Genomic DNA, 144,179 nt, shown 5'->3' with positions numbered 1-144,179 from the left:
AAACTTAATAAAATAAGATTTTCATAATTTTTTAAGCATTTTCGAAACATACGACATACCCGCAATTCAAAATTAAGGGACCGAGGAGCACTTAAACCAATTTCAGAAAATTACGAGAATAGTCTTAAAAAATTTTGAAATTTTAAAATAATTTCTGAAACGCAATCTATACTCGCTTTTATCGATTAAACGAATCAACGCGCGGGTGAATCTAATCCCGAAAAGTCCCAAATTAATTTTAAAATTCTCAGAATATTCCAAACTTAAATAAATATGAGCTCGGTAATTTTTGAAGAATTCTGAAATTTAATATTAAATTTACATTTTAATACAATCAGAAAATCATTCAGGGCTAAATAATTAATGAAATATTGATTTCTAAATTTTATAAAATCCCAAAAATAATTATTGTAATTATAAAACTATACCAAAAATTTATGGAAAATAAAAATGAAATAAAATCACTTTTAAATGCGAAACAAAATTATACAACCCAATAATTAACCACGCAATTCAATCTCATACACTAGTCATCACATATGCATAATAACAAAGAAATAACCCGCTGACAGAACCCATATACATATTTTATTTATTTAATTATTCAATAATTACACATTTAAATATTACTAAAAAAATACGAGTCGTTACATCCTTCCCCCCTTAAAAAGATTATGTACTCAAAATCTGATCTAACTAAACAAGTGAGGATATTTGTCAAGCATATATGACTCTAACTTCCAGGTAGACTCTTCGACTCGGGGATTTATTCAAAGCATACTCATTATGGATATAAACTCATTCCTAAGAACTCGCTCTTAACGATCTAGGATTTGGATCGATCATTCCATGCTGAATAAATTTGGATAAGAGTCTATTGGCTCCTAATCAACGACTTGGTTCAAATCAGATACATATCACCTTAACATTGACACATGGAACACATTATATATATATGTTGCAACTGCGGCGGCAACATCAACTCATGGGCAACTTTCCCTATATTTATCAATACCTCGAACGGTTCACTATATTTAGGACTCAACTTGTCCCCTTTATTCAAACCTAGCCAATCTTTTTCAAGGTGAAATTTTTGTCAACACCAATGATCCCATTTCTATATCCACACTCTTTTGATGCAAATCCGCCTTTTTTCTTTGTCTATCTCGGGCTGCTTCAACTCTTTTCCAAATCAACATTACCACGTCCTTGGTGTGCTGAATTATTTTTGGGCCTAACAACATCTCTACTTCCATTTCTCGCAATAGAGGGGAACTCACACTTATATCCACACAGGGCTTCACAAGGTAGCATTTCCCTACTAGCATGATAACTATTGACATAGAAAAACTCAATCAATGGTAGGTGATTACCTCAGTTTCTTTTTAGATCCAAAATATATGTTTTCAACATATCTTATATTATCTGAATCGTCTTCTCTCTTTGGCCCTTCGCCTACGGATAATAGATGGTACTCACTTTAGGTATCTTATACTGTCGAACACTTCTTACTCATTTCCATCAATTAAGGCAGGAAAGTAATCTCATATCTTATCGTCTTCTCACCTTCAAGTGCTTAAACTTTGCATTCCACTCTTTCAAATTCTTGTATTAACTCCTCAGCGATCTTAATCACATTCAATCCTTCCCTTCTGCCCAGGGCATCTGTTACTACACCGGATTTGCTTAAATGGTCGTTAATAGGATAAGCGAAATCATTTGTTAATCTTAGCCAAAATCCATACTTAAAAACTTAACATAGAGTTGTTTTCCTTCTAATCTTTGTAGGGAAATCCTTGGGCGTTCTACACAAACTTTCTTAATATTTGAATAGCTGAGGATGTTATCCATAAATACAATTTGCTTATCCAAGTACTCTTTATACACTATGTTTTTTAAATCTTTAGAGATGACTCATACACTTGTTACTCCACATGATATTACCAAACTTGCAACGCTCATAACTCGTTCTAATTGCAATCTTTGATATGTCCTCAGGCTGGATCTTAAGTAAATCCCCGAGAAATTATACATTCCTTGAATTAGGTCACGTAAGTAATCAATTCTTAATAAAAGTTATTTATTCCTATTCGTCGTTTTGTTAAATTCTAGATAATCAGTGCACAATCTCATAATTCCATCCCTTTCCTCCAACAACATCATTGGTGCACCTCAAGGGACTATATCTGGTATGCTCGTTTCCCTTTCCAATAAGTTTCATAATTATCAAACTACTTACTTCATTCTACTGGCCTCTAGAGACTCCAGGGCATTTATTTATTACTCAAACTTCCTCCAGATTAAGTATTTTCTCCTTCGTATCTTTACACATGATGGATCTACCTTATATCCTTAGTTTATTACTCCTTTTCTCGCATGATTGGAAAAATTTCTTGTATTGCTTCTGCATCCAAAAACTTACCTTACTATTGGCTTCTATACACTTTACACTTTGCTTCTTCTAAAACCACTCCTTGCCATACTACAGGACAACCAACCAGATCCTAAAATCACATCGAACTCTTCTCGCTCGAAGGGTGTCAGATCAGCTGCAACTACGTCCAAATTCTAAACGCTCAATCTCTTGGTCCTTTTGAAAGTTCTGCCTCTAGCTGTGCTGGATGTTGGCCCTTGGCATGAAGTTTCTTGAATAACCGTTCTACAACTGCTTGCAATATGCCCAACCTTTCTACAATTGTGACACGTAACTCCTGGATTTTCTGGATTACATTCCGATGCATAATGACCCTTATGTCCATACTTGAAACATTGCACATTCTTTTTGCATGAACCACTGTGTCTCCTGTCACAGGACTTGCAATCCACTGCTGACTTGACTGACAGGGTTGGAGTGGAAGTAATTGAAGTAGCACTAGACCTAACCTGAGAGAAACTCTGTCTCCGGAATCTCTTACTCCTGCTTCGGCCAAACTGATTCTGCAATTTTTGACTAGATTCTTCTTGATCCGCCTTGTCCATAGCACCACCAGGCTTCCTTTTCTTATCATTCTCTTCCTTAACAGCCAACTTATGGTCACCTTCTATTACCAGGGCGCTCTATGAATTTCAGGCTTCAACCCTTGTTAGAACCTCCTTAGTTTCTGAATCTCCATACTTACATACTTAGGAACTAATCGGGCCAATTCTGTAAACTTGGCCTCATACTCCAACACACTTCTTTCACCTTGTTTCAGTTCTAGAAACTCGACTTCCAACTGATTATGTAGACCATCGGGAAAATACTTCTCCAAGAATAATTCTGTAAAACTCGTCCAAGAAACAGGGCCTTCTCCTTCCAACACACGAGTGGATTCCCACCAATAATTTGCTTCATTCTTAAGAAAGTAGCTCGCATAATCGGTCTTAAGATCATCACTTACTTGCGTGAGGGTAAATGCCTTTTCCATTTCCTTAATCCAATTTCTGGCAACAACAGGATCCACTTTGCCCTTGAACTCTAGAGGCTTAACAGACTGAAAGGATTTAAAACTAGTAGTTTGGTTTAGCTCTGCTTGTTGATGTTGTTGTTGCTGAATCTGTTGGATTAACTGCAATTGTTGTTGCTGCTGCTAGCGCAACAAGTCTACAATTTCATTTATAATTGGACCCTCCGCCAAACTACTACTATTTTCTTTAGACTGGTTAGCTTTCTTGGGTAGCATTTTCCTGAAATATAACAGAGAATTTATTCAAGAACATAACGAGAATGTATAAAAAAAATATCACCGTTCAAACGGTGCACCTGTGTCAGGAAAATTCTGACCAATCAAAGCACCCATGTCCTTATTCTTAGGATCCATTTATAAAAAATATCTAGATTAGCAACACTAGCAACAATAACAACGGTAACAGTAGAAGAATCAACAACAGCGCATAAAACTGGAATATAAAGGTACTAAACATTATAGCATGCCCTCTCAATATAACAACAACTGAGCAACCTTCCAGCACCATTGAAAATACAACATTAACAAATTCCATATACCGCAAAGCTAGGCGGGCTATACTAGGCACTACCCAAAAAGGGTAAATTGGTAAGTCAAGTTAAACTTAAGAATCACAAACTTGGCTAACGCACTAGTCTGAGTTTCAATCAACCATTCATGCCAAGGCGACTTCTTATCTCTTACAATTGATCCATCTTTCATGGAGTTACCTTTTCTAAAGCTGCAACCCGGCGTAAAACTTCTATTCCTCCAGATAGTCAACTCTTGCTTACTTTCAATAACCAGGACTATCTAATTACAAAAGCTATTGACAACTCATTGCCTCGGGACTTCAAATAAAATTTCAAATTTAAGGAATCAATAATACAGGGAGGACAAGAGAAGAAGACATAGGTATGACTGAGAGCAACCATACAAGTACATAAGATGGCCAGTCTTAGTACCACATAGCTCACAACACATACTTCGGTGGCGTCCCACCAGACCCTTTTGTCACACAGACAAATGGTCGACTCATATGCATTGTGTGCCCCAATCAACCGATAGAATCTCCGAGAAAAGAAACAATATTTAAATATAGATTTACCAATAAGGAGAGAGAAAAACTAATTTATAATTGAACCAACAGAACCCTAAGTGGCTTACTCAGAGTTCTCAACTTTCTCATAGGAAAAGTAAGCAACTTATAAGATAAGAAACAATGACTCTGGAAACAAAATACATTTCAAGAAAGAAATAGAAGGGTTCAAAGATACTACCTCCCGTTCTGAGCAACATTCACTATAAACTTGGCCGTCATAGCATCCACTGACTATTATCATACTGTCTGAACTCACCAAGGTCACACAATCGGTCCAATAACATTCCTCGACATAGAAAATGTAATATTTAGAAATAACGTTGGTGTCTCTTCAGCTGACACATCAAAGGTCGCTCAAAAGCTGAATTCTCTCAATTAGAATCGAATTCTCAAGAGGAAACTAGAAATCTCTATCGGACATTACTAACAATACATATACGAAGGAAACATATTCTAGGTTAGGGCAGTTCCAACCAATCCTCAATAGACGTCAGGGTTTCGTCTCCGAAACCCTTGACCAAACTCATAGACTCGCTCATCTGATTGAGTTGCTGACTCACATCTTCACATAACCCTTCTTGCACTCTTTTAACTCTACTCTCAACCTAAATCAGGAACTCAAACCTGTAGCTCTGATACCAATTTTGACGGCCTCAACTCCGGGGTCAAGAGTTGACGTCATCAATAATAATAATAACAACATAACATAATCCAACTCAACATTATTATATAAACACAACCCCTTTTCCAAGATCTTTTCCATGTTTAAGTGTGACTTAGTTTACAATCAACACAAAACCAACTTACTAAAGACAATCCTGACAATACTATTTTAATACAGCAACTCAATAGACCCACTTTGGTCTAACACAACTACCTCAGAGGAGCCCGATGAGGAAGAAACTGGAACTCTGCCCTGACTATCATAGAAGAATCCTCTAGACATCTGCAATACATATATGAAACATTCTGCAAGGGTGAGCAATCAATTGCTCAATAGTATAACTAGATGAATAATAAGTAAAAATGATTTAAAGTAAAGCAGTTATAGGAACAGAATTCATAACTCGTTAGAAAATAAGTAAAATATATGTAAACTGGATATCAAAACTAGCATGCTCTGTAAAACAAATCAATAGTCGTGATATGTGCATAAATACAAGAGTTCAATTTTAGCATGCTATTTTCATTTCCAAATCATCTGTTTAGTACAGGAACCATAAACCATTCATCCTGTTACGGGGACCCAAAACCATTTGTTCCGTTATTGGAACTACAAAATCACAATCAGATATGTATTGGATGTTATCTAGGGACGGCTGATCAGGCCTCCACACAAACTATCTAGGATAGTTGGCCATGCTATCACACAAAATATCTAGGAAAGCTGATCGGACTTTCACATAAAATAATCGGATCCATAGGTCTCTGATTAACTATGCTGGACTAATCGGTTATGTAATGCGCGCAACCGAATTAGCCACTTACGTAACGTTATCCAATATCTGATTCATTTTATCCAGTTTCAAAATCACTTTTACCTATCTCTTGTTATCCAATATCTGTCACAGCACACTATTCAAAACTTCTTTTCCATTTTTAATCACATTTTAGAGATAGGTACTTTCAGAAGGTACTTTCCCCAAACATATATTTAACAACATTTTCAAACATAGGGGATACGTAACTTAAAATGTTTCTGCACCTGTTCGAAAATAAAACAACATTTCATTCATATATACTGAACCATAAAAGAATGGTCAGGGGTACTTACCTTGCAGAGCTTTACAACTAATACTGATTGACCTTGGACTGACTTGGATGCTCGGCTTTATCGCCTTACTATAAGACTATCTTGGATTCGACTACAACATTCAGGTCCTTCGCTTCGAACCTCGCTACGCTTGTCGACTGATCACTAGGTTATCTTTAGTTCGATATCACTTCTGGAGTCCTTCAACTAGAACCTACAGAGTCGAAATACCCTACGTTAGTTGTCTAGGTATGCTTGACATATCCTCGCTAGGACTTGCATCCAAACCATAACAATTCCCGACTCGTAAATATACACATTACCGTAGTACACATAACGGATAAGGTTCATGTAATCAAAACTCAGTTCAACATTCTTTTCCAGTAATTACGTATACTGGTCACTTCCTAAAACACAGCTGTCACTATTTATAAAATACTTTATCACCATACGTAAGTACATTTCGCAAAGTATTTAAAATTACATAGGTACATACGTTCGGTTAGTAGTCCCAATAATCAAAAGGTACGTTCCCGTATTTCCGAATTAAATTTTCCGGAAAATTTGGGCAGCGTTTCTTTTGTTTATCGACCTACCCGTCGAACAATTCGACGTCAAATCCACAACAAACAATTTAACAATTAATTCCATCATATCACCACCGAAATCCATTTCGCCAATCCCAACCACCGATTCAAACTAAATTATTATTATTCGCGTTTTTATATTTATTTATTTTAAAATATTAGGACTCAGATAACGATCATCATTGCGGTAAAATCCGGAGGTACCCGAGGTTGGATTCCAATCACAGATTTCACTGATAAATTACGAATAATTACAATTTAATAATTCAAATAATCATCACAATATTCATTCAAATTTCCCAAAATAATTTGAATAAATAATATAATAATTATCGAATTAATTCATAAAAAAGAATCAGTTCAAAGAAACCTGAAATTCGCAAATTACATAACAGCAACACAACGGGGAAACACGCACGTGCATCACACGTACGCCGGCCACCTTGCCAGAGATAAAAACGGCGGCGGCCAGAAAAGTAACAAAACTGGCAACACAACAAGGCAACACAGCAAGGCAACACAGCATATCACATAAGCTTATATATATATTCTCATGTATACACACATAAACAACAGGGCAGAACTGAGACAGGCACCGGACAACATGCCAGAAAAGGGCAAGCGGCGAGGGAAACTTACCACGAAACAGAGACGGGGGTGGGGGAAAAGAGAAATGGAAGGAACATGGAGCATGAGAGAGAGAGAGTGATGGGAGAGAGTGGAGAGACAGAGATTGAGAAAGAAGAGATCAGAGAAATTGGGGGAGGAGGAGATGAACTTGGCGGTGTTTATCTTTTCTTCCTTTTTTTTATTAACGATTCCAAAGCCAACACGTGGCACTATAAAAGCTAAAAATTTCACACGTGTCCTGAATTCCCAATTGCAGGCTTAATTTGATCCGAAATTTGCATTTAACGATATAACTCTGCGAATAAATATTAATCAAAATAATCCTAAAATAACTTTAAAATTCTTAAAATATTTAAAACTTAATAAAATAAGATTTTCATAATTTTTTATGCATTTTCGAAGCACACAACATACCCGCAATTCAAAATTAAGGGACCGAGGTGAACATAAAACAATTTCAGAAAATTATGAGAATAGTCTTAAAATGCTAAAAATATCCCGAATTTAATAAAAATGTAAATTTCAAAATTTTAAAACAATTTCTGAAACGCAATCTATACCCGCTTTTATCGATTAAACGAATCAACGCGCGAGTGAAACTAATCTCAAAAATTCCCAAAATAATTTTAAAATTCTCAGAATATTCCAACTTAAATAAATATGAGTTCCGTAATTTTTTGAAGAATTCTGAAATTTAATATTGAATTTACATGTTAATACGATCAGAAAATCATTCACTGATAAATAATTAATGAAATATTGATTTTTAAATTTTATAAAATCCCAAAAATAATTATTGTAATTATAAAACCATAAAAATAATTTTAGAGACAATTCAAAAATTTATGGAAAATAAAACTGCAATAAAATCACTTTTAAATGTGAAACAAAATCATACAACCCAATAATTAACCACGCAATTCAATCCCATACACTAGTAATCACATATGCATAATAACAAAGCAATAACCCGCTGACAAAACCCATATACATATTTTATTTATTTAATTATTCAATAATTACATATTTAAATATTACTAAAAATATAAGAGTCATTACAGGTGGACAATGCCAAGGTGGGGGTCATTGAAAACCTTCCTCCACCAATTTCTGTTAAGGGAATCTGTAGTTTTCTTGGTCACAGGATTTCTCTAAAATCTCTAAATTATTGTGCAATCTATTTGAGAAAGATGTCCCTTTCAAGTTTGATGATGAGTGTCTAGCTGCTTTTGAGAGCTTAAAGAAGAGCTTGATCACGGTACCTGTCATAACTGCACCTGATTGGAATGAGCCTTTTGAAATAATGTGTGATGCGAGTGACTATGCAGTTGGAGCGGTTCTTGGAAAAAGGAAGAACAATATATTTCATTTCGTCTATTATGCTAGTAAGACCCTCAATGGTGCTCAACTGAACTACACTACTACTAAGAAAGAGCTATTGGCCATTATCTACGGTTTTGAGAAGTTTCGATCTTATTTGCTTGGGATGAAGTTGACAGTCTTCACTGATCACGCTGGTATTCGCTATCTCGTCTCGAAGAAGGACTCGAAGCCTAGATTGATTAGACGGGTTCTTTTACTACAAGAGTTTGAATTATAGATCAAGGATAGGAAATGTAATGAGAATCAAGTTGCTGATCATCTATCTCATTTAGAAGACCCAGGTACAATTTCACATGACAAGACATTGATAAATAAGTCTTTTCCCGATGAGCAGTTGTTTGGGGTGCTAGAAGAAGAACCGTGGTTCGCAGACATTGTGAACTATCTTGTGAGCAACATTATGCCCCCCGGACTTGACTTATGCTCAAAGGAAAAAGTTTCTTCATGAAGTGAAGTGGTACATGTGGGACGAGCCGTTATTATTTCGGCAAGGAGCCATTATTACCTATGGCACGGCAGAACCAACATGAGCTAGAAGAAAACACTAGTAGTCATCAGTTTGAACTTTAAAAAGAAGTGCCCTGTCATATAACAGCCATTAGTTTTGTAAGGCGTTATACATGTATAGAAGAATATCATGTAATAAAATGTTGTGAATAATGTATTATGTTGTAACTGTGTCCATTCACTTTCATGTTAATTTTTTATTCTCTCTGCAAGAAGCACCTAGCTTATTTAAAATACTATTATATAGAACTTATGGACTCCTCTCTTTCCATCTATAACCTATGTATTTCTCCAAGTATTGATAAACAAATGTATACCAAATTTTCTTATGCTCTAATCTCCGAAATCGAAGGTCAACTGACTGAAGAGTTGGTACTTATCAAATATAACACACACAAACACACACACACATTTAAGGTACAGATAAATAAGAACAACATAGAAAAATATTTTGTGGCTTTACGGTGAATATTAATGCACAGACCATAGAGTATGGTATATTAACTATTTACACAACCTACAAACAACAAGTAAATTATATTTAGCAGTCAAAATTTACGTAATTCACGTTCCAGCCAGTTGCTAATCAACAGTGAATTTGCTACCAGACTGTACAGACCAACCCCATCCAAATAGTCCTCTAATCTGGCATTATGAGACTCATTTACCACTAACTTACTTCCCGGTCTTATTTTTTGAGAACTTCACATGCACATACCACAATCGATATATTACAATAAAAAGTGATTGTCTAGTCTGGCAGTTTGGTTGGTTATCTTATATCTTTTATTGTTATGGCAGACACAATACTTAATCAGTAATTGGAATTGTGTGTACTCTATAGTAACATGACATCTCTTTGTACTAAGAAAAAAATAATAAAAATTTAAATCTCAGAACTAGTTACTTGGATCACTTTGACATGTACTAAGATATTTTTATGTTGGTAAAAATAGGAAAAAGTATTACAATATATACAAGAGTGTTTAAAAAGGAACTGTTACAATAAATTATAAAGATGTTATCAAAAGAATTGAACTATTTTATCATTTTGTGTTATAATAGCTTAAATCATTACACCATAAAATGCCTACTGTAACACCAAAAAAACGTTGCATTAGGGGGTAAATATATTGCTCTTGCCCCACTTTTAAGCTAAGGTAACATTTTCTTAAAGATAGGTTTTTCCATGTTGCCTTAGGGGTCTAAGGTAACATCTTTGGTGCCTAAGGCAACATCGTATTTTAACTTGTTTATATGTTGCCTTAGCTTGCTAATGCAACATAATGAGATATCAGTTGTAACTTGTTTTTTATGTTACCTTAGAGTACTAAAATGTTTTTAAAAAAGTGGTCCGCCTGTGGGCCCCAATGTGGGTCCCACATCCGGCCCATTGTGGCCCACTGCAGTTGGTAACATTTTAAACAACAACAACATTTAAAGTATCTAGTGCAACATTTCAGAGTAGCTAGTGCAACGTTTACAGTAGTTAAGGCAACATTTTTGTGGTAAAAACTGGAAAAAAAGGTACACAGAAATTACGAATTGCCAAAATAACCATCATCCAACAGCAAAGCAATTCACCAGGTCATTATACAGTCATCAACAATACTGGACCAAACAATCTTTGGACTTAAATAAAGTTCCGAATAAATAGACTTAAACCAACTTCTTACCCCCAGTACTTAGATTAGTCTATATCATACTTAAAAGTAGTAGCAAAAGACCTTTAAGTCAAGACACATACATAGACATCGTAGTGTCATACTAGAAGCTACTGCCGCCAGTCATAGGCGTACCATTGTTATCGCTTGAAAAAGGTGAACACAGATCCTCAATGTCGACAATGATATTTGGGTTTGCTTCTGTAAGTTTTTTAAGGACCAATGCCATGTTCTGTTGCACTTTCTTGTTAACCTGGTCATCCACTTCGGCTTGTACTTGCCTCACCTTCTCTTGAACTTCATCAGCAAGGCTTTGCCTTATCTTGGTTGTCAGCTCTTGCACATAGGTGTCTGTGGGAGCAGTTGAGCTGGTAATTTGTGAAGGCTTTGCACATCTCCCTAAAAGCCAAGTAGGGTCGTGTGATTTTCCATCTGTAAGCAGTTCACTTACATTATCTCCAGTGCTAAGCTTTTTGCTAATTTTTCCTAAAAATAAAGCCACGTGAACAAATGAGATTAAATATGAAATACAAAAAGGCATCTTTTCGTCAATTACAGATAACTGATTATTAAATAAAATACTTACAAGTTTGGATTTCATAATTGCAGGATCGATCTTGTACTCACGGTTGTCACTTCGCTCCCGGGTTTCAAAATAAACCTCAGCATCATAAGGTGCAGAGCTATCTGGTGCCTTTTTTCTAGCAAAAATAAGGTACATGTCATATTACAAAGACAATATTTATCGAAATAGAGATGCACATTATAAGTGTAATTATTCATGTAAAAAAGTGAGTACTATCTACAAAATCAGATAAATAAATCAAACATGATTTATTTTTTTGTAAGAAAATAAACAGTGAGTACTTCGAAGGATAATTATTCCTGATAAATATTTTATGCACTACAAAATCAGATAAATCATTATAAGGATAATTATTCATGCAAAAAAAGTGAGTACTATCTGAATAAAGAATGAACATAGTGCGGTCAGTTCATAAATAATTATAAATAAATCACATACCATCCTGTTTCGAACTTGTGCAAAGCTTTTCGGACCAGCAGTGTGAGTGTCGAGATATGATTTACGACTCACCGCATTTTTCTTAGCTCTCGCCTACAAAAGACATGAAAATAAATATACAGAGATGATTATCAATGCTCAAAATTATAAGTTGTATACCTGAACAGAATCATCATTCCAGTACTCTAAGAGCATTTTGAACCTCTCCAACGGAATATCATCTGGCCTATTATGTAGTCTATCTTCATCATTTGTGTAGGCTGTATAATGTGCCGCCTTGATTCGACACTTATACCCCTTCCAAGCAGCATGGATAGAATCCTCCACCCACTTTTCATATTCATCAGGAATAATATACCGAGCCTTATAAATTAACGAGTTCAATATTAATACAGAATTCAGTTTAAGTCTAGTTAGTCACCATAAATTGTTTTAGAATATATCCAAGTAGATTATTGGTCATAAAGGGCGTAAAATACCTTTACATAATTCAATAAAGTTTTTTTCAAGTTTTCGGGAACATGACGCCAAGTAACATACGTAAGAGACACACAAAGCTTTGCAAGTGTTCCTAAAAAGTTACTTAGTTCTGATTATTCACCATCACTATCTGCAATAGGCTAGAAAAACTCATTCACTTGAATGACAATTCTCTTGTCATAACTTCTCGTATGAACTTTATCCATTCTTGTTTTTCCTCTGAGCCTTTTAGGAGCTACAACTGATTAAGAAGTACATAAAATGTCATAAGAAAAAGCTCTTTGAATTTCATACTCTGTTAGAGGTGGTGAAGGAGGTAGGATGGTAGACTGCATGATGAATATACATGGCATAATTTAAAATTATCTACAATACAAAATTTAAAATTCAACCAATAACAACTTACAGTGGAATGTGCCTGAGCTGGTGGAGGGGGTGGAGGGGGTGGAGGGGGTAGGACAGTACCCTGTATGACAGGACATCTAACCTCTAGGTCATTTTCTCCCACGTTTTCATCTTGATGTGGTTGACTCTGTAAATTCAATTTCCTCTTAGCAGTTCCAGACTTGTTTCTCACAGTTGCATCATTATCTTGTTTCAGATTGGTCAATCGCGGAGACTTGCGAGTAACTACCTGAGCCATATCCACTATTTTTTTGTTCTTTTGCTTTTGTTGTAGTTGATGAGTCGTAACAAATGTGCGCTTGACTTGTTTTTTTCCTAAAAAAATATAATGGCAGTTACTAAGAAGTGATACATAAAAATATAAGTCTAATTTACAAAAAAATTCGAAGGAGTACCTTTGAGTATATTATGCTTTGGCCTCATGATAACATGGGGCTGCATTTGCTTAACTGGCTCAATCTTGTTATCAACAATGTTGTCCATGTAAAAGTGAATATGGTCACCACTGCTAACTTCTCCAATTAGTGTAAACATGTCAGAATCATTTGTTACCAATTTCAAGTCTCCCAACTTATCTTGGATATAAATTCCTCCAATTTCTGAGTAATGAAGATCGTCTTTGACATGCTCCAATAGGACAGTATAAGAAAACTTATCAGGATCGACACCCCTTACAAGAAACTCTTTCCCACCAATATATCTTGTTCTTTGAAATTCTCCCTGGTGGTGGATTGTGATATGAAATCCTCCCATCCTATACAAAAAAATAAGTTGAGTTTCTGGCAATTCTTGCAAGTAATGAACAATAAAATAAGAAGCAAAAATATAATTAAATACATTACATTAAAATGTAATTAAATGAACAATAAAATAAGAAGCAAAAATGTAATAAGATATATGAACATAATGACATATAATATACGGCAGCAGGCACGGTAAAATACAATACAAACACAATGACAGATAATATGCGGCAACAATCACAGTAAAATTACAATACGAACACAATTACTAGAAGAAACAAGTTGAGTTTATATAAATTAAAGAGCAGCATAAAAAGATGAATGTAGTCAGTTCACTCTGTGAAAATTTAGGGTATTACAATAAGAGTACAATGCTAAGTTCACTGAATGACTAATTAGGAAGGTTCATTCACTTCATCTGGCTGGATGGGGACTTGTCTTTTTGGGACATCATCCCTGCACCAACTAGCTTCATCAATCTGACTTTCAAGGTGTATATCATGTAAAACAGTATCATCTTGGCCTTCATTTGCATTATCATTTTCAACATCACACCAGTCCCGTGGTAGGCGCTTGATAACATTATACAACATCTTATCAACCGGGTCTTCTATGTAGAAAATCTGTTGTACTTGTGAAGCCAATACGTAAGGATCTGACTGTTGGCATAATTTATTAAAATTAACCCTAGTCAGCCCATACACATCCTTTTCTTCTTGATACTAACAACACTTAAATACGACAACTGAAAATTCACCCCAGTATTCGACTTCTACTATCTCTTCAATTGCCCCATAGTAATTGACATCGCCAACTGTTGGGTTCTCATCTTTTGAACTAGCAAAACTTGTAGTCAAAGCCGTCAAAAAAACACCACTGTTCTGTGTTTTATAATTGGCATCTATGTTCTTTGAATGGAATCTATATCCATTGATTACATATCCACTGTACTCCTTAGATGCTCTATTAGGCCCCTTCGCAAGCACTTCTAGTTCTCTCGAAATGTTCATTTTATTTATAACCTGTTCCTTCATCCACTTCCAGAAATCGTCATTATGTTCTCTCTCCCTTTTATACATTTTCAATTTTGCTTGACCAGCAACTAAAGCACGATGCTCCCTACATTAATTATTTAGTTTAAAAAACTTGGAACAGAACGCTAGTTCTACAATAAGTAAAATAAAGAATAAGTAAATACTTACTCAATTAAAGGCTCTATCTCTTTATTTCCGTTGTTAAATAGAATGTAGCGATGAATTGCCATCCATTGAGATTCTTTCAAATGAATTGATTTTCCATCTTTATTTCTTCTCGTACCAATATGGTACTCTAATTTTTCTGGAGAACTTCCAAATTTAGCAGGCTTCATAATTTTTTATCCCGAATCGCCACCCAAGGATCTTAAGCAAAATGTCAAGCCTTCTTCTTCCAGGTAACCCTCAGCGATAGATCCCTCTGGTTTGCTTCTGTTTCGCACATAAGACTTTAATTTGCACAAATAGCACTCAATAGGAAACATGGAGCGAACGTGTGCCGGTCCACCATATTGCACTTCACTGCATAAGTGAACCAGCAAATGTACCATTATGTCGAAGAAGGCATTCACAAATATATTCTCAAATTGACAAAGGATTTCCACAATTTCTTGTTGCAGCCTTCGAAGTTCATTCAAGTCGATAACTTTGCTCCAAATACCTCTCAAAAATGCCCCTAGTCTGATAAAAACTGTCGCAACTTCAGGTTTTAGTGATTTTTTCACCGCAAACTGTAGAAAATAATGCATGAGAAAGTGAGCATCGTGGCTCTTATAGCCAGAGATTTTCCTCTCTTTCGTGTGCACATATCGACTGATATTTGATGCACTACTATATGACAATTTCACATTTTTCAGTTCTGCGCAAAATAAATCTTTTTCTTTATTTGTCATATCAAATACGGCAGCCCTAATTTCAAGGTGTTTCCCATCAAGTGATCGAACAGGATGGAGGGCCTTCCTAATGCCAAGTTCTTATAAATCTAAACGTGTATTCACATGGTCCTTTGTCTTGCCAGCCATATTTAGCAGAGTGCCAAGAATGTTGTCACAAACATTCTTCTCAATATGCATTACGTCGAGGTTGTGTCGATGCAAATTATGACTCCAATATGGTAAATTGAAAAAAACTGACTTTTTCTTAAAGGGGGAATCAACCTTCTTCACCTTTTTTCATCCTGGTTCCTTCTTCTTTTTTCCAAACTGATTTTGGAAATTAGACAACAAATCTTCTATGTCTATTTCTGACAGAATTGCAGGGGCTTGTCCCATTTCTATTTGTCCGTTGAATCTTCTTTTGTCAAACCTCCACTTATGATAGGGATCGAGAAACTTCCTATGATTCATATAGCACATCTTTTTACTATATTTTAGGTACATGGAAGATGTCTCATAATTACAAACGGGACACCCTAAGTAACCCTTCGTGCTCCATCCCGATAACATCGCATATCCCGGGAAATCGCTAATTGTCCAGAGAATACTTGCACGTAAGATAAAGGTCTGATCAGTAAAGGCTTCATAGGTTTGTATGCATTCATTCTATAATTCTGTCAACTCAGCCACTAGAGGTTGCATATAGACATCGATGTTATTTTTAGGAGAATCTGGACCAGAAATAAGAGTTGACAGAATGAGGTTTTCTGGCTTCATACACAACCAGGGTGGAAGGTTGTAATTGACCAAAATAATTGGCCAAGTACTGTGATTTGTATTTATGGTATGAAAAGGGTTAAAACCATCAGCTGCTAAACCTAGCCTAATGTTTCTATTTTCTGACGAGAACTGGGGATATCTCGCATCCATTGTTTTCCAAGCTTCGGCATCAGCGGGATCTCTAAGTTTCCCATCCCTTTGACGTCCAACTGCATGCCATACCATAAGTTCTGAAAAATCTTTACACATAAAGAGTCGTTGCAGCCTTGGCTTTAGTGGAAAATACCGCATCACATTCACCGGGACTTTGTGAATCACCTTCTCCGGATTACTGTCTGAAGTGCCTTTCTTCTCGCGTACAATCCATCTTGAAAGGCCGCAAGTTTTGTAAGAGTCCTCTTTTTCATCTTCACCCCAATACAACATACAATGGTTAGGGCATGCATATATTTTTTTATAATTGAGCCCTAACTCTTTAATCACGTTCTTTGCAGCATAGGAAGACAATGGTATATTTGCCTCTGGAAACGCATCTTGGATCAGCTCTAGTATATCCCTGAATCCTGACTCCGTAATTCCGTGAACACATTTTAAGGAATAAAGTCGGACAATAAAACTTAATCGTGAGAATTTTTTATAGCCTGTATATAAAGGTTGTTTTCCCTCCTCATAAAATCTTTTAGAATCAACAGTTGGTCCATTTGTACGGTCCAGCGTCTCATCTAAATTATCTCCAAAATGTAGATTATTCTCCTAGTCCATATCTTCATCGTTACTACCGTTATTTGGACTTAAAATCTGTGAAACTTCTACAATCCAGTTCACATATAATGGGTAAGGACCACTACATATGAGATGATCGTAGATAAATTCTCGACGCTACCACTTACTATTTTTACAATTCCGGCAAGGGCTTGTCATTTCATCACCTACTGCCAATTCGGGGAAGACATTATCAAAAAATGCATTAATCCCTTTCCTATATCCTTGACTATGCTTTGGAAGGTATATCCAAATATTTTCATCCTCGTCCATTACTATAATTAAGAAGCATGATAATGTTATACTAAAAGGGTAAGAAAGGCACCAAAGTAGCCTAGTTCATGTACAAAGACTAGTAAGCTAAAAGAACTACATTTAATATGTATTCCTTAATATCTAACTTAACTAGATTACTAATAACATTGATACAAGACTAAAAAAGCAGGCCTGTATCACAGCACATATCGATACTTATCAATTAATAGGCATTGTATAGTATGAAGATATGGTGTTCATACTTCATACACAACAACATAAACAATATATGTACTTATGGTCACGCCCCCGAGTCTAACCCCCTCTCTTCTCTCATGTTCAACAACAATAAATAATAATGTTCAATAATTATTGCATGCAATTCGTGAATGCTCCCACCATACTTTTTTCAATTTCTGCCTAATCCTTCATTTACTTGTAACTTGTAAACTTTAGTAGTACACTAGTAATACTTAGGAGCCTGAGCGCTAATAGAAGGAATTACAAGAGCCAATAAAAGTGCAAAAACATTATTCAAAAATAGATAAATGCAACTATATATATAGAACAAACAGATGTTGCCTCCACTTATTTAAAACAGATAAATGCAACAATTCTGATTTTAAAACTGATATGCCTATTATAGAGAGTAACAGCCTTTCATGGTTGACAAAAAAACACATAACATATAACAAAAAACACCCAATAGTAAATACTTCATAACATTCATGTATAACAAAATGACTGAACAAAAAATGCAGAACATTCATAACATTATGCAAATACGCATATAACCCAATACCCCCGTATCGATAACATATAACAAAAAAACCCAATAGTAAACACCCAATAGTAACATATAACAAATATGCATAACATATAACATATAACATGCAAATACGCATAACATTCAATAGCCCCAAATCGATATCCCTAACATTCGTGTATAACAAATATGCATAACCCGAAGTAACAAAATTTTAATACCTGTAAATCGAAGCTCGACCCGACTGAACAAGCACCAACCCGACTAAATAAGCTCCAACCCGACTGAACAAGCTCCAAACCCTAATTTAAATCAAAACGAGAGACCAATTAATTAAAATATAAAAAGAGTAAATTAAACAAAAAGCCCTAATTTCAAAAACCCCTGATTTTAAAAAGCCCTAATTTGAAGAACCCAAACCCTCAATCGTTAATTTGTCTCCATCACATATTTAAAAAACCCTAATTTGAAGAACCCAAAGCCTCAATCGTTAATCGTTAAATCGTTGATTTGCAAGAATAAGAGAGAGTTGATAGCTTTACGAGAGAGTTAGAGTGAGAGCGAGAGCGAGAGAGAGAGAGAGAGGGGGGGTTAGAGTGAGAGAGAGTGAGTTAGAGTGAGAGAGAGTGAGTTAGATTGAGAGAGGGAGATGGTTAATAATTGAGAGAAGCAGGTAGTTTTGCCGCCCAGCTTTTTCACGGGGTTCCGTGTAAATTTTATTAATTTTTGTTAAATAAAAGATTATATTTATGTTTATGTGATTTAAATATATATTATTTTCATAATAAAATATTAAATTTAAATTTTATAAGGATATATTTTAGCATATTAAAATGAATGAGGCATTTATAAATTAAACTTTTATATTTTATAAAAAAAATCAGTTCATTTGAAAATAAATATAACTTAAATAATTATTTTAAATTTTTTATTGAAATTAGTAATAAATTTTTTTATAAATGACCTAAGGCAACATATTCTTGCATGTTGCTATATGAAACATATGTTTTTCAAATGTAACACCACTTTGTACCTAAGGTAACATCAAAAATGAAGTGTTTTAGTAGATCAAAACTAGCATACCTAATGTAATATTATTTAGCAACACCCATCTACGAGATGTTCCCGTAGGTCATTTATGGTGTAGTGAATTATGTTGTAAAAGAGTTTATTGTAACATTTTTTCGGTGTTACTATACCTTCAAGTGTGTTGCAATAGAACTATTGTTACACCTGCATGATGTTACCATAGATACTGAAGGTGTAACCATAGAGGGTCTATGGTTATATTTTTAGCTATGTTACAAAAGGTTGAAAAAGTGTTACCATAGACACCTATTGTAGCACGAGCAAATCCAACTCTACCAAATTTCAAAAAGTGTAACCATAGCCCAATTTTTAGCTTTAGGTAACACTTTTTGGCCATTTTTACACTTTTTTTTTGGTGTTGCTAGAGGCCATATATGGTGTGGATCCACACACAATTTCACAAAAGCTTATTTTGATATATAAAATCAATTTGCTAGCAACATGTCTCTGGAAGTAAGAAGTTGACATGTATTTTTAACACTTAAAGAAAATGACAGGTACAATGTTGCAAACTGGAAAAAGAGGAGAGGCTTGTATACCTGCGCCACTTTCTGCAAACAGTTCCATCAAGACCCTCCCCAACACCACAAATAATATGTCAACACTGAAGCCAATTACGAATGGAGCATATTTTAGGTTTCTTCGAACCTCAATCATAAAACATCTAAAAGAGTTTTATTTGTATACTTACTCTTTAAAATAAAAATAGTAAACAAAGTTATTATAAAAAAATTGCTTACTTGAAAGCTATAAGAAAGACTTGCTATAACAAATATTTTTATATTAATGTAATATTAAAATACATCTAAATTTTACTTCGACTAGTTCTTTTAATTAATCTTTGAGATTAATCATAAATCGGCAATTCAGCCGATTAGTTCCGATTCTTGATTTATACAAGATTGTTTATAAGTCAAAAAAGTTATAACATACAACTAAACATTGGAAGGATCGTATATGTGTGCAACCGTTTCCGATTCTCGATTTATACAAGGTTGTTTATAAGTCAAAAATGTTATAACGTACATCTAAATATTGCAAGGATCGTGTATGTGTGCAATCGTTTCATGTATTTTCGTGTTTTCGTGTCAAAATCTTAAAACTGAATTCGACTCAAATATGTGAGATTAATTTTTAAAACTCGATTTTTATATTAAAAATACATTTAATTTGTTTAATTTAGCATATTTGTCATTATTTAATATAGTGTTTTCTTAGTCCCTTAACAATATAACAAGAATTACAGAAGGGGGGTTGAATGGAATTCTTGAACCTTTTTCTCGAAATAAAAATGTTCAACTCGATTATAGATATATTTGTTTTGATTAGCACAATACAGAATGTAAACTTAATTGAATCAAAACATAAGTAATTAAAAATAAGAGTCTTTAAAACTTTCTGGTGGATTTGAACAATTCCACCAGAGATATATATAATATATCGAGAGGACTCTATGTGCAGAAATGCTCACAGCTGCTTACAAATGGAACTACTGAGAATACAGGAAATGCTAAAGATTCTGCTTACAAAGATTTCTCTGTTTTTGTGTTTCTCAGCTATCTCAGTTTTTTTATTTGCTACTCTCTTGGTTTATATAATACCAAGATTACAAAGTCAAAAAGACTGAACAAATATAAAATCTAACAGTCTTAAGCTTTGCTGCTTTTCGTCCTCTATTACCCAGTTAATGGGCTTCCACAGTGTGTTTGTATACATCTCGACGGCTGTGTGTCAGCTTTCACTGTTCAACTGCTGTTTGAATTCTTCATATGATTATCCGTCGACTTTCATAACATCCGTTGATGGTTTAATTGATCATCCGTCGACTGCTATATTAAACATCCGTTGATAGTCATTTGATCATCTGTCGATGGCTTTGTTAAGCATCCGTTGGTAGCTATTTTGGCACTTGACTTTATTTCACTTATCCAGAATTACAAGACACTGCATATGTACAGTTAATCAACCTATTCTGCATATCTAGTTAAAGTCAACATGACTTATATGCTACTTCAGATTCTATACAAAGGTGCATACAACACTGTGCTACAAACTTATTATTACATAAGCTACTCACTCGATGGATAATAAGTTAATCATCCGTCGGGACTATAATGAGTTATCCGTCGGGACCATAATTCTTATCCGTCGAGTGCTACATAATTTCACTAAGTAAAATCTACTTAGATGTTTTATTTATGAGATCATCAAGTACACAACATATGCATAACAATCTCCCCCAATTTATGTCTATTGGAATTGTAGCCATAAATTAAGAGATACTTGATGATAACAAAACATACTGAACATATATCTTTAAAGATAAGTAGATAAACTGAAAGTGCTTCAATTAATTAAAATGTGCAAGGTTTGGCTCACAGTCAATTCAAGATGCTCCTCTAGCCTGAGCAGATTTTTCTAGTTCCTTAAAGGTCTGGATCTTCTTCCAAGCTTTCTGTTATTTTCTTCAATTTGATTCTGGAGTTGCCTGTGGAATTCTAGTTCATCAAATTCTGAGAGATCTAGCTTTTCTTGCATTTCCAAGAGAGTCTCATTGCTAGAGATACTCAATTGGTCTTCTAATCTGAAGAATCTTCTTACACCCTTGTCATCCATGAATTCCATCAATCAGTAGGGCCTTAGATGCACTCTTCTCCCTGTGTATGGGATGATTAGAGTCTTTGGGAGTGCATCTTTAGCTCTAACACTCCTCAGCTCTTCAATCTTCTTCAATACTAGTCTTCTTGCAGTTATATTGAACCCAAAGTTTTTCTTCAAGGATGAATAGACTTTAATCAGCACAGCTTGGCTTTCTTGAAGAATCCTGTGAAGTGGCCACTGAATCTCCCTTCCTCCTTTGTACTTTAACACGAACCTTTCATGTAGGTTTCTGTATGCATCAATTGCCCTTACTTCATCCTGTTCATCCAGATAAAGATTTAGATCTGAAAATTCTTTGATGTCACACAAGTACAAGCAGTCTCCCCTGTTGACCTTGGGTTGAGCTTTAACTACTGACTTAGATTTGAGAGGTGACAACTTCACTTTCTTGACTGCCCTTGACTTTGTCCTTTTTGGCTTGCTAAGGATTGGTAAGTTGAAGGCATGAATTGGTATTTTATCCCACTCTATTGGCTCATCCTTTGGCACAATAGGTTCACCATGTATGTTCCTGTAGGGATCCACCACCCTTATGTCTTCAAATACCATAGAGGGCTTTGATGCTTGAGTTGTAGCTTGAGTGGATTCCTTAGGAAATTGATCTTCCAATTCCTTGTCAACAACATTCAGTTTCCTTTTTGTTCTTCTAGCCAGTTCTTTCTTTCTTGGGGATTTCTTTTGTTCTTCAATCTTCTTCTTTGATTCAGCAGCTTCAGATGGTTGAGAGGGAATTTGTTGAGAAGAATTCACAGCATGTAGCTTGGCCAAGATATCAATTTGTTCTTTCTTTTGTTTAGACTTCTTTGCATCTAGAGCAGCTTGCCTCTTTTCCTGCTTTAATCTAGCTTTTTCTTTTTTCTTTGCTCGAACAAATTGTGGATGTCCAGCTACCACACAAATTTCCTTTCTATTTCTGAATATCTTAACAATTCTCCTTTTTTAAAGCTGAATCAGCTGGATCTTTATAGAAGATAATAGATCTTGACAAAAGCTTCTTTTCATCAGGCTTGGGTGTCTCATACACAGTGTCCATAGGGTTCTTCCAAGATGACTTTGGATAATTTGCCCTTGGTTTAAGAATTGTCTCAGCCTTTGTAGACTTGATGCAGGAAGATTGTCCTTTTTCCAGATAGTTCATGCTCATCTCATTCACACTGATTGGCTTGACATGAGAGTGATGGATGGCTGACTGAACTAGCTCCTTGACTAATTTGAACTTTTTATGTGTCTCCTCATCAATCTTATTCCAGTTGATCAAACTCAACTTTCCTTTTTCAACAACTTTCAAATTTGCTGCTGCTGCTTTAATTAGATCTATACCATCTGCAACTGTTGGCTTAGAGATAGTAATTGAAGGTACAATTACTTTGCTGATTTGTACTTGAAGTTTCTCCCCCTCAGTTGGTCCTTTCTCCCCCTTACTTGATTCTCTCTCCCCCTTTTTGTTATCATCAAGTTGAGGAGTTAGGCCTTGTGCTTTAGCCAGTTGCATAAGAAGATTTGTCTGAGTCTGTTGATTTTGAAGAAGGATAGCCACTGAATTCTCAATAACTTGAACTCTGTTTTCCAGCTTGGCTAGCTTCTTTTTAGAATCTAATTCTCTCCTTAATCTCAGTAATAGATCTTGCATGGTACCATATGGCATTACTGAATCCAGCTTCTCAGAATTGTATGTCTTCAAGTCAACTATATCTCATTTTAGTTCATCCACACTCATATTCTGTCTTAAGTGCTGGATCTTCATGAGATGTAAAGAGTCTAGGTGAGCTTGAAGAATAGCCTTGGTACCAGCATCTGAAGTTTCCTGAAGGGCCTTTTGAGTAGCCATCACTTGCTTGACCAAAGACACATCAAATTGTCCTAGTGTAAATTCCTTTGTCCATGCCCATCCAGGTAAATTTAAAACAGAACTTGGGTCTTCATCTCCCCCTAAGTTCATGCTTCCATCCAAAGAAACAGAGTCATCATCATTAGAATTTACTCCAAATTCTTCAGATGGCTCACCAGCTTGAGAAGGCATCCTATTGACAGCAGCTTTATCTCTTTGAAGAGATTCTGAGGTGTGTACTAAATTCAAAGTTTGTTCTACCTCCACATTGCCCTGAGCAGCCAACAATTGATAGGCTGACACAGGATGAGTAAAAGTGTCAGCATCCAAGGAAATGTTATCAATTTTAGCTTTATAATGTTGCTGAAATTGTCTTCCCTTTTCAGCATCATCCACAATCATTGACTCACTAGCAATGGCTGGATCCATCCTTATTTCTCCTGTACCTGCCTTTCTCTCATAATCTCTCTTTTGTTACATCAGGGTCTCACCCTGGCTCCCCACCCTCACACCCTCACCTTCACCTACTAAGGTGGGAATCCTGTCACTCACTTTTGCCAATCCTGAATAAATGGATTGCTGAGATTCACTATTTTCCTCTCCTTTTGCCTGGCAGCAACCCAGCCTCTCACTCAATGCACTCTACTCTCTCAGTCCTAAGAGTGACTGTATTACCACTAAGTCTTCTGCACTAGAAATAATTGAAGTTTGAAGTTGTGCAGAGACACTCGACGGATAAGTGATATCCATCGGGTGAGTGGTAAAGCTATCCGACGGATAACTGCTGTTAAGCTTATCCGTCGGGATACAATCACTACTCGATGGATGAGCAATATCCATCGAGAGAGTAGAAATGAATGAGGTGGGAAGAGAAACTATTGTTGACTCTATGTTGATTAAAGTTATTTGAGGAACATATGTCACAATAGTATCTGAAAGAATTGGCAAGTGAGCCAACAAATCATCTAAAAGATGATGCTCACTTGCACTAGATTTTGGCTTCCCCAACAGAGTTAAAGAAGGGGAATCAGGAATTGAAGTGTTTATCATATCCACTTCCAGAGAGTTTGTTGGTGAGTATGGTGTTTCAGAGGCTTCTATTATAAGAGATTTTGGCTGTGACTCCACATTTATTGGAGCCACGTCAATCTGAATTTGAGAAAGTGCAGGGACTGTGTCTTTAGCACCAGTTTGCACTATATGTGTGCCCTGTGCATCCCCAGTTGTTTTGGATTTCTTCTTTCTTGTGTAAGTTTGGGGTGAGCTTGTGTCCCTAACCCTTTTGGCATGTGCTCTTGGCTGATAGCTTTGTTCAATAGCCACATCCTTTTGGGAGGATGCAACTAGAAGTGAGCTTTTGTCCTTTTTAAGCACTGCAGTTTGTTGAGAAACTACAGTGTGGCTAGGCTGGGATACACTCAACTCTCCAACCTTATCCTTAGGGTTTCTTTGATGTTCACCCCTTCCCTCACCTAACTGACCCTCCTTCACACTCCCCTCTTTGGCTTTGGTAGATTTTTCAACTGGTACCTTTTTAGAGATACCAGAGGGGGTTTTCTTTGACTTGGATTTAGAAATTATAGTTGATTTGACAGCTTTGGTAGGCAACTGTTTGGTCATTGTCACAGTTGCCATAGCTACTCCTGAACTCAAAGAAATTGAGGAGATTGGAATAGTTGAGGGTATGGATGAACTTACCTCACTTACCTGAGGTATCTGCATTACAGGAAAGTAGAACATTGGCACATCCCTATGATGGTTGGCTCTGTTCAAATCCGCAATGATTCTTCTCTCTTGAACCCAACAAGCTAATTTGTTGTTTGGGTTCTCAAGTACAATCTCTTGACAAAGATGGTTAGCCAATATCATGAAAAATCTAGCATAAAATTTATCTGTAACTAGCATGTATAGCATGTTAAGCATGGAAATGTTCACAGAATCAAAATTACTGACTTTTCCAGAGAAAACTTTAGTCACAACATCACACATGAAACTCCATTCCTTCCTAAGACCTAATCTTCTAATCTCACTTAGCTTAGTAGTAGGAAGTGCATAATGCATGGAATTAAGCATATTGATAATATCAGTGTCAGTGTGTGGTGAGGTTACATTATCATCAGGAATTTTGAAACATGCTTTTATCACATCACTATTAATACATAACTCATTACCTTTGATAGTTAGAGTGATGGTTTTGTCAGCAGAGTTGTAGATTGCAGTGGTCCACATCTCTTCAACAACTTCACAGTAAATTGTGGGTGATTCAAGCATGGCATAACTTAACTTGCAGTTCTTCACGAAGTCCATCATCTTGTGATAGTCTTCTGATTGCTGAATACCCTTATTGACCAAAGCAGTGAAGTTGTTCTTCTCATAAATGAACCCAGTCTGAGACATGATCTTTACTACATGTGCCATTGTTAGATAATGAAAGCTTGAAGAGAAAGAGGATATTTGCTTGAGAGAGAATAAAATAAAAGCGGTTGAATTTGAGAATGATAAAAGAAAATAATTGAAATGAAATAAGCTTTATATTACCTCAAAAACAACGGATGAAAATAATAAAGAAAAGTAAATTACCCAATAGAAATTGCCTAAAATAGCTGTTTAAAAATAAACTGTAAAAATTCCACCCATTATCCGTCGTGTAATACTTACAAACTGTAACCATACTCGATGGATAATGTTTAGGGAATTAACGGTTAAGATTTAGACAATTCGACGGATGAGGATAAACTGTTATCCGTTGAGTTTTAAAAGATTCCAGAAAAGTAATTGAATTTTTTTTATTTGCACATAGTATATCGACGGATGACTCAACTCGATGGATAATGGTCATCCGTCGAGATGCAAATTTTGACTTAGCCAAAATTTCATCCATGACTAAAAATCAGTTAAATTTCTGGCTACATTTCAACTTGCAAAATAACTCATATAAATTCAAGAGTAATTAAGCATACCTAACTCACTTACCAACCTTGAAAAGGTGGATTCATCTAGTGGCTTGGTAAAGATATCTGCAAGTTGCTTCTCACTTGGAAAAAAATGTAACTCTACAGTACCATTCATTACATGTTCCCTTATGAAATGGTACTTGATGTTTATGTGCTTTGTCCTTGAATGTTGCACTGGATTTTCAGTGATGGCAATTGCACTTATGTTATCACAGAAAATAGGAATCCTTTCAACTTGCAAACCATAGTCTAGCAATTGATTTTTCATCCATAAAATCTGTGCACAGCAACTTCCAGCAGCAATATATTCAGCTTCAGCTGTAGAAGTAGAAACTGAATTTTGCTTTTTACTGAACCATGACACAAGCTTGTCTCCTAAAAATTGACAGGTTCATGTTGTGCTCTTTCTATCAATTCTGCAACCTGCATAATCTGCATCTGAATAACCAGTTAGATCAAAACCAGAATCTCTAGGGTACCAAATGCCAAGTTTTGGTGTTCCCTTGAGATATCTGAAAATTCTCTTAATAGCTATCAAGTGAGATTCTCTAGGATCAGCCTGAAATCTAGCACATAAACATGTAGCAAACATTATATCTGGCCTACTAGCTGTAAGGTACAGAAGTGAGCCAACCATGCCTCAATAGCTTGAAATATCCACAGACTTTTCAGTAGTGTTTAATTCAAGCTTAGTTGCAGTAGCCATGGGAGTTTTTGCGGATGTGCAATCCATTAGATCAAATTTCTTTCAAAGATCAAAAATATATTTAGTTTGACTAATGAATATTCCATCACTAACTTGTTTAACTTGTAAACCAAGAAAGTAAGTTAGTTCTCCCATCATACTCATTTCATACTTACTCTACATCAGTTTGGCAAACTTTTTACAAAGTTTCTCATCTGTGGAGCCAAAAATAATATCATCTACATAAATTTGAACAAGTATGCTAGAGCCATTAACATTTCTGAAAAATAAAGTTTTATCTACAGTACCTCTTGTAAAGTGATTTTCCAAAAGGAACTTTGATAAAGTGTCATACCAGGCTTTAGGTGCTTGCTTCAGTCCATAAAGTGCTTTCAGTAGATAATATACATACTCTGGAAAATTTGGATCTTCAAAGCCAGGAGGTTGACTAACATACACTTCTTCCTCCAAATCTCCATTCAGAAAGGCACTTTTGACATCCATTTGATAGACCTAGAAATTGGCATGGGCTGCATAGGCTAAGAAGATTCTGATGGCTTCAAGTCTTGCAACAGGAGCAAATGTTTCATCAAAATCTATTCCTTCTTGCTAGCAATAGCCTTTAGCAACCAATCTAGCTTTGTTCCTTAGTACTATGCCATTTTCATCCATCTTGTTTCTGAATACCCATTTGGTGTCTATTGGATTCTTTCCTTTAGGCTTGGGTACCAGCTTCCAAACTTTATTCTTTTCAAATTGGTTTAGCTCCTCCTGCATAGCTAACATCCAATCAGGATCTAACAACGCTTCTTCTACCTTCTTTGGTTCTTCATTTGACAGAAAGCTGCTGTATAGACATTCTTCCTGAGTTGCTCTTCTTGTTTGAACTCTAGAAGAAACATCACCAATAACCAGTTCAAAGGGGTGATCTTTTGTCCATTTCCTTGGTTGAGGTAGATTAGCTCTAGATGAAGATACCTCAATGTTGTCTTGATGTGTGATTGAGTTTTGATTGCTAGAAACTCCCCCTGAGTTTGTGGATCTTTGATTTGAGAAAGGGGTACTTTCTATGGGTGATCTGCCTTGACTTCCTGCTCCTTTTGATAACCCAGGGGATGGTGAATTTTGAGTACCGAGGGATGAGGCAGGTTGTCTACCGACGGATAACACAGATTGCCTTCCGACGGATGAAGCATTTTGTAACTCGACAGATGTTGAGTTTTGTGCTTCATTGGTGGTAGATTTGTCTGCATTATCCTTAGACACTGTTTCTTGATCACTCTCATCATCACTTCCATTACTGACCATCTCAACATTGTTGAATTTGAGGCTCTCATGGTAATCTCCATCTTTCAGTCCTTCAATCTTTTTATCATCAAACACAACATGTATAGATTCCACAACAATGTTGGTTCTTAGATTGTAGACTCTATATGCTTTACCAACAGCATATCCAACAAAAATTCCTTCATCTGCTTTAGCATCAAACTTCCCATTTTGATCTGTTTGATTTCTCAGAATATAGCATTTACAACCAATGACATGAAGAAAGTTTAGAGTTGGCTTCCTGTTCTTGAACAATTGATAAGGAGTCATGCATCTTGCTTGATTAATCAGAGAGATGTTCTGAGTGTAGCATGAAGTGTTTACAGCTTCAGCCCAGAAATATATTAGTAATTTTGATTCTTCAAGCACTGTCCTTGCAGCTTCAATAAGAGATCTGTTCTTTCTGTCCACTACTCCATTCTGTTGTGGAGTCCTTGCTACTGAAAACTCATGCAAGATCCCATTTTCCTCACAAAATGCTCTCATAACATTGTTCTTGAACTCAGTTCCATTGTCACTCCTGATTCTTCTAATTTTGAAATCAGGATGATTGTTAACTTGCCTTATGTGATTGATGATGATTTCACTAGCCTCATCTTTAGACTTTAGGAAATATGTCCAAGAGAACTTTGAGAAATCATCTACAATTACTAGGCAAAATCTTTTCTTTGAAATTGACAATACATTGACTGGTCCAAACAAATCCATGTGAAGCAGTTGCAGAGGCTCTTCAATCGCTGAATCAAGTTTCTTCCTGAATGATGCTTTGATCTGCTTCCCTTTTTGGCAGGCATCACACAGTCCATCCTTTGTAAACTCCACTAGAGGAATGCCTCTTACTAGTTCTTTCTTTACCAGCTCATTCATGGTCTTGAAGTTTAAATGGGATAGCTTCTTGTGCCATACCCAACTTTCATCTTGACTTGCTTTACTGAGAAGACAAGTTATAGATTCTGCTTTAGTTGAGTTGAAGTCAGCTAGGTACACATTTCCTCTTCTCACACCAGTGAGAACCACTTTATTATTTTGATTGTTAGTCACAACACAGGCTTCTTTGTTGAAGGTTACTGAGTTGCCTTTGTCACAAAGCTGGCTGATACTCAACAGATTGTGTTTGAGACCATCCACTAAGGCAACCTCTTCAATGATGACATTGTCCTTTGAAATCAAGCCATATCCCACAGTATAACCTTTGCTGTCATCTCCAAAAGTAATACTTGGGCCAGCTCTCTCCTTAAACTCTGTGAGCAGGGTAGAATCACCAGTCATGTGTCTTGAACAGCCACTATCCAAGTACCAAAGATTCTTTCTGTTTCGCTGCACACATCAAAATCAAATCAAGTTAATTTTGGTACCCAAGTTTCCTTGGGTCCTGCCTTGTTAGCTTTCTTCTTCTGTTTCTTAGGTCTTAACTCATTTGACTTGGGAATTTCAGATTCTTTCTTAGTCATTTGGGTTGGGCCTTTGAAACCATTTAATGCAACAGAATTATCATGCATATTATGGCTAACAGGAAATGACATGCTTGGTGCAAACATGTTATTCTAGTAAGGCATACTAAATGGCATTTGAGGCATATTGTATGCAGTATAATATGGATTAGGTGCAAATGGCATATTAGCAAACTGTGCATTTATGTTCTGTGTAGGCATAACATTAACAGGCATGGGAGGCATTGCATTCATGTTAGGAAATTGAGGCTGAACAGATATGGGAGTAGGCATGGCAAATTTGCAATTAACAGACAAATGATTTACACTACCACACTTGACACAGATTTTTCTAGGGGCATATTTATCGGGTGTGTAGTTATAGTGTTTGTTAATCCCTACTTTACCATTCCTATTGTTTTTCTTTTTAGTATTTGTTTTAACCTCTATTTTCTCAAGTCTGTCACATAACTGTTTGACAATCATGTGACCAACATTTGCCTTTTTCCCTTTCTTAGCTTGACTTGACTCTCCTGAAACAAAGTTTTTGGAAATAGACCCATACTTATCATTTCGCTTGATTAATTTGGCTTTGCTAATGGGTTTGCTTACAGCCGACGGATGAGGATTTTTATCATTCGACGGATAACACTTTTTGTTATCCGACGGATAGTCCTCATCATCCGTCGAGTCTACATCTGTCAGCAACCCATCTACCAAAATAGGTTTTAGTTTCTCTTTATTCTTTTTCCAGGCTTCATCAAAAAAAGACTCAATTCCTTGAACTTTAGTGATTTGAGCATGAACATCCATGGATATTTTACATGCTTTAATCAACTCTTGTTCACGCTCGAGCTGCTTCTTGAAAATTTCTTCCTTTTTCAAGGACTCAGTTAATTCCGCCTTGGCAATCTTACACTCAATTTTTAGTTTCTCAAACTCAACAAACTAAGACTCAAGCACATTATTCCTCTCACTTAAAAATAAGTTGTTTTCTTTGATTTTAGCATTTTCTTTAGTGAAAGACTTAAGTGTAACACGCAAATGATACAATTCTATGGACATATCATTTATTGCATCATTACACTCAGCTTTAGATAAATATGCAAGGTTTGTAGTGATTACCTGATTGCTTGAGGAACTTGTCTCTGTTTCATCAGACTTGGCCATTAGGGCTAGATTGACATAGCTGACATCTTCATCTTCATCCAAACCATCAGCTGCCCAGTCATTCTCTTGTGTAATAAAAGCCCTTTCCTTTTGTTTGAGTAGATCAAAGTATTTTTGCTTATAATCCACAGACTCAAACCTTTTCTTACTGGAATCTGACTTTCTACACTCATTTGCAAAATGCCCTGCCAAACCACATGTGAAACATTTGAATTTTGACTTATCCACCATGTTTCTATTTGGCTCGGCTGCTCCAAAGTTCTTCTTGAACTTGAGCTTGGCAAATCTTCTTGAAAGAAATGCTAGGTGCTCATCAATGTCCTCCATGTCATCTTGGCTCAATGAATCTTCACTTTCTGCAGCTAGCCCCTTACCCTTATTCTCACAGACCTTTGAAGTTGATTCTACAGCTTCCATCTTCACTTCCTTCTCCTTTTCCAGATCAGCAACTAGTGCAATGGATCCTCCTTTCTTCTTTCCTCTCTCCATTCTTTCATCCTGCTCTATCTCAAGCTCATAGGTCTTCAGAATGCCATACAGTCTCTCCAAAGTAAACTCCTTATAATCTTGTGAGTTTCTCAATGAGACTGTCATTGGTTTCCATTCCTTTGGAAGAGATCTGAGAAATTTCAGATTGGAGTCTTTAGTCTGATAGACTCTTCCATGCAACTTAAGAGCATTTAGTAGTTTTTGGAATCTACTAAAAATGTCAGTGAGTGACTCACTTTCTTCATTATGAAAATGCTCATATTGCTGAATCAGGAGCTGCATTTTATTTTCTCTTACTTGCTCAGTGCCATCACAAATTATCTATATTGTGTCCCAAACTTCCTTGGCAGTTTTGCAGTTGATGATGCTATCAAACAAGTTTGCATCAACACCATTGAACAGAATGTTCATGGCCTTTTTATCTTTCCTGACTTGTTCAATGTCAGGATCGGACCATTCATGCCTTGGCTTTGGAACAGATGGCTCGTTTCCTGTTGCAGCTCTTATTGGAAAATGAGGGCCTCTTTTTATACAGTCCACATAGGCCTCATCTTGAGAAAGCATATGAAGATGCATCTTTACCTTCCAATGATGGTAATTATCTTTATCAAGAAAAGGAATCTTGACTCCAACATCTTTCTTGTTCATCTTGCTGAATTATTCTGATCTTTAAACTCTTTGTAGATTAAGAGCTTACTCTGATACCAATTGTTAGTCCCTTAACAATATAGCAAGAATTACAGAAGGGGGGTTGAATGGAATTCTTGAACCTTTTTCTCAAAATATAAATGTTCAACTCGATTATAGATATATTTGTTTTGATTAGCAAAATGCGGAATGTAAACTTAATTGAATCAAAACATAAGTAATTAAAAACAAGAGTCTTTAAAAACTTTCTGGTGGATTTGAACAATTCCACCAGAGATATATATAATATATTGAGAGGACTCTGTGTGCAGAAATGCTCACAGCTGCTTACAAATGGAACTACTGAGAATACAGGAAATGCTAAAGATTCTGCTTACAAAGATTTCTCTGTTTTTGTTTTTTCAGCTAACTCAGTTTTTTTATTTGCTACTCTCTTGGTTTATGTAATACCAAGATTACAAAGTCAAAAAGACTGAACAAATATAAAATCTAACAGTCTTAAGCTTTGCTGCTTTTCATCCTCTATTACCCAGTTAATGGGCTTCCACAGTGTGTTTGTATACATCACGACGGCTGTGTGTCAGCTTTCACTGTTCAACTGCTGTTTGAATTCTTCATATAATTATCCGTCGACTTTCAGAACATCCGTTGATGGTTTAATTGATCATTCGTTGACTGCTATATTAAACATCCATTGATAGTCATTTGATCATCCGTCGATGGCTTTGTTAATCATCCGTCGGTAGCTATTTTGGCACTTGACTCTATTTCACTTATGCAGAATTACAATACATCGTTTATGTACAATTAATCAACCTATTCTGCATATCTAGTTAAAGTCAACATGACTTATATGCTACTACAGATTCTATACAAAGGTGCATACATAACTGTGCTACAAACTTATATTACATAACCTACTTACTCGATGGATAATAAGTTAATCATCCGTCGGGACTATAATGAGTTATTCGTCGGGACCATAATTCTTATCCGTCGAGTGCTACATAATTTCACTAAGTAAAATCTACTTAGATGTTTTGTTTATGAGATCATCAAGTACACAACATATGCACAACATGTTACCTCCGTTTAATAATAAATTTTCACTTTTTATTTTGAGCACGTAATTAAAGATTTATTAATCTAATAGTTTCACAAATTATTTTTTTATATATTTTCTAAATTATTTAATATTTATTTTTATCTAGAAATAGAAAATTTAAAAAATATACAATGAAAATTAAGATTCTAGAAAATAATGACATATTGTTCCGTTAGACTACAAATGCTAAATCAAAAATGTAGATAAATTATTAAATGTAATAATCTGTTTAAAGAAAATAGTGTACATGAAAAATATAGTTAATGAAGGTATTAAATACACTAATTTTTAAGTGACGCACGGAAAATGAGATGAGGTTATAGTTGTAAGTTCAGTTTACGGTATGTGGAAAATTTTTACTATATGGGCAACACTTGGTATCAAAGCTCACTGATAAAGTTACAATCAGAGCGATCTAAACATGTCTCTGAACAAGTATGAAAGTATTAAAATCCCCATTCTGAAAAGACTGAATATCCTACATGGAAGGTGAAGATGCCCATGCACCTGGAGGCTACAGATCCAGACTATCTCGAAATAATTAATGATGGACTCTACATGCCAACAAAACTGGTGCCTACAACTCCTACTAGTTCTGAACACTATCAGTTGAAGGAGAAAAGTGAGTGGACACCAGAAGAGAAAGTAGCTGTGCTGAAAGATGCAACGATAAGAAACATTTTTCATAACAGTCTTGATTCTTTGATGTCAAACAGGGTCATAGCCTACAAGACTGCCAAGGAGATCTGGGATGTGTTTGAAACTCAATGTCAAGGAACCATGGCCATCAAGAAGAATAGAAGGGCTGTTCTAATTCAAGAATATGAACACTTTAAGGCCAAGCTTGATGAAAGTCTCACTGACATCTATGACATATTTCTCACTCTTCTCAATAATCTGTCTTTGGTGGGAAAAGTGTATGATTGAGAGAATTCTAACACTAAGTTTATGAGAGCCTTGAATGAAGAATGGGAGACTCAGACTTCAATCATACGACATCAATATGATTTGGAAATAATCACTCTGGATAAGGTCTATGGCATGCTAAGAACTCATGACTTGGAAGTCTAGCAAAGGAAGGAAAGGAAAAGCAGCAAATGAAAATCAGTTGCTTTAAAAGTGAATGCTAAAACTTCAAAAGAAAGGTCTGTTGAATTTACAAGGAAAAAAAACAATCTGCCAGAATCAGATACTGGTGATTCATCAACAAATCCTAATGATGATACTGATTCTGAAACTGATGAGAACGTGACGAATTCCGATATCATGCAAATGGCTGCATTACTACTTAAGGGCTTCAAGAGAATGCAATTCAGGAAGTCCTAGAAGAATAGAAACTTCAGGAAGAAGTTCACTGGAGGGGAAGGAAGTCAACTGGAAGAAGACATGGAAATGACTCCAAAGCTGGAAAATTAGACAGATCGAAATTAAGTGCTACAACTGTGATGAACCTGGTCACTTTGCTACAGAGTGTAAGAAGACAAAGCATGACAAAGGGAAGAACAATGACCTAATTACATCAAGCAAAAATTGGATGGACTCCTCTGATTCTGAAAATGAAGATACATGCTATGCACTGATCTAGCTTTGATGATCATGCTTCCTCTGATTCTAAGGTATTAACTCATTTCTTCTCCTTTGATACTGAAGATATAACTGAACTGAAATCTATTCTTAAGTCTCTCCATGGTAATTTTAAAAATAAGATTCTAGAGAACAATAGACTGTTAACTGAAAATGAAATGTTAAAGTCTAGGAATGATCAGTTGGAGTCTGACTTAATAAATCAGATTGAAATTCAGAAAGAATGTGAGAAAGCTAAACATACAGCAAAGGTACTAGAAGCTAAGTACAGTATATTAGAAAATGAATTAGAAAATTAAAGGAAAACTCTTAATTCCTGGACTATTTCAGGAAAAAAGGTTCATGAGATGATATCTAAGAAAAACTGGAAAGAATGTCTTGGTTATGTAGATGGAATTAAGGATGTTGAAACTGAGAATAAGACTACCCTTAAAACTTTTATTAAGTTTATCTCTTCAGAAGCTGATGAACCCAAATCTATCTATGAAAAAGGTTCAACATCAGTATCACAATAAAAATTAGTAAGTGATAAATCTCAAAGAAAGGAAAATAAGGAAACCATTAAGACTGTTAAGAAAGAAAAGAACATAGGACTTTTGTCTAAAAGACAATTAAAAAAGAAATTACCTGAGGTTACTGACAAACCTTAAGTAAAAAGGCCTAAAAGAAACAGAAATGGTAATCAAGGTATTTCTAAGGATTTTAATTATAAGGTTGTTCCCAATGCTCCCACAAAAACTTGTTTCAACTGTGGTAATACTAATCATCTTGCTATTGATTGCCGGAGGAGTAAGAAAATGAAAACTACTATTCCTGAGTCTGATGTTAGAGGTAGATCCGTATTTTATAAACCAGAAAATCCTTGTTTACATTGTGGTAGTAGTTGGCATTCAATTTATACTTGTAGTTCCTATTATAAGCTGTATCACAACTATTATGAACCTCTGCCTAAATTTGATAAAGTTGCTTATGTGCTCAATTCTTCTAGTTCCACTAAATCTGCTTCTAACAAGACAAATCCTGACAAAGGAAAAATTGTCTGAAGTATTCTTGAATCACAAAGGCTTAAGTTGTCCAAAAAGAGGGCCCAATAAGTGTGGGTCCTTAAAAACCCTTCTAATTAATTATTCTTCTAATTACAGGGTAACAAAAAAAATACTCTTGTCTTGGATAGTGGATGTTCAGGACACATGACTGAAAATATATCACTGCTGTTAGAATTCGAGAAGAAGGTTGGCCCAGATATATCTTATGGAGATGGAAATGTAGGACACACTTTGGGATATGGCAACTTGATAATTGGAAAACTAACAATAGAGAATGTAGCTCTGGTGGAAGGATTGAAGCACAATCTTCTCAGCATCAGTCAAATCACTGACAGAGGTTATCATGTGGTATTTTATGACTCACACTGTGAAGTTGTTCATAACAAGTCAAAGAAAATTGTCTTGATAGAATACATACATTGCAACATATATGAAGCAAGGCTGCATGAAAGTCTTGAGAAAGAAACTACTTGCCTTATCTTAAAGGCATCAGTAAATGAGAGCTGGAACTGGCACAAGAAACTCTCACATCTCAACTTCTATTCAATCAATGAACTTACCAAGAAGGAGCTAGTAAGAGGATTACCAAATATGCTATACTCATCTGATGGTCTTTGTGATGCTTGCCAAAAGTCCAAACAGAGAAGAGTATCCTTCTAAAGTAAAATAGAATTCTCTATTTCTGAGCCAAATCACATGTTACACTTGGATCTCTTTAGACCAATGCACATAATGTCCATCAACAAGAAAAGGTACACACTTGTAATTGTTGATGATTTCACTAAATATACTTGAGTTTATTTTCTACACAGTAAGGATGAAACTCCAGAAGTTCTTCTGGATAACATAAGGCAAATTGAAAATGGATCCACCCACAAAGTGAAAATTCTGAGAAGTGATAATGGCACTGAGTTCAAGAACTCAAAGATAGAGGAAGTCTGCAAGTACAAAGGCATACAACAACAATTCTCATGTCCTGGTACACCTCAACAAAATGGTGTTTTTGAGAGGAAGAACAGAACCTTGATTGAAGTTGGCAGGATTCTGCTGGAGGAAGCAAAACTACCGACTTACTTTTGGGATGAAGCAGTAAACACAACAGGTTATACTCAGAATATCACTCTGATAAACAGATATGGTGTTACTTCTTATCGGATGCTGAAAGAAAAGAAACCCAGTCTCAAACATCTTCATGTATTTTGATGTAAGTGCTTTATTTTGAGAACTCATACTGATCAGCTAGAAAAGTTTGAATCAAAACCTGATGAAGGAATCTTTGTTGGATACTCACCATCAAGAGCATACAGAGTTTTCAATCTAAGAACAAATACTGTAGTTATCTAAATAAATGTATCTTTTGATGATAAGAAGATTCCTGGTTTTAAAGAAAACACTCATGAAAGTCTAATCTTTGCAAATGAAAATGCATTGTTGGAAGCTGGATCAAATTATAATGAATTATCAAATACTGATGATCCAAATCCTGATACTCCTTCAGATTCTGAAGATAATCATTGTACTAATGAACCTGCACATGTTGAGGGGGAGCAACATCAAGGTTCAGCTAATGGTACTAATACTGAAGAAATAACTTAAGGTTCTTCTCAATCTGGTCATTCAGAATCCAATACTAATTCAATATCAGATGGACATGATTCAAGTCCCAAAACTTCATCAGGAGATAACAGCACAGATTTAGGGGGAACTTCAAATGCATTTATTGAGGAATACAATTCAGGGGGAGCATCTAGCACCAGAAGGACACTTCCCAATGCCAGAAAATGGACTAAAGATCATACTCCTGATATGATCATTGGAATTCCTGATGAAGGTGTAAAGACAAGGAATGTAACTCAAAATGAATTTTTATATCACAATCTACTTTCAAAAGAGGAGCCAAAGAAAGTAGAAGATGCACTTAAAGATACAGATTGGGTCATGGCTATGCAAGAAGAGTTGAATGAGTTTAAAAGAAATGAAGTTTGGAAGCTGGTGCGTAGACCTAAAAATAGGTCAATTATAGGCACAAAGTGGGTCTTCAAAAATTAGACTGATTCTGATGGAACAATTATTAGAAACAAGGCAAGATTGGTGGCTAAAGGATATTCTCAATAAAAAGGTATTGACTATGATGAAACATTTGCTTCTGTTGCTAGGCTAGAAGCAATCAGAATTTTCTTGGCACATGATGCACACAAGAAATTTAAAGTCTTTCAGATGGATTTCAAGAGTGCATTTCTCAATGCAAAACTTGAAGAGGAAGTCTATGTTGAACAACCACCAGGTTTTGTGGATCCTAAACATCCTGATTATGTTTATAGACTTGAAAAAGCACTCTATGGACTAAAGCAAGCACCTAGGGCATAGTATGAGACTCGTGCTTAGTTTCTGCTGAAAGGTGGATTCAAAAGAGGTATAATAGATAAAACTTTATTTTATCTGAATTAAAGTAAAGATCTGCTTTTAGTTTAAATTTATGTGGATGATATCATTTTTGGATTAACTAATCAAAAACTGTGTGATAAGTTCTCAAAGTTGTTGCAATCAGTATATCAAATGAGTATGATGGGAGAGATGAGTTACTTCTTGGGACTACAAATTAAATAGACTGTTAATGGTATCTACATTAATCAGTCAAAGTATACAAAGAATCTGCTGAAAAGGTTTAATATGCAAGATAGTGCAACAACAACTACTCCAATGGAAACTGCTACAAAGTTTGATCCTCATGAAGGTACATCAGTTGATGTCTCAAATTACAGAGGTATGATTGGTTCTCTTTTGTACCTAACAGTTAGTAGGCCAGACATTATGTTTGCCACCTATCTGTGTGCAAGATTTCAGGCAAATCCAAGGGAGCCACATCTTATTGCAGTAAAGAGAATTTTCAGATACCTCAAGGGCACTATATCACTTGGTCTCTGGTATGCAAGGGAAGCTGATTTTGAATTATATGGTTATTTAGACACTGACTTTGCTGGCTGCAAAATAGACAGGAAGAGTACATCAGGGAGCTGTCAGTTTTTGGGAGGCAAATTAGTCTCATGGTTCAGTAAGAAGCAGAAATCTATCTATACTTCAACTGCTGAAGCTAAATATATTGCAGTTGGGAGTTAATGTGCTCAGTTGTTATGGAAGAGAAATCGGTTCATGGACTATGGATTATCATTTTCTAAAATTCCTATTTATTGTGATAATCAAAGTGCTATTGCTATGACAGGAAACCCAGTGCAACACTCTCTTACTAAACATATCAGCATCAGATATCATTTTATAAGAGAGCATGTCATGGAAGGAACAATTGAGCTTCATTTTGTTCCCACTGAGCAACAACTGGCTGATATCTTCACGAAGCCATTACCTGAAGCAACATTTACAAAGCTTGTCAATGAACTTGTAATGGTTAGTTGGGACAAATAAATTCTTTAAAATTTATATTTGATCAAATCCTGATGTATATTGATCAAATCCTGATATGTCCTAAATGCTGTTCAAGATATTAAACTGGGAATTTTTGATGTATTTTATTATATGCATGATGAATTAAGTGAATTTATTTGCTAAATGTGCATGTATGAATATATATCATTGTCATCATTGCAAATCAGTCTAGGGAGACGCGCCTTAATGTAATATCCGGGAAATATATGTGAATATTTGATGCTAAATAAATAAATATTGTGTGTTTTATAAGTTTAATCTGATTGTTGTCATGATATTATGTGTTATAACTGTTATTTGTGTTCCCATGCGGACCAGCAACTTTTTTAATTAATTATTATGTGTTTAAACGGAAATTATATGAATCGATTTGCAAACGGGACGCGTGTTTACTAGCGTCTGTAGTAAGGTACTCGTTTTATCTCGATATATGTGTGTTTGATTGTATTTTACATGTTTTTTGGAATTTTCTGTTAATTTAGGATTCGTTTATGTTTTTCAAAAACAAACGGACCGGGTCTCCTCCGGGATGTCAAAGCCCACAAAATTCATGTTTTTATTTTTATAAAATTATTCGTATTTCAAATACCTTGTATTTTTGCAGTTTTCCATTACTCACAATTTTTGGGGAATTTTGACATTAATTTTGTATTTTATCATTTTTAAAATTATTCCCCGTAATCATTATTTTGAGGCTTAATTATTTTAATTATGGGAACAAAAACAACCTTAATTAATTTTGGGATATAATTTTTTGATTAATATAAATAGCTGCAGTTTTAGATATCTTAATAATTTTTATAGAAAAATTCAGAAAATTAAAAAGAAAATCAAGAACAAGTGGGGGTGTTCTTGAGGGTAAGGATTAAACTCAAAGGTTGAAGGTGAATCTGATATCCGTTTGTGACGCTCAAATAGTCGATTTGAAGCTCTTTTCAAGCTCTAGCTAGTGATACAAATATCATTAACGAAGGTTAATTCTTCTGCTATTTCATTTTTTTCATTTTTTTGTTATTTATATTCGGTTGGAAGATTAAAGGATTGTTTGATGTTTTGAATGATTGATTGTTGTTCCTCAGGTTGCAAGGATCGATTTAGTATATATGTTTGTAAATTTTGGTCCCGTTTTGTTAAAAGTCGAAGTTGTTGTGCTTGGATTTTTAATTTTGAAATTTTGGATTTTACATATGATTTTTGTTTGTTGTGATTGCTGGAACGGATTGTCGTTGATTAGAGCTTTAAATTGATATATAATTCGTTAATTTTGGTGCAAAAATGGGTAGGATTAGTTGTTCGCCGGATTGTTCATCGAGGTCGCCGAATTTTGTTTGTTTCGTCGGGGAAGACGAACTTTAGTTTGTTTGTGGCTGCAGTTGGCGTGGTTGTGTTGCTGGTAGAGGCAGGAATTCATTGGGGTAGTAAAAACAGCAGAGCAGGGGCCTAAAGGGGGGTGTTTTGCCCTGCCAAAAGACGGCCGGATTTTTGCAGATAGCCGGATTCTGAAAAAATCCCGGCTGTTCCTCAGGTTCTTCCCCGACCCGGGATGACCGGACTTTGGCCCGTTTTTAGACCCGAGAAATGACCCGCTTTTGATTTGTTTTTCCCCAAATTCCCCACCCGAATTCTGTTTCTTCCAAATTTTGTTTTATTTTAATTCAAAATTCAATTTTAATTTTTTTAAAATCATTTCTTTTATTTTCAAAAAGCATTTACTTACTATTTTTAAATTCGAAAAATTACATTCTTAATTATTTTAAATTCCTAAAATTATTTTCTTTTTTAAAAAATAATACAATTTGATTCAATTATTTATAATTTATTTTAGTTAATAATTTATGGATTTAATTAATTTATTAATTCATTTAATCAATTAATTTTATTTATAAATTATTAAAATAAATGTAAATTATTTATAATTAATTCAAATAATTCCTAAAAATTATTTTTAAGCTTTAAAAAAATATATTTTAGTATTTAAAAATCAATTAATTATTAATTGATTTAATTGTATTTAATCTTATTTTATTCGTAATAGATAAATCGTTCGTCCGTTTAATACAAAACGAACGCGTATAGACTCAGAAAAATATTACGCTTTCAATAAAAGTACTTTTGAGACCTAATTCCTTTTGTAATAAATTGTCATATGATTTGGGAGTTATTTTGAGTCGGTATTTAAGCGGTAAACACTATTAATGACCCGATTTCAATTCTGAACGTACTGAAACATATCTTTTAACGATTTGACTTATGTGTTACATGAAAAATGTGATTACGTGTTATATGAATACCATGATTATGTGCTAGGTGATATGCATGCTATCTATTTACAGTTTTAAAATGCCATGATTAGTTACAAATGATTGGGTAGACGTCAAGACGTATAGTTACATCAATTGAGTTTGGTTCTGTCAATAAAGATAACCCTTCTGTTTATAGAATCAAATAGAAAAGAGTGCAGTCAAGTGTTATACGGAGATAGTAGCCAGCAGATATAAGCCAGAGTTATAGTAAGAAGTTATTGAGCATACCAGGCAAGTATTCTCCCCTATTCTAAATTCAGAATAGCTTATTATTTACTTATTCAAAATATGAGAACTGTTTATAAATACTCTGATAGCGCATCGATTACCAATACTTCTATGTTTATTGAAATTCTTTTATTCTAGCAATCATTATGCTAGAACCAATATTTTGATTCGATAGATAGTGAATAACTATACTACCCAGATATACTCTATATAGTGAAACTTTGAGTTGAGATTAGCGAATAACTAATTGTTCTAGTTATTTCGCCATCAGTTGTTGAGATAACTCCGGACCATGTGAAATGGGGAGTTGAATAAATAAGGATGTCATTGATACAACTCCTTTAATCAAAATTGATTTATGAATTGGTTATTGGTTAGTGTAAGAGGCTAAGGCACCGGTCCAGTGTGAGCTATCATACGAAAGTGTAATATCTTTCTAGGCGAGTATATGCCTTTTTATGGATATCTAATAGGTACGGTATGGCTGCGGGATATCGATACCTATATTTACCGTATGGCTGCGGGATACCGGTGCTGCTTCATGACTGATCATCAGGAACAACATAGTGTATAAATGTGTTTTGTTAAAATGTCGCTTAAACGTTAAAGTTTATATCAGCTTCTGGTTTTACTCAGATATTGTTATTGTTGTTCACTTATAAACTATATACTGTTTGTTGAGCATCTTTTCGCTCATACTTGTTTATTATTCTAATCTTTCAGCTAAGCCAGAGCAGGATTGAGTTCCAAGTTTGATCAGAAGTCGAGTGCTTATAAATAGTTTGGTGTGTTTTCCAGGTAGACAGTTTGGGATGCTTGAATAGTCTAAAGGTTTGTAATAAGATTTGAATAAGTTGTAAAACTAATTAGACTTATGGTTTGTAATAACACTTGGTTTGTTTTAGTGCAAATTTCATACTATAACCTGTGATCGATCCAGTTGCATGCAAAGGGTCATATTTAATACTTTATTCCGCTGTGACTATTATATTGTGATTTAGTGTTTAGTGACCCCCAAATCTAGACCCCGGGTTTGGAGGGCGTCACACTTAATAAGACATCATATGGTTAAATTATTAAGTTAACTCTACACTTAATAATTGATCAGTCTCCTAGTCGTTTGATATTCCTTTTCTATCTCGATTACTTAAACCATCATTCTCATTCAGTAAAATCATCTCTTCCTATACATAAAACACTATCCTTATCTATAGTTCTCATATCTCTCTCTTCTCAAACGATGGTGCATTTCAACTGGTTCTACAACCATTACACTAATATTATGACTATCTTTCATGATTAAATACAAACTCCGTACCACATCAACGCCATCTCAAACGACATCTGGATTCAACTTCCAGAAGTCATCAAAAATGATCTTCTAGGATTCCAAAAAGGTCCCACCTCTACACTCTTCGACAGCAAGAGAAAGTCATTTGTCTTGCTATTTTCTTTTTTGAAAGCAGGAAGAAGCACTAAACATCCTCCAAATGTTTCTCTTCACCATCAGCTTTGGCAGGCTTCTTAGACCAAGGATGTTGATGTTATTCTCTTTATATTAGGACTTTCTTGTAATCATCTTTTACATGTAATTAAAAATTTCATGAAATGTACTTCTTTGATCTTTTAGTGAAATTCCTTTTATTTACAAGATTTAGTCTATGATCTTGGATGTGTATGCATGTGAATGTTTTATTGTAGCCTGTTAATCTCAACATTACACTATTAACATATATCCTTTTGTGATTCTTGAGATTAAAATTATGGTCTTTTGATAAGCTTGAGTGTTTTTGGCAAACACTGATAAAATTTGAATCGTCAAATCCTGACGATGTCAAATCCTGACAGATAAGAGGAACCAAATACTGATGACAGGTCAGCTTATTTTAATTTGGAATATTATTGAAAAAATGATTTTTGAATTTTTTAATGTTGAAAATGTGATTATCTTCTTAATTACTGTTTAAAAGTGGATAAACTGTTGAACAAAGTCACACAGCGATTTACTACAAGTACAGTGCTTTCTTTGTTGCTCATTCCGCACATTACTCCACTTTCTACTCAAATTTTTCAGTAATTATCCTTTATCAGAAGTCTAATTCACCAAATCTTCCTTCTCCAAGTGTGTTACATACAATTAAGCTTTGCAAACTGCTTTTTGCACAAGAAACTCTGTGACACATATTTTCATACACACAGCCTCACTGTTCATATCTAATGAACAACTTTCCTCAACACCTACAAACATCATGTCATATTCTGAGCTTTCACCCCTCTTCAGTCAAACCACCATTATTCATAGCAATACTTTTGGTACCAACAACTACTTGGCTCCACTCACACATCAGCAGTTTTCTCAATCTTTTCATGATATACAAGATTTTTTATTCTAATATCAAATTTGATATGCTCCTACAAATCCTACTAAGGTATCATACAAGGCTGTAATTCAGGTATGTGATATAGCTCTATTAATGCAACAAATATTGGTTTCTCTTTTGAATTTAAGGGATACATGTACGATGTGGATGCTGATGTTCTTGTTGAAGCACTAAGATTGCCTGCCTGTGATGGTGCTCCTGACAATTATACAACTAAGTAGTTCTTTGATATGCTCTGAACTCTGAACTACAAAGGTGACATCACAACAATTGGGAAATTGAAAAGAACAAAGTTAAAGAGAGAATTGAATTTCTTCTTTGATTGCATCAGCAAATGTTTCTTGAATAAGACAACTAATTTGGATGCTCTTCCATCCACTTCTCTGAAATTTGGGTATTCTCCTCTCCATTCTGGTAATTTTGACTATGGTAACACAATTCTTCAATTCATAATTGTTAGGAGAACAGATGCATCAGGTGTCATAGGATATACTAGATTTCTTCAACTGGTTTTTAATTTTCTATGCCCTAATGTTGAATTGCTTCCTGTATTTTAAATTTCTGAGAAAGCTATTACAGATCATATCAAAAGAGATGAAAATAATAAGTTTTCAGGACTTCCTTTCCTGCCTCAGAAGGTCAGGCAATTTCTATTGAGAAATAGACCTACTCTTTCACAAGTGCCTGCAAATCCTGATGCTGGCACCTCTGCTACAATTCCTGATGCTTTGGAACAAGACACTACCCATCTTATTTCTAACCCAAGAATTCCTTGTACCAAATAGAACTCCACTCTAGTTCCTAAATTAGCCTCCTCTAATGTCTCCCAAAAGACATAAGTTGCAATAAAGAAAAGGCTGGTTTAGAAATCAGTTTAATCTAAACAGAGAGCTCAACAAGACTCACTGAGTGAGAGTGAGAAAAAAGAAGAATGTTTTCTAGTTCAAAAAAGAAGGCTGATCATGCAAGATGATTCTAACTCTGATGATCAGATGCCCATTGGGCCAAGAATGAAGACAAAGAAATCAATAGTAGCAATTCTTGATGGCTCTGTTTACACAACTGGAACTAAAGATCCAAATACTAATGCTAGTGCTCTGATAAAAAAGGTTCAAATTAACAAAGAAACTGTTGAGTCCAAGAACACTGCCAAGAGTATGCAGAAAAGAAAAGCTAAAGATGTGGTTAGGTACATCAGAAAAAAGAAAAAGACTCAGTCCTCTGCTATGGATATCAGTCCACAAGAACCTAAGTCTCAAAAGGACTTAACAACTGAGAAACATCCAGTCCCACAAGAACCATTTTCTCAAAGGGAAGATGAAGACAAAGAGGCTGCACAAATAATTGTTGATTTTGCACAAGGTGATCTTTTTGTTGATTCTGAACAACTGTTGCAAGAAAAGAAGGCTCATCAGGATGTATTGTCAGAAGTGGATACAGCTATTAGTGATCTTATATTTGAGGAGAGTACACAAGAACCTTCACCAATGATTGCTAAAGTAGCTCAAATTCCTCCGGCCCCATAAGAACCATCAGTTCAAAGTATTGATGTTGGTCTAGTGCATTCTCCTAACAAATCAAATGCTGATCCTACAACAAATCCTGATGCTGACCAACTTTCCATTCAAGCAGTTCCTACTGATGATTCATTGCTGCTAGCTAGTTTATCAAATCATCATGATGCATTGTTTGTCCCTCCACTGTCATCACTGCCATTTGAGGACTCACCTTCAGGTACTGCTTATTTTCCTCTGTTGTTCTCAATGTTTGTATGATTATAAATAGGCTCTTATTTGAGGTTACCTCTATTTATATGACAAGCATACTACTCATCTCGGCCCTCTCTTATTTCTTTGCAAAATGTGTGACTGTGCCTTGCTGTGAGACTGTGTGAAAATACTACGTGAAAAAATCAAAATTCTGAGTGGCAGTCTCCTGTACTAGCAAAAGAAAAGGTAGTCTTGAGAAAAGAATTTTAGAAGTTTTTCTTTGCTTATAAACTTTCATATGTGAGAAATATATTACTATTCAAAGTAATATATTGTGTGAGAAGTGATGAAATCACTTGAAAAGAAAAGAGAGATTTAGGTGTGACATTGTTTTTTCTTTCAAGATCTCATTAGAACCAGATAATTATTGCTAAGGATTCTCTTAAAGGCAAAGTAATTCTGCCAAGCTCTGTAAATTCTTCTGAGGGTCTGTCTTGCTCTGATTCTGATGAAGACAGTGATTCTGATGATCGTGACACAGCTCAGCTGAAGACTGCTATTGATGCATCTACGAAGTCTAATATTGGTTCTTCTTCACATTTCAATGATGATCCCTCTTATTACAATGCTGATGCTGAGCATTTTTGAAAGGCTGAATGGGATTTTGCATGGAGAGATGCACATACTTCTATCTCCTCGGCTGTTGGTATGCAATATGTTCACAGGGCATATGACGGACTTCAAAATCCTGACCTCAAATTGCATCTCAAGGCTTCTACCATCTCTGTGAAAGGAATTCTCTCTGAACATGGTGCTATGAAGACATCTCATACCACTTTACAGAACAAAATTGATGCTTTTATGGTTAATCTACTTACTTCAGCTGAACTCATTAGTGTGAAGAAAGTTGTCAAAGCCGTGGTTTAATCTCAACTAAGCATGTATACTTGATTTTCTTCCTTTGAAGATTAAGTGTCTTCAATGGCTGATAAAATGGATGCTATGTTTTCTCTTCTTTCAAATTCCGATGCCAAAAAGGGGGAGACGATAGCTGTCACAAAATGTACACCTGACTTTGTTTAGTTGAAAGATAAAAATAGTGATGATGATGGTGATAAGAATCCAGTTGCTAATGTTCAAATTACTCCTGTTGCTCAACAACCTCAACATTCTAAAAAATCTGGTTATGGACAAGGAAAGTCTACTGGTTCTCATGGAGTTAAGCACAAGACTAATGTTAATGCTCCTGAAACTGATGATGTTAAAATCTCTAACTTTGCAGATGCTAAAGGATTATTTTTTCCTTACAGACACAAGGAAACAGGTGAAGAGATAGTTCTGTATTACAAGGATAAGTGGTTTGAGCAAAAGAATGCCAGAAGTGCTCTTGGGCTGATAACTGAAGAATATCCTGATTTAACAAGTGAAGAAGTAGTTATGGAATAGTTGGTGTTATTAGCTCAAATTGAAGCTGAAGCAAACACCTCAAATGGAAGAGGAAAAAGAGGTGGAAGAACTACAAGAGCCATAGGAAGAAGAGGAAGAGGAAGAATCTCTAATTCAAGTTGAGGTTCTGTAATTGATTCTGCATTTTTGAATGTTCTATTCAGAGAAGGTTTTGTTCCTATACAAGGAAATGATGTAAAAGAAGAAGCTGAGGATACTGAAGAATCGATTGTCCCCAGAAAGAAGAAGTCAATCGCTGACTTTGCTCAAGTTGATGTAACTAATGCAAATGTGTCTTTTGAAGCAGACAAAAAAAAAGGAAGATTCTGATGCTGTGAATCTGAAAGCTGACTTTGATACTGATGAGAAGGTGATCAAAGTATTGTATGAATCAGTTCTTAATATGACAGTTATTTCTCATGATTCAGAGGCTGATGAACAAGAAAGAACTGACATACGGAGAGCTGATCAAGCGTGTAATATCTATGTGTAAAGAATTCTGAATTCAAGGAGAGAGCTATGGAAGAAATTAAAAGGGAAGATTCATGATTTATCTACAGGGAATTCTCCTCTCAGTAAGAAAGATAAAAGATGGAAAGATATCTATTCATTCAGTTATCCTAGAGGATTCAAGCACATTAAATTTGTGTCAGCAGGACTTAGGGATTCTATTTTAGATTAGGAGGATATTGATAAGTCCATTAAGAAACCTTCTTGGGTGATACATAATGAAAAGCTAAAGCTTATCAAAACTCGTACTAGAGGAGGTATTGGTCATTCTGAAATGGAGACTCTGAGATCTAATTTACTTGACACAGATACTCAGACTGATAATCTTGGTGAGAAAATTACTACTTCACATCTTGAGAAAGTTGAGGCTGTGAAGATTGTATATAGAAAGATAAATGATAATGATGTCAGAAAGGAGATTCTGTACTTCTTGAGAGATGGTAAAGTAAAAATCTTTATATTGCAGCAACTCTTGATGAAGACTGTGAGGATAAAGTCACCAGAGACTGGTCTTCAATGATACTTGAGAATATTAGAAGAAGAATCATGAGCAAAGAAGACAAATACAATGGTGAGTATGTTCCTTTGTACAGAACTTACACTGGTCAAGAAATGAAGATGGAAAGGGGAGCTGCGGTTCTGAAAGTTTTTCTCAATAATCCTTAGTTATCTTTCAGTATTGATCATGAAGATGTCAATTTAATCTTTATGTTAATTGGTGATCTTAAAATAACTAAGAGTTCAATTTCTAAATTAAGATCAACCATTTATCAGCTTGGGGAAGATACTGAAGAGAAGAAAGAGTTGAAGAAAAAGCTTGTCAAAATCCTTCAAGACTAGGAGGAAGAAAGGTTAATCAAATTTCTGGAAACAACCGTCAGTTATCTTAGGATACTGAAGTAAACCTCATTCCTCTTACATTTTCTAACTTGGTTTTGGCATCATTGAGAATGGAATTTATGCTTCATTACATTAAGCATAAATTATGGGAGATTGTTATGTGCTGATTCTCAATGATCAGGAGATGCTCAGGATCTGGATATTATGGATATTGTCAGGATTTGATGTGCCATCAGGATTTGATGCTCATCAGTATCTGCAGAAACATCAGTATTTAAAGACAGTCTTTTTTGAAGATTAAGTCTGTTCCCTATTTTGAGGGATGGATATATGTTCATTCTGAGTGATAAAATTTTGAATATTCAGTTAGAGATATGTATCATTTCTGTTAGTATTTGATAATGCATATCCTAGACTGATTTGTAGCAGCTGTGTATTTTATAAACACAGTTTAGGTCATCATATAGTGATTAACTCGAGCATTGTACGACCTAGCAACTCTCAAGAACATCAGTATTTCTTGAGAGAGTTTGTAACAATTTTTTTCAAAAATATAAAGAACCATTATATTTTTAAACTTGTTCGAAATGTTTATACATTTTTATCCAACCCCCTTAAATAATTGTATCTTTACTGGGCAACATCACAAGTTCACTGCTATGATGCAGAGATATAATGTGAATCATCGCATTGCTACAGCCTACCATCCTCAGACTAATTGTAATAACCCCAATTTTTGGAATTTTTGAAGCACGGATGAATAGTAACTTTTGCTGATGATGCTGATTAAGAAAAATTATCAGACCACGCTATATAGGAGTACTGTTATGGAAATTCTAAGATCGTATTAGTATTCCATAAAGTAAATAAGTGTATGTAAAGATCGTCAGAATCCAAATCCGCACACTTTGATTTTTCCCGAAAATCCACCAGATACCGAAAGAATTGAGTATAAGGTAACATGATAAAAAGGATTTAAATTCAAGGATTTTTAGAGAGGATCATAAAAGGAATATAAAATATTGAGAAAGGTTTAGGGGAACCTAAGTAATAAGATCCCAGGTATGATCCCTCAAACGATAAACGAAAACAAAAGATAAGCGAACCGTATAACAGATCAGCGGTCATTAGCCAAGTAATTAAGGGATTAATCAAAAAGGTAGTGGATGATGATGTCATCACATGACACAAGCTTGCTTGCATAACTATGACAAAGGAGTTTTGTTTGTTGGGTGATTTTGGGCCATACAAAATTAACCATGGTAAAAAGGTTAAAACAAATTTCAACAAAAAGAAGAATCAACCAAGCAAATAACATAAATCAAAAAGAGAAGAGTTGACTTTGCAAGAAGAAGCTCTCGGCCAAAATAAATACAGCAACTTCAAACTGCCATATCTCCTTCAATACTCACTCAAATGTTGTGTTCTATAGCTCGTTGGAAAGGTATTGAGATGGCCTACAACTACTGTTCACAGGTCTCATCCAAATAAGTATGGTAAGACCCTCAATTTTACAGTTCTTTAAATCGGACTTTTAGAAACTTCAAAGCCTAACTTTGTGTTCTTGATTTCTTTGGAAAGATCAAGCTTTTAGGAGGCTTCCTAAGGCTTCCTAGCAACTTAACACCTCCCAAGGAAGGTATAAACATCAAACCCTAGCCTTTACTTTATTTGTTAGTAAGTTTAATTGTTGGTTTTGTGAAATGAGAAGCATAGATTGTGATTATTAGTAGTTTGGTTTGATTTGGAAGTGTTTTGGTAATTAAAGCTTGATTATAGTTCATAGGTCTTGATTGTGGTTGTTTGAGTTGAAAAACTTGGAGGTTATGGACTGATGTGATATGGTTTAGATGAAATTTTGTTGTATTGATGGTTAAGAGTTGGTTGGTGGTTGATTGGAGTAGTTTAAACTTTGGTAATCGCGTAAACATAGCCGTCGTAATGCCCAATTTATCTTAGACTGTTTTTGTTATTAACTTCAGGACCCGTGAACTCACTGTAAGATTCTTACCATTGTCATGTTTATATAGTTAATATTACGAGCTTCGTTTTGATATGTGGTTCTTTTGAATCCGATGTACGGTTTAGGAGAAACGACCGTTTTAAGTAACGGTATTTCGCGAACGAACCATTACCCCTCGCCTTACTTTGAAACCTTGGTTAAGGACTTTAAATAACTAATTGGGATATGAAACAATTATGCTAAGTGGATTAGGCAGTCGGTAAGGTACTCGCGAAAGAATCGCCTTAAAACGCTTAATGGTTAATTTATTAAAAATGGTGGAGCCGAGGGTACTCGAACAACTTAGGTGATTCGTTAAGCGTAGGAGTGACCATAAGCGAACGTTAGGGTTCAATTGGTTAAAGTCTAGTTTTTTAAGCGACCGGGGTTTAATTCTAATTTATGTTGTTGTTCATAGGTTATCGGACCCACTCTAAGCTTAAGTCTATCCGGGAGCACTCAGGCAAGTTTTCTACCCGTTATACTGTTGTTGTGATGTAAATATATGTATATGCATTATCTTGTGATAAGTGCATGATTGTTATTAGCAAATTTTGTGATATATTGGAGCATGCTGATATGGTATATATGCATGTCTGTTTCGTAATCTTGATATCTAATTGTTGATTCAAATGCTTATAAGTTGCATAATACCTATTCTAGAGATAAGCAGTAGTTGCGTATACCCTTAGTATAGGGGACCCAAAGGTGAACATTTTCTAAACCGGGAGTCGATGTTCCCGAGTATAATATATATATATATATATATATATATATATTTATATATATATAGATATAGTTTTCAAAACTATTAATCTAATAAGGTTTATTCGATAACTTTATTTTATTTTATTAATGAATATTATTTTGAATATTCATTCGAGGGCTTATGACTCCCTTTATTTTATTAATGAATATTATTTTGAATATCTATTTGAGGGCTTATGACTCCCTTTATTTTATTAATGAATATTATTTTGAATATTCATTCGAGGGCTTATGACTCCGTTTATTTTATTAATGAATATTATTTTGAATATTCATTGGAGGGATTATGACTCCGCTTATTTTATTAAATAATATTCTTTATTTTGTTAAAGAATAATGTTTCGATAATCAAACTTTCTTTTGATTATTCAAATAAAGATAGTACTTTCGTATAAGTATATCTCTGGTTATTTAATATTCATTTCAAGTATGAGTTTTAACACTTCTACTTCGATTATTTTTATAGAGATTATCCTTTTTGGGAATATTATTTAAATAATAATATTCAGATATTTTCTAATATATTGGGACTGATTTATTTTAATAAATCAACAGTACTCCAAACATTCTTAAAAATGTTTCGAGTCTTCGAAATGATTTTAAAAGTTAGAGCGGATCCCAAAACTCATTTTTATATTTAAGATCTTTCTTTCGAAGGGGATTTAAATATTCGCTCAAAACCTGAGGGATCTGGCTCTGTGGTGTATCTTATATTCGTAACGAGGTTGCTGTTTTGATAAATGAATTGATTACTTACCCAAAGTTCGGGATGTAAGTCCATCTATTGAGTCGGCATAAGCAACATGGGCTCAGTGGGCGTCCATGAAAGTGTAAATGGCTCAGTGGGAGTCCATCAAATGCGTAAGTGGCTGAGTGGCAGTCCAGCATAAGGTCCTATTGCGACCAGGGTGATGACCAGTGGGGAATTCGTCCATCTACTAGTAGAAAAAGTTACTTATTGGTATCTTTGCCTGATCAGCAAGATATCAGGTTAATGCCAAGGTTTTCTCCTTTCCAAATTCATTGGATATTGCAACTCTGTTTATAATTTTCATAACAGAGATTTTCAAGGAGTGTATGAAATGTATATATATATATAAGTGTATATATATCAGGAATTAATGAAGTACCTCATAACTTCATTATTTATAATGATATTCAAAGATTGAATCTATTCAAATCTTGTCTTGTAGTCTCATCAGTGTGATGAACTTTTGAAACTGGTTATAACTTGAACGGTGGTAGTTCAAGTAGTTTTTGGAAAAGATATAAGTATATTGGAGTATCTTGTAACTTCATCTTTTAAACTTATATCTGGTTAATGATTATCTTATGCATGACAAAGATTTTCACAAAAACGTTGAGACAAGGTTAGATATATGAGATCACCTTGTAACGATATTTTTATACAGTTATAAACTGGAACTCTGTGTATATTAGGCATGGAAGAGGACTTCTAAGATTTTGAAAAGTATATAAGTATATATACTGAATATTTTGCGACTCCGTCGCATTAAGATATCAAACTTGGTTCATTTCTTCTTGACCAAGACTTTCATGAGTACTATGAGAATCCTCATATATTGTTAATTATTATACATATTATTTCGGTGGGCTTGTTGCTCACCCTTGCTTTCTTCTTCATCACACAATAACAGATAGAAAATATGAACAGGACCAAGCTCCCGATTCGCAAGCGGTTAGGAAATGTTCCGCAGTTTCCTGTAGGCGTTGATGCCGTTATAGCCTAGGTAGGATCTACCAATAGGCTAGGCTTTCAACTTTTGATGTACCAGACTTTTGTATATTTATGAATTGTAATAATGGCAAGGAAATATAAATTTATTCAGACACCCTTTTAAGGTGTAATGGCATATAATTGTGGAATAAAGTGACTTGTATTATTTTTTTGGTATTCATCTCTGAGACTATAACTTGTGGTGTGTGTGTATATTGTGGAGTCACAGTATGTAGTAGTTGGTTGTTTATTAAGATTAAGTGTTATTAAGGGAAATAGAACTCGTGAAAACCCGGATCCCCAACCCCGGATTTGGGGGTGTTACACTAGTGGTCAAGCTGAGGTATCTAATAGAGAGATCAAGTGAATTCTGGAGAAAGTTGTATATCCATCGAGAAAGGATTGGTCTTTAAAGCTGGATGAAGCTATTTGGGCATATCGAACAACATTCAAGACTCCGCTAGGCATGTCATCGTTACAATTGGTTTATGGTAAACGATGTCATTTGCCTATGGAGCTAGAGCATAAGGCATATTGGGCTTTGAAGAAACTGAACCTTGATCTGACTGTAGCTAGTAAGAAAAGGATGCTTCAATTGAATGAACTCGATGAGTTCCGACTTCAAGCATATGAGAACAACAAAATATATAAGGATAAATTCAAGAGGTGGCATGATATGGGTCTAGTGCTCAAATCATTTGTGTCGGGGCAACAAGTTCTTTTTTTCAACTATCGTCTCCATCTTTTTCCTGGAAAATTGAAGTCGAGATGTTCAGGGCCGTTTGTTGTCAAAACTGTGTTTCCACATGGAGCGGTGGAAATTTTTGAGAATGATCCAAGCGAGGAATTCAAGGTGAATGGACAGCGTTTGAAGCATTACTATAGGGATACGACAAACCATGAGATGGTTAGTGCTATTTTATTATCAACTTGATCTCGGAATTCTACGTGAAGCTAGCGACATAAACCAAGTGCTTCTTGGGAGGCAACCCAAGTTTTTTGTACATTAGTAGTTGAGAAATAAAGGAAGAAGGAATAAATTCATAAGAAAATACAAAAAAAATCAGAAAACAGTGCACTTTTTCCAGGAGCACGGCGCGCCCGCGTTGGGAATCAGAGCGGTCGCGTTGTAATAAGTAGAAGTTGCGCACGCCCGCGCTGAAAAGCGGGGTGGCCGTGCTGAATAAACAGAAACACGGCGCACCCATGCTCCCAAGCGAGGCGGCCGCGCTAAGCCCCAGAAAAATAATAGAAAATCCGAAAATTCAAAACAAATTCAAGACCCCAGCCAAATTTTACTCCTTCCACTACCCTAATTACTACTCTTAATCAATTCCAAACTCTACCCCATTATCCCCACTAAACCCACAATCATATCCCACTTATATTATAACCCTAACTCTAATTCTCTATACATACACCTATATACATCCATATCCACCTTACTCTAATTCTTTCAAACCCTAAATCTCTCTACACATCTCACTTATCTCACTTAATCTTTTCCAATGTCACTAAAGAGAGCCCACACTCAAGTAAGCAGCAGCACTAACCCAGAATCTACCGATACTTCATGTGTTGGGGGTACGAAGCCACGATTTGTTACTCCGGAGGCTGAAGTGGAGTACAGAAGGTTGTTTTCTAAGTAGATAGCGAAATAGAGGGGTTTTCTACCTTCGAGTAAGGATGGTAAGCTTCTCGAGATGATCTTGGAGATGGGTTTGGTTTCGTTTTGTGAGGCACCCGCGGTTGTGCCTATAAGTATCGTTCACGAGTTCTATGCGAACGCAAAAGCTGATAAGAATGAGTATTTGGTGGTGCGTGGGTTGACATTGGATTACTCTCTGGAGGCTATTCGCAGGGTTATTAACCAACCTGAGAGACAACCAAATCAGGATGAGTGGGTTAATAAGACGGGGAAGGATTTTGATTTAGATTTGATTGGGGCTACATTGTGTATCCCGAAGACACAATGGAAGTTCAAGAGGGGATCAAATGAGTATCTCAATTTCCCTGCTTCATGCATGAACAGGTTTTCTCGTGCTTGGAATGCCTTTATTTGTGCAAATATCATGCCTTCTTCTCATGTGCATGATGTGACTGTGGATCGTGCAAAGTTGTTATGGGGGATTTTGCAGGGAGATTATGTGAATCTCGGTTCTATTATTCATCAGGGTATTTTGAGGTTTTTGCGTGGAGGCATTACGGGTTCTATCCCTTGTGCCTGGATTGTAACCAAGCTTTGTGTTGTGGTGGGTGTCCATTGGCCCGCACACGAGCAACTTTAGTTATCAAGCGCCCTTATCGACAGTTCTACGATCTTAAGCATGCAGGAGTGGTTTGGTCGGAAGGCTGACGAGAAAGTGATTGGGTAGACCTATGATCATTTGTCAGGTGGTCAGCCAGCCGATCAGACGTATGTTGGTGGTTCGACTCAGGAAAACAGAGCCATGTAGTGACATCAGATTGGTGAGGCTTGTTCTTCGTAGCAACATCAGGAGGTAGAGCATAGTGTTGGTTTAGGCTCGATGCAATATAGGCGTTTGACGAGGTAGATGGATGCGATGTATGAGTCACAGAGCAGGTTTGCGCAAGATCTTACTCAGGCATTGGGTACAGCTTTTCGAGCCACAGGGGTTGACATACAGTGGCTAGTTTTTGGAGAGGAATACCCGCCTCCTGAAACTCCACCCGCGGAAGGTGATGATGATTCTTCTTCCGAGTAGGTATGCCTTGATTCCTTGCTATTACGTTCACTGAGAACATTGAAATTTTTAAGTTTGGGGGTGATAGTTAAGGAATATTTGTGTGCGAGTCCATATAGATTCATATTCATGATAGTTTAGTTCATATAGTTTGCATATTTGTCATGTAGTTATTTGTTTTTATTTTTATTTTGCGTATTTGTTATCATGTTAGTATATTGTATATAGTTGTATTGGCATTATATCATGATCCCTTAGGTTGCTTTTCCGATTAATTTGTGATATTGATTTGAGTATAGTGATATCGTATAGAGGAATGTTAAGTCCTAGCGTATTACTTTGCATGCTAGAAATAAGAAATTTTTCACTAAGTCTTATAGGTTGCTTGAGTGCTAGATCATGATCATGACTTGTTTATTTGTCGAGGTTTAATCACTTGTTTATGTCTAGAATTTATGTTATTCTCTTAGTGACAAAAAATATGGATTTTTACAATTGGAGAAAAACATTGCATATCAATGTTAGTTGTGGCTAGGCGTCAAACAGCTAGTAGCCGACTCATATTTATGAGTAGTCTAGGTTGAATGAGATGGAGTAAAACGCACTCATTCATTAATCGTTGAAAAAAAGAGAAGAAAAAGAAAAAAGGAAAAAAGAAAAAAAAGAAAGAAAGAAAGGAAATACGTGTTATGCATAATTGATCACGAATGGGCTCTTTAATACTCGAGTTATTAAGTTCTAGGGGATTTTGTGCCTAGTGACCTAAGGCTTTTATAGTCTGGGATCCGCTAACCTAACGCTCGCTACATGGGTATTATTGCATAAGTCTTTTGTGGACCTCTCCCATTGCACGATCAAATAAGCATGTTTGTGTTTTTTATGTGTTATCAATAAAAGCATAAATCCTTGTATAACTCTGATAAAATTGAAGTGTTGTCAGTCATTTTGTGTTTATCATTTATTCTGTTCATAACCTTGTGATTGTCTTGACGAATGATGAGTTATGATTATTGATCTAGTTTCGAGAGTATATCTGTTAAGCAATTGCATACACGCACGTTTCTGGCTTATGAGTTCATTTGTGGGATTTGGTTGAACTTTGTGCGAATAATTGCATTCTTTGAGATTTTGCTCATTGGTTGGTTTAGTTATTTTGAGGGGATCGTTGCATTCATGTAGTTGCATTCATGCATTTCTGTTTTGTTTTTTGAGTCTGTTATACTTGAAGACAAGCATCGATTCAAGTTTGGGGGTGTGATAAGTGGCATTTATATCGACTTAGAATGTTTCGTAAAGGCTCGAATTGGTGTTTTGTACTCAAGTTATTTGTGTTTTTAATGTGTTTTTGTACTGTTTTGCATTTCGGGGAATATCTGTAAGAAGGAATGGATATTGCATTTTTTCTATGCTACAAAGGTATTAGGATGGAGCCTCGGTTGATTGCGCGAAAGAAACCAGCATGAGAAGTCAAGGAAACAAGAAAAATCATTTTTTTTTCAGAATCTCCAAGGCGGTCGCGCTACTCTTGGGAACGGCCGCGCCGGATTATCAGAAACTCAGAGCGGTCGCACTAATACTGTGGGCGGTCGCGTCAGGTCATTTTCTCAGAATCCTGATTTGACTTGAATTCAAAGATTTTTAAGCCCAGCTCAATCCTGCAATCTATATAACTCCTAAATAAGGCGTTTTTAACAACAAGAAGAGCAAGGAGAGAGCAAAAAGAAGACCTAATAGCACAATACAACGAAGGAGAAGAAAACCTAGTTTTTACTTGTGATTCTTTGCTTAAGTTGTAATCTTGGATGCTTGTTTTCTTTGTTGTTTGAACCTAATACTCATGTTAACGTACTTTTTTATTATTTATTCAGATATTTCAGACTTTATTTATCTTAGTTTATTTATCATACTTTCATTGGAACCCATGGTGACAATGAGTTCAGTTATGAACTAATCGTTGTCATGGGCTTTTAACGGATTTACTTATGGAATTATATAGTTAATTGTTTTGATACCTAAGTATGTGGTGATTGTATGATATACTAGTATTGGTTGTGCTTATTTGTCTTATGTGCGTCACGAACATATATGATAGTTTATTAATCTCTATTGAAGTGACAATGAATATAGAGGTTTAGAACTTGCCATGCTAGCATAGGTTCATGTATTTATTATGCATGATTCGTAGGTAATTTTAACCATCTTACTTCCCTTATGTAATCACGATAGATAACTTGCGCATTAAACCATTATGTTGTCATTCTATAGAAATATAGGTTCTCGACATAATTGGTGTCTATTCAGCTTCTATCTCTTTTGTAGATGTCTGGTAGTAGAGTATTCTTACAAAGAAAGTTGGCGTTTACTAGTTTCATGTTATCTGATTAGTTGTCATCACTGTTGCATGCTAAGGTTAAGAATAATGACTTTGAATGAAGTATTTAATGAAGTTAAAATCCCATGTTTGTCTCATATAATTAAATCAATCACTTTTAATCTCTTAGTTAATTGCATGTTAGTTTAATCGTAGTTATAACATCTCAACTTGTTATTGTCATAGCATTGAGCGATAGCCATACCATTGTTGCATAGGTCCATAATCTTAAGTTAACGAAAAAGAGTCTCTATGGGTACGAATCTAATTTATATCTTATACTACTTGCGAACGCGTATACTTGCGTGTAATTTTAGCGTGTGTTTTTGCCCTAACAGTATATCGAAAGACAGCGTATACTAGTTTCGTGTTATTTGATTAGTTATCATCACCATCACATACTATTGATAAAGACATAAACCTTGCATAAAGTATTTAATCAAGTTAGAATCCCATGTTTTATTCGGATATAAGTAATTCAGTTTAAATCTCTTAGTTAATGCATACTAGTATAATCTCTTAAGTAGTCAATCAACTCAATTTGTTACTGATCTTGGTTGCGAACGATAATCATACATTGTTGCATAAGTGCATAATCTGAACTTAACCTAAACCAGTCCCTCTGGGAACGAACTCGACTTAAATCTTATACTACTTGTGATCACGTATGCTTGCGTGTATTTTCGCGTTTGTTTTAGTGCGAACACAAACTGATTTATAGTAGATAAAATTAACAAGTGCTGCAAATTATTGAAAATTATGTAGAGGAAGGTTTACAGAGAATCTCATAAGCCATTTTGAAGGTGCTCCTCTAGACTGAGCAGATTTAACTTATTTTCTTAACTGTCAGAACTTCTTTCCTAATTTCTCATTGTAGAATTAAGATTCATCTTCATTTGTCTGATTCAGCATTTTTTGCATCTCCATGAGAGTTTCATTTCTTGAAATTTTTAGCTGATCTTCCAATCTGATGAATCTTCTGGTGCACTTCTCATCCTTGAACTCCATCAACCAGTATGGCCTCAAATGCACTTTATTTCCTGTGTATGGAATTGTTAAGACTCTTGGGAGTGCATTTGGGCCTCTCCAGATATTCCTTATCTCCTAAATTTTACCCAGTACCATTTTTTGGCAACAATGTTGAATCTGAAATTCTTATTTATTGAGGAGAAAATCTTTACTAGAACATAATAGCCTTCATTTAAAATTATGTGAAGAGGCCAAGTTAGCTCTCTTCCACCCTTATACCTGAAGGCCAATCTCTCTGGAAGATGTTTGTAAGCATCAATAACTCTTACTTCTTCTATCTCATCAAGATAGAGGTTTAGGTATGAAAATTCCTTGATGTCACAGATAAAGAGTTGATCTCCCTTATTGACAGTTGGTTTGGGTTTGGCTAAGGCTTTAGATTGAAGTCTGATAGGTTTGACCCTTTTGATGAATCTTGACTTTCTTTTCTTTGGTTTGGCTAGGATTGGGATGTTTAGATCAAGAAGTGGTAGGCTTTCCCAATCTATAGGTTCATCTTTAGGAATTATGGGTTCACCATGGAAATTCATGTCAGGATAAACCTTGAATTCAGCCTGCTCCATTGAGGGCATGGCTGGTTGACTTGAGGTGGTAGATTGGGTTGGCATGTTCTCTTCCTTGTCTTCATCAAAATCCAGCTTCCTCTTTGGTCTGAATTTTAGCCTTGGTTTCTTTGTTTGCTTCGGTTCTTCTTTCTTTTCTTCAATCATAGTCTCAGTTATGATAACAGGAATTACAGATTATGTGGTTACAGGCTTCTTAGCTTGGTTCTTGGCATCTAAGGCAGTTTGCCTTTGCTATTGCTTGAGCCTCGCCTTTTCTTCTTTCTTAGCTTCTGCAAACTGTGGATGTTCAGCCACCACATAGATCAGTTTGCCATGCTTGTGGATTTTAGCAATTCTTTTCTTCAAGACTAAGTCTCTGGGATCTTTGAAGTAAGCAATAGACCTACCAAGCAGTTTCTTCTCATCAGGCTTAGGAGTTTTGTAGACTAGGTCCAATGGATTTTTGTCTGAATTCTTTGGATAGTTTGTCTTTGGCTGAAAAATCACATTGGCCTTTGTAGATTTTATTGCTGAGGGTTGACCCCTTTCCATATTCCCTAAGCTTATTTTATTGACTGAAATTGGTCTCAATTGAGAGAAATATGAGAAATGTTTCACAGCTTTGTCTTGCTTCTCAATTGGACCAAATTTCTTCTTTATCTTCTTATCAAGCTTCTTCCATTTATCATTCAGCTCTAGTTCAGTTGCTGCTATCATGATCAAATCAATGTTGTCTAGAATTGGAGGCTTTGTGAAGGTAATTACTGGAACTATTACCTTACTGACATTAATGTTGAGTAATTTATCCCTCTCACTAACTGACTTTCCCTTACTAAATGGAATGATAGAATCTTTCTCCCCCTTTTTGTTAGCATCAAATTGAGCAGAGTTGGAGGTCTGTGCAGCCACCAACTGTTGTAGCAAGCTAGTCTGAGTTTCCTGATTTGCAAGTATCTTGGCCATTGAGTGTTCCACATTTTTAAGTCTTGAATACATGGCCTCAACCTTCCTGTTCAAATCAGCTTCCTTTATAAGTTTCTGGACTATTTCTGTCATTGTTGTTTGTGGAAGTCTAGCATCCAAACTAGCAACCAAGTTCCATTTAACTTCAGTAAGCTCTTGCTTTAGTCCATCAACATCATAATTCTGTTTGAGAGCCTGAATTTTGTGCAATTGGAGAGATTCTAGATGGGCTTTGAGTAGACTTTTGGTGCTGGCACTGGTAGTTGCTTGAATTGCATTTTGGGTATCATGAATTAGCTTAAAAAGTGTGGTTTGGAGATGTGGGTAGGTGCATTCCTTATGCATCATCCATGATGGAATGTCTGTCTCTCCCTCTATGTTCATGCCTTCTCCTTGATCATCCTCACCATCATCCCTAAAAGAATCTTCAAAACCACTAGAAGGATACTTAGAATCATCACTAGCTGTGAATGGCATGGCATTGATTGCATCCTTGGCCCTTAGCATGTATGCTGTTGTGTGCACCAAGTTAAGAATTCTCTCAGCAGCCTCAATATCCTATTCAACTAAAGTTTGATAAGCTGAAACAAGGTGAGTAAATGCCTCAGCTTCATAAGAAACATAATCTAAGACATCCTGATATTCTTGCTGAAATAGCTTCTTCTTTTTAGCCTCATTCACATCCCTTAACTCACTAACAATGGGCTCTTCCCATTCTTCAGTACATGTTTTTCCCTCTTGATCTCTCTGTTTTTGCATCACGGGCTCCCCTTGGCTTCCCACCCTCACCTTTACCTTCTAAGGTGGGACTCCTCTCACTCTCTTTTGCCAAGCTGGAAGAAATAGCTTGCATGTGTTCACTCATTTCCTCTCCTTTTTCCCGAGAACAACTCAGCCTCTCACTCTATTTACTCCCTTTCCTCAATCCTAGAAGTGACTATACAACCATAGATCATCTACACTTGTAACAATAGTTGAAATTTCAAGTGGTGTAGTGATATTCAATGGATGAGAAACATCCGTCGAGATAGTAGTTGAGAGTGTCAACAGATGATTACTATTAAGCACATCCATCGAGATACAATCACTAGCCAACGGATGAAGGATATCCGTCGAGATAATATAAATGATAGAGTTTGGAATGGAAACTACTGTAGAATCTGTGGTGATTGATTTGAGATTTTGCATAAATTTCTCACTAGAGTCAGAAAGAAATGGCAAGTGAGCCAACAAATCATCTAAAAGATGATGCTCACTTGCTTGAGATTTTGGCTTCTCCATGAGAGTTAAAGATGGAGAATCAGGAATTTATGTGCGAATCATGTCCACATCCAAAGAGTTAGTTGGAGAGTTTTGTGTGTGAGGTGCTTCTATGATGAGAGATTTTGGCTATGACTCCACATTTATTGGAGCCACATCAAACCGACTTTGAGAAGGTGCTATAACTGAGTCTTTGACTGCAATTTGTGCAGTGTATGCACCCTGTGTATCCCTAAGTGTTTTAGATTTCTTCTTTCTAATGTAAGTTTGAGGTTGGTCTGTGTCCCTAACCCTTTTGGCCTGTGCTCTTGGTTGAGAGCTTGTTTCAATAGTGACATCCTTTTGGGAGGATGAAACTAGTAAAGATTTTAAATCCTTATTAAGCATTAGAGTCTATTAGGAGACTACAATATGGCTAGGCTGGGTTACACACACCTCACTCTCCTTATTCTTAGGTTTTTTTTATGTTCACACTGTCCCTCACCAGGCTCGCTTTCCTTCAAACTCCCCTATTGGTTTTTAGTAGATTTTAAAACTAGTTTTTTTTAGAGAAACTAGGGTGGGTTTTCTTTGACTTGGATTTGGAAATTTTTGATTTTGTGGCTCGGGTAGGCACCTGTTTGGTCACTATCACAGATGTCATAGCCATAGTTGTTTGCAAAGATAATTGTGATAGAGAAGTAGCAGGAGTAGAAGTGTTACCTCACTTACCTGAGGCTGCTTCATAATTGGCATGTAGGTGAGGGGAACCTCACTATGGTGATTAGTCGTGTTAAGATCAGCAATAACTCTTCTCTCTTGGACCCAACAATCTAACTTATTTGTTGGGTTCACAATTGAGAGATCCTCAAAAATAAAGTTAGCTATCATCATAAAGAATCTAGCATAATAGATGTTCTTAGACCTCTTTTTATTGTCTCCTAATTTACTCCCCAATTCATACATTACAGAAGTACTAAAATTAAAATACTTATCACTCAGAAGCATATAGAGCATGTTAACAATTGAATAGCTAACAACATCAAAATTACTAACTTTTCCAGAAAAAGCCTTAACAAATGAGCCACATAGAAAGTTCCATTCTTTCCTAAGACCTAGTCTCCTAACTTCACCTAATTTGGTGGCAATCAGAACATAACCCATAAAAATAAGCATGTTACTCACATATGTATCTGTGTATGGAGCAAGAGTGTTATTTTCAAGCAATTTAAAGCATGCTTCAAGAGTATCACAGTTAATATATTGTTCCTCACCTTTGAGAGAGAAGGTAATGGTCTTAACCTTGGAGTTGAACACAGAAGTAGTCTAAATCTCCTCAACAACCTCACAGTAGATGACAGGGGACTCAAGCATAGCATAACTCAGTTTGCAGCTTCGAATGAAGTCCATCATTTTGTGATAGTCTTCAAATGCAGGAAAATTCTTGTTCACCAGAGCTACAAAGTTGTTCTTTTTGTATGCATACCCAGTTTGAGACATGATTTTACTACGGGTGCCATTACTGTGATTGAAAGTAGTTGCAGAAAGGGGGTTTTGTCTTTGGAGACGAAGAGAGATTAGAGATAGCTTGAGAAAGATAAAAGTAAAAATGAAAATAAAATGGGCTTTTATACTTTATCAGAAATAAATGGTTAAAAAATAAAAGCAAAAATAATATAACCAATCAAATTATCCCAAAATAGCCGTTTAAAAATAAAGAAAACTGTCAAAATTATGATGATTATCCATCGAAATATACTTATAGGCTGTAAGTAAATTCAACGGATAATGCCTAGAATTAACGGCTAAGATTGAGAGCAATTCGATGGATAAGGATTAAAAGTACCCAGAATAATATTTGATATTTTAACGGATAATAAGATTCAACAGATATTCATTTTCAATGGATAATGAACATACGTCGAGTGTAAATTCTGACTTAGCTAAAATTTCATCTTTGAGAGGCAATTTCAAATTTTATTCTGGCTGCATTTCAAATTACTTAGACATCAAAATCGATTAAGAGTAATTAAGCATACCTAACTCACTTACCAACCTAGTAAAGGTGAATTCATCAAGTTGTTTGGTAAAGATGTCTCAAGTTGCTTCTCACTTGGAACAAAATGAAGTTCCACAGTGTTGGATTTTTAAACGCAGCGGGGCATGGCAAAACACTTTTACACATACAAAATCCAAATAAAAGCATATAAATCGTGAATAAAAATTCGAGGGATCGAATCTAACCTTTTAAAATAATTCGGAGATAACGATCAGAGATCCTTAGCAGTTGCTCCTCAAGTGTGAAGCACTCCACCGGTATCCAACAAGAAAACGACTTTTAGGAGGTGGAGAGAATTTGGTTTTCTGAAACTTTTGGGTTTCTGGGGTTCTTATAAAAATAGGGTCTATAATAGTGGATTTATAGGCAAAATTTTCAGCTGAAATTTTTCCATAAATAATATTATTATTATCCCATTTATTATTCTCATTAATAATTAAAACACCTTTTAATTATTAATCCTTTTTCTAAACACTTTAGAAATAATTCTCTCTCTTGATTTAATTTCCAAAAATTAAATCCTTAATTAATAATATTAAGAACTTTTCTTAATTAATTTATAATCAATTAAATCTCATTTAATCAATTATTAAATTTGCCAATTAATTATTTATTTCACAAATAAATAATTATTAGCCATTATTAATTAATTCCTCCACCATTAAATCATTCTCTTTTTATGGTGTGACCCTGTAGGTTCAATGTTAAGCCGGTAGTAGAAATAAATAATAATAAAGCTATTTTATCATTATTTATATAAATTCTCTAATTTATTAAATATGATTAATTAATTAATCACATTTATTCTACATCGTGAGTGATGCTTCTCAACATATCGCGACTATCCGGATAATATGAATTCACTGCTTAGAATACCAAGAACCTGTCAGTGAATAGTTACCGTACAATAAACTCCTTCTACTCTACAATGTTCCGATTAAATACAAGGCATGGATCTCGTGTCAAGCCTATATAATTCAATCACTTGCTTACCATTTACTATGCGTAGTTCTATGCAAATTAGAAACTCCTTTCTAATTTCATTCACTCTGGCCAGAGATTCCTGAACTAGCATAAGTGGATCAGCCTTGAACATTCGTTTCCTTCACTGGAAGGGGTAGATCCTTTATTGATCATACACTATCTTCGTGTACAAATTCCTATACCCAGAAGAGCCCTAATAATTGTCCCTGGAGACTAAGAACTAAACCAAAGCATAGTTCAGTGTACACAAGATGACTATGATGACCTCAAGTCTAAGGATACTTGTACAACTATCACTAAGCGAACAACTGCTGACACGTGAGTGAACTCCATCAGTTGTTCAGCTGGGCGAGTCATCTTCAGTGAACTTATTCCATAATAAGCACCTACATACTAGCTATAGTGTCACCACACAAATGTCTATGAGAACAGACATCCTTCATAATGAAGCAAGCATAGTATGTATCGATCTTTGCGGATAATTAATTACCAGTTAGTAATCCTATGACCAGGAACTATTTAAGTTTAGAGTTATCATCTTTTTAGGTCTCACTATTATGATCTCATCATAATCCATAAAAAGCTTTACTCTAAACTATGGTATGTCTTATTTAAACACTTAAATAGATAAAGCCCGTAATAAAAATAAAACAAGTCTTTATTAATATCAATGAAATCAAAACAGATTACATAAAAGTTATTCCTAAATCCTAATACACGATTGGACTTAGGACATATTCCTTTCAATCTCCCACTTGTACTAAAGCCAATCACTCTGGTATCTAATACCCATCTTGACGATCAAAGTGACTTTCATAAAGTAGCTTTGTGAGTGGGTCTGCTATGTTGTTATGTGTGTCAACTCTAATTCAATACAATATAAGAAATGTTACCGCGCTCCCACTAACCCTTTTGTAGACGCATGGTTCATCTACGTTTTTGATAAAATCAAACTCTTTGATTGTCTCATCAAAACTAATGTTCCATCATTCGAGAAGCTTGCTTTAAACCATATTAATCGCAAGCAAAATCCGAACTGATTTTAACAGGGCTACAGGTAAAAGGTTTCATCAAAGTCAATCCATTGCCTTTGTTTGAATCCTTTTGCCACAAGTCTGGCCTTATAGGTCTCCACCTGGCCATCTACTATAATCAATCTTTTGTATACCGTATACATAGATTCCATTCTGGATTTCATGGCACTATGCCATTTCTCTGAGTCAACACTACTCATAGCCTCATTATAGGTCACAGGGTCGTCATCATCAAATGATTGACAACTCATTGTCATTCTCAATGACAAGGCCATATTACCTCTCAGGTTGGCGAGACACTCTCCCTGATCTATGAATGGGCTGTTCCACAAAAGGTTGTTCAGTCAGAACAGGTGTTTCCACTTGATCCGTAGTAGTTTGTGCTTCTTGAACTTCATCAAGTTCAATTTTTCTCCCACTGTTTCCTTTAAGGATAAATTGCTTTTCCAAGAAGGTAGCATGTCTGGAGACAAACACCCGATGATCGGTGTAAAAGTAATACCCTAAAATCTCTTTAGGATATCCCACAAAACTACATTTTACGGATCGATATTCTAGCTTATCTGGGTCAACTTACTTGACATAAGCTGGACATCCCCAAATCTTAACGTGTTTAAGACTCGGTTTCCTTTCTTTCCATATCTCATACGGAGTTTGAGGAACAGATTTAGAAGGCACCATATTCAGTAAATATGCTGAGGTTTCCAATGCATAACCCCATAGGAATACTGGAAGATTTGCATAGCTCATCATGGACCGAACTATGTCTAACAAAGTTTGATTTCTCCTTTCAGATACCAATCTGGAGGAGTCAACTGGGAGACTATACCATTTACTTTTATTTGTTTGCTCAATCTGAAGTAAATTATGTCACATATATACAGACCATTATTTAAAGTACCACGTCCATAAAGAATATTATCTCTAAGAATAGAACATTCATTATTCTCAATAATAAATGAAAATCCAGCCAAGTCTAACATGGGAATAATATTCCTCACAATCGAGGGAACAAAATAACAATTATTTCAAACAATAGTCTTGCCCGTAGGCATATGTAAATGAAATGATTCTACATCTTCAGCAGCAACTCTTGCTCCATTTCTATCAGTAGAATCACCTCCTCTTCCTCAAGAGTCCTACTTCTCCTTGGTCCCTGCAATAAATTGCAGATATAAGAACCACAGGTGGTATCTAATACCCAAGTAGAAATGACATATTCACTTCTATCATGAACATACCTGAATCAGAAGCGGTAGTCTCACTACCCTTCTTCTTCTTCAATTCTGCAAGGTAAACCTTGCAGTTACTCTTCCAGTGCCCCACCTTGTTACAGTTAAAGCAAACAACTTTGCTCTTGGGGTCTTCAGCTTTTGGTGGAACCGGCATTTTCTCACCTACTTTCTTCTTCTTGGAAGGGTTCCTCTTCCTTTTCTTAGGATTGGAACCTTCACCAATTAGAAGAACAGAACTCTTCTTAGGGGGAAAATTCGATTCCGCAGTCTTCAACATGTTGTGGAGTTCAGGCAGGCTGACATCCAACTTATTCATGTGAAAGTTCACAACAAACTGCGAGAACGAACTCGGAAGCGATTGCAAGACCAAGTCTTGGCTCAGCTCCCCATCCATGGCAAAACCAAGTTGTCCAAGACGTTCAATCAAATTGATCATCTTAAGTACATGGTCATTCACAGATGATCCCTCAGACATCCTACAACCGAACAACTCCTTCGATATCTCATATCGAGCCGTCATCCCCGCTACATCATACAACTCTTGTAGATGTATTAGGATAGTGTGAGCATCCATATGCTCATGTTGCTTCTGTAGCTCAATGTTCATGGAAGCTAGCATGATGCATTGAGTAACATTTGCATCATCTATCCACTTACGATACACAACATGTTCATCATTATGTGCATCACTAGCAGGTTCAGTAGGCTTGGGTGAGTCAATCACGTATTCCAGCTTCTCAATCCTGAGAACAATTCTCAAGTTTCAAAGCCAGTTAGCATAATTAGGACCATTCAATTTGTGAGCATCCAGTATGCTCCTGAGTGATAGTGCAGAAGACATAACGTATAAAGTAAATCTGTAAATGATAAACACATAACAACACTTAGCAAATATTCGATTTCATTTCAAAACACTATATGAATCGGGTCTTTATTCATAAGTGGCTCCCACTAGTTTTCCTAATTTATTCAACCCCCTACGTGAAAAATTAAGCATTCATAATGCTAGTGGGAATAGGGATCCTACATTCCATTACACAACCCCGGTTGTGGCACGAAACGCCATGTAATGTTCAATAGGCAGACAACTCTTGTCAATTACATCTCATGTTATTCCCTAATCAACCTTTAGCCTCTTGAATAATTGAGTCACGGCTGTGGCACGATAAACTCAATATTCTAAGTCAAGTCAAACCCAACATTCCGTACAATTGAATCAGTCCCCAAAGGCCTACGGCTGTGGCACGTAACGACCTTTAGATTCTTATTCAATGTACACATCTCTATGTAATAGACAAGTATTTCTTATTTCGAAATCAAAGCCCTCGGCTGTGGCACGAAACGACAATGATTCAAAAATAAGAACTACTTTCTACCATGTTGGAAGGCTATGACCGACACAAGCCCGTTGTGTCATTGGCTAATTACTACTTGATATTATTTAATTTTAGAGGGATTATATTACGTTACAATCATAATCATATTATAAAGAGATTCTTCCTTTTAAATTAAATATTTCAAATCAATAATCAATAATCAGATGATTCCCAGATCGGGTGGAGCATTGTCAAGAGGCGTCACTTAATAACCCTTTCTTACAGATAGAAATCTGTTATTGACAGAATCATCCTTTCTCTCATATCGAAAATTCATATTCAATTACGTGTTTCACAAACACAAGAATCTCATGATTGTATTCATAATACTAGGTTGTCTAACAAACGCCTTATATTCATTTAAGTTCACCTAAATCTATCATCGCGTGATAAACTAAGCATATATCACATATATAAACATGAATAAACATCAAGGCATGCATGTTACATCATTTAGCATATTGTTCTAAGCAATATACATCTCTATGTATCACATGAAGAATTTAAAAGCAATTTAAACAGTTAAAAACAGCTTAAAAACACTTCTGTTAGCTATAAACAGTTCGAAACAATTTCATAAAATATCATATAATATACCATTAGAAGCGTCTTGAAAAGACGAATCCAACGGCACCAAAATCACCCCATTCTAAGCTTCCACGTGCCCGCACGCGCCCCGAGAAGATGTCCCACGCGCCGCCACGCGCACACGCGCTGTCAGGCGCGTGTCAGACCTTCCCCACGCGCGCCCACACGTCCACGCGCCTCACGCGCCCCTAACCCCTATGCTGACGTCAGCATGACGTCATTTGATGACGTCAGCATGACGTCAGCATAACGTCACCAGCGCGTGTCTTCCACGCGCCGCGCGTGGCATGCCAGCGCGTGAGCCCCACGCGCGCGTGGTCGACGCGCGGTCCTCCCCTGTGCGTGAACTGTCGCCGCCTTTTCTTCGGTTTGCGTGTCTGACATGTCTGTACCTGTGCTATGCTTTTCTAACCTTTGTCTGTGCCATCTCAGAAACAACAGCACATATGCAGATGTAGAAACAAACACAAATATATATATACTTACAAATAATATATATATATATATAAGATTTATTTAATTATGAATTTAATTATAACAATTTCAAAAATTCATAATAAAAAATCTATACATCCTAAAATTATGAAAAAAATACCCAAACGATCTACAACACTTGTAGAACCCAGATCAACATTCAAAATAATTCTGAGAAATGATTTCTCATCAGAAAAAATTAATCCATGATATAACTTGTAAAAATCATAATTAATTCATACAAGCACATAAAATTCTGAAATTTTTACCACAGATCTATATGCATACAACCTATGCTCTGATACCATTGTTGAATTTTTAAACGCAGCGGGGCATGGCAAAACACTTTTCACATACAAAATCCAAATAAAAGCATATAAATCATGAATAAAAATTCGAGGGATCGAATCTAACCTTTTAAAATAATTCGGAGATAACGATTAGAGATCCTTAGCAGTTGCTCCTCAAGTGTGAAGCACTCCATCGGTATCCACCAAGAAAACGACTTTTAGGAGGAGGAGGAGGTGGAGAGAATTTGGTTTTCTGAAACTTTTGGGTTTCTGGGGTTCTTATAAAAATAGGGTCTATAATAGTGTATTTATAGGCAAAATTTTCAGCTGAAATTTTTCCATAAATAATATTATTATTATCCCATTTATTATTCTCATTAATAATTAAAATACCTTTTAATTATTAATCCTTTTTCTAAACACTTTAGAAATAATTCTCTCTCTTGATTTAATTTCCAAAAATTAAATCCTTAATTAATAATATTAAGAACTTTTCTTAATTAATTTATAATCAATTAAATCTCATTTAATCAATTATTAAATTTGCCAATTAATTATTTATTTCATAAATAAATATTTATTAGCCATTATTAATTAATTCCTCCACCATTAAATCATTCTCTTTTTATGGTGTGACCCTGTAAGTTCAATATTAAGCCGGTAGTAGAAATAAATAATAATAAAACTATTTTATCATTATTTATATAAATTCTCTAATTTATTAAATATGATTAATTAATTAATCACATTTATTCTACATCGTGAGTGATGCTTCTCAACATATCGCGACTATCCGGATAATATGAATTCACTGCTTAGAATACCAAGAACCTGTCAGTGAATAGTTACCGTACAATAAACTCCTTCTACCCTACAATGTTCCGATTAAATACAAGGCATAGATCTCGTGTCAAGCCTATCTAATTCAATCACTTGCTTACCATTTACTATGCGTAGTTCTATGCAAATTAGAAACTCCTTTCTAATTTCATTCACTCTGGCCAGAGATTCCTGAACTAGCATAAGTGGATCAGCCTTGAACATTCGCTTCCTTCACTGGAAGGGGTAGATCCTTTATTGATCATACACTATCTTCGTGTACAAATTCCTATACCCAGAAGAGCCCTAATAATTGTCCCTGGAGACTAAGAACTAAACCAAAGCATAGTTCAGTGTACACAAGATGACTATGATGACCTCAAGTCTAAGGATACTTGTACAACTATCACTAAGCGAACAACTGCTGACACGTGAGTGAACTCTATCAGTTGTTCAGCTGGGCGAGTCATGTTCAGTGAACTTATTCCATAATAAGCACCTACATACTAGCTATAGTGTCACCACACAAATGTCTATGAGAACAGACATCCTTCATAATGAAGCAAGCATAGTATGTACCGATCTTTGCGGATTATTAATTACCAGCTAGTAATCCTATGACCAGGAACTATTTAAGTTTAGAGTTATCATCTTTTTAGGTCTCACTATTATGATCTCATCATAATCCATAAAAAGCTTTACTCTAAACTATGGTATATCTTATTTAAACACTTAAATAGATAAAGCCCGTAATAAAAACAAAACAAGTCTTTATTAATATCAATGAAATCAAAACAGATTACATAAAAGTTATTCCTAAATCCTAATACACGATTGGACTTAGGACATATTCCTTTCACACAGTACCACTCATGACATGTTCTCTGATGAAGTGGTACTTGATGTCAATGTGCTTGGTCCTTGAATGTTGTACTGGATTTTTAGTAATTGCAATGGCAATTGTGTTATCATGGAAAATAGGAATCTTATTCACCTATAGAACATAATCCAACTGTTGATTTTTCATCCATAAAATATGTGCACAACAACTACCAGCAAAAATATATTCAGCTTCAGCTGTAAAAGGAGAGACTGAATTTTGCTTTTTACTTAACCAGGTTACTAGCTTATTTTCTACAAATTGACATGTTCTTGTAGTGCATATTCTATCAATTTTATAGCCTGCATAATCTGCCTCTAAATAACCAGTTAGATTAAAACCAGAATCTCTAGGATACCAAATGCCAAGTTTTGGTGTTCCTTTGAGATATCTGAAAATTCTCTTAATAGCTATTAAATGTGATTCTCTAGGATTATCCTGAAATCTAGCACAAAGACAAGTAGCAAACACTATATCTGGCCTACTGACTATTAAATATAAAAGTGAGCCAACCATGCCTTAATAGCTTGAAATATCCACAGACTTTTCAGTAGTGTTTACTCCAAGGTTAGTTGCAGTAGCCATGAGAGCTTTTTGCAGATGTGCAATTCATTAAGTCGAACTTCTTTAAACGATCATAAATATATTTGGTTTGACTAATGAATATTCCATCACTAACTTGCATAACTTGTAAACCAAAAAAGTAAGGTAGTTCTCCCATCATGCTCATTTCATATTTACTTTGCAATAATTTGGCAAACTTTTTGCAAAAAAATTCATATGTAGAGCCAAATATAATATGATCTACATAAATTTGAACAAGTATACTAGAGCCATTAACATTTCTATAGAATAAAGTTTTATCAACAATACCTCTTGCGAAATGATTTTTTAAGAGAAACTTTGACAAAGTGTCATACCAGGCTCTAGGTGCTTGCTTCAGTCCATAAAATGCTTTCAAAAGATAGTAGACATATTCTGGAAAATTGGGGTCTTCAAAACCAGGAGGCTAGCTGACATAAACTTCCTCCACCAAATCTCCATTCAGAAATGCACTTTTAACATCCATTTGATAGACCTTGAAATTGGCATGGGCTGCATAGGCTAGAAAAATTCTTATGGCTTCAAGTCTTGCAACAGGAGAAAATATCTCATCAAAATCTATTCCTTCTTGTTTATAGTAGCCCTTAGGAACCAATCTAGCTTTGTTCCTGACTACTATGCCATTTTCATCCATGTTATTTCTGAATACCCACTTAGTGTCAATAGGATTCGTTTCTTTAGGCTTGGGTACTAGCTTCCAAAATTTACTTCATTCAAATTAGTTTAGCTCCTCCTGCATGGATAAAACCCAATCAGGATCCAATAGAGCTTCTTCTACCTTTTTAGGCTCTTCCAGTGACAGAAAGCTGTTGTAAAGACATTCATCTTGAGTTGCTTTCCTTGTTTGCACTCTTGAAGATGCATCACCAATAATTAATTCAAATGGGTGATATCTAGTCCATTTTCTCTATTGTGATAGATTAACTTTGGATGAAGATGCCTTATAGTTGTCTTGATGTGTGACTAAGTTTTGATTAGAAGAAACCCCCCTGAGTTTGTGGATCTTTGACTTGAAGTTGGGGTTCTTTCTGATTGTGATCTGTATTGGCTTTCAACTCCTATTGATGGTTCAATGGATGTTGATCTTTGCCTTTTGACGGATGATGCAGATTTTCTCTCAACGAATGATGCTCTTGGTATTTTGACGGATATTGAATTATGTGCTTCATTTATTATAGATATTTCTGCATTATCCTTAGAGATTGTTTCTTGATCTCTTTCATCTTCATTATCATCACAAATCATCTCAATATTGTCAAATTCGAGGCTCTCATGGAAATCTCCATCTTGCAGTCCTTCAATCTTCTTATCATCAAACACAACATGTACAGATTCCATAAACATGTTGGTTCTGAGATTGTAGACTCTATATGCTTTTCCAACTACATACCCAGCAAAAATACCTTCATCTGCTTTGGCATCAAACTTTCCATGCTGATCAGTTTGATTCCTTAAGATATAGCATTTACAGCCAAAGACATGAAGAAAGTTTAATGGTGGCTTCCTATTCTTGAACAATTGGTAGGGTGTCATGCATTTTGCTTGATTAAACAAAGAAATATTTTGAATGTAGCATGCATTTTGTTAGATATATTTGTGATGTCATGTCTAATAATGATTTGTGTTTAGTTTTCAGATCTTGACTAACAGAACAAATCAGGACTTAACTGGAAATCAGTACTTATACTGAAGTCGGAACTTAAGGTATCAGAACTTAAGTTATCAGAACTTAAGATATCAGAAGATATTCATCAGAAGATAATATCAGGACTTAAGAAGACTTTCAGATAAGGAAGGTGGCTGATTGAAAGAAAAGAAGATTAAGACTAACTCAAGAAGAGATATGCATGGAGAAGAATTCTATGAAGAATAGAAGACTTGGAGGAAAAGATAACTAATTGATATATTAGGATGTAGACTTATATTCGATATCAATTAGAGATAATCTTGTAACTGTGTGGTATACAAACACAGCATAGGATTTACACTAGATGTGTTATCATTATCGAGAATATTATTCATTGTAACCCTAGCAGCTCCGTGATATCTGTTCACCACTGAGAGAGAACTCTTCCATTGCAATACTGTTTTAGTAATAAGATTATTCTGTGTTACATACTTGTATTTTTAATTCGATTTGATTGTATTATACACTGTATTCAACCCCCCTTCTACAGTGTGTGTGACCTAACAAGTGGTATCATAACCTATCTGTTAACACATATACAGTAAAGATCCAAAATAATCATGTCTGAAGAAGAACAAACTCCAACCAAGCCCACCAAAACTGAAGAAACTCCAAAGACTCAAATCCATAGTCGATATGAGACTATTAGGGTTCCCATGCTGAGACCTTCTGAGTATTCCATATGGAAAGTAAGGATGGCTATGTTTCTGGAAGCTACAGATCCAGAATACCTTGACAGAATTAATGAAGGACCACATAAGCCTACCAAGCTCTCTGTTGTAGTTTCAGATCTCATCTATTGCCAAGGATGCAAAGGTAAGGCATTTGCTGTATAGTGCCATTGATAATGTCATGTCAAACAGGGTAATTAACTGCAAGACAGTAAAGGAGATATGGGATGCCTTGGAGACAAGATGTCAGGGAACTGATGTAATTAAGAAGAACAGGAGGATTATACTCACTCAAGAGTATGAGCACTTTGACTCAAAACATGATGAGTCATTAACTGGTTTATATGACAGATTTGTCAAACTCTTGAATGATCTGTCATTGGTAGATAAGGAATATGAACTTGAAGATTCCAATCTTAAATTCCTTTTAGCTCTTCCTGAAAGTTGGGATTTGAAGGCAACTACTATAAGAGACAAATATGCTCTTGATGAAACTACTTTTGATGAAATTTATGGTATGCTCAAAACTCATGAACTTGAGATGGATCAAAGAAGCAAGAGACATGGGAGAAAGTCAAGGACAATTGCTCTTAAGGCTGAGAAGGAATCCCTCAAAGTGGCTGTCGCAAAGAAAGGAAAAGGAAAAGCTCTCATCACAAAGTCTGATTCAGATTCATGAAGTTCTGATAATGATGAGGATTCAGAAACTGAAAGTCTATCTGAGATGGATGCTGATGAAGAGATGATGAGATTGTGTGCTCTTATGGTGAAGGGTATCACAAAGATAGCCTACTAGAAATTCAGAAGGGGAAAGAAGTTTTCCTGAAAAAGTGGAAGTTCTAATAAGAAGGGATTCAGAAAATCTGAAGGCAAAGCAGGAAAGTCTGACAGATGAGATTAGTCAAATTTTAAATGCTACAATTATGGTGAGAAAGGCCACATATCTCCTGATTGCAAGAAAGGAAAAGGTGACAAAGGCAAGGCACTTGTCATAAAGAACAAAAGCCGGACAGACATTTCAGATTCTGAAGATGAGGTGAACTATGCCTTGATGGCAAATGTTGATAGCAGTTCTGATGCTGCTGAGTTAAATGTACCTCAAACAACTTATGCTTTTCATACTGATGATATTACTGAGTTGAGATCTTATCTTAAAACCATATTCATTAGCTATAGAGATCAGACCTTAACATGTGATAGGGTAACTTCTGAAAATCTGGCTTTTAAGAAAAGGAATGACTATTTAAAAAAAGAGTTAGTTATGTTCCATCAAACTCAGAAAAAAAGAGATGATGTTTTTTATGTTAGAGATGAAGTACTAAAATTGAATCAATCTCTCAAAACTGAGTTAGAAAAGAAAAGAGAGATTATCAGGACTTGGACTAACTCTGGCAGAACAACTCAGAATTTGCTAGGTAGTGGAAACTGGAAAGAGGGCTTAGGTTATGGAGATGATAAAAGTGAAATAGGAACTGAACAAATTAAGCCAATTATTGTTAAATAGACTACTAAGCCAAAGGTAAATCCTTGTTAAGTTTGTAGCTAAAACTCTAAAGTCTGATTTCGAAAGATGAAAGATAATGATACAGAAGTTAAGGCAGAGTCAACTTCTGACAAATTAAAACAGGATAAACCAGTTGAAGTTAACATAGGCTTAATGAAAAAGAAGCAGCTTAAGTATAAGCTGAAAGAGATTAAGAATGTAAACAAGGTAAAGCCACCTAGGAAAAATAGGAATGGAAAGGAAGGTGTGAATAAAAGCAATAATAATAAGTCTGTTCCTAATGCTCCTAGAAAGAAATATAATAACTGTGGAAACACTAACCATCTTGCTTCTTTTTGCAGGAAGAATAAGGATATAAACTTTTTACCTCCTAAATCAGGAGTTAAGAGTCAGACTATTAGGTTTAAACCACAAAATCCTTGTTTTCATTGTGGTAGTTTATGGCATTCCATTTATAATGGTAAGGAATATCATAGTTTGTACTATGATTATTATCAAATAAAACCTTCTTTAAAGAAAGTTAGCATTATTCCTTCTAGCGTAAGTTCTGATGCAAAGTCTGATACTGTAAAATTTGATACGAAAAATGTTAGCATAAACTCTGAAGTTAAATCCACTGCAAATGCTAACAAACTTAATAAGGCCAAATGATCCGAGCAAGTCTGGGTCCTTAAAACTAATCATTAGTGGTTTTTGTGATTGCAGGGCAACAGGAAAAACATCATAGTTCTGGACAGTGGATGTTTAGGACATATGACTGGAAATAAAGCTCTGCTATCCGACTTTATGGAGAAAGCTGGCCCAGGAGTTTCTTATGGAGATGGAAACATGGGAAAAACTTTGGGATATGGCAATATCAATCTTGGGAATGTCATCATTGAAAAAGTAGCTCTAGTCTCAGGACTTAAACACAATCTGCTGAGTGTTAGTCAAACCTGTGACAACGGTTATCATGTGGATTTCTTTGAAGAACACTATGAAGTTGTAAGCAAATCTACAGGCAAAGTTGTTCTGAAGGGTTACTGGCATGGTAACATTTATGAAGCCAAGCTTTCAACAAGTTCTGATGGTTCTGTAATCTGTCTGTTAAGCAGAGCATCAATTGAAGAAAGCTGGGATTGGCACAAAAAACTCTCTCATTTAAATTTTAACAATATAAATGAACTAGTCAAGAAAGATCTTGTGAGAGGACTGCCAAAATCAGTATTTGCTCCTAATGGCCTTTGTGATTCATATCAAATGGCAAAACAAAGAAAATCTTCATTCAAGAGCAAGACTGAATCTTCAATTCTTGAGACTTATCACCTACTACATGTTGATCTATTTGGTTCAGTAAATGTCATGTCTATTGCAAAGAAGAAATATGTTATGGTCATAGTAGATGAGTTTACCAGATACATATGGGTGTATTTCTTGCACACAAAAAGTGAAACTACATCTATCTTAATTGATCATGTCAAATAACTGGATAAATTGGTCAAAGACTCTGTGAAAATCATAAGAAGTGATAATGGCACTAAGTTCAAGAATATGATTATGGAAGAGTTCTGCAAAGACCATGGAATAAAGCAGGAATTCTTTGCTCCTGGAACTCCATAGAAAAATAGAGTTGTTGAAAGAAGGAATAGAACTCTTATTGAAGCTGCAAGAACTATGCTTGATGAAGCAAAGTTACCAACCTACTTTTGGGCTGAAGCTGTGCAGACTGCTTGTTTTACTCAGAATGCAACACTTATCAACAAGCATGGAAAGACACCATATGAGATGGTGAAGAAAAAGAAGCCAAATCTGAAGTACTTTCATGTATTTGGATGCAAGTGTTTTGTTCTTAAGATTCATCCTGAACAGCTATCCAATTTTGATCTAAAAGCTGATGAAGGAATTTTTGTTGGATATCCACTTTCCACAGAAGCCTTCAGAGTCTACAATTTAAGAACAAGGGTTGTCATGAAATCTATCAATGTCTCTTTTGATGATAAGAAGATTACTGGACTTAAAGATTACAATGATCATGATCAACTGAGATTTGAGAATAAAGTTTTAAATTCTGATTCTGTAAATTCTGATAGTCTAAATCCTGATACAACAAACTCTAATGAGTTAAACTCTGATGTTATTGAAACTGTGGTAACTATACCAAAGGAAAATGCACCTGTATAGGGGGAGCATATTGAAGATCCAACCACATCTCAAGAAGCATCAGAACCTAGAACAGGCTCTTCAAGTTCTGATTCATCAAGTTCTGATGGGCCAAGTTCTGATAATTCAGGAAACTCAAATTCTGAAGGATCCAACTCAGAGAGCATAATTTCAGGGGGAGTATCAAAAAATGTTGATGGAGATAGCATGGATCATGTGGGAGCATCTAGTTCTAGAGACCATCTTCCATAGGCAAGAAAGTGGACTAAAGCACATACATATGACTTGATTATTGGAAATCCTGAATCAGGTGTTAGAATTAGAACAACAACATCAAATAAATGTCTCTATCATTCTTTTCTTTCTCAGACTGAACCAAAGAAAGTGGAAGAAGCTCTTCAAGATGCTGATTGGGTGCAAGCAATACAGGAAGAGTTAAATGAATTTGAAAGAAATAAAGTCTGGACCCTAGTACCAAGACCAAAGAATAGATCTGTTGTTGGTACAAAGTGGGTGTTCAGAAATAAAACTGATAGTGATGGTATAATTATAAGAAATAAAGCAAGACTAGTTACAAAAGGATATTCTCAACAAGAGGGAATTGATTATGATGAAACATTTGCACCAGTTGCTAGATTGGAAGACATAAGGATATTTCTGGCTTATGCTGCTCACAAAAAGTTTAAAGTCTTTCAAAGGGATGTAAAAAGTGCTTTTCTTAATGGAGAATTGGAAGAAGAAGTATATGTTGAACAACCTCCAAGTTTTGTAGATTCAAAAGTTCCTAATTATGTCTACAAAATTGATAAATCTCTTTATGGCCTTAAGCAAGCTCCAAGAGCATGGTATGAGACATTAGCTCAGTTTCTTCTGGAAAGTGGATTTAACAGAGCGACTATTGACAAAACCTTATTCTATCTCAACCATGGAAAGGACTTACTTTTGGTGCAGATATATGTTGATGATATCATTTTTGTTTCTACAAATGACAGACTTTGTAAAAGGTTTGTCAAGCTAATGCAGTCAAGATATCAAATGAGTATGATGGGAGAACTTATCTATTTTCTGGGCCTTCAAGTCAACCCGAATGAAGAAGGAAATTTTATTTGTCAATCTAAGTACACCAGAAATTTGTTGAAGAAATTTGGAATGCAATATTGTTCAAGTGCATCCATTCCTATGGCCACTGCAACAAAATTGGATAAGGATACTGGTACATCAGTAGATATTACTGATTACAAAGGTATGATTGGCTCTCTACTCGATCTAACTGCAAGTAGACCTGATATTATGTATGCTACCTATCTTTGTGCAAGATTTCAAGAAGATCCAAGAGAACCTCACTTAACAGCTGTGAAAAGAATTTTCAAGTACCTTTAGGGTACAACTGATCTAGGATTGTGGTATCCTAGGGAATCAGACTTTAAGTTAATAGGTTACTCATATGCAGATTTTGCAAGGTGCAAAATTAACATGAAAACCACAAGTGGAAGCTGCCAATTTTTTGGAGGCAAATTAGTTTCTATATTTAGTAAGAAAAAAAAGTCAATTTCCACATCAACTGCAGAGGCAGAGTACATTGTTGTAGGAAGCTGTTGTGCACAAATTCTTTGGATGAAGAATCAGTTACTGAATTATGGGTTAACATATACTAAAATACCCATTTACTGTGATAATCAAAGTGCTATTTCTATGACAGATAATCCAGTTCAGCACTCAATGACAAAGCACATCAGCATTAGGTACCACTTTATAAGGGAACATGTGATGGAAGGTACAGTGGAATTGCATTTTGTTCCAACAGATCAACAACTAGAAGATATCTTCACAAAACCACTATGTGAAGCTACTTTTACAAGATTGGTAAATGAACTTGGAATAGTTTCAAGTTCTTTCTTTAAATCTATTTAGTTTATGTTTAGATACATCAGACCTTATGATCAGTATTTACAGATATTACTATCTTTATGTACTCCGTGCTAAAATTGAAATTTACCTAATTGTTGATTGTTGTTTGATATGAATTTCTAAACTCTGATAGTGATATGAATGTTTCTGTGACTATTCAATCCAATGAGGATAATTGTGTTAGATGCTGACCTAGTAGTCTCTAATATACTAAAAATCCCATGTTTGAAGTAATTGTTTATGTGGAAATCTATTAACACAAGCAAATTCTGATATTGAGCTTGGTTAGGTTTACTTTGTGTATCTTATTACTAAGTCAAAAACTAGAATAGTGCTTCTTATCTGTTAAGTTCTGATGTTGGTAAATCTTATGGATGTACTAAGTGCTGATAAGACTCACTTATCAAAAAAAACAGTAAAGAAAAGAAATATATATATCAGGTACTCCTTTGAGATCTAGAGAAAAATATATGTGGAAGGGAAGACCCAAGTGCATTGCTGGTATTAAGTAATATGCATTAGAAAAACAAAATAAAATTTTCTTGGTGACTTTTCACATTCTCTGATTACTGGAGAAATACTTTGATAATAGTATAAATTCAGATAAGCATTTGTGACTCACTTACACTGAGAAGCTCCTGTGAAAAACAATATCAAAAGATACATAAAATGAGCACAAAACAGTTGAGGTGGACTCATGGATGAACTCTTTCTATAGTAGACTTCAGACTAATGACAAATTTTGAGCAAAGTTCTTTGTTATGCCTTATTTCTAAGATGTACTGAAGTGAATCAGACTTTACTCTTTGTCTGATATTTAGCTTAAAGCACACACTTACACTCCATATGAATGATGAAAATTACTGTGGTGATTAATGTTGTTTTAGATGAACAGTTTAAGTGTTAGTTGCATAAATTCTGAGGAGAAGTTCTGATGATTAAGTTCTGCGGAAACCATATCAGTATTTGTGTGAAGAATTACAGAAATAAACATTCACTTTTTGAGTACAGAAGCCATATTCTGATGACCTTTAAATTCTGATAATAGTCAAGTTCTGATGCTTACGTGGCAGTATTTATTTACTTGATTTATTTTTGGTCAATACTTGAACGGTTCTATTTTATCATAATATTGGTTTAAGTGAGATAAAGACAGTCATAATTACTTGTTTAGTGGGAACAATTTTTTTAAAAAAATGCATGTGCATAGTAATCATTATTTATTTCCCGTGCCCATTAACTATTGTCTTAACTACTGCATGGCTGACAGGTGTAAAGACTGTTCAAATTCGTCTTAACTGCTGTCAAGTGGCATGTATAAGTAAAAGAGAGAAAAGATTTTAAATCTTTTATATACTTTTGTATTCTACACTCTCTCTCTTTTATCTCATTCTCTCCATATTCTCTGACGGTTTTTATATAGGCATTTTACCAAACACCTTTCAGGCATTCTAATTTCTCACTTCTTTTTCAATGGCACCCAAGGATATAATCTTTAATGGAGCAAAGTTCATCCCCAACAACTACGCTGCCATTCTCACTAAGAGTGAATCTCCGTCGAAACTTCATTTTATTCCAGATTTCTTATCTCATAGTGAAATTGGGTTCGATTTGACGCAGCCATCCAGTTTATCTAGAACTCAAGTTCTGACGTTCTGGCGTACGGCACTTTATGATGATGGTGGTAAGGATGGGACTCCAAGCATCATGTTTTCAGCAAAGGAGGTTGAGTATGTTGTTACTCCGGAAATAGTTCGAAAAGCTCTACACCTACCTAAAAACTGTCAATTCTGTTCTGTTGTGGAGAAGCCCTTGCTACAGCAAATGATGGCTAATCTAGGGTATGAATAGAGTTTGGCTAAGATGGGTTAACTCAAACGCCCACATATTCGAAGGGAATGAAGCTTCTTCTTTCATTGCATCACGAAGACGTTTGCCAACAAGTGCTCAAATTTTGATGCCATTACTATTCTGACACAACAAATTAGGTATGCACTCTTAAACCAATCTCATTTTAATTATGCAAAGACTGTGTTATATTTTATAGGAGATATAATGAAAGAGAACAGGAATGTAGTTTACTTTGCTAGGTTCCGTCTGTTAATTTACAGTTACTGTACATCAGATGAACCACAACCAGCAAGTGAACACATAGAACCTTTTAGGTTAGCTAAGAGGGCTTTTACTGATCTCTTAACTGCTGACAACAAGAAGGAAGTTTTGAGACCCCTTAGAATTCTTTTATCAGTAAAGCAAGCTCTGGTAAATGCTGTTCTGATACCTATTCATTGCTATATCCTAATGTCCAACCCACCAACACACAACAGCCATCAGAACCCACCACTAACCAAACACAGCAACCACATCCATCAGCACATAATCAGGTGAAGCCTTCTTCTTCTAGAGCAAAGAGGACTAAGACAGTACCTCAGGCACAGTAGAAAAGAAGGAAGATAATTGTAAGAGACGAGTCTGATGATGAGGTACAACTTCAATCATCATAACCTGTTGTTGAACTAACTGAGAAGGTCTCTTCTCAGACAGCTCAATAAACTGGGAGTTCTAAGCCCCTAAAAAGGCATAGAAAGCTAAACTCTGATGATCAAGCTCCCAGAGTCTCTCCACCAACTAAGAGACTTAAAAAGCAAATAGCAAGGAGGGTTGTAGAAGAATCAACCTCTGAAGAAGGAATGAAAGCAGCAGCTGTGGAATGGGGTCAGGAATCTCTGATCCCACAAGAACCTACTGTAGTTGAATCTCTTCCAAGTGCTGAGCCAGAACTTCATGAAGCTCACAAATCTCCAATCCAAGAGCCAGAGACTACTCTAATGCCTACACTTTATGTGTCTCCAATAAACTCTCCAGTACATGCTGAAAACCTAGGCACAAGTGCTGAAATTGATATCAACAACTTGGATGTGCCTTTGGTCTTGTATCTGGAAGCTCCATCCACTTCACATCTTTCTCAGCACACTCCACCAGCAACTCCATTGATAGATGTTGATGACCATACAGATGAATCTTCTATTGCTTCACATACACTCATTCTATCACAAGATGCTGATACTGAAGATTCTGCTAGTTCCGTTGAAGAAAATATTGGTGAAGCTGCTACAAATATAAATGCTGATACATCTTGTCTTTCTGGACATGTACCTCCACAAACAGTTTGTAAAGCTGATTTGATTAAGAAGCTTGTGAGAAAGAATGCACCAGTTCCTTGGAGTGAAACTAACAGAGGAAGAGAATGGATCAAGGAGTGGAACAAAGTTGATTTTGTTCCTACTACAGATATTCTTGTTGAGCACCTGGCTAAAGTTGATGAGATGCTTATGAATGATGACTTCAAAGCACAGCTCAGAGTTACTGCATTGAGTACCAGGAACCTTCAAGGTCAACACTCAGTGACTCAAGCCAAAGTGGACAAACTTTAAGATACAGTGACTAAGCAAACCATGAATGTCACATTGGACAAGAAAAGGTTTTTTAAGCCAGCCTTTGACCGTATTGAGTATATAGAAAAGACTCAAGAAAAGCAGCAAGCTCAACTATCTCATATTTTAAAGAATCAAGCTGCTCAACAAGACCAACTCAATGAAATCCAAAACTCTGTGGAATGTCTTGTCTTCCTGCTTCTACCAGATGATGCCAAAAAGGGGGAGAAAGTAATTAAGTCCAAATGCAAAACTGATCAACCACTAAATGGTAAGGATGATGATAATGAAGACCAGGGAAACTCTGAAAGGAGTAGAGGTTTAAGTCAAGGCAGGGGTTCTTTATCAAGGGAAGCCAGAACTACAAGTCAAAGAACAAGTTCTGATACTAAAAGGATGAGTTCTGATGAACAAACTCCGAAATTTGATGAAGATATCTCCAAAAGGTTGTTCCTAAAGGATAATCCAGGCATGGATATTGAAAGTCTGAAGGAAGAAGAGATTAGAATGAAAGCTGAAAATGACAAATCTAAGACAAAGTCTAAAACTCAAGTCACAGTAAAGAAACCACCTACACATAAGGGCATTGTGATCAAAGAAAGGACATATACTGAGGCATCTAAGGCCAAGTCCAAATCACAGGTGGAAGTTGATCCTAGATTCAAGGGTAAGGCAAAAGTTGATGACCAGTAAAGATATATATGCCAACCATGGATCTGGAAGTAAATGCTGATGAAGATACAACTCTGATTTTGAAGGAGAAAAGGAATATTCAAGCAACCTCTGACAGAGCTCAAGTTGTCTTGACATCAGAAGAAAAGTAAACCTCTGACATTGCTCATATTAAACCTTCAACGGTTCTACTACCTGGATTTACTAAAGCTCAACAATCTGTTCAACTTATGAAGACTTCAACAAATGTTTTTAAGGGTAGATTGCTCCAAGGGAAGGAAGCTAGAGATAAAACAGGACTGGGTAATGCTAATGAGAAAAGAGTTACAACTTTACCTCAGATCCAACATCTCTTTCTGAACTAGGAGTAGGGACAACTCCAGACAGACTAAATCAATTAGAGTCTGTACAGATGGTCTACAACTCCAAACTGAAAGAAGACATAATGCTTTATTTTATGACAGATGGGAGAGTATTCCAGATAAGAAAGAATGCAATTCGGTTGAAGTATTATGAAGAACTGCAACATGTTTTATTTCTACTTCAAGTGAAGAACAGGTCAACAGATGGTGCTTCCAGATACTTAATATCTGATATTCAGGGGCAGAAGAAACTTTCCTCTGTAAAGTCTAACAGCCATACTATCCAAAGTACAGAGCTCATAATGGTGATTTAGTTGAGATGAAGCCCAATACCGCCAAGATTACTACTTTTCTGGGTATTAAGGGTGTTGAATTTAATCTGGAGTCTGACAAAGCTTATCTAATCAGACTGGATCAGGAAATAAGGAAAGCAAAGATTAATGATCTCAAGGCTGCTATCTTTCAGAGAGGAGAAGATACAGCTGAACTTAAAGATGCTAAAAGGAGGATGATAATTGAACTTGAATATGCTGAGAGAACTCTTCTAAAGAACTATCTCAGAACAACTCCTGACATTCAAGAGATCAAACACTAAAGCCAAGTCAAGGACTACAACTGTTAAATTTTAAAGGATATACAGGCTAAAACTGATATCAGACTTTAAGGATGGTAAAAGCTATAAGGACTGTGAGTTGTAGTTATCTAGTCAAATTCTCATATGCATTTGTACTTAATGTTTTTGACATCATCAAATATCTATTGAACTTGTATATTATGCTAAATTTCAAGTTGGGGGAGATTGTTAGATATATTTGTGATGTCATGTCTAATAATGATTTATGTTTAGTTTTCAGATCTTGACTAACAGAACAAATCAGGACTTAACTAGAAATCAGTACTTACACTGAAGTCAGAACTTAAGATATCAGAACTTAAGTTATCAGAACTTAATATATCAGAAGATATTCATCAGAATTTAATATCAGGACTTAAGAAGACTTTCAGATAAGGAAGGCGGCTGATTGAAAGAAAATAAGATTAAGACTAACACAAGAAGAAATATGTATGGAGAAGAATTCTATGAAGAATAGAAGAATTGGAGGAAAAGATAACTAATTGATATATTAGGATGCAGACTTATATTCGATATCAATTAGAGATTATCTTGTAACTGTGTGGTATATAAACACAGCATAGGGTTTACACTAGATGTGTTATCATTATCGAGAATATTATTCATTGTAACCCTAGCAGCTCTCGTGTCTATTCATCACTGAAAGAGAACGGTTCCATTGTAATACTGTTTTATTAATAAGATTATTATGTGTTACATACTTGTGTTCTTAATTCGATTTGATTGTATTATACACTGTATTCAACCCCCCTTCTACAGTGTGTGTGACCTAACACAGTATTTACAGCTTCTGCCCAAAAGTATGTTGGTAACTTTGATTCTTCTAGCATTATTCTTGAAGCTTCAATAAGAGATCTGTTCTTCCTTTCTACCACTCCATTTTGTTGTGGGGTTCTTGTTGCTGAAAACTCATGCATGATCCCATTCTCTTCACAAATTAATCTCATCACGGAATTCTTGAACTCGGTTCCATTGTCACTCTTGATTCCTCTAACTTTGAAATCAGGATGATTGTTGACTTGCCTTATGTGATTGATGATGATTTCACTAGCTTCATATTTGGATTTGAGAAAATATGTCCAAGAGAACTTTGAGAAATAATCCAAAATTACTTGGAAGTATATTTTCTTTGAGATGGATAACACATTGACTGGTCCACATAAATCCATGTGCAGTAGTTGTAAAGGTTCTTCAATCGTTGAATCAATCTTCTTTTTGAATGATGCATTTGTCTGCTTTCCCTTTTGACATGCATCACACAATCCATCCTTTAAGAATTCCACTTGAGGAATGCCTCTTACCAAATCTTTCCTGACTAGAAGTTAAGATGGGACAACTTCTTGTGCCATAGCCAACTTTCATCTTGACTTGCCTTGCTGAAGAGACAAGTGACAGATTATGTATTAGATGAGTTGAAGTCAGCTAGATACATATTTCCTATTCTCACACCAGTGAGAACCACTTTGTTGCTTTTCTTGTTGGTCACAACACAGGCTTCAGAATTAAATGTTACTGAGTTGCCCTTATCACAAAGCTGACTGATACTCAACAAGTTATGCTTGAGTTCATCCACTAGGGAAACTTCCTCAATGATGACATTTTCCTTTGAAATCAAGCCATATCCCACAGTATAACCCTTGTTGTCATCTCCAAAAGTAATACTTGGGCAAGCTCTCTCCTTTAACTCAGTGAGCAGGGTGGAATCACGAGTCACGTGCCTTGAGCACCCACTATCCAGATACCAGAGATTCCTTCTGTTTCCCTGCTAACATCCAAATTAAATCAAGATGTTTTTGGTACCCAAGTTTCCTTGGGTCCTTCCTTGTTAGCCTTTTTCTTAGGTTTCTTAGGCTTGTCCTCATTTGACTTAGGTATATGAGATTCATCCTTAGTCATTTGAGTAGAACCTTTAAAAACATTCATCATTGAAGTATTGTCATAAACTGATTGGTTAACATGATATGGCATACTAGGGTCAAACATGTTATTCCATAATGGCATGCTAAATAGCATTTGTGGCATACTAAATGCAGCATAATAAGGATTTTGTGCAAATGGCATATTAGAAAATTGTGCATTCAAATTATGTGTAGACATAACATTCACAGGCATTGTAAGCATACTAGGAAATGAAAGAGGTACAAACATGGGTCCAGGCATAGCAAGTTTGCAATTAACAGACAAATGATTAACACTACCATATTTCACACAGATTTTTCTAGATGCATATTTGTCATGGTGTGTAGTTGTTATGCTTGTTAATTCCCACTTTCCCATTCCTATTTTTCTTCCTTTCTGATTCTGCTTTAACCTCCATTTCTACAACCCGTCCTTCAATTGCTTGATTGACAGATGTCCAACATTTACTCTCTTATTTCCCTTGATTTGACTTGTTTCTCCTGTAACAAAGTTCTTAGAAACTGATCCATATTTCTCATTTAACTTAGCTAGCTTGGCTTTGCTAACTTGCTTCCAATTACTCGACGGATGTGGTTCTTTGTCTTTCGACGGTTAGACCTTTTTGTCATTCGACGGATAACCTTCATTATCTGTTGAATCTAAATCCGTTGAGAGTCCTTCTACCAAACTGGGATCTAGTTTCTCTTTGCTCCTTTTACAGGCTTCCTCACAGAAAGACTCCATACCTTGAACTTTGGTAATTTGAGCATGGACATCTCTAGATGATTTTCATGCCTTAATTACCTCCTGTTCTCGTTCAATTTGCTTTCTTAAAATCACCTCTTCCTTTAAGGATTCAGTCAGTACTTCCTTGGCAATTTTACAGTCTAATTTCAGTTTATCAAACTAAATAAATTGAGTTTCTAACACATTATTTCTTTCACTCAAAAACAAATTGTTCTCTTTAATCTTAGTGTTTTCTTTAGTGAGAGATTTGAGAGTAACACGCAAATGATATAGTTTTGCTGACATGTCATTTATAGCATCATTACACTCAGCTTTAGATAAATGTGCTAGTTTGGTAGTGATTACCCGATTACTTGAAGAACTGACTTTTGTTTCATCTGATTTGGCCATAAATGCTAGATTGACGTAGCTTGTATTCTCATCCTCATCTAATCCATCAACAGCCTAGTCATTATATTGAGTTAGAAAAGCCCTTTTCTTTCTGTTCGAGTAACTCAAAGTATTTCTTTTTGTAATCCATAGGCTCAAACTTCTTTCTATCAGAATCAGGCTTTCTACATCCACTTGCAAAATGTCCACTCAAGCCACACTTGAAACATATGAATTTTGACTTGTCAACCATGTTTCTATTTGGCTTGGATGCTCCAAAATTCTTCTTGAATTTGAGCTTGGAAAAGCTTCTAGATAGAATATCCAGATGCTCATCTATGTCATCCATATCATCTTGACTAAGATGGTCTTCATGTTCAGCTACTAGCCTTTTTCCTTTTCCTTCACAAACTCTAGGGTTTGGTGCAGATTCCATAACTTCAACCTTTATCTCTTTCCATCTCTCTTGCTCGGCAAACAATGCAATGGATCCTCCCTTCTTTATTCCTTTCTCTAGCTTCTCATCTTGCTCTATTTTAAGCTCATAGGTCTTTAGAATCCCATATAGTCTGTCCAAGGTGAAATCCTTGTAATCTTGAGAGTTTCTAAATGAGACTGTCATAGGCTTCCATTCCTTTGGTAGAGATCTAAAGAACTTAAGATTTGAGTCCTTTGTTTGATAGACTCTTCCATGCAGCTTTAGAGCATTCAGTAGCTTTTGAAATCTACTTAAAATGTCAGTGAGTGACTCACTTTCTTCACTATCAAAAATTCTCATATTGCTGAATCAAGGGTTGCATTTTTTTTCCCTTACTTGCTCAGCTCCATCACATATAACTTGAATTGTATCTCAGACCTCTTTAGCAGTTTTGCAATTTATGATGTTGTCAAACATGTCACCATCAACACCATTAAACAAAATGTTCATGGACTTCTTATCCTTATGAACTTGTTCAAAATCTGGATCAAATCATTATGCTCTAGTTTTTGGGATGGATGGCTCATTTCCTGTAGCAACTCTCATAGGGAAATGGGGACCTTTCTCAACGTATTCCACATATTCTTAATCTTGAGAGAGGAGATGCAGGTGCATTTTCACCTTCCAGTGGTGATAATTGTCTTTGTGAAGAAATGGAATCTTTACTCCAACATCTTTTTTGCTAATCTTGTTAGTTTATATGATCTTTAAACTCTTTGTTCTTCAAGAGCTTGCTCTAATACCAATTGTTATTCCCAAACAATCTAACGAAGAATTACAAAAGGGTGGTTGAATGTAACTCCAGTTTCTTTTTTATTTTAAGAACGGTTATATCTTAAATATATAACTGTGTTTGATTTAGCTATAGTGCATGTTATGGATTAAAAACTAAGGTATATAACTGCTGTATTTATTACTAAGGAACATGAGCTTCGAGGCTCGATTTGACTGCTCTTGTGTTTCGTGACTCGATCTGCCTTAACAAGATGCCTAAGTACCTTGCTGATTGCCAAGGATCAAGTCAAAAAATGTAGTTCTGATTTGTAGGGTGAGGCCCCTTATATAGATGTTGGGAGTCCTTGAATTGGACTTGGGTTAGGAGACTTGGTGGTGAACTCTCTGAATTAGAATTGACTTTGGAGTCCTAGGAAGTAGGAAGCTAATTCCTTATCCTACCAGGTTCCCTGGAGGACAATCTACAAGGATATATATCTCCACTAGGACTTATCTTAATAGTTGTTTTTCTTCCTTATTAATTAATTATGAAATTAATTAATATTCAGGGTTTTGGGCCTTCTTTGTTCCATCAAGCCTGATCTGGTCCATCAGGCCTGATCAATGTGTTAACCTTCTTGGTATAAATGTCATACATCTTCTTATTGGACTCTGTGGCCCAAGTCATGTGTAATTAATGTAACTTTAACCACATAATCAGGATTTATTTATTCCCTATCATCTGCCCCCAACTTTTGGGAAACAGTGACTAGGTTTCGCAGAAGTTAAGTCAATTTATTCCCTTACAAGCTATCATTTTTGCGTAAACTCTGGATCGACCTACATATTTACAATGATTTGCTTTTATCCCTTTTATTTAGGAATTATCTTAATTTCCAGGAATTTTCCCTTAATTCTGGGATTTTTCCCTTAATTCTGGGATTTTTTCTTAATTTTCAGGATTTTTTCCCTTAATTCTGGGATTTTTCCTTAATTTTCTGGAATTTTCCTTTAAATTCTGGGATTTTTCCTTATTTTCTGAAAATATTTTCATTTTTCAGAAAATATTTTAAGGAATTTCCTTTATTTTTTCTGGATTTTTGTTCGTTCATTTTCTTCTTTCTTTCTTCTCTCTTTTTTTATAACTGGTTGGACCAGGAATCCTGTTCGACCAGGATCCAGGTCGAATTAGCCTCTTTTGTGCCCTGGTCGACAAAAATTCGAGCAGGATTTTTCGAGCTCAACAATTCGACCAGGATTTATACTATATATATATTTTTTTTTCGAGCATGAAATTTTCGGTCAGGATTTTCGATCAGAATTCCATGTTTTGACTAAATTAGCTTCCCTTGCCTGCCCTGATCGAAGCCATTACGACCTCAAGAGTTCGACCAGGATTTCTATATAATTTCTGGTCGAATAGGGTCAAATTCTGGTCGAAATACCCCTTTTTTCAGCCCTGGTCGCAGCCATTTCGACCTCAACTCATTCGTCTAGGAATATAATGCAAATCCTGATCGAATTGGGTCAGGAATTTGGCATATATATTTTTTATAACTCCACATATATTTGATTTGGGCCCTAAATCTGGGTTGGATTTCTTCCAACTCGAATTTGGGCTCATGATTTGGGCCTGGATTTTTAGTATTGACCTGGGCTCGATTTGTTGATCCCTTTACTGGGCTTTTTCTGAACCGGGCCTTCTCTTGGATGGCTGGGCCTTTTTCTAGGCTTGTTTTTTGGAAAATACTTGGGCCTCAAGCTGGGCTTTTATTTCGGCCTTGATTTTGGTCTTTCTAATCAATTTTTGAGCCCTTTTCTTGGTTATTCTTAATTTTCTTGAATTGGGCCTTATCCCTGAGTTTAAATTCCAGGTTTTTCTAGAATTTAAAAGGTTTTTTCTGGATTCTTCAAGAATTTTCAAGAATTTAAGTTTTTCACTTAATTATTTAAAGAATCCCCTAGAACATTCAAGAGTCTCTTCATTTTTAGGCCCAAATGGGCTTTTTGAGGCCCAGTTTGCCCTACCAAGGGCTATATAAGAGTGAGTTGTGGGGGGTGTGAAAGCACACTTCTCATTTCCACAACTTCTCATTCTCTCTCAACACTCTCCAATCTCCAAAACTCTTCCCTCTCTAGGGACTTCCAGCTTTCTTCCAAGTTTCCAAGCTTTCCTCTTTTTCCATTAATGGCAGATAAAGGTGCTGAGAGAGCGGCCAAGATTGCCTCGGCTTCAAAATGAGGTAAGGATATCGAGATCCGCTCTTCCTACATGTCTTTGATTCATATGATTAACACTAGTGGGGACGAATATCCCTCCACTGCACATCTCGACTCTTTTAATCATTGCAACACTTGGCACAACATATATTACGATAAATTAAATGCACGCTATAATGTTCTTCCTCCCCTTAGATTAGTTATAGTTTCTGGTGGCGATCGCACTTCCCACTGGAAACCCGACACTCTTTTTATTTATACAGATGCCCTCGATGCTGGGCTTAGGTTCCCTTTTCATCCCTTCATTCCTCATCTTCTAGCTGATTTACAAATTAACCCATGTCAGCTTCCTCCAAACGCTTGGAGGAACATTTTATGTTTTATGGTTTACCGCCTTAGGGAAGGTTTTCCCCTATCCGTAGCTGTTTTTAGGAAAGTTTTTCAATGTTACAACAGTTCTTCTAGTAATTGTGGTTAAGTCTATGTTAAACAAAGGCCCAAGTGTAAGCATATCTTTAATAGCGCCTTCATTCCCGATAATAACCAAAATTGGATGAATAGTTTTGTAGGTTTAAGGTGGGAGAATGGCGACTGGGGCACACTCTTCAGATCTTCCTTCGGGAAGGTTAGTGATGGTAGCCTCAAATCCATTCACTTAACCCCCGAGGAAACTATCATTTATAATGAGCTTACTCGGGATGACGGTACTACTACCAGCTGGACTCTTTTAGAGGAGTTCTCCATCATCCATGTGGGGCTATCCTCTATTTCTCAATAGGGTATTTTTCTTCCCTTCTCAATTTTATTTCATTTCATGCATTATTGACACCACTTATTCTGTTTTTTATCTTATTTTACAGCTGCTAAGGAGATCAACGAGGATAATGTGCCTCCCGTTGAGGAGACTTCCAGGATGAAGAAGGCTCGTCTTGCGGACCTAGATAATCGAGGAAAGGCTACGGAGCCTAGCTTCCTACAAAAGCACAAGGAGCCCATGGTGGAGGTTCCAGCTGAGGGAGCTGAGGGCCATAGTGCCCCTATCACTACTGCTGCTCCTGTCCCTGCTGCTACGGGCACCTTTCAGCCTCTCTGGGGATTCCGCCTAGGGATACCGTGGTTGGATCCACGAAGCACGCCTGGGATTGGTCTTACCATGGCGTAACTCCCAAGGACTTTACCGATGTGGTGGCTACTCCCGACATGGAGAGGATCAAGCTCATGGGAGCTCAGTCCTTAGCCTCGGTATGATTATTTCTTAGAATTTATCTTTCTTACTTGTAGCATTCACTTGCCTTACACCTTTGTTTATTGTTTCATTTCAGTCTAACGCCTATTTTCAAGGCGATGTGAGGCAAGCCGAATCATGGAAGAGGGCTTCTGACAAATCCGAAAATGCCCTCAGGAGGCAGCAGAAGAAGTATGATGCTCTAGAGAGGAAGTTCAAGTGTAAGGAGGAAGAGCTCGGAGAGTCTAATGCCGAGCTGGTGGTGCTTCGGGCTGAGAAAGATAGTGGTGCCTTTGAAACTTGCAAAGTTGGCTCTCCATCAACTCTTATCAACTCGTTGCCTCCAGGCTGGAGCTTGTCCTACTATACAATTCTAAGTTGGATCATACTAAAATCCACCTATCTCTCCTTATACAAAATTCTAAAAAGATTCAATCTCAGTTTCATTTAAAACCACATAAAAATCAGGGTAGTTTACTCGATATCTGTCGAGCCGTCAACTCCTTGTAACTGTAGGATTTAGGTACTTAATATACAAATAGCGTCAATATATTCCCCTCACACCTATCTTAACAGCATCGTATCTTAATAATCAATATCGTATTCGATAATTTTAACTCAAACTCAACATGAGTTTACTTCAGGTCTTACCTAACTTATCTCACCCGCCAATCATATCTTAATTTCTACCTATTCTTATTTCAGAGATCAATAACATGTGGCTCTGATGCCAACTTGTAACATCCCCAAATCCGGGGTCAGAATTGGGTGTCACCAACCAACTTTAAATAATATAAACCTGTATATTAAAAAAAATATACAGATGACCCCTAAATTTCAGATCGTTTACAGGTTATGGTATGAAACAAGAATCTAACCTTCCAAAATTTATAACAACTAAATAAAATTTTATAACCTCTTTACTAACTTCCTCGTCTTATTCACTCGAACATCTCTAACTTCATGCAGTTGGGATCTCTCCAATTTTGCTGTCCATTAAGAGCTATTCACTTTTATCCTCATTTGATACTAAAAGAAATAAGAATTCACAAAGCAAGAGTGAGCCAAAAATGTCCAGCAAGTATCATAATTGGTTTCCAGGTATTATGATCAAAAGGAACTCCCGAAAATAATCTTTAAATAATTTTATAAACATCTTTATTTATTAAAAAAGTTGAGCGAATAAAACATTGACCCTTATTAGCCTTCCATCATAGATAAAGAAAATCAACGAACAGTTCCCTGATTCATATCCTGAATCAATTCTTTGTTCAGTTTTTTAATCATAAAACTTTCCAAGAAAGAATGTCGTTAATTGCAATCAACAATATATTAGAATGGATACTAGAACCCACATATGCATTATATTGTGCTGATTAGTTAGAATATAACTCAAATCTATGAAAAATCTGCATAGACCCACCATCACATCGGGTACCCAGGCACTATGGCCTAAAAAAAAAGGGTCTGGTCCATCCCTGACCCTTAGGTTCCAGTCCATCCCTGGCCCTTATCGTAACCTTCCAGTCCATAGAGTATTTTAATGTTAAATCATTTTAATTTCAAAATATCATGATTCAGGGTTCGCAAATAACCCGGAATAATAGGTATTAGCTCAAGAGATCAATCAATAATAATAAAGGAACAATAATAAAGGATACTTGCATGATTAAGATCCATTGCAGCGAAATGTAAAAATATTTAACTATTCTGAATTTAGAATAGGGAAGAAATACTTATCTCAGTTAATCCGTTTTCTAACTTTCAATCATCATTCTAGTTCACCTCTATTCTGTATCCACTCGTCTCATTACCACATATATTCATTGGCTTTGAATGCCTCGAACTATATATATCTATCATAAAAGACATTATTTCAATTAACTGACAATATATAATTGTCTAGTCTATACGTTTATCCTTATCATCTACCCATCCGATAATAATAGATAAGGATCATCTTTAATCATATAAAGTTCAATAGATACGTGGGCTCACAATTCACATAACAATAAACAAATAACGCACGTATCATATAATTCATAAAACACATAATTCAATTCGTCAGAACATTCGGCTCGATGTGTTTAAAATTGAAATCGAGTCGAAATATGAATTTTGATAGTTACGCAACTTAGAAACATTTACAAAATCAAACGACCTTTCGAAACAAAATATTTTATGTCTCGAAAGTATTTTAATGGAATTGGAATATTTTTCCGAGTCTAGACGCGTTCGTTTCGTATTAAACGGACGAACGGTCTATTTATTACTAATAAAATATGAATAATTCAATTAAAAATAATATTAATTAAATTTTATAGACCTTTATTTTATTTTTAAAATCTCAAAATGATTTTTAAATTATTATTTATCTTAATTATAAATAATTATATTTTATTTAACTATTTATAGATAAAATTATTTAATTAAATAAATTAATCAATTAATTAAATAAATAAATAAATTATAAATAATTAAATCAAGTTTAAATTTTTAAAAATAATAAAGAAAATAGTTTTCTTGGATTAAAAGAATTTAGTTAATTATTTAAAAATAATTATCTAAATTAAATTTTGAATTAAAATTAATTTATTTGAATTAAAATTGAATTTTAAATAATTTTTAAAAAAGAAAATCTGAAAAGCAGATTTTTATAATTAGTTTTGGGAAGAAATGGATTAAAACATGGTCGCGTTCGAGTAATAAAACGGGTCATGAGGAATCCAACCGGATCCCCCAAGAATAGCTCACTGGAAAGCGAAGTAGACGACCGGAAAAATATTCGGCCGCCGCCTGCCCGACTCCGGTGACTTCTCTGGGGTTAAAACGGAGTTTATTTCCCCCATTTTTTAATCCAAACTTGCTCTAAATCCTTACCCAAGCTCAAAAACAACCTTAACAACAACCGTCGATCGATCAATCATAAAAATCGAGCAACATCGAAGCTTCTTCTAATTTTTTCTGGTGAAGTTCCGATTCGCACAAAAACTGAACCAAATTCAACACATCTGGTACCAAAATGGAGCCCTTAACATTTATAATCTATTCGTATAATTATATTAATTTAATAATCAACATAAAAATCAGAAAATCAAAATTAACCAAAACTACTAAACCCGGTTAACACTTTTAGGTATCGTTTGGCACAAATAAGTATACGAATCAATTGAAAATCAACTTAGGAAGCTATTCCAATCATCAAATTCATTCAATAACCCCGGAATCAAAAATTCCCAATTCGAACTATGAACCCAAAATTTCGAAATTAAAATCCACCAACCTGAGGTACGATTTAATGATATAATTGGATTATACTCTAAAAGAGCTTCAATTTAACTATAAATGCGACCTACTTTGCTTTCTAGATCAGGATAAAATTATGCTTTGATTCTCAAGAAAACAAGAAGAACATAAACCCTAATTTTCAGAGAATAATCTGATTTTTAATATATTTTTCTGGTTTTTATATAATTAAATTCTATTTATAGTTACAAAAATAATACCCCAAAAATTATCTAGGTCCTAATTATATCATTTAATAAAAATAATTAGCCCAAAATTATTAATTAACGGGGAATAATTTTTAATCAAGTTTATGCAAAATAAATGTCAAAATTTTCCAAAAATTACGAATAATCCAATTATGCAAGAATATTGAATATCTTATATTTCCACAATTTGATAAAAATAAAAATACAATTTTTGTGGGTTTTGACGTTCCGATAGGGCCCGGAAAAATCATTTTTCACGAAACAAAAGATTTTCTCAATTAACCAGATGTTCGGAAAATCAATATGGTACATGCCATAGGATGAAAAATAAGGCTAATTTCTCTATACCAAATATGAGCTATCAAAACGAAACCTGGATAGTATATGTTTTAATATAAATCCACGTAACATGTACTAAAATACCCGAAAAATATCCCGAACCACACAGAATACATATAACACATAAAAGATAATCTTTTATGATCATTCATAATTTATAATATCATAATACACATAATTATTCATTTAATATGATATTAAACAGTCATATTTTATCTGCCGTTACACGTTTAAATCTATTAAAATATATTAATTAACACAAAACATAAATTAATATTTATTTATAACTTAACATTAATATTTATATAACATTTATCACTCTTATTATCCCAACTAACACATATTTAATACGCATATTTATATATCTAACTCATTATTATACACTTCATTATAAATGCATATATATTTTATAACCAAGTATTTAGGTGATAAACCCTTACATTAATATCAGTGTAATATTATTTCATCTCATCATTCGTATATTAAAATATATTATTTGTTACATATTTATTTATTTATTACTCATTACTTTGTAATCAAGGTCGGCCCTTAAGTAAGACGGTTAATCCGAGCGCATAAGGCACTATATCGACAAGGGGAACGAAAAAAATACCATATATGTAGTACAAAACATAAATTAATTATATATAATTTATGCCAATAATGTGTTAGTGTCGTGGTTGAACTCTTGTACCCCCCTTGCGGGAGGTCACGAGTTCAATCCCTGGCGTGTGCGTATGTTATCAATTAGCAAAAAAACATAAATAAATTATATATAATTTATGCATTTGAATGTGCACTCGAATATTATAAGCATTTTTAGTTAGTTTTATTGCGTTACAATTAGCAATGATTTGAATGAATAATTTTTTTTTCACTACCTTAAAAACAGGGACACCATTTTCAAAATTCGTCTAGTCACCCAAATCTCTACGACCACCACACTCCTATTTGAAGTGATAATGAATACATACATGCATGCATACATACAAAATACATTAATACATATATACTCGTATGTACATATACTTACATACATACATATATACATGCATGCTTATATATATTTATAATGATTAATTTCGGTATAAATTAAACTTGTACTTGTCTTTAACCTAAATATAATTTTTTGATAACGAGAATTCATATATTGTTAATAATCAAAATAATGACATGAACAAGTATATTAGGTAAAATTAAATATTAATATTTTTAATTTAAAATTTCATCAAAACTCAAAAAATGTACTTAATTTGAATTACATTTATTTTTGAATAGTAGGCCATAATAATAATAATAATAATATAAAATAATAATATGTGTGAAAATTGATTATCAAATTCTGTTATTTATGAATGGTGACCTAATATAACTAAAATAGAAAAAAGAACGGTGGTTCAAATTGTTGAATCCGGGATGGAGTTGATCAAAATTCCGAGTAAACATGGAAAACCAAGTGTCGTAAATACCAAAAATGTCACACCAGTTACTGGCCAGACGACAACTGTAGTAAATGCAGGGGGTTTATTCTATTATTACAAAATTTCATTCAACTTTTATATGAAAAATCCTAATAACTTTATATATTTTTCCTAAAATTACCTTTAGGAACCTTCTTCTCTATTGGTTTATATTTGTGTTAGGCTACCTCAACGAGTGATATCAACTAAAACAGATAATAATGGTAAAGTTTTTATATCGAATGCAAGGTACCTAGAATGTCGTAAGATGCATATTTGTTAATATTGAACTGAGGAAGGAGAATAGTTATTAACGTCAAAAATAAAAATGTAAGAAGACTAAAATTTATATCACAATTATAAATCAAAATTATATGTGAAGAAAATACCATATTATAAATTTTGTAAATTATGTGCTAAATAGTTTCCGTGTTTGTTGTTCAAATGTGATAGAATTTGTGAAATTTTAATTTTTTTATTCTTAAAATGAGTTATAGATTATTCAGGTATTTTTCAAGTCATTTATATGTTTCCATATGATTTTGTAATTGATTTGTAGATTTAATTAATTATTTTTTGATTTAATTATTCAATATTTTGATTATTCAAAAATTATCCACCCGTAACAGTTTATACATTTTCACTATCCGAAACTTACGAGAAAACTTATTTCTAGCCTAATTTGGATATTCCGAGTATTTTCCGTATTTTAACTTTTTCGATATGGAGTACGGATTTGCCTGTACGATTTCTGGTACAATCTTATAATTATTTTATTATTAGGTGATACCGGTAAACTAGATAGATTCGATATACGAGATACTTTGATTAAAATATTATATTTTCTCATAGTACGAGTAAACAAGCGCTCAGAACCCCAAAAACCTATTTAAAAAGCCTAATTTTGATGTTTATCTTGAAAACTGGTACCGAAATGGATATGTTTTATTAATACTTAGCTATTAAGTATTGTATTTGTGATTCCCTCCAAATCCGGGGTCTAGATTTGGGAGTCACTAATTGTTAAACCAAAATATAATAGACACAGCGGAATAAAATAATAAATATGACACCTTGCACGCAACGGGATCGATCACAGGTTACAGTATGAAACAGACACTAAAAGAAACCAAATGTTATTACAACCCATAAGTCTATTTAGTTTTACAGACTATTCAAATCTTATTAAAAACTGTTGTACTAACCGTTCGTCTCAAGACAATCTACCTGGAAAGCACACCAAACTATTTACAAGAACACAACTCCTGATCAACCTGGAACTCAAACATGCTCTTGCCTAGCTGAAGGATCAGAATGATAAACAAGTATGAGAGAATAAATTGCTCAGCAAGAAGTATATAACTTATACTTGGAACAACAACATCAATATATCTGAAGAATGAAACTGAATAACAATATCAGAGTAAACCAAAATTTTTTATAAACTTTAATGATAAACCATACTTTTTGATATTTTAGATTGAAATCCTCGAACGACGGTGTGCTGCCGCCGGTGATCAGCCGTGGAGCAACACCGGTATGCCGAAGCATATCCAACTAAACAAAAGGGGCACCCAAGGCACACATTGGCCTAGCGAGGTATTATAATCATGTATAATACATGGCTCACAATGGACCGCCGCCACGGCCTATTACGCTACCATCAAATCCATAAAAATATTTTTAATCAAAGGAGCCGGATCAAGAAACATCCTTAACAACATAACTCCCCATTTCACATGGTCCGGAGACATCTCAACAACCGATGGCGAAATATCTAGAATAATTCGTTATTCGCTAATCTCAAATCAACGTTCCACTCTACAGATTATTTTGTAGCGAAATGGAAAAACGTTTAACCATTATGAACTTAGAATAGGGAAAAAATACTCGCATAATAGAGTTCAAAATTAATATCACTTGAATGTTAAATGAAGGTAAGGATACTAGCAATTATGCTACAAGAAAGTTCAGGATTACTTGCGTAATAGGATTCATAATAAATATTACTTGAACGATAAGTGAAGGTAGGGATACTTGCATGATTATAATTAAACAACTGGATAAACAAACTATTATACTATTCTGAAATTAGAATAGTATTTAAAGTTGCAATTGGTATCTGAATAAATAAAGTGATACACTATTCTGAATTTAGAATAGGTGAGAAAACTTGCCTGGTATGCTTGATAACTTCTCACTATAACCATGGCTTATAACTGCTGGCTACTGACTTCGTCTAACACTTGACTGCACTCCTTGCTACTCGTTCTATAAATAAAAGGACTATCTTAATTGATGGAACCAAACTCAATCGACGTAACTATACGTCTTGATGTCTACCCGATCGTTTGTAACAAATCATGGCATTTAAAACTGTAAACATATAGTATGTATATCATGTAACATTTAATCATGTTATTCGTATAATGCGTAATCACATAATTCATGGAACACATAAGTCACATTGTCAAAATATAGGTCTCAGTACGTTTAGAATTGAAATCGGGTCAATAACAGTATTTATCGATCAGATACCGACTCAGAATAACTCTTAAATCAAATGACCTTATAATACAAAAGAAATTAGGTCTCAAAAGTATTTTATTGGAAGCAGAATGTTTTTCTGAGTCTATACGCGTTCGTTTCGTATTAAACGGACAAACAGTTTATTTATTATGAATAAAATAAAAATAAATAGGAATAAATCAATTAATAATAATATTAATTGATTTTTAAATACCTAAATATAAATTTTAAAAGTTTAAAAATATTTTTTAGGAATTATTTGAATTAATTATAAATAATTTATTTTTTATTTAACTATTTACAAATAAAATTAATTGACTAAATGAATTAATCAATTAATTAAATCCATAAACAATTAAATAAAATGAATTATAAATAATTAAATAAAATTGGATTTTTGAAAATAATAAAAGAAAATAATTTTTAGAGTTTTAAATAATTAATTAAATAATTTTTAGAATTTAAAATAATAATGAAATGAATTTTGAAACTAAGATAAATGATTTTAAGAATAGAAGGAAATGATTTTTTTTTAACTAAAAACTGAATTTTGAATAAATTTAAAAAAAATCAGAAACAAAGCAGAAATTGGAATTTAGGGTTTATGAGAATCAAACTTGGGTTTTCAAGCCGGGTTGAAACCGGGTTAGGGGGACAAACTGGGTCGGGAAGAACTCCGGCCGGTTTCTGGGTAATCTTCAGATTTCGGCGGGTCTTTGCTAGACTCCGGCGACCTCCACTTGGGGCAAAACAGAACGATTTCACTCCGTTCTTGCTGCAAAATCATTATAAAATACTTCTACAGTCCAAAAACAACAACAAAAACAATCGATTATTCCCAACAAAATAAGAATTCGGCGAGTTTATCAGAAAAAATCCGAACTCGAACAATCCTTAACCAATTTCAGCGATTTCGGTATCAAAACAGAGATATAATCATCTACAATCTATCCATATAATCAAACACTATCACAAATTCAAGAATAATTCTAAAAATTGATTCAAAAGTTATATAAAAACCAAAACTCTGTTTAATCATTTCGGGGATCAAACAAATCAAATAAATAACTAAATCGATTCTCCTGATCATTTTGAAGCTATTCATAACCTCAGAATCATTCAACAATTGACAGAAACTGGTATCAATATAACGGGTTCCTCAAGATGATCAATTTGGTATGTAAAACATCTAATTTGGATTCTAGAAGTCCCATAATCATCAAATCTTTGTGAAGAACAAATCATACCCCCAAAATTTGTTCTTGAAATTGTTTTGAATAAAAATAAAATATGAAATAAAAAGAATAATAGGCTATTTATATTAATCAGAGAATTATACCCCCAAAATTAATTAAGGGTGTTTTTATCCCCTAATTAAAATAATTAGGCCCAAAAATAATAATTATGAGGAATAGTTTTAAAAGTAATAAAATAAAAAATTTATATCATAATTCCCCAAAAATTATGAATATTTCAAAAATTCAAAAATATAGGGTATTTGAAAGATGAATAATTTTATAAAAATAAAAATATGAATTTTGTGGGCTTTAACGTCTCGGTGGGGTCCCGGTCCGTTGATTTTTGAAAAACTGAAACGTTACATAAATTAATAGAAAACACATAAAATACATTTAAATGCGCATAAAATGAGATAAAACAAGTACCTCGATAAAGATGCCAATAAACACGCGTCCCGATTGCATATTGATTCATATTAACACCGTTTAAACACATAACAATCAATCGAAAAATTTTATGGTCTACACGAGAACACAAATAGCAACTACTGCATGTCATATCATGGAAAATGAACATTTTAATTTTTATAAACACATTATATTTATTTATTTAACATAAAATATTCACATAATTTATTAGGTCCAAAGGTATCGTAGAATGAGGGGTTGAATACGATACCACCAATTAATTCCGATTCAAAACAAGTTCTTAGTTTATGCTGGGAAGTAAAAACACAACATAATTCAAGGAATATATTTCGATTGATATAAACCTTAATGTTGCTACAATATAATCAATTGATTAGCTTCTACAAAAATTTCAACAACATAACAGTACAGTTACAAAGCAATTAATATGAACTTGAGTGCTCCGTAATGCTCTCCATAAAAGCTTCTCAGTTTGCTGGTGAAAAATCTATATTGAATGAATGCTGAGATTTCTGTTTTATTGTAGACTTAAAACCAAATTGAATACGTGGCTTCTTCTGGTCCAAGCATTCAAATTTACTACACTTCAAAATAACCCAAGTCCCTAGTAGTCGATTGCAGTAGTCGATATAACCTTGTATAGAAGTCGAATTCAACCCTAGAGAGTGGGACTTGCCTTAGAATTAAACACAAGTACCTACTAGTCAATTTTTTAAAGCTCAAAATCAACTAGTAGAATCTAGAAGTCGATTTCTCCTTGAATTGAAATGCTAGAAGTCGAATTGTATCCTTAAGAGTGTTTTTGACTGAGATTCTTCAAGCAGCTTCACACTAGTCGATTTCTAAAGCTCAAAATCGACTTGTAGAATCTAGAAGTCGATTTTGGCATGTTCTTGCCTTAGAAAATTTTCTACAATGCACTTCATTCGACTACTAGCTCCTTAGAATCGACTAGTAGATTTTCTTGAATTCCATAAGTCGATTTCTACTCCTAGAGTGCTCTTTACTTAGCCAAATATTTATACATGCTATTTTCTTGACCAACAACTCCTGGAATGTTGACTTGAATCCCTTTTGAACTTGATCTTGAATTCACTTACCACTTCTTTTGTATACTTGAATGATCAATCCTGGAATGCTAACACTTAGTGCACTGGTCTGGTTCACAAATGACTAGCCCTGAATTGAATATCCTTATCCTTTCTGATTGTTCCTTGTTAATGAATTCTGACTTGAGTTCTATAGATTGTTTTCTACTAGAATCACTTGATTTCTATACTTGAATCTTCAACTGTATTAAAACAACAAGTCCTCTGATTGTTAATTTTTCACAGAGGCCTGATCACTGAATGATCTTCTTTCTATGAATTCAAATAGACTTGCACTTGTAATACTGTGTTCTGATTCTTGTATGTATCTGATCATTCTTCTTCTGGATTCCTTGCGTAGACGTAGTATTATTAACCTGTCCTGTTCTAGTGTTGTTATTGTGTTGAGTTATCACGTAACTGTTCATACAGCTACGCCGTCTCACCAACAATCTCCCCCTATTTGATTGTTAAACTTAACTAACAAATTAAATAGAGAGGATAACTTAACTAACAACTAGAAAAAAGTAATGTACCACGACTTGTAAATAATGCTACTAGTTTTCTGGGTCAAATACCGCATTTCCAAATTTCTTGAGTAACTGAAATGAAAAATGCTTGTTCCTTTAGCACTGAACTGATCTTCAAGTAGTTTCATCTTCATTTCCTTGGTTCTTCAACTCTCTGCCAAATAATACTTCTCAGTCTTGAAGTAATCATCAGCAGTTTCTTTTGTACAACCACATTTCCTGTTGAGAAGCGCATATCTCTCTTGCTTCTCCCCCTATGAGAATCAACTGCTTAAAGGAGATCACCTTCGTCTACCACCTCTCCCGTACAATAGGATCCATAGATAAGAACTAATGGTACTCCCCTTTTGAAAAGCAGCTTCTCCCCTTATGAAGAACAGTGATGAACCAAACCACTTCTTCTGATCACTAGGAAATCACCTTGTGTTTACCACCTCTCCCGTACAATAGGATTTGTAGTTACAAACAACAATGGTGTGGTGTAGTGTACATGTGCTTTACCTTTTTCCTCCTTACTGTTATTTCTCCCCCTTAGTTGAGGAATCCTCCAAACTATTATATAAGCTTTTATCTCCCCCTTAGAGAAGGAATGTATGCTGTTGTCTGAAGGAGTTCTCATATGTTACTTGGTTGGAAAAGAAATAACAAGTCATAGTCTGATCAACCATGTCCCTTTAAATGCTGCAAGAATGACTTCACTGTTGATCATCATGTTCACCAATCTTCCCAACTCCTTATACCTCCCAACTGTGATATCACCAATTGTTACCAATTGTTAGCTCCCAAAGGTCCCGAAGTATTTTAATCTAATCTGTAAATGTTAGGTCCCTAAGAGTTAGGTTTCAATCATAAACAGATTCGAGACCCGAAGTATCAAGAACCATGTTTAGGGATAGGGAATGGGATATGGTTTTTGCCTTTCTTACTCACCGTGAATGTGTGATTCTGTTTCATGTACCTCACAAGTGTTTCACTCTTCTCTCCACTCGTGTTTACACTCATTCTCATAAGTGTATCACTCATCTCATAGCTCCAAAATCCAGCTGTACCTGCAAGGAAAATCACCTTAGCCATCCTTAAGGAGGTCACAAGTGGTACAATGGGAGTTCGCAAATCCCTATCCTTGTTAGACTCGTCAGATGAATCTGAGTCATAATCTACAAGTTGCTAGTTTCCCTTTTAGGGTTCCAGATTTGAACTCTGGGAAGGTAAACACTGATCCGAAGAATTTAGCATAAAGATCAAAGTTCCCTTCTAATGTCTGTGAAGACATTTCCTTGTAACTCATCAGGTAACATCTGAATCATTGTCAACAAGTTGCCGATCTGCACCTATGTCAGATCCACTATCCGCAGATGCATCCAGATTTATTAGTCCTGGGGAGGTAGACAATGACCACTGATATATGGCTATTGGATCGGTATCCTCTCCTAACACCTGTAAAGGCAATTGGTCCGTTAAAGAACCTTGAACAATCGAATATAACCGTAAAATGGTCGAAACTCTCATTTCCGTCAACTCATCCTTTATGTGAGTAACATTTCCGTGTGCATCAAGAATTGTTTATGTTTGAGGTGGTGACACTACATCGGATACCCTGGCCGACAGGAGAATTTCAATTGACGTACCTTGTTGAAAGGATGAATCTAGTAACTGTTTTGTGCCTTTTCAACCATTACATCTTTTTGAGAAGATGTATGGGAGCTAGAAATTGTCTCAGTTTTGATATATTTCAACTTTGTAGGAGACAGAGCTGCTGGGTTGACTTCAGAACCTTCCTTATATGGTGCACTAAGGCACTTTCTCCCTCACGCTCATTCATACTTCATTTTAGTGGTAAGAGAGTGTTGGTTGGTTCTGTTTCTGTGTTTGTCTTTACAATCTGGGATAGAAGTTGTGGGTTTTCAACCTCATGACTATCAATGAAAGAATGCCATTGGAGGCTGAACCTGTATCATAGAGCATATGGCAATATAGAGATAAAATTTACTTAAGATCTATAATGAATGAAAATTATGCATTTAATCTTTTGAGAAAAATGATGTACAATAGTGATTTCAAAAGATTTTAATGAAATAAGCATTCACTAAAGTAAAAACGAGTTTGATTTTACTCTTAAAACTGTTCGAGAGCACAAGTCTGTTTTTATGCATAAAGATAAATAATCATGTCTTTTAATACGAAAAAGACACAGACTCATGACCTAGCTGTATTAAAAAGTGAAAGAAAGATTTTTTTCTTTCAACATGAATGAGTTTTTATAAAAGCATTGATCATTTAGGGTAAAGTCTAAGCAATTCTCATTCATATCAAAAGCTCCGTAATCTATCTTTATAAGATTATAATCAACAAAATTGTTTATTGATAAATATCCTTAATAAGACTGACTATGCTGCTGATTTCAAATTGTAGTGAATCTGTTAGATGTAGCAACTCATATAAATCCACTAGAACTTAAAATCTCACAATTATCTGCAACAAAATATTAACAATATATCATTGTCTGATACTTGTCAAGTACTTTTGATACCAATAATTATGTTGCATCCTATTTTAAATATTAAAATATGATATCAATGAATTAAATACCCATTATCAAAAGACATCAGCATTCAATTTCATATATCGTACAATTGTTAACTCTTAACAATTGTAATATCTCAAACAATATTGGTTCGATAAATAAAGCAACATTAACCAACATTGACTTGTTTGTAATCTTAGAAAAATATTATAAGTTCCATATACTTTGATCCATTAAGTATTGAACCTATTATCAAAGTGTTTAGGAATTTGCAAATAATTATAAAAATTATTCTAGGTGAACAACATATGGTTACTTCTAATAAAACAACATCTTCATTGACCATAGTTGTACTTCAAGAGATATTTTTACACTTTTTATATTAGTATAAGTGACTGAGGATAAATATTGATTACTTAGAGGAGTTCTATGTAATGTCACAAATACTAATACTTTACAATTAGTTCATAGTTAAACTCTTAACTAAGTATCATTGACTAATATGAGTCAAGAATTAGCACACAACTAATCATGCTACAATCATGATTCTGTTTTCAGTGAATTCTTGAGATATAAGCATTGCTAAATTCACGAAAACCAAAATCTCATAATTAACTTATAACACATAAGCTACAATCAATATACTAGATATCAATTGTTGACAGATTTAGTTATAATCAATCAGGCTGCCTATTTATTTTAAGTTAGTTTGAATTATGGAGCAAATAACATCACTGAATTGCTTCAATTTCCATAATCCAGACTACCCAAAATAAATATTAAATAAATAATACTAAATATTTATGAGTTAGATACTAGCACTTAAATATTTATAATTATCAATGAATAATCACCAATAAGATATATGACTTATATACATTGAAATCAGTCTTTCGATAATTAGTAATTTTAGAAATACTTTCTAAGCATATAAAATATTGAGAGTTTTATACACATGACTTAGAAAATACTTCAACTTCCAATATCAGTGATTTTAGAAATAAGCATTGATTACTTAGAACACAAATTCTAAATAATATCACTAATACTAAAAGTATCACAATTATTCGTACAAGATACAAATAACTATGCTACATATTATTTTAATACAATTCAAATTATGAGACTAATGTGGAATGGAATTGTCTACAGTCATAATTTAAATCAATTAAAATAATATTCAAACTTAATGCTATAACACTTAACTACCATAAATGTAAATGATATTGTAATCATGATAATCAAGATAGTAGCACTAACTACGAGGTACTGGATTACTGATAAATTCACAATTCCTTTAAATATTGAAGATTTAGTACTTGTGAACTTATATTAAGAATTACTTATAGATGGGATTTCCAACTAATATGCAATGAACGATATCCCACATTTACAAACCAGTCTTGAAAATTAACTTTAACAAGTGATTTAATAAATGTTTCTGCAAGTGACTCTTTGACTAAAAGACATGCTCTCGAAATAAATGATACCTGGTGTCAAGGTGCCTTGTCATAGAGTGTTCCACATAGTTGTTAGATTTAAAGTTATTTCTTATCATAACACGAAATTAATCTTCTTCCACGAAGTTGACAGCTTCTCGAGATGCTTCTCCTGTCACTTAAGTTGACAGCCTCAGAGATGCTTCTCCTGTCTTTCTTACAACCTGCATAATCTGTATCTTTATAGCCAAACATGTTAAGCATAATATCTTTTAGGGTACTTTACTCCAAGAGTTGATAGTCCTGTTAGGTCACACTTTCACTGTAGAGGGGGTGAATACAGTGTTTATTACAATCAAATCAAACTTCAAGAACTTATGTAACAGAAAACAAACTTTATTTAAACAATAAACTCTGTTACAATCTGGAACTGTTATCTCTCAGTGATGAACAAGATATCACGAGAGCTTCTAGAGTTATATTAAATAATATTCTCGATAATGATAACACTTCTAGTGTAAACTCTATTTCTGTGTTTATATACTACACAGTTACAAGATATTCACTAATTGATATGGAATATAATTCTGCTTCCTAAAATATATCAATCAGATATCTTCTATTCCAAGTATTCCATTCTTCACAGAATTCCTTCTTCATGCATATCTCTTCTTATGTTTATCTTGATCTTCTTAACTTTAATCAGCTACTGTCCTTATCTGATCGTCCTTCAGCACTTAAGTTCTGATATCTATCTCCTGATAACATAAGTACTGATATCCCTTAAGTTCTGACTTCCAGTATAAGTACTGATCAGTTAAGTACTGATTTGTTCTGTTCAAATAAGATCTGAAATCTAAACATAAAACATATTAGCCATGACATTATCAAATATATCTAACAATCTCCCCCAACTTGTAAATTAACAAAATATACAAGTTTAACAGATATTTGATGATGTCAAAAACATTAAGTACAAATGCATGAGAAATAGACAAGATAACTACAACTTACAGTCCTTAAAGTTTTTACCAATTCAACTTCTGATAACAACTTCAACCTGTATAAATATCAGAATTTAAGCAGTTGTAGATCTTCGACTTGGCTTCATCATTTTCTGATCTCTCTGATGTCAGGAGTTGTTCTGAGATAATTCTTCAACAAACATTTCTCAGCATATCTGAGTTCATCAATCATTCTCCGTTTGACATCTTTAAGCTCTGCAGTATCTTCACCAGTTTGAAATATTGCAGCTCTGAGATCATTAATCTTTGCTTTTCTCAACTCCCGATCTAGTCTTATGACATAAGCTTTATTAGACTCTAGATTGAATTCAAGCCCCTTAATACCAAGATATGTTCTGATCTGTGCAGTATTAGGCTTCATATCAACAATATCACCATTGTGATTTCTGTACTTTGGAACATATCTGCTGTCAGACTTAACAGAATAAAGTCTTTTCTGTCTCTGAATCTGTTCCTTTAAGTAGTTTGCAGCAGTCTCTGTTATTCTGTCATCCACTTGAAGTAAGAACAATACATGTTCCAATTCTTCAAAATACTTCAATGGAATGGCATTTTGTCTTATATGATAAACCCTACCATCTGTCATGAAATACAACATGATGTATTCTTTCAAGTAGGTATGGTAAACCATCTGTACAGATTCTAGTTGATTCAATCTTTCAGGAGTTGCTCCAATACCTGGTTCACTCAAGGAAGTTGGATCATCGGTAGTGTTGTGTACTCTTCTTTCATCAGCACTTCCCAATCCAGTTTTATCTCTAGCTTCCTTTCCAGTAACTACTCTTGCTTCAAAACCACTTGAAGTAGTCTTCAAAGATTGAGTCTGTTTTGCTTTAGTGAATCCTGGTAGGAGTGTTTTAGATTTATTTTCTGATATCAAGTTAACTTGAGCACTGTCAGAGGTTACTTGCTTCTTCTGAATATCAGAACTTACAATTTCTTGACTCTGAACAACTTGATCCATGTCAGAGGTTGTTTTAAGAACTTTTCTTGAAGTCAGAGCAAGATTATCTTTTCCATCAGTAATTTCTTCTTCCTCAGGAGGTACATAAGGCTTGATAGGTTCACCAACCTTTTCTTTACCCTTGGATCTTGGATCTATCTGTGGTTATGATCTAGCCAAAGTTTCTTCAGTATGTATCCTTTCTTTGATCACAATGCCTTTAGATTTTGGAAGTAACTTTTTACCAGAAGCTTCAGATTTAGATGTGACTTTCTCTGATTTAAGTCTGGCTTCTTCTTCCTTTAAACTTTCCAAGTCCATCCCTGGATTTTCTTGAAGAAATAACTGTCTTGACATTTCCTCATCAAGATCTAGAAGTTCATCAGAACTTATCCTTTTACCAGCAGCAGAACTTATTCTTTTCCCAGTATCAGAACTTGTTCTGTGACTAGCTTGTCTTGATGTAAACCTTCTACCTTGACTATGACCACTACCCATTCCAGAGTTTCCTTGGTCATCTTTTTCATCATCCTTTCCTTGCAGTGACTTGTTGATTTTGCATTTGGACTTAATTACCTTCTCCCCCTTTTTGGCATCAGCAGGTAATAAAAGAGAGATAAGTAGTTCCACTGAGGTCTGGATTTCAGTAAGTTGCGATTGCTGAGAAGCTTGATTTGTCAGAATTTGATCAATCTGAGCTTGTTGCTTCTCTTGAGTTTTCTCAATATAAGCAACCCTGTCAATGGTAGGTTGGAAGAACTTTTTCTTATCAAGTTTCCAAACTTGTTCCTGTTTAATAAAGTTCTCCTGAATCTTGTGTAGCTCTGCATGAGTATTGGAATGAAGACCTTGTAGATGTTTAGTACTCAATGCAGTGACTCTAAGCTGGATTTTAAAATCATCAGAATTTAACATCTCATCAGCTTTAGTCAAGTGCTCAGCAAGATGTAAAGCATTTGGAACACATGAAACGGAGTTCCATTCCTTAGTCCACTCCTGACCTGCAGGAGTTTCACTCCAAGGTACTGGTGCATCCCTGATAACAAACTCCTTTAGCAATTCAGACTTAGGAAGAATCAGTGAAGGAGTATGTCCTGAAGGACCTGCTTCATCAGCATCTACAGTTGTAGCAGCTTCACCAGTATCTTCAACATTTGCAGCATCAGAACTTAAAGAATCAGTATCTTCTGATAAGACAACTGTATGAGTAGCAATGGAGGCTTCAACATCCTCTAATTGCTGATCTGATACTAAGTTCTGATCAACAGCCATATCCTGATGCTCACCTAAAATCTGATCATCATCTTGATGCAGAGAAGGTGTTAGTGATAACTCAGGAGTTTGAACAGCATCAGTAACAGGTGTTGTGGAAGGAATATTTGTTGTTGGAGCTTCTAAGAAAAGTATTTCAGGCACAACCAAGTTCTGAATATCAATTTCAGCACTTGTGCCTGGATCAACAAGAGATATAGAAGGTGAATTAGCCTTGTCAGATACAGATTCCTGAGATTGAGTTGATGGAGAAGAAGTGACTGGAGCAAATTCCTTGTCTTGTGAGATCAGAGATTCCTGATCCCCTTCCTTAGCTGCTTCCTCCTCATCATCTGAAACTGGCCTCTGTGCCCTCTGTTTCTTGTACTTCCTTGTTGATTTGGATTCATTGGGAGTTGCAGGAACCGTCATACGTCTAAGCCTCTTGAGAAGCCTAGAACCCCCAATTGCAGAATCCTTCTGAGAAGTTGCCTTCTCAGCTTCATTTACCACAGGTTCTGAAGATGGAATCTGATCCTCAGAATCTGATTCATCTCTCAAAGTAATCCTTCTCTTCTTTTGAGATGTTTGAGGAACAGTCTTTGTTCTCTTTGGCTTAGAGGATATAGGCTTCACAGTAGGTGCTGAAGAAGAAGGTTGAGCAGTCTGTGAAGTGGAGAGATAGGATTTGAGATAAGTTCTGAGGGTAGGTTGAGTAGAATGAGAGGTAGGGACTGAGGTTGATGGATTTTGGTTATGGTGAGTTGGTTGAACGTTTGAGTAAACAGATTTGTAAGTAGCTGGATCAGCATTTACCAGAATCTGTTTCACAGACTGAGGAATCTGTAATTGTCTCACCATTGATTTCTTTGTGTCAGCATTTATCAGGTCGTTAAAGTACCTTTTTGCAACATTAAAAGGTGGGGTTTGAGTGCTGACTAACTGGGGTTCAGCAGTACAATACGTATAAATAAGTTGACAGAATCTAGCAAAATAAACAACATCTCGATCCTCTGTCATCCTATCCCCAATAAAACCAATTATTCCAGTTGCAAAATCAAAATGAGTTTGATGGATAATAGCATACCCGATGTGCTGACTCAGAATTGGGATGACATCAAAATTTGAACACTTGTTGCCAAAAGCCTTGGTGATGCAATCGAAGAAGAAACTCCATTCTCTTCTGATATTAGCCCGTTTCAACTGCCCAAGTTTCGTCAGACTCTTTTCATATCCCAAATCAGTCATTAACCTCCGAAGTTCTGATTCCTCTGGTATAGAGAAAGTGCAATCTTCTGGAAGATGTAATGCCCTTCGTACTGTACCAGGAGTGACTACATAGGAAGAATCACCCACTTGGAAGATAATACTGGGAGTTCCTCGTTTACCACCATCATCATGAACTCCAGTCCTCCAGAACCGCAGAACTTGTTGACTTGAAAATAATTCAGGCTGAGTTAAGGCGTACCCAACCTCACTATGTGCAAGTAGATCTTGCACAAAATGCAATTCAGATGGAGCTTCAGCATGATCAAGAATTGCAGCATAGTTGTTTGGAACAAACTTTGCTCCATCAATGATTAAATCCTTTGGTGCCATGTGAAAAATATTGAAATTCAAGTATGCCTGTTATGTGTGTGAGATAATGTCTATATGAAAAACCAACGTGAGAAAGAATGAGAAAGAGAGTAAAAGTAAGAAGAGAGATAAAGTATAAAGAAAATAAAAGATTAAAGAAATCTTCTCTCTGTTGTTCTTATACTCGAAGAAAAATGTTACCGTTGGACACCTGTCAGACATGCATTAATAACGGATAGTTACTGGGCTCGAGAAAACAGGAATAATTACTTATCCAGTTGCCTTGATTCAAGGAAAAACCATTTCAGTTATCAAGAGACACAGATTTAATTCAAAATTGAAACCGTTAGCACTGATTGAATTATTTTTCACTGCAACATTAATATTCTGAAAATGAATCATGTTAAAAATGACCGAGATAATTTCGATGAATAAGTGCTGACAAAGAATCAGAACTTAAATAAAGACAAAATTTAAATGGTCATCAGAATATCAAGCAGGATTTAACAACACAGATAAAATAACTCAGAGACAAAATCTTGAAGTAAAAACAGTTTTCATTAATATATCAAGTCAATACATATATGAAATAGAAATTACATCAATACAAGATTTTCCCTAAGCTTCTAATCCTAACGTCAACAGCTTTAGTCCTAGCTAAGAAGCCTGACAAAGCTGAGGATGAAGAAGAACAGGAAGAAGACGAGATTAAGTCATCTTCCTCTTCCTATCTTCGACAAACAAGATGGCGAGTCGTATGATTCGCTCTTGCTGACGGATACGACGAAGGTGAAGGTCTCTTCGAACGGCCACCAGATCACGTTTGATAACCTCTGGAAATTGAATCCAGAGATTGTGAGGGATGGTGGTGATAGGGTAGGGAGTTGGAATTCCATTCAAAAAGACATGCACAGTCTCATCACCGTAATTGTAGAACCAGCCAAATTCAGCCATTTGTGATAGTAAATGAAAAACAAGACTGAATTTGTGATACAAGTGTGATGAGAAGACTAATGTGAAGTGGCTGTGTATATAGGCAAGAGAATGCCAGGAGACGCAAAGATATTTAATACTGACAGGTAGAAGTAATTCTACCTCGTCTCCCTAGACTTTGAAAAAGAATAACAGTCATTGGAAAAGGAATGTGCACATGTAACAAGAGTGAACTGTTCAAGGACGAGTGCCATTATTTTTTAACCATAGACTATTAATCTTCCACTTCAACATTTCGAAATTAATCTGAGACTGTTACCAAATTTTATTCACAGATAAGTCAAGTAAAGGGTTAGACTAAGAAATCAGAACTTAGACCTATCCCAGAACTTAACAGTCATCAGAACATAATGTCTTAACTCGAACAAGGAATATCTATCTTAGTAAATACTCATAAAAGTTCTTAGTTATGAACGTCAGAACTTAATCATCAGAACGTGTAACTAGAACTTGTCCTCAGAATTTGTGCAAAAATGACACAATGACTGTTTATCTAAAATAACATAGACCACCACAGAAATTTCATCATTCATATGGAGGGATGTGTGTGTGCATTAAGCTAAATAACAAACAAAGAGTAAAGTCTAATCTACTTCAGTACATTTTAGAAATAAGTCATAATTAAAATTTTGCTAAAGAGCTGTCATTATCCTGAAACCTACTGATAAATGAGTTCATGCATGAGTTCACCTCTACTGTTTTTGTGCTAATTTTATGCATCTTTTGAAATTCTATTTTACAGAGGCTTCTCAGTGTAAGTGAGTCACGACTGTTTATTAGAATTTATGCTATTATCAGAGTATTTCTCCAGTAATCATAGAGTGTGAAAGGTCACCAAGAAAATATTTTGCTTTTCTAATGCATATTTACTTAATACCAGCAATGCACTTGGGTCTTCCCTTTCACATTTTTACTCTAGATCTCAAAGGAGTACCTGATATTTTTCTTTGATTCCTTTTTTTTTTCTTTTGATAAGTGAGGTTTATCAGCACTTAGTACATTCAGCAGTTTTACTAGAATCAGAACTTAAACAGATGAGTAGCATTATTCTAATTTGTGACTTAGTAATAAGATATACAAAGTAAACTTAACTAAGCTCAGTTATCAGAATTTGCTTGTGTCATAAGATTTCCACAGAAATAATTACTTCTTTCATGGGATCATTTGTTTATTGAAGACTAGTAGGTCAGTATCTAGCACAGTTATCCTCATAGGATTGAATAATTACTGAAACAGACATATCACTTATCAGAGTTTAGAAACATATATCAGACAACAGTCAGTACTTAAAGACATTTATCAATTAATGCACAGAATATACAAAGAGATTAATTCTGTAAATACTGATCATAAAGTCTGATAACATAGAACAAGTTTAAGCAGATTTAGAGAAAGAACCTGAAATCATTCCAAGTTCATTTACCAATTTTGAAAAGGTAGCTTCACACAGTGGTTTTGTGAAGATATCTGCTACTTGTTGATCTGTGGGAACAAAATGCAATTCCACTGTACCTTCATCCACATGTTCCCTGATGAAATGGTACCTGATGCTGATGTGCTTTATCATAGAGTGTTGAACTGGATTACCTGTCATAGCAATAGCACTTTGATTATCACAGTAAATAGGGATTTTGAAATATGTTAACCCATAATCCAGTAACTGATTCTTCATCCAGAGAATCTGTGCACAGCAGCTTCCTGCAGCAATATACTCTGCTTCTGCAGTTGATGTGGAAATTGACTTTTGTTTCTTGCTATACCAAGAAACCAATCTGCCTCCAAGAAATTGGCAGCTTCCACTTGTGCTTTTCCTGTCAATTTTGCAACCTGCAAAATCTGCATCTGAGTAACCTATTAATTTAAAATCTGATTCTCTAGGATACCATAATCCTAGATCAGCTGTTCCTTTAAGATACTTAAAGATTCTTTTTACAGCTGTTAAGTGAGGTTCTCTTGGATCTGCTTGAAATCTTGCACAAAGACAGGTAGCAAACATGATATCTGGTCTACTAGCAGTTAGATAGAGAAGTGAGCCAATCATACCTCTGTAATCAGTAATATCTACTGAATTACCAGTATCCTTATCCAGTTTTGTTGCAGTGGCCATGGGAGTGGATGCACTTGAACAGTCTTGCATTCCAAATTTCTTCAGCAAGTTTCTGGTATACTTAGATTGACAAATAAAAGTTCCTTCTTCAGTCTGCTTGACTTGAAGGCCCAGAAAATAACTAAGTTCTCCCATCATACTCATCTGATATCTTGACTGCATTAGGTTGGCAAACTTTTTGCAAAGTTTGTCATTTGGAGACCCAAAAATAATATCATCAACATAAATCTGGATCAAAAGTAAGTCCTTGCCATGATTGAGATAGAACAATGTTTTGTCAATAGTTCCTCTGTTGAATCCACTTTCCAGAAGAAACTGAGCTAAAGTCTCATACCATGCTCTAGGAGCTTGCTTAAGTCCATAAAGTGCTTTATCAAGCTTGTAGACATAATCTGGATGTTTGGAATCTACAAAGCCTGGAGGTTGTTCAACATATACTTCCTCTTCCAATTCTCCATTGAGAAAAGCACTTTTCACATCCATTTGAAAGACAGTAAACTTTTTGTGAGCAGCATAAGCCATGAATATCCTTATGGCTTCTAACCTAGCAACTGGAGCAAATGTTTCATCATAGTCAATTCCCTCCTGTTGAGAATATCCTTTTGCAACCAGCCTTGCCTTGTTCCTTACAATTATGCCATCACTGTCAGTTTTGTTTCTGAATACCCACTTTGTACCAACAACCGATCTATTCTTGGGTCTTGGCACTAAGGTCCAGACTTTGTTTCTTTCAAATTCATTCAACTCTTCCTGCATTGCTTGCACCCAATCAGCATCTTGAAGAGCTTCTTCCACTTTCTTTGGCTCAGACTGAGAGAGAAAAGAATTGTAAAGACATTCATTCGAAGTACCTGTTCTAGTTCTGACACCTGCCTCAGGATTTCCAATTATTAAATCAGGTGTATGTGATTTTGTCCACTTCCTTGCAGATGGAAGATTTTCTCTAGAACTGGATGCTCCCCCATAATTCATGCTGTCTTCGATTTCATTTTCTGATGCTCCCCCTGAAACTATGCTCTCTGAGTTGGATCCTTCAGTATTTAGATTTTCAGCACTGTCAGTACTTGGCTTATCAGAACTTGACGAATCAGAATTTGACGAGCCAGATGTATGTTCTGATGCTTCTTGAGATGTGATAAAATCTTGAGTATGCTCCCCCTGCAATGGTGCATCTTCTTTTGACGTAGTCACCACAGTTTCAATAACATCAGAGTTTAATCCATCAGAATTTACAGTATCAGGACTTAGACTGTCAGGACTTGAGGTATCAGAATATGAATCTTCATTTTCAAATCTCAGCTTATCATGATCAATGCAATCTTCAAGTCCAGTGATCTTCTTGTCATCAAAAGAGACATTGATAGATTCCATGACCACTTTTGTTCTCAAATTATAGACTCTGAAGGCTTTTGTAGAAAGTGGATATCCTACAAAGATTCCCTCATCAGCTTTTAGATCAAACTTGGATAGCTGTTCAGGATGAGTCTTGAGAACAAAACACTTACATCCAAATACATGAAAGTATTTGAGATTTGGCTTCTTGTTCTTCACCATCTCATATGGTGTTTTTCCATGCTTGTTAATGAGTGTTGCATTTTGAGTAAAACAAGCAGTCTGCACAGCTTCAGCCCAGAAATAGGTTGGAAGCTTTGCTTCTTCAAGCATTGTTCGTGCAGCTTCAATTAGAGTTCTATTCTTCCTTTCAACAACTCCATTTTGCTGTGGAGTTCCAGGAGCAGAAAATTCCTGCTTTACTCCATGATTTTTGCAGAACTCTTCCATTATCAAATTCTTGAATTCAGTGCCATTATCACTCCTCAAAATTTTCACAGAGTCTTTGATCAATTTATCCAGATGTTTGACATGATCAATCAGGATAGATGCAGTCTCACTTTTTGTGTGCAAGAAGTACACCCATGTGTATCTGGTGAACTCATCTACTATGACCAACGCATATTTCTTCTTTGCAATAGACATGACATTCACTGGACCAAATAGATCAACATGAAGTAGATAGTAAGGCTCAAGAATTGATGATTCAGTCTTGCTCTTGAACGAAGATTTTCTTTGTTTAGCCTTCTGACATGAGTCACAAAGACCATCAGGAACAAACACTGATTTTGGCAGTCCTCTCACAAGATCTTTCTTAATCAGTTCATTTATCTTGTTGAAGTTTAAATGAGAGAGTTTCTTGTGCCAATTCCAGCTCTCTTCAGTTGAGGCTCTACTCACTAAACAGATTGCAGAACCATCAGAACTTGTTGAAAGCTTAGCTTCATAAATGTTACCACGCCTGAATCCCTTCAGAACAATTTTTCCTTTAGATTTACTAACTATTTCACAATGTTCTGCAAAGAAATCAACATGATAACCTCTGTCACAGATTTGACTTATACTCAGTAAGTTGTGTTTAAGTCCTGAGACCAGAGCTACATTTTTAATAATGACATTCCCAAGATTGATATTGCCATATCCCAAAGTTTTTCCAATGTTGCCATCTCCATAAGAAACACTTGGGCCAGCTTTCTCCACAAAGTCTGATAGCAGGGCCTTATTACCAGTCATATGTCCTGAACATCCACTGTCCAGAACTAGAATATTCTTCCTGTTGCCCTGCAATCAAAAAGACCACTAAATATTAGTTTTAAGGACCCAGACTTGCTTGGATCCTTTGGCCTTTTTAGGTTTATTAACATTTGCAGCGGATTTAACATCAGATTTTATGTTAACAGTTTTCTTATCAGAACTTATACTAGAAGGAACAACATAAACTTTCTTTAAAGAAGGTTTTATTTGATAATAATCATAGTACAAACTATGATATTCCTTACAAGTATAAATGGAATGCCATAAACTACCACAATGAAAACAAGGATTTTGTGGTTTGTATCTAACAGACTGACTCTTAACTCCTGACTTTGTAGATAAGGAGTTAATATTCTTATTCTTCCTGCAAAAAGAAGCCAGATGGTTAGAACTTCCACAGTTATAACATGCTTTCCTAGGAGCATCAGGAACAGATTTAAAGTTATTGCTTTTATTCACACCTTCCTTTCCATTCCTGTTTTTCCTAGGTGATTTTACCTTGTTTGTATTCTTAACATCTTTCAGCTTATGCTTAAGCTGCTTCTTTGTCATTAAGCCTATGTTAACTTCAGCTGTCTTTTCCTGTTTTGGTTTGTCAGAAGCTAATTCCTTTTTAACTTCTGATTTCTCATTTTCGGATTTTTCAGTTACAAACTTAACAGGTTTTAACTTCGGCTTTTGCTCATCAACAGGATTAATTTCTACAGTTCCTTTTTTATTTTCTCCATAGCCTAAGCCCTCTTTCCAGTTTTCACTGCTTAGCAAATTTTGAGTTGTTTTGCCAGAGTTAGTCCAAGTTCTGATAATCTCTCTCTCCTTTTCTAACTCAGTTTTTAGAGATTCATTCATTTTTAGCAATTCATCCCTAACATAAAAAGCATCATCTCTATCCTTCTGAGTTTGATGAAACATGACTAACTCTTTTTCTAAGAAATCATTTCTTTTCCTAAAAGCAAGATTTTCAGAAGTTAATCTTTCACATGTTAAAGTTTGATCTCTATAACTAACAAACATGGTTTTAAGATATCTTCTCAACTCATTAATATCATCAGTATGAAAAGCATAAGTAGTCTGAGGTACCTTTGTTTCAGCAGCTTCAGAACTGCTCTCAGAATTTGATTTATCAGCATTTGCCATCAATGCATAGTTCTCCTCACTTTCAGAGTCTGAGGTGTCTGTCCAGCTTTTCTGCTTTGTAACAAGAGCTTTGCCTTTGTCATTCTTGGTCTTCTTGCAATCAGGAGATATGTGGCCTTTCTCACCACAATTATAACATTTAACATTAGCGTAATCTCCTCTGTCAGACTTTCCTCCTCTTCCTTCAGATCTTCTGAAATTCTTCTTATCAGAACTTATGCCTTTGCTGGAAAACTTCTTTCCCTTCCTGAACTTCCTGTATGCAATTTTTGTGATTCCTTTCACCATAAGAGCACACAGCTTCATCATCTCCTCATCAGCATCAGTTTCAGGCAGGCTTTCAGAATCTGAGTCATCATCACTCTCAGAACTTGATGACTCAGTATCAGATTTTATGATAAGAGCTTTACCCTTGTCTTTCTTTGAGGAAGATGGTTTGGGGGATTCCTCTTCAGCCTTGAGAGCAACCGTTCTTGACTTTCCTCCTTTCCTCTTGCTTCTTTGTTCCATCTCAAGTTCATGAGTCTTGAGCATTCCATAGATTTCATCAAGAGTTGTTTCATCAAGATTGTAGTTGTCTCTTATTGTTGTTGCCTTCAAATCCCAACATTCAGGAAGAGCTAACAGGAATTTGAGGTTTGTATCTTCAAGATCATACTCCTTATTTACTAATGACAAGTCATTCAAGAGTTTGACAAATCTATCATATACATCAGTCAATGACTCATTAGTCCTAGAGTCAAAGTGTTCATACTCTTGAGTGAGTATTGTCTTCCTGTTCTTCTTAACTGTTTCAGTTCCTTGACACCTTGTCTCCAGTGCATCCCATATCTCCTTAGCAGTCTTGCAGTTGATTACCCTGTTTGACATTACATTATCAATGGCACTATGCAGTAAGTGACGTACCTTGGCATCCTTAGCAATAGATGCTATATCTTCAGCAGTGTAATCATTCTTTTCCTTTGGTACGGTCATTGCTGCTTCACCTGGAACTACAACAGCGAGCTTGGTAGGTTTGTGAGGCCCTTCCCTGATTCTATCAAGGTATTCTGGATCTGTTGCTTCCAGAAACATGGTCATCCTTACCTTCCATATGGGATATTCAGATGGTCTCAATATGGGAACTCTGATGGTCTCATATCGACTCTGAGTTGATGTCTTTGATGATTCCTCAGTTTTGGTAGGCTTAGTTGGAGTTTCTGTGTCAGACATGATTGTGTTTGGATCTTTAACTGTATGTGTGTTAACAGATAGCTCTGATACCACTTGTTAGGTCACACTTTCACTGTAGAGGGGGTGAATACAGTGTTTATTACAATCAAATCAAACTTCAAGAACTTATGTAACAGAAAACAAACTTTATTTAAACAATAAACTCTGTTACAATCTGGAACTGTTATCTCTCAGTGATGAACAAGATATCACGAGAGCTTCTAGAGTTATATTAAATAATATTCTCGATAATGATAACACTTCTAGTGTAAACTCTATTTCTGTGTTTATATACTACACAGTTACAAGATATTCACTAATTGATATGGAATATAATTCTGCTTCCTAAAATATATCAATCAGATATCTTCTATTCCAAGTATTCCATTCTTCACAGAATTCCTTCTTCATGCATATCTCTTCTTATGTTTATCTTGATCTTCTTAACTTTAATCAGCTACTGTCCTTATCTGATCGTCCTTCAGCACTTAAGTTCTGATATCTATCTCCTGATAACATAAGTACTGATATCCCTTAAGTTCTGACTTCCAGTATAAGTACTGATCAGTTAAGTACTGATTTGTTCTGTTCAAATAAGATCTGAAATCTAAACATAAAACATATTAGCCATGACATTATCAAATATATCTAACAAGTCCCTTAAGATATCTAATAATCTTGTTAATAGCTATAAGATTTGATTCTCTAGGATCCACTTGGAACCTTGCACTTTGGCATCTTGAGAACATTACATGTTGTCTATTAGCATTTGAATAAAAGAGTGAGCTCGTCATACCTTTATAGCTTGTCATTATACCTGAGTTGCACTGATCAAGCTTTAGTGGTTTCTGTTGGTAAGTAGTCTTGGCATGTTCAGAATCTTCCAAATTTTGCATCTTCAAAAGATCCTTAACTTACCTGTATTGCCATCATTCTTTCGGTTTACTTGAGCTCCTAAGAGAATTGTTCTTTTGGCTTGCTTGAACGTAACCTTTCCAACATGCTCCTCCATACCTACTCTGCAATTACTTAGCAAATAATCTTGCACAAGTTTTGTTAGTAGACCAACATATAAAATTATCATTATATCCGAGCATATATATAACATTATTTTTGTGCATAGTGATAAGAGAGTTATTAATATGATGACTCTACTAGTTCATACTAAACTGTAACTTCAGTTAGAGTGTCATACCATGTCCTTGATGATTGCTTGAGTAGTATACTAGTTCATACCAATCTGAAGTGAGATTGTGAAGAAGAGATATATGTGGTCCAATAGGTCTGCAACTGCAAAGTCCATGAACTGTTGTGCATTGACTTCCTCTTTTGACTCACCAACCAGGAGTGCACTTGTACACATCTACTAGAGTCCAATTCCAAGTGTAATGTGCATCAGGTGCCTGATATGTCGTAAAATCCTCAAGTCTCATCACTGGTGCTTTCTGTTAGATATTGCTTCCTGATAATAACCTAGCATCCAGTTTGGCCTTATCCCTCGTAACAATGCCATTGTCATCCAGTTTGACTTCTGGTTATCTTTGTACCAATTATAATATTGTCATTTGGTTTGGATACCAGCTTTCCTACAATCTGCTTGCTGACTGATTGAGCTCATCTTGCTTCGCAATCACCCAATTAATCCGGATTTATCAGAGCTTCTATAACTTTCTTAGTTTCTTCTTCAGATAGAAAACTAGAGAAATAATCATTCGCACTCAGTAGCCCTGTTAATCATTACTCCACCATCTAGATCACTTAAGAACTAGACTCTGGGAATAATATTGACATCAGACCCTTTGTCTCAGCAGATATGTTCTTTAGTGTCCTTTAATATTCAATGTGGTGTTGTGTCTGACTGGTTGATCCTTCTTTTGCTCCTTCTTCTGATCCTCTAGCCTTTACTCGAGTATCAAAAACACCAAGTATCAAGTGCCAAGGATGGTTTTTACACTATTCTTATGTCTTGGTAGACTAGCTCTTGATAACTCAGCATTTTCAAAATTATGTTAAGTCTGACCAGTGGATCTTTGTTCTTCTTCTTTTGGTCCCCCTGAGTTGTTGTCAGCATGATCTAGAATCTGAAGCTTGTGGATTGGTTCCAAAGATTATATGACTGTGCTTCTTCCAATTTCCACTATCATTACTGCATCTGAACCACTTCCACTATCACCACTGTCAATTAATCCTTCAGAATTTGAATCTTGAAAACTAGTTCCAGAAATAGATTGACTATCTTTGCTTGTCTCAGATGCATGCCCATCAGAGTCTGAATCTGAATTGTGATTATTGACAAGATCATTTGCATAGACATCTTCATTTGGAACAACCTCAGGTTTATCTTCATCATCAGAAAGATCTTTAATATCTAGATTGTCTGAGCTGTCTTCCCTCTGATTACTTAGGAGCTTGCTGTCATTAGATGTTAATAATGACAAAAATAGAACCTCATAATCAAACATGATTCACTATCCACTAAGTCTACTACAAATTATGATATTCAATCAAGAACTCATTAATTTTTAGACTCCATAGAAATTGAAGTATGTTCAACTATGCTACACACATGATTTTGATCTTAGTGAGTTTTTCAGAATATCTCACTATCATCAAAATCTCACCACTAACTAGTGATAAAACTATCAACAATATTTGTTACTAGATTTATCAGAGGTTTATAGTGCTACAAATATCACCACCAACTAATGATATGAAACATCATGAGTTTATGATGTCACATATATCACCACTAACTAATGATATGAATTCTCAAGAGTTTATGATGCTACATATATTACCTTTAACTAATGATATGAATTATCAAGAGTTTATGGTGCTACGAAACTCATCACTAACCACTGAAAAAGATTCTCAGAGGTGTAATGCTGCTACTACTTTAAAAATTTGACTTATGGAGCAAATAATAAAGTTGAATGGCTTCAAGGTCCATAAATCAAACTATTGAAGTAGAAACTCAACAAATAACTGCAACATATATTCAACAAATATATGCATTTAAATATTGAGTGAGAGATGACATTCCTGATTTCACGCCATATCCCGTAGTGATTCCTTTGTTCTCATCTCCAAAGGTTACTACTGGGCCAGCTTACTTGTCCACTTCTGATAGCAGGGCTCTATCCTTGAACTCTTGTGTATTAAACATCCAATGTTCACAATTCACATGGTTCGCTTCACTTTTTCTTTCCCTGTCTAAATTATGGATCAAGTTTTCTTTGGTACCCAAACTAAATTGGGTCCAGGGGACTTAGAGAGATTCACATTATGAATAATATCAGATGCAAATTTAACATGCTTTTGCTTCTCATCGACAGTCTCCTTCTTCTCTTTAGAAGCCTTAAAAATGCCTTTAGGCGTCCAAGTAGAAGTTGCCTTCCTAACCTTAGGAGGACTAACAGTCTTTGCCCTATCATGCTTTCTACTCATGTTCTTATCATTATACTTACAAGTAGTGGATGGCAAATGTATCAAGTTAAGATAAGAAGACAAGTTATTAAAAGCACATGACATACATTTTGATTTATGACATGATGTATGAGAACTAGGCATGGTAGGCATGTTATGCTTATTATGAACTTTATCTTTATCTACTTTACTCACAGTGCATGCATATGCAAGATGCGAAGCAGAATTACATTTAAAGCATAACTTCCTAGAAGAATTAGGTTTTAGCAGATCTTCATTTTTATTTCTAACACCTAACTTCCCATTTTTATTGCGTCTATTTTTCTTTTTAGCCTTGTGAATATCTCTATCATCTAAGTGAGTTTTAGGTTCATCATTAGAAGTTGACTCCTCAGATGACTCTACAGTTCACTCCTCATCACTAGAGACATAATCCTCAACAAGCACCTCATCTTCATTGAAAGAATCAGGAGTGGCCTTTTTGCATAACAAATTATTGACCTTTTCAAAAGCTTGTGATGTATCTGAAGAGTTTGATTTAAAATTATCAACACTCTCTGATTCTATCACATATTTCCGTCCAATAACACTGGATCCAATGTCAATTATGGCTCCACCGATTTGGTTTTCAATAATTTCTTTTGCACTAATAGAAGAGTCTTGATAAGCTTTTAACTTAGATTCTAACTCAGCTATCTGACTCCTACGGACAACATCTAAATCCTCACTAGCTTTTACCATGTTCTCTAGACATTCATTACGTTTCTTAAGATTATCTAATTCAACAGTAATTAGGCCTAGTTCTTCTTGTCTAGTGAGTAGTAATCTATTTTTAGATTTTATTCTATCTATTTCCTCTTTAAAGCTGATCACACTAGCATGAAGTTGAAACAATTCTACTCTTCTATCCTTATCACAATATTTGCAATCATGCCAGGATATATTAGTAGTGGTCTCAGAATATACCTGCGATGAAGAGGTTTCCATTAATGTTGGATCATTGCATTCTTCTTCCTCTACATCTGTACCATTCCAGTACTTTTCATCACCGACTAATTCTTTGTCCTGATGCTTCCTTTGTCCATCTTCATTCTTTTTCAGACAAGCTTCTTTCTCATTTGCTTGTGTGGACTCTTCTAGTTCACGGTTAGAGTGTCCCTTTTCTTCACCATCACAGAGTTCATGTGTGCTTCCTTCAATCAACTATTCCTTGCAGCATTCACTGGATACTGACTCTGTAGATTCTTCATTTTCAAGATCTTGACTGTCTCCACTAGATGACTTAACCTTATATTTGGAATTTCTTCTGAATTTAATTACACCACATTTAGAAGCCATCTCAAACATAGTTTGATCTTCTAATTTCTCAAGCTCTTCCAAAGTATAATAGTCATCTGTAGCTTCTTCATTTCCAGTCAGATTTGATCCACTTGTAGAAGCTTCCGAAGATAGTGATCCTTTAACCTTTTCTTCAGTAATTCCGTATTCCTCTACTACAGGACAATTGATTCATTTATAGTCTTGTTCATGTTGTTCACCGTCTCAGACCCATGTTTGATATTTCTCTGCTTTTCCTCGGCTTCATAGGTCTTCAACTTGTCATAAAGCTCATCCAATGACATTGTATTCAAATCCAATCCTTCTTTGTTGGATGACATTTTATTTATCAAATGATTGGGCAAGGTAAGAATACATTTTTTGTTTATCTGTTTCTTTGAGTATTTCTTCCCAAGTGTACTCATTTCGTCCAGAAGTTGGGTGTACCTTCCAAGAAACTGTTTGATACTTTCACCGAAAAGAGATTTAAACTCCCTGTACTCAGACATTAGAAAATTCAATATGTTCTTGTGTTCAGTTCCCTCCACAATAGCTTCAATAATTTCCCACATGTGTTTAGCACTAACACAATCCTTAATCCGATGACGCATGTTGGAATCCATTGACTCAACTAAAATTGATCGAAGACTTGCATCCAAAGAGATTAATTTCGTATCCCTATAAGTGTATTCAGACAGATCCTTTGGGATAAACTCTTAAGGAACTCTACTGTCCAAATTTGTAGGTACAGAAATGTCCTTTCTTGGTACAAACGGACCACTCTCTAAAATTCCCTTGTAATCACAGTTTACTACTGAAATAAATAGAGTGATCTTTTTCTTCCACAATTTATAGTTATTTTTAGTGACGTTACTGAAGGAAGGAACCTTGATGCCACTAACTGTCCGTGTACTCATAATTTCATATCTACAAAAATTCAGCAATATAAGGTCTCAAAATACGATAACCCAAATAGTCAAAATCCACCAATACCAATCAATCAACCAATCTACAACAATCAAGAACACTATGACCATAAATTAATCCCAATCAGTTCTACACACTGAAAGAACTCCCAGACTCGGTAATAAACAAAACTAATACAGAATGTACTAATCTTACGGATCTGATCTGTATATCGATCAGTATGCTCTGATACCAATTGTTAGGTCCAAAGGTATCATAGAAGGGGGGTTGAATACGATACAACCAATTAATTCTGATTGAAAACAAGTTCTTAGTTTATGCTGGGAAGTAAAAACGTGACACAATTCAAGGAATATATTTCGATTGATATAAACCTTAATGTTGCTACAATCTAATCAATTGATTAGCTTCTACAAAAATTTCAACAGCATAACAGTATAGTTACAAAGCAATTAATATGAACTTGAATGCTCCGTAATGCTTTCCATAAAAGCTTCTCAGTTTGTTGGTGAAAAATCTATATTGAATGAATGTTGAGATTTCAGTTTTATTGTAGACTTAAAACCAAATTAAATACGTGGCTTCTTCTGGTCCAAGCATTCAAATTTGCTGAACTTCAAAATAACCCAAGTCCCTAGTAGTCAATTGCAGTAGTCGATATAACCTTTTTTAGAAGTCGAATTCAAGCCTAGAGAGTGAGACTTGCCTTAGAATTAAACACAAGTACCTACTAGTCAATTTTCTAAAGCTCAAAATCGACTAGTAGAATCTAGAAGTCGATTTCTCCTTGAATTGAAATGCTAGAAGTCGAATTATATCCTTAAGAGTGTTTTTGACTTAGATTCTTCAAGCAACTTCACACTAGCTGATTTCTAAAGCTCAAAATAGACTAGTAGAATCTAGAAGTCGATTTTGGCTTGTTCTTGCCTTAGAAATATTCTACAATGCACTCCATTCGACTACTAACTCCTTGGAATCGACTAGTAGATTTTCTTGAATTCCATAAGTCGATTTCTACTCCTAAAGTGCTTTTTACTTAGCCAAATCTTTATACATGCTATTTGCTTGACCAACAACTCCTGGAATGTTGAATTGAATCCCTTTTGAACTTGATATTGAATTCACTTACCACTTCTTTTGTAGACTTGAATGATCAATCCTGGAATGTTGAGGCTTAGTGCATTGGTCTGCTTCACAAATGACTAGCCCTGAATTGAATATCCTTATCCTTTCTGATTGTTCCTTGTTAATGAATTCTGACTTGAGTTCTATAGATTGTTTTCTACTAGAATCACTTGATTTCTATACTTGAATCTTCAACTGTATTAAAACAACAAGTCCTCTGATTGTTTATTCCTCATAGAGGCCTGATCACTGAATGATCTTCTTTCTATGACTTCAAATAGACTTGCACTTGTAATACTGTGTTCTGATTCTTGTATGTGTCTGATCATTCTTCTTCTGGATTCTTTGTGTAGACGTAGTATTATTAACCTGTCATGTTCTAGTGTTGTTATTGCGTTGAGTTATCACGTAACTGTTCATACAGCTATGCTGTCTCACCAACATAATTTTTCCCGGATATTATAATATTTTTATATCTGGTATGTTCCAACGAGGTACTAATTTTTGGTAAATATAAATAGCCTTTACCATACTTTATTTTGTACATATAATCATTTTATACAGTAAAATTTTATACTTATCGAGGAAATCGGATAAGTGTTCTTCGTATTATTCGTAATCAAACACGGATTTGGAGGTGTTAGGGACGTCGGATTTCGACAGTCAAGTAGCCAAATCGAAGTTTTCGAAATGTAATAAGCAACCATATCTACTAGAACACTGTAGATATCTTAGGTAATTTTCTGTAATTTTTATAAAATTTGAATTAATTAGGGTTAAATTAGGGTTTTTTAGATTTTGAAGTGGTTGGTATGATTTGATGTTTGCATGTTATAGATATGTTAGTCCCTTAATCAACTATAGGGGGTGAATACAGTTAATACAATCAATTCGACAAAGTTTCTACAAAATCAACAGTTTTTATATTAACTGATAAAAATTTATTACAAACGTAGTCTCTCGAAAGGATGAACAAATATCCTTGAGAGCTGCTAGGTTATGCGAAAGATATAATAATATCGCAATACTTATAGCATGAACCTAATATGTGCTTTATATAGAGTACAACTAACAATATATAAAGAATCTTATTCTATTAACAACAAGGAAACCTATACATTTGCTTCTGAGATAAAGTCCTTCACTGCCTTGAGTTCATGTTTCCTTTTCCTTCTCAAAGATCAACTGATGTGACAAATACTAATTTCATCATCCGCTGACATCATCATCCATTGATATCATTATCCGTCGATTATCAACTTCCGTCGATGTTATCAGCATTCGTCAATGTAGTCATCATCCCTCGATGTCATTATCATCCGTCATGTAGTCATCATCCGTCGATGCTTCTGATAGTTTCTGTTTGATATTATCAATTGCTCCTAACAAGATAATTGAATTTTGATCATTTTGGTATGTTATATGATTGATTTGGAGTTCCCTATTAGGTTCAAAATTGGGTTTATTTTTGACCTGTAAAATTAGGGTTCATGAGTATATGAATTTTTTTAATTAAAAATTAGAGCTTTCTTATCTAGGGGTGTTATGGATTAAAAACTAGGGTATATGATTGTTGTATTTACTACTAAGGAATGTGAGCTTCGAGGCTCGATTTGACTGCTCTTGTGTTTCGTGACTAGATCTGCCTTAACAAGATGCCTACGTACCTTGCTAATTGTCAAGGATCAAGTCAAAAAACGTAGTTCTGATTTGTGGGGTGAGGCCTCTTATATAGATGTTGGGAGTCCTTGAATTGAACTTGGTATAGGAGACTTGGTAGTCAAGTCTCTAAATTAGAATGGACTTTGGAGTCCTAGGAAGTAGGGAGCTGATTCCTTATCCCATGAGGTTCCTTGGAGGCCAATATACAAGGATTTATATCCCCACCAGGACTCACCTTAATAGCTATTTTTCTCCCTTATTAATTAATTATGAAATTAATTAATATTTAGGGTTTTGGGCCTTTTTTGTTCCATCAGGCCTGATCAATGTGTTAACCTTTTTGGTCTGAATGTCATACATCTTCTAATTGGGCCTTGTAGCCCAAATCATGTGTAATTAATGCAATATTAACTATGTAATCAGGATTTATTTATTCCCTATCATTTGCCCCCCAACTTTTGGGAAATAGTGACTCGGTTTCGCAGAAGTTAAGTTCATTTGTTCCCTTACAGGGTATCGCTTTTGCGTAAAATGTGGAGTGACCTACACATTTACAACGATTTGCAGCTTGTAGCTTGTAGAAGTTAAGTTCATTTGTTCCCTTGTCAACATCCTTGTCTTGAGGTATGGTATCTTCCTGCCCCCCGACTTCTCGGTTGGGTATAGTACATTGCACCACAAAATTAGCCAATGCCTGGGCTTTTATCGCCATTCATGGCTTATACTTGATGTCGAATTCTCCCAACTCTATTTCCCACTTAATCAGCCTCCTACTAGCCTTGGGACTATGAATGATATTTCTCAGGGGTTGATTTGTTAGCACCTCAATCTTGTGAGCCTGGAAGTAAGGACACAACTTTCTTGAAGCCATTACCAAGGCTAAATCAAACTTCTCAATAGTTGAATAATTCAACTCAGCTCCATACAGAATTTTGCTGATATAGTATACGGGTTTTTGGATTTTTAGTTCCTCCTTCACCAACACAGTGCTCAAGGCATTTTCTGAAACGGCCAAATACAAGTATAGAACCTCATTCAAAGCTGGCTTGGCTAACAATGGGGTTTGAGCCATATATTTCTTTAACTCCTCGAACACCTTCTGGCTTTCTTCAATCCATACAAAATACTTAACCTTCTTCAAGGACTTGAAGAACAATAAGCACTTGTCCCCAGATTTGGAGATGAATCATCCCAACGCAGCAACCCTTCCAGTGAGCTTTTGAATATCTTTAATAGTTTTTGGTGGCTCCATGTCCAGGATTGCCTTTATTTTATTGGGATTGGCCTCGATTCCTCTCTTGGAGACCATCAATCCCAAAAACTTTCCAGACCCTACTCCGAAAGCACACTTCGTAGGATTTAACATCATCTTATGGTACCTCAGGACCTCGAAAGCTTCCCTCAAATGGGTTATATGATCAGTCTTTACTAGACTCTTGACTAACATGTCATCAACATAGACTTCCATGGTCTTGCCAATAAGATCCTTAAAATCATATTCACCAACCTTTGGTAGGTGGCTCCTGCATTCTTAAGACCAAATGCCATAACAAGATAATAATAAACACCAAAGTCAGTGATGAATGATACCTTTGGGATGTCATCCTTGTGCATCTTGATCCGATTGTATCCACTAAATCCATCCATGAAGCTCAGCATCTCATGTTCAGTAGTGGCATCTATCAAAGTATATATCCTTGGAAGCGGGAAAGAGTCCTTAGGGAATGCGTCATTCAGATCAGTGAAGTCCACACACATCCTCCATTTTCCATTGGCCTTCTTCACCATTACAGGGTTTGCTAACCATTTCGGAAATTGTATCTCCTCAATGAAACCAACTTCTAAGAGCTTCTCCACTTCTTGCTTTACAGCTTTTTGCCTCTCTGGGGAAAAACTTCTTTTCTTTTGCTTCACCGTCTTCCGACTCGGATCCATATTCAGCTTGTGAGTAATTAGTTCTGGGTCTATGCCTGGCATAGCAGTTGCCGACCATGCAAATATGTCACTATTTTCTTGCAAAAATTTCACCAACCTCCCTCTAAGGGGCTCCTCTAGTGTGGCTCCAACGAAAGTCACCTTCTCAGGATCCTCGGGAGCTAAAGAAATCGAAACCAAATCTTCTGCTGGTTTCCCTCTTTTCTCATCATTCTCTCGAATATCCAAATCTTCAATAGGCATAACTTGCCCCCTAACTCATTCTGCCCTCAGTGAGGCCACATAGCAACTTCTAGCCATTTTTTGATCTCCCCTCTCTTCTCCAATCCCATTTCGGGTGGGAAACTTCATAACTGAATGGTAAGAAGAAGGGACTGCCTTAAATGCATGTATCCCAGTTCTTCCCATGATAGCGTTATAAGTTGAACTAGCCTTCACCACCACAAAGTCCAACATCTGCGTTACTTATATTGGTTCCTGACCAATGGTGGTTGGCAACTTGATTATCCCTTCCACGGGGCACTCTACTCCAGCAAATCCATATGTCGGCATATCGGTCGGGGTTAATTGAGAATCATTATAACCCATCCTTAAAAAGGTATCATGGAGTAAGATATCAACTCAAGCACCATTATCTACGAGGATTCTTTTCACCAGGCTGTTTCCTATTATCGGTGTTATGACCAGCGGGTCGTCATGAGGAAATTTCACACCCTCTAGGTCAGAATCATCAAAAGCCATTGTTACTCCTGTGCTGGCTCTCTTCGGGGCTTCTCCAACAATATGCATAACCTCTCTTGTATATACTTTCCTGGAGTTCTTGGATAATCCAGCAGCAGTTGGTCCTCCAAAAATCGTGTTTATCACAGGCCCTCGAGGCCACGATCCTCCAAAAATTACATTTATAACCGGTCCTCTAGGCTGGGGATTCCGCCCCTGATCGTCTTGGTCCCACCTACGACCTTCAAAGTTCTTTCTTCCATTATTATTCCTATCCTCTCCTTCTCCAGTGTATTTGTTCAATCTTCCTTTTCGAATGAGGAACTCAATTTCATCTTTCAGTTGTCTACACTCATTGGTGTCATGACCAACACCTTTGTGAAATCTGTAATACTTGCTCTTATCTAGCTTGGCAGGATCAACCTTCAAAGGTTTAGGCCAACGAACATCTCGATCTTTCTCGATTTCCATCAAGATATGGCTTCTTGGAGCGTTCAACTTAGCGTATTCAGTGAATTTTTGTTCAGGTCCTCCCTTCTTAGGGGTTGAATCAGGGTTTTGCTCAGTTCTAGGATACTTATCCTTAGCGATATACTCCAGGTCAGTTTTCCGCTTCTTGCCTCCACCTGGCTCATTACTCACTACAGTCTTCCTCATACTCTCTTCCACCTTGATGTACTTCCCGGCCCTATCTTGGAGCTGCAACATGCTTTCAGGGGGCATTTGGCCAAGGACATCTTGAAGAATTCATCCCTAGTTCCCTGTTGCAGTGCTATCATGGCTACCTTGTCATCAAGGTCTGGGACTTTTAAAGCCTCATTTGTGAAACGATTCAGGTATTCTCTCAAGGATTCCATTGGTCCCTGTACAATGATCATGAGTGATGCTGAACTTTTCTCGTGCACTCTCCCGCTGATGAACTGCTTAATAAAAGCTTGACTTAATTCTCTGAAGGACCCATTAGAGTTCGGGGGCAAACGACTATACCATCTTTGAGCCATACCCGACATGGTTTGAGGAAAGGCCCAACACTTAATAGCGTCATTCACGGGCTACAACAACAGTGCATTAGAAAATGTCCTAACATGATTAGCGGGATCTATCGTGCCATCATAAGATTTGATAGTGGGCATCTTGAACTTTTTTGAGATATGGGCATTCATTATCTCTTCAGTGAATAGCGGAGTAGGATCATCAGGATCTCTAAGGGGAAGGAGATTCCTTGGATCGACCCTTGGGACAACAACCCTTCTCTGTATTTGACCATCCAGTTCTATGATAGGAGGATGATTTCTCCCCCTAGGAGGTAGTGGGGGTCTGGTGGTCTGGTGCGCCTCCAAATCGCGCTTCAGCCTTTAAATCTCAGCCTCGTGAGCCTTGATCCTTTCCTGCACTTCTTGGGGATTCGTCCCTTGGGTGCTCCTAGGACGTTGGCTACCATCAGCCATCGGCTCTTTGCCAGCACGTCTCCTTCTTGGGGCCACTTCATCATCCGAAGATTCGGAGTCTCTCTCAGTGTAAGGACCAAAAAATTCCTGATCCTCAAGGATAGGAGCCAAACCTCGTATGTCGGGGGTGATCGCCCTCGTGCTTCACTCCGTCTAGCATGTCCACTTCCTCCAACCTCGGGGTAAAGGGGCATCCCATAAGGGGGGTTAGTGGTTACAATAGTTGAATACTCGTACCCAATGGGTCGAGAATTCACAGGTACATATAGTTGTTGAACTTGAGGATTCATACCTTGAATAGCCGAGGGAATCGTCCCTTGTGGCTGAGGTTCACTTAACCCTATCTGGGCTTCTCCTTGGGTGGCTGCATAAGTTGAATGAGGAGGTACCTCCACGGTTGACGAAATCACTTGGGTTGTCCCCGATGGTGTTCCTTCATCAAGAGCTCTAATTGTTCTCTGTGTTCTCGCCATGGTTGTTGTTGTGCTATTCCCACAGACGGCACCAAATGTTATGGATTAAAAACTAGGGTATATGATTGTTATATTTATTACTAAGGAACATGAGCTTCGAGGCTCGATTTGACTGCTCTTGTGTTTCGTGACTCGATTTGCCTTAACAAGATGCCTACGTACCTTGCTGATTGCCAAGCATCAAGTCAAAAAATGTAGTTCTGATTTGTGGGGTGAGGCCCCTTATATAGTTGTTGGGAGTCCTTGAATTGGACTTGGTATAGGAGACTTGGTAGTCAAGTCTCTGAACTAGAATGGACTTTGGAGTCCTAGGAAGTAGGGAGCTGATTCCTTATCCCATGAGGTTCCTTGGAGGCCAATCTACAAGGATTTATATCCCCACCAGGACTCATCTTAAAAGCTGTTTTTCTCCCTTATTAATTAATTACGAAATTAGTTAATATTTAGGGTTTCGGGCCTTCTTTGTTCCATCAGGCTTGATCAATGTGTTAACCTTTTTGGTGTGAATGTCATACATCCTCTAATTGGGCCTTGTAGCCCAAATCATGTGTAATTAATGCAATATTAACTATGTAATCAAGATTTATCTATTCCCTATCAAGGGGCTATTGATAGAATGGGTTGCAACCATCGTGTTTAGAATGATTCTAGGAACCAAATCATGCCCTTGAATCGATGGGAGGGTACCAGAATCGTGCTGACTGGAGAAAGGAAGAACTGGTTAGCGGACGAGTTTCTTCAACTTTTCCGGCCAAATCAATGATGTGTTGTTGATTTTGTTTGCATGAATTAATTTTTGGTGATTGGTAGAGTAATTCTGGAGAGTTTGGTGACCTGAGGTGGACAGAATCGCCATCTCTGGCGAAACCCGACGTTGGCGCCTTCAAAATTACAGTTTAGCCCCCAGGTTTTGGATATGATGACCTTTGGTCATTACAATTTCCCGAAATTTATTTTTAGCACTGTAGTTTTAAAAACTTTTAAAATTTGTTTTTATTTATTTATTTTAATTTCAAAAATACTTTTTAATTATTTATTAATTCAAAAATAAATCTTAATTAATTAATTTTAATTAGTATCTAATTATTTTAATTGGTCAATTAATAATTAATTAATTTAATTATTTTTAATTGATTTTAATTGATTGTTTAATTTGTTTTATCTATTCTTTTTGATTTAAAATTCCAAAAAATAGTTTTGAGCCTTAAAATATTTTTCTAAATTATTCTTAGTGCTCGTTAATTATTTATTAATGATTTTGAAGCCAATTTCGAGCATCTGGACTTCATTATTTATTTGTTAAATGATTTTTTTACTCGTTTTAATTCTGAAAAATGTTCAGAAAAATCATATTAAATGCCAGAAATATCATTTTAACTCTGAACTATTTTTGAAAAATAGTTTTTATCAAATACTTTACATGTTATGTGTTATGTGCTACATGATTTATATATTATATGCTTATGTGAACGTTTTATGATTGTTTTAATTATATATATTGTTCCTTAAATCAGATTTGGGGTGAAACGAAGGGTAGATAGAAGCTAGTGTTGATGGTGTAACGATTAGAATGAAATGGGATTGAGTATTGATAGATAAGTATTATGTTTAGCAGAGGAAGCAAGTGGCTATTGAGTAGTATTGTTACACGAGTGTAATTGAAGTTGAGAACGTTGAGATAAGGCAAGTACTTTGAACCTTTCGCGTGATATATTGTAAGTATTTTTGAACTTCATTGATATATTTCAAGTACTTTGAGATATATCTTTTTATAGCATGAGTTAGTTACTCTTCTTAGCCTTAAAGCCTGGACCAGTTCATTTGATACTCGAATTGTGAACAATAAATATTGAGAACCAGCAATCCTTGAATTACCTGATACTATACAACGTAAGGATTATATCACTCCACGAATACATACATACCAAATACCAAACACTGACACAGAATTACCTAACGTACGATAACACATACATTGTAACATCAAAGAACCAAACATTATATAACCTTTAAATAATTTTTCCATCTTATATATGATTTTTTCACCAACTTGAAACCATTCTTCATACATACCTTGATATACCCTTGTGATACTCATGACTTGAATTCTGCTTTTAGATAAATATTTTGTAGATGTTGATAATAATTCTGTTTTGTTGAATTACATTGTTTGTCATATTAAATTGCTATAGAATTGGATAGTTTTCTGAATGTCGACCAAATTCATGGTCAGACTAAATTTGTGGTCATGTTAGGCCAATGTGTGCCATCGATCCAGTGATAAATCATGGTGTTGACCTTGCCCGGGTTAGTGTGTGACTGATCAGCAGCCCAACCTTATTTTTAAAATAAATCTAAATATCTAATAATTATTTTTAAAAAACTTGATCCTCTAATTCATTTCAGTTGATATTGTTTAACCTCATTTATTGTTTATATTACTTGCTGAGCTAGTTAGCTCACCCTTGCAATCCTTTGTGTTCTTTTCCAGTTAAGAAGGAAGCTGTTGGTAACGAGGATGCGCATATCAGTACCCGAGCAAGGATTCCAGGTTGTATGTTGGAGAGTGCTACCAGAAGTAGTATGCTATAGTTATAAGTTGTTGGAAGTTTGTAAGAACATTTTGTTGTAAGTTGTATGTTTAAGTAGTTGGGATTTGGAGCGTTGTAATATAAGTTAAGGGTGACTTTTTTATACTTTAACATGTTGTGATCTATGGATGTTTAGGGTCATTGCATATATTATATTATATATTATGTTGTGACCCCCAAGTCTATGACCCAAATTTGTTGGGCATCACAGGTTGGTATCAGAGCTACAGGTTATAAGTTAATGAAGCCTAGATTGTCGGGTTTGGGTAGTGGGCTAGAATTAGAGAGTGATAGATAGATAGGACGTCAAGAGGTTGAGTGTAGCTTTATAGTAGGTATTTAGTATAATTCCTGTTGCGATTAAAGATTCTAATGAGTATCTTGTGGTTTTGATTATCAGATACCAGCTATGACGGATCCTATTATACCTGTACTTTCTAATCATTCCGAGCCTTCTGTTCATGGACCACCGTCCCTTCCCAAATTTGATCCACACTCCATTCTTCCACCTGTACCAGTTTTGATGCCCCCTGTAGTGACGGCTACACCTCTTCGAGCTATACAACCACCCCCTCATGTGTGATCACACATTCGAGGACCCTCACATGAGGATTCTAATTCCACTAGACACTCAGCTATTAGATCATCCTTCAAGTTTACCCCTATCATGTTCCATACCATGAGCTAGAGGCCTTTTTTATGGAGCGGCATAACCTGCTAAAATAAATCCGAGAGCTGAAGCATATTGTGAGTACCACAGATGTTGGTAGAGGTGAGAGGTAGCTTGGATAGAGGATTCATGTTTTCTGGAGGGTAGCTGCTGCCAGGTAACATGGGGCTACTTCAGAGTATGCCACCCCTGATCATCTTAGGGAGTGGGACATATGGATTTTGGAGGAGCTTGAGGAAATTGGAGGTCTAGAGTTTCCCTAAAGTTCGATGGTAGTTTTGTTATGGCAGATTTTATATGTATAGCAGTGATGTAGTGTAACATTAAAATAGTTTTCCCTGAATATATAGACTAGACTTGCTAATTAGCGGATAGGCTTGTTGTATTTTCACTTTTGTTGAAGCATTTTTATGTTTGTTGTAACATCCCAACTTTTGAGGATATTAATTCTAAAAAAAGTCTAATAAACGAAACCCGATAATTCAATTTCTAAACCAAAACGATCAAGTTTCTCAAACCTGAAACATCCAAATCAACACATAATTCAAATGTACTAAAATTTGAGATGCAACTCAAACAATAATTCAATAATAAAGTTCAAAGTGAAAAAAATAAAAATCTAAATAACATGTCCAAGTCATCCTTATTCTTTTTGAAAGTCTAAACCTGAAATGTATACACAAAAATGAGTTGCGAAGCCCAGCAAGTAACTATCATTCAACGACTCACAAAATATTTTCTAAAATAATTTTCAGACTTTAAATGAATTATAGTTATAAAATATCACAGTCATATCTATTACAGTTATAAATTACGGTCACACTATACCAGTGACACGACTTCTATAATTCGATAAGGCTAGTTTACGTCCCTCGCTAAGACAAGGACTAACAAGGTATCTATGTATTCCGAAACATGCATAAACTAGTTCTATGCGCCACACTATCCAGTGGCCAGATTTTATAAATTGATACGTAACTAAAATTAGGAATATCTAAAAATTCTTTTCTATTTGCAATATCACAATTTTCGATAATCAATGTAACACCCTCCAAATTCAGGGTACAGATTTGGGATATTACTACCACTAATTACATTATTAAACCTGTATAATAAAAATAATATACATATATCAACCCCTTGATACTACTACTTAGGATCTTTTAAGGTTAAGGTGTGAAAACAAGAACAACTTACTATCTTTATTACAAACACCCAAATAAACACTCTTACAAGCCATCTTTATTACAAACCAGTTATCTACACAAATTTTAAACTAAGTTTCTTTTATTCAAACAACATCTACATCTATTCCCACTACACCTGCATGGGCATCTCAAACCTCTCTTCTGGGATTGGAATTAGCACCCTTGGTGCCAGAGGGTCCCGCTGTCTGACCCACTTCTTGACCACTCGGGTACGGATGGGTTTCATTCTCGGCCTTAACTGAAAAACGAGGTGAATAACAATAATAGGGGTGAGCCATAATTTCTCAACAAGCCTGCAACATATATATATAGTGTAAAGAGAATGTTAAATGAACCGTTAATTTGATTGTTCAAGTAATCACATGTTTCTACAGAAAATAAAGAAAGCCAATATCAGTGAGTACCAAATGAATTAGACTGGACATAGAAACCAACATATGCACTATAACCTGCTGATCAGTCAGGATATAGCGCGGATCTATACCCAACTGCATTGACCCACCAACATATAGGGTACCCAGGCACTAGGGCCTAATATTTAAGGGTCTGGTTCATACTCGACCCGCATCGTAACCATCTAGTCCATGGATCAGCATCCGGAATAATCGGTATGCTTTGATTTATTCCAATATCAGAATATATTAGAATATATGTATACGCATACATATATAAACTATTAGAATATGAATAGAGGATTCCACGAATTAGGAGAAATCAGGGATCAAAATGAAATATGAATAAAAGAACAATAGTTGTGTATCAGTGTTTGTGAATAGGAGTTATTAGTGTGTAGATGCCATATGGATTTGGAAGCAATTCACTATTTTGAACTTGGAATAGGGGAAAAACGTGCCTGGTATACGGTCTACTTCGGGTAACTCATAGCTCTCTATCTCTGGTTTGATCCGCCTTGTTGATGTTGTAACTATCAAAGAAAGATATTCATTTAGTTGATTCTTGTTATTCCCAGTGGACTAACAATGAGATTTACAGAAGGGGGGTTGAATGTAAATCTCAAAACTTTTTCAAGTTTTGAGCAGTTTCTAAGGCTAAGTGTTTTTGAGAAAAAGTGTGTGAATTGCTTGAAGCTAATACAGACAGATATATATATTCAAACATAAATGTAAAGAACACAAAGAACTTAAAAACTTTTTTGGTGGATTTGTTGTTCCACCAGAGATATGTTATTTCAGAAAATCTGTGATTTAAAGAATTAAATCACAGCTGCTTCCTAGTACAAACTAGATGATTTTCTCTCTGGATATTTCTAAACAGCTCAGGAAAATTCTTATCTAATTACTAGCTGCTACTTGGTTTATATATCACCAAGTTTACAAGTGAAGACAAAATTGTAAAATATAATTAAAAAGATTCTTCACATGTTTCTTCTTCATTTCTCTATCAAATGCAATTTAGGCTTGGCTGTAGATCTTTGAATACTTTCTTGTTTGTATCAGAATGGAAATGCTGTATGTTCTTGATTCCTCCTAGAGGCTTCTACATTCCAGTTTGTCTCTGTCAACCCATGTGCTTCTGTCAGCTTGTGAATTATCACTATCAACTGCTAATGAACTAAGCATCCGTTGAAGCTTTCATCCGTTGATGCCTTATCCGTTGAGGCTTTATCCGTTGAAGCTTTATCCGTTGATGCATTATCAGTTGAAGTCTTTATCCGTTGAAGCACTTATCCGTTGATGGATATTATCCGTTGAAGCATTAGAGACATCCGTTGAAGCTTTGTTTCTTATCCGTTGAAGGTCTTCAATATCAGTTGATACTTCTTCACTTATACAAAATTACAAGGCATGAAATATTTACAATTAGCCCTCCTATTTGCATATCCACTAGTAGTCAACATGACTGATAATTTCCTACAACATCTAAGAATTACAACTTGAATCCAGAGAATGAAATGTGCTACAATACTAAACTTATTGCTAAGTAAAGCTACTCCTTCAACGGATAGCCAAGATGGTCTTATCCGTTGAGGCTACAAACACTAGATTTCTACTTAAGTGTTCTGTTTAACTTATCATCAAACTAATACACATATTCCTAACAATCTCCCCCTATTTATGTCTACTAGAACTGTAGGCATAAATTTGGGTTTAGCTTGATGATAACAAAACACTTGACAAATATATAAACTGTAATAAAGCAGAAATTCAAAAGTGCTGCAAAAATGTGTATGCTGAGATGGAATTGAAGAATTACATTGTTTCCAAGGGTGCTCCTTTAGCCTGAGCAGATTAGTTTCTTTTCCTTTAATTCCTTGTTTTCTTTCCTAGTCTCCTGTCATTCTCCTCTATTTGAAGTTGAAGTAGTCTGTAGAATTCAGCTTCATCTTCTTCATTGATGTCCAACTTAGATTGCATATCCTTGAGAGTTTCATTACTGGCAATCTTGAGTTGATATTCAATTCTGAAAAATCTTCTGACTCCTTTGTTGTCTATAAACTCCATCAACCAATGAGGTGATTTGTGAATTGTAATTCCTCTTTCTTGAATGAGTAATGTTCTAGGCAAGGCATTGGGCTCCCTCCAAGTTTTCCTTATGTTGGCAATCTTGTTGAGAATCTCAGTCTTGGCAGTCCTGGTAAAGCCAGAATCCCTTTGTATGGCTGAGTAGACTCTAATCAAGGTAGAGTAGCCTTCATTCAGAATCCTGTAGAGAGGCCAAGTTCTTTCCCCACTTCCTTTGTATTTGAACACTAGTCTTTCTGGTAGCTGTCTGTAGGCAGCTATTCCCCTTACTTCCTCCAGCTCATCCAGATAGAGTTCAATGTCTGAAAATTCTTTTATGTCACAGATGTGAACATAATCATCCTTAGAGGCTTGAGGCTTAGGCTTAGGCTTCTGTGTGAATTTGATTGAGGATTTAGAGGGTGTTGATTTGATTCTTCTTTTCTGCTTCTTTGATGGCGGAGAAGAGGTTAAGAAGGTGGGCAATTTGATGGTGTCCCAATCAATCGGTTCCTCCTTAGGAATGATTATTTCACCATGAATGTTCATGAAGGGATCAGGCATAATGGGTTCAGGAATAGAGGGTAGTGGTTTGGATATTGATTGGGTTTCTTCAGTCTTATCTACCATCTTTCTCTTTGCATTGGCCTTCTTTCTGTTCCCTTTCTGCCATTCTTCTCTTTCCTTACTACTCTCTTCCATATCAGTATCAATCATGTCCCCCATAGCTTCATCTTCACTTTTGTATTCAATTTCTTTCTGTTCTTCAGCCTGACTTGACTTTAGCTATTTTTCAAGCTTTGCTTGTGCTCTTTTGTCAGCCTTTAGCTGTTTGGCTTCTTCCTTTAACCTTCTGGTTTCTTCCCTCTTGCCTATTGAGAATTTGGGATGTCCTTGCATCACACATATGCTCTTTCCCTCTCTGAAGATAATAGCCATGTTCCTCCTTATAGCCACATCCATGGTCTCTTTGAGCTTTGTGATACTTCTACCCAAAACCTTGTCCTCATCAGCCTTTGGAAGAGGAAAATCCACTTCTTTCAGAGGATTTTTTGTAGAGTCCTTAATGGATCTATTGTTGGGCTTGAGAACCATAGGTTTCAGATCCTTGGAAGAAGTCTTTCCAACCTTATTCTTCCCTACTGGCTTGAGCTCCATAATAATTGATTCCACTTTTGTGCTATGCTTCACAGATTGTGATTGAGAAGTTGTAGAACCAAAAATTTGTTGCATCTTTTCATCAATCTTCTTCCTTTGCTCTTTGACTTGCAATTCAGCTGTTGCTATCTGGATTAGATCAATTCCATCAAGCTTTCCTTTGATTTGAATAATTGGAGAAGTGGTGATGGCAGGAACTAGCACTTGAGATATTTGAACTGTTGTTGATGGCTCTCCTTCCCCTTTCCCTTTATTCTCCCCCTTTTTGTTATCATCAAGGGTAGGGGTCAAGCCTTGTGCTTTTGCCAGCTGCATGAGTAGATTTGTTTGAGTTTGTTGATTCTGAAGGATGGTGACCATAGAGTCTTCAATGATCTAAACTCTGGATTCCAATTTGGCCAGTTTCTTGTCAGCATCAGATTCTTTCCTCAGTCTCCCCAACAAATCTTGCATAGTACCATAAGGTATGACTGAATCCAACTTCTCAGCATTGTAGGATTTCAGATCAGCAATGTCCTGCTTGAGCTCATCCACACTTAGATTCTGTCTGAAGTGCTGCAACTGCAAGAGATGCAGAGATTCCAGATGAGCTTGAAGAATTGCCTTGGTACCAGCATCTGTAGTCTCCTGAAGGGCCTTCTGAATTGTCATGACTTGTCTAACGAAAGTGACACCAAATTTTCCTGGTGTTGATGCTTTTGCCCATGCCCATTCAGGAAGATCTGGAACAGAACTTGGGCCTGCTACTCCCCCTACGTTCATGCTCTCATTCAAAGAATCAGATTCATTATCATTAGAATTTACTCTAAATTCTTCAGATGGCTCACCAGCTTGAGAAGGCAGCCTGTTAACAGCAACTTTGTCTCTGAGAAGAGATTCTGAAGTGTGCACAATGTTTAAAGTCTGTTCTGCCTCCACATTGCCCTGAGCAGCCAATAATTGATAGGCTGAAACAGGATGAGTAAAAGTGTCAGCATCCAAGGAAATGTTATCAATTAAAGCTTTGTAATGTTGCTGAAATTGTCTTTCCTTTTCTGCATCATCCACTGTCATTGACTCACTAGCAATGGCTGGATCCACCCTTATAGCTTTTGTACCTGCTTTTCTCTAATTTTCTCTATGTTCTTGCATCAGGGGCTCCCCCTGGCTCACACACACCCTCACACCCTCACCCTCACCTACTAAGGTGGCACTCCCCTCACTTTTGCCATGCTGGAAGAAATAGCATGCATTTTTTGACTCTCAACCTCTCCTTTTGCCTGGGAGCAACCCAGCCTCTCACTCAAATTATCACTCCCTTCCCTCAATCCTAGAAGTGATTGTATAGTAACCATGTCTTCTACACTTGGAATTGAATCAGTTATATGTGTAGAGACCATCAACGGATAGGGAGTATCCGTTGAAGTGGAAACTGATGATATCAACGGATAACTGCTGTTAAGCTTATCCGTCGAAGAACAACCACTAGTCAACGGATGAGAGATATCCATTGAAGAAGGAAAAAATGTAGATATTGAAAGTGACATAATTGTTAAATCTGTGTGAATTGATTTTAAGTGAGGTGACACAGATTCTTCAACTAAGTCTGAAAGAATTGGCTGATGATCCAACAAGTCATCTAACAGATGATGATCACCAGGATTTGAGTGGGGCTCCTCCCTGAGTTTTAAAGAGGGAGAATCAGGAATTGATATGAATATTATATCCACATATAGAGATGGTGATGGAGAATTTGGTGATTA

Source organism: Apium graveolens, chromosome 9 (genome assembly GCF_009905375.1).
Source record: "Apium graveolens cultivar Ventura chromosome 9, ASM990537v1, whole genome shotgun sequence".
Lineage (NCBI taxonomy): Eukaryota > Viridiplantae > Streptophyta > Magnoliopsida > Apiales > Apiaceae > Apium > Apium graveolens.
The sequence above is the reverse complement of the archived record's forward strand: the minus strand, read 5'-3'. Positions refer to the sequence as shown.